We start from the raw sequence: 123,236 nt of genomic DNA on the forward strand, positions 1-123,236 counted from the left end.
TTAAAGAAGCGCCAGGCCTGCCTTGTTGCACCATCAAAACGTCTTTCTGAACTTTCCATTTTCACACAGGAACATCTGAGATGTTGCTAAATGAAGTGTGGTTGGTCAGGCTACTGTTGCATGTAGCTTGTAGCTCATTTAATGACTTTTGGGCCTACATTTTAGTAGTTCTTCCAGTCTGAATGCAGGAGATACTTGACACTCTGGAGTCCTATGGATTGGTCCCTCATCAGCCCTTTCCTTTTCTCCATTCAAACAGAAGATTTAAATATAGTAAAACATGGTCAACTAGAATCACTCACACCTCCCATTAGTTCTTCTTACCCTTGTATCATTGTCACACACCTCCTGGGGTCTACTAAGGCACCTCAGCAGACGGCAAGTGGCGACCACAGCAGGAAAGAAGGGCGAGGAGGTGGAGGAAGAGGAAGAAGAGGATTATGTGGTGGAGAAGGTTTTGGACCGCAGAGTGGTGAAGGGAAGAGTAGAGTGTCTGCTGAAATGGAAGGGGTTCTCAGAGTAAGTATGAGTCTAGAATATTAATGCTTGGTGTTCTTGGTCCTGAGATATTAAACATATGCAAATAAGGTGTCAGCTTGGTATCATGCCCTCAAAGTTGAAGGTTGGTATTTTGACACTAAAGTGCAGACCACAATAACCTTAATAACCCTAAGATGGCAATAGAAAAAAGGAATAATAGTAATGATAATTAGCGTGAGAAGGATTGTCTACACAACAAAGTGTGAGGAGATGTTCTTCTGTCTGCACTCACCTTTCCAGTGAGGAGAACACATGGGAGCCGCAAGAAAACCTGGACCTGGACCTTATCACCGGTACCTGCAGAAACACGAGGAGACGGAGGAGAAGAAGAAGGTGGCAAGAGGAAAGGTGTCAGGGAGGAGGAGGTGAGTGAAGGAAAGAGGGTACTCCAGACTGAAGAGTCCCAGAAATCTAATCTCAATATTAATGAATGCACACAGAGGGTTTCACAAATGTCTTTTAGGATTTATACATTTTACCGTAATTCCTAAAAGAAAAACCAGTAGTCGATTAAACTGCGCCCTCTGATAGTGGTCGGGGGGGGCAACTCTGTAAATAAAGGCCGGGAAAAACAGTTTTGATAATCTCCTCGGTGCCTTTCATATAAGTGCAGTCAGTCACGTTATCGTAATGTACGTTTCTACCAATTTAACTTAACAGATTCAACAATATTCATGCTTTGTTTTTTGGATTATGGTTCTCATGTAAAGATTATTTGTGAGCAAATTTAGATTTTTATCTAATTAAGAAACAAAGAGTTGCCAACCAATCCCTGAGATGAGAGGCTGATAAAGCACTACCAATCCCAGACCATCAACCGGTTGTTACGCCTGGCTCAAGGCCGGTAACAAAAAGGCCACGCAGATCTATCATTCAATTTTATTTAGATAGCGCTAAATCACAACAACAAAGAGCAGGTCTAGACCCGAAACAAACAGGCCACGCAGATAGTTAATCCAAACTTTATTAACACACACACAGCTTAACCATGGTAATGCTTATGATGTCACCCTACAAGTGTTCTCTGGGATTGAGGTCCGGGGACTGGGCTGGCTGCTCCATAACATCAATCTGGTTCCTCTGGAACCAAGACTTTGCTCCTTCCTGGTGTGTTTGTGGGGCTTGTCTTGTTGAAAGACCCGTTTCAAGGCATTTCCTCTTCAGCATAAGGCAACATGACCTCTTCAAGTATTCTGATGTATTGAAACTGATCACGATCCCTGGTATGTGATATACCGGCCCAACACCACAGTATGAGAAACATCCCATAACCACCGTGCTTTACTGTCTTCACAGTGGACTGGGGCTTGATTTCAGTGCAGGGGGGTCGGAGGACATACTGTCTTCGGCTCCTAGACCCAAAAAGAACAGTTTCCCTCTCATCAGTCCCCACAATGTTGCTCCATTTCTCCTTGACCAGTCAATGTTCCTTTGGTTGTTTCCCACGTCGGTCAGGCGTTGGATGCCATTTCAAGGCAATTGAAATAATTTTGGCTGAGCAGCTTATAATCTTCTGCACTTCTTTATCTGTTTTCCTCTCTCATATCAACTTTTTAATCAAAGTCTTCTGTTCCTCAGAGCAATGGCTGGAACGAGCCATTTTGCTGAGTATTTCAGTGTGAAATGCACTTTAACCAGCATGCACAACATATGCTTCCTTAGATTAGATTAGATTAGATTATACTTTATTTATCCCACGACGGGAAATTCTGTCGTTACAAGTAGCAGCATAGCAGCAACAGCAAAAAACAGAAAAACAAAACAATAACACACAAACAAGTAGCACGAAAGAAATACAAGGCAAGAAATACAAGGCAAGAAATACAGGCAAGAAATAGACAATGAAATATGGTAGACTGAGTAAGTAAAATGCCGTCAAACAAAAGGAATTTAAAGTGCGGTTGCCATGATAAGAGAAAACAATATGCGGTGTAAGTGACGTTAAAATTAAGTTAAGTGAAGTGTAATTAGAGCAAGAAGCAAGAGTCGTAGCATAATTTAAATTATATTAACCTGAGACCATAAATATTGAAAAGTAAGTACTTGTAATAAATAATATAAATACCAATATTAAAGATAAACAGAAAGTGTGTGATGTAGATGGGAGAAAAACAGGAACAGAAAACTACAACACTATCAGGTAGAGCAGGTGTTGTAGAGTCCGACAGCGGCCGGGATGAAGGACCTGCGGTACCTCTCCTTCTTACACCGTGGGTGTATCAGGTGTGGGTGTATTCCTTCCTTCCTTAAATGTGTATATATACAGTATATAGATTAAATATGGGCCATAACTGACACCTGTTTCTTCACAGAATCAATCAGCTCACTAATTGAACACAACACTGCTATTAAGTTGAACATGCTCCTTTCAATTACAGATTCAATTCTACAGAATGAGCAGCATGCATACCATGACTATTGGTTTTCTAGGACTCTACAACACTTACTAGTAAATGATATGCCATGTAGAAATATCACTTTTTCCCAAAAAATGATTAATGAGTTTAGTGATGCTATTATTTTGAACACAACTGTACATCAAAGCTATTTTTTAAACATCCTTGACCACGACATATGCGCCTGTGTTTTTCAGAGGCGTCAGTGATGCTCAGCAGTTTTATTCCAGAGCACAGCAGAAAGCTCTGCTGAGCTTCAGAAATGCTTCAGGAAATGGAGCTTGTGTGGACAATACCACATTCCACTACCATATTACTTACTTACACAATACTGCTGGCTATACAAGTTTGATTTAGCAAAAACAACAACCTAAAACAAAAGGTCAAAGGTCAACTGGTGCCCCTCATTGCTATTGCCTATCAGGAACAATGGTTCCAATTTACTTTACTGGAGTAGAGCTGTTCCAGCAACATGAAGAGAACACGGTAACCCCTACAGATACCAGTGAAAGCTAAAAATCTGTGGGAAAATGTTACAGTTACAACTCTCCCGGCACAAAGAGTCCCGGATGATCCCCAATTTGTTATCGGCTGGCTAAAGGCTGGCAACAAAATGGAGGCCACACATAAATTGATCAAAAGTAGTTTATTTATCACAAACTAACCAACAATGGATGCATGGATTCCCATAATGCAACTCCATAATAGTGATGTTGGCAGATAATTAACCCTCATGTCGTCCTCGGGTCAAAATGACCCGTTGTCCTACATCAGTGTTCTTTTTAATTACCCAAAATAACATGATTGATTCCACACAGCGCTCTTTGCCAAGTACAAATCTCTACTTTCATTAATTTTGGGGTGTATTATTCAATTATATAGCATTTGGAGAAAACGTTGAAGTGTTTTTAAATAGTATTGAGTAAAGTTGAACTATTCCAGTCTGTGATTATCATCAACATCCATTCCTTTAAGTTTATTCTAAATAATTCCTAATTTCTGCTTTTCTCACTCAAACATTAGGTATAATTTCCTATACATGAGGTTTATTGACCATAAATTCCAAAAATAACTGTAAAAAAGTAAAAGTTAATAAGTTGGTGTAATGTATTGTTAAACGTCAAAAAAGTGACAAAAACTGAAGAAAAATTTAAAACATTCCTACAAAGCCTCAACAAAAGTGTTAATTTTCAATTTTAAAGGGAAGACAACACAAGGACTAAGAAAAGTATTGCGTCAGTCAAACAATGTTCCATAGACATGCTCTAAATGTTGTTTCTAGTTTAACATAGAGCTCTACAGCATGGCACCTCACTAACTCACTCTCTTGGTTTTTCTCTGTTGATAGAAACGGAGAGGAAGAGGAGTCAAACGTCACCGCTGTCAGCACTGTGACAAATCCTTCACATCAGGATATTTAAAGATTCATCAGAGAGTTCACACTGGAGAGAAGCCTTACAGCTGTGATCAATGTGGGGAAACCTTTTCTCAGAGGGGACACCTTAAAACTCACCAGCGCATTCACACTGGAGAGAAGCCGTACAGCTGTGAACAATGTGGGGAAACCTTTTCTCAGAGTAGTAGCCTTAATACTCACCGGCGCACTCACACTGGAGAGAAGCCGTACTGGTGTGAACAATGTGGGGAAACCTTTTCTCGTAGCAGTAACCTTAAAAGACACCAGCGCATTCACACTACCTCGTTGTGAACATGTTTCAGAGCCAAGCTGTTTCCTCCTCCTCATGCCCTGATAGCTGTGTTGTTATATTCTGATCTTCTCTCCACATTGAAGGCTGACCAGCAGTAACTTTATCTTCTGAGCAGCATGTATGTTATTGTGGATCAGCTGGACTGTTTTCTGCCTTTCTTCAGAACCATCTACCATTTAGGCACCAGAATCGGTGCCTGAACCCATAATTTTAAAAATATATCTTTTAAATGTATATGTTTAAAAAAAAAAAAAAGGGAGCACAAAAAGACAGTAAGCAACATTTAAGAATGGCTTGTTTATTTCTATATGGTCCAAATTAAATGTAAAAAAATGTAATAATAATCCAGTAAATTGCTGCTAAATGACAAAAACAACCACTAGATGGAAAAGGCAGCGCTGGTATTTCAGTAGCACCGAAATGAGGTCCCAAAATCCCCGTTACTATTCGGTCCGACCGGGTGTTAAGGCACCGGTGCCGTACTAGCACCTGTGCCGTACTAGCACCGGGTTTCGGTACCCAACCCTAACCACAATGTACCCACCGTGGGAAGGAGAAGGCCCAAAGGAGAAACATTAAGTCGTTTAAAGACATGTTTGAAACTTTTTTTATTTTGGTTTTATTTTGTAAAAACTTTCTTCTCATCTCTAGAAACATACACATTTTTTTGGGCTGACAGGATGTCAGTGTAATTTTCATTTTAGGAATACATTTTTGTCACCCTTATAATGTAAATTGGTTCAAACAGTCCTCTCATCATTACCAACACACTAGAAGTTGGCCATTTTTAATTGTACGTGTTCAAGTTATTGTTGTTTTGTAGTTTCTTATGTTTGTATTGTACTGTTAAAATGGCCTAAATGTTTAATAAGGTCAATAAAGTGCAATTTGTTTACCTTTTACGAGTGCAAGCATTTTTCTCAGCTAAAAGAAAACAAGGTGCTCTTCTGAAAATGCAAAATCTAAATCAGTTCATCTGTCATGTTGTTGTCCTTCCTGGTCTTAGTGTAGCTATGTGTGTTTTCAAAAACTGGCAGATGATCACTGACATAATTTGTTATTAGTCCACTTTCAACTTTATAGACAGTGACGTTGGTAAATATATTATCAATTAGTGTAGAAGTATTGGTTGTAATTCTGGTTGGTCGAGTGATTGAGGGATACAAACCGGGACTGTACACCAGATTATGAACTCTGTTGTTTTGTTGTGGTCTTGTGGGTTGAGCAAGTCAATATTGAAATCTCAGCAGATAAAAAACATTTTGAAATTACTGAATATTACTGAATATTCTGTAATTATTTCCTTAAACATGTCATTATTCGATCCCGGTTTCCTATACATGCAGCTCATTAGAATGTTTTTAGATTTTTCCATTTCAATTTGTACTGTGATGCATTCCATGATTGTATTTAAAACAAAATACATTTTAGTAACTATTTGACATTAATATCTTGGGTCAATATATAATGCAACCCCCCACCCTTTGATTGTTTCCTATTCATGAATGATAGTTCATATCCCTTAATCTCCACCAACTCCGGTTGTTCTACCGTGAGCCAAGTCTCCGTTATTGCAAATGCTGTGAACAATGTGTTCCTCTTGTTTCAGGTACTGTTTGATTTTTTAAAGGTTTGCGATAAGGCTCCTGCAGTTAAAAGTCAGCCCATGAAGTTTGATGTAAATTTTACAATTTCTTGCCCATGTTGCCTGGGTCTTGTTTTGCTTCTGAGTATGAGTGCTTTCTTGGCAATATCAGCATTTTTCTTGCTGAAGTGTTCGCTGAAGTAAACTTGGGTGCCTTTTAATTTCCTTCCTTGTCTGAGGAGTGCTGACTTTTTCTTTCTGTTGGTGAACCGGATTATTACCAATGCAGATGCTGTTTGTTTTTGCTCGGCAGAGTATTACAATCCTCAATGTCCCCGCTATCAACATAAATGCCTTTTCTGTCCAAAAATCAGGCCTGGCCTGTTGTTCCAGCATCTCCTTCTCTTCCTCGGTAGCTTCACTCGGACTGGCAGTGGTATATCCAGCATCCGCGGCCACCCTGGCATAGTTCTGTTGTTTGGTTCTCCGGCCGCTGATAATCACACATATTGCTCGAGGTCAGCAGCTCGATTCTACAGAAAACCAATCTTCTCCACGCTTTGCCTCTTTAGCATTTTTATTTCACTTATCAGATCCATGATTTTCTTCTGTTGCTCTGCAACAGTTGAAATCTCCGCCGACAAGAAGTCCAGAGATTTCTTGATCTCCTCAACCTCATCGGGTAGGATTGCATTTTTCTTAGGCGGCATATTCCCCTGGGCCTGGTGGTAGCTGGCGGCACCAGAGCACCTGAGATGTCAAGGTTTCAATCTCCACTTCTTATGCGGATTATGTCTAACTATGTCGTAAATAGTAGAGGCGAGGCCTCAAAACCGAGAATATACTCGGGCGTTATATTTTAATAGGATTTTTTCCAGCTGTTGCATTTATCAATGTACGATCATTCTTACGCTCTGACTGGTGTGATACAAACGTTTCATGAATCTCACGTAAAGCCTGTTGTAAGAGGATTTCTGCGCTCATATCTGCGCTGGATTTCTACGTTAGGTTGATAAATGAGGGCTATTAGCTCTAAAGATTTGATTCAATACATAACTGAAGTGAACACACGAATGAGAAGCACAATGGTGTTATTTGTTTACCTTGTCATAAGCTAAAGCCTTTTTCCAAAGCTACAAGAAAACAAGGTGCTCTTCTGCAAACGCACAGCTGGGAGTGCTTGAGAGCACTTTGAGGTGCAGAGGGATTTTCGTCTGAGATGCTTCGGGTGTGTTTAGGTGTGAGCCCAAATAGTCATCGAACAACAAAGACAAGAGAGCGATCATGCGGGGGAACCGGGGTATTGATGTCCTGTCCATGCAACCGATGGATATGATCAAAACCTGTATACAGCCCAACCACTTACCAATCACATCACTGGAAAGTCAATATTACTACAGGGTCCTGACCGGGTAGTGGATGTTGATTTGGCAAAATGGACAGTAGACTACCAGAACATGATATTCCTCATATGTCATAACCTCTTGATGCATCACCCTTTCAGAGTGTCTATCAGTGTGTCTCCAGCAGAGGATGGTTTCAATCCATCTACCTCTGGGTTATGGGCCCAGCACGCTTCCGCTGCGCCACTCTGCTAAAAATCAGCCCAGATGGGACTTGAACCCACTAGGCCACTGGGGCTTTACATTAACCATGTACACCAGTTCAGGAGAAATACATATACAGCGACTCCTAGTGGTTATGTATGCCAAATTTAAAGGGACTCCCTCTAGGCATTCAGAGATATTGCATTCACTTCACAAGAATCAGGAACATGGAGGCAGCAGTTGTCTCCAACCACAGATCCAGAGCCAGAAACACCTGCAGGAAGCGATCGGAGCTGCTTAATTTTCACAAGTACAAAAGGCTCGGCCAAACAGCAAAGCCCACCAAAAAGAGTTTCATCTCATCGGGGGGTTCCCCTTCAAGGAAGTCTTTAGTAAAAGGCGAAAGACTTGTGTATTGTGAAGAGAAACCAGAGTGAGTACAGCCGTCTGATCGAGAGCAGCAGAAAACCCTAGACGACCCAGTCCAAACCATCACGGTAAGCCTCACTGGGTGTCCAAACTAAAATGATAAGAGGCAACTTGGTAGACTCCTTACTGATGTTTATATCTGCACTCACAATGCCCTTTTTTTAAACACCAGCCAATCACAAGTGATACATGTGAATAATTAAGGTGTGAGAAATCAGGAAGCTCACATAAAAGATAGTTGTAAAGTCTACCAAATGTTTAACTTTACAACCCGTAAGCTGCTGGAACCTTGGCTGCCACATGTTCCCTTACCATCCCTCACAATGTGATTCACAGATTGTCCAGCCCATGGTTATGAACAGCTTTTAGATTCAGATTTTACTTTTTTTAAATCAAGGCATTAAGATCACTTTCCAAAAGATGATTTTTTTTAATTCCTCTTTTAGTCAACTTCAGCATGGGTTCCTAAACGAATGCATACCACTGTATGCATGTATACCCGCATGCAATTCAAATGTAGGCCAATATGTACTTAAAAAAAGAAACAGACCCGTTTTGACACAAAAACAGAATTTGACAGCAGAAAGCACCAATTTAAGGACAGAGAAATTAGGAATATCACATAAAAAATAGTGACAAGGTCTACCAAATGTTGCTGTTGGTTGATTGGTTGCCACCGGTTCCCAAACCTTTCCTCGGAATGTCACTCACAGATTTTCCAGCCCCTGAGCTTGAACAGCAGAGCAGAGTGGCGCAGCGGGAGCGTGCTGGGCCCATAACCCAGAGGTTGATGGATCAAAACCATCCTCTGCTATTTGGTATACTTTGGAGCAGTATTAAGTGTGTTCATGTTTATCAAAGCATCTGTTTCTGAAGTGAAATGTCTACATTTGCTGAAGAGTAAACTTAATGTCAAGTTAATTTCATCTATAAAAATGGAAACTACAGTTCTCATACCTGCCGTAACACCCATAAAAACATAATGCAATAAATATACTACATTTAAAGTGCTTGTTATGCTATCTGATAGCCTGTACTCGGATTGAATACAACTCCTCAGCTCACCGCACTGCGTTCTGTGATAGTCACACGCTCTGGGCCCTGAGGCCATTTTTACAGTTTCATTTCCGTCTGGATTCATTTAATAAAAAAGCTTGTAAAACATCAACCCTGATGTCTACAGTCAAGATATCATTTTTTTAGGACAAACTGGGTTATTGGAATATTTGGGTTGCAGTGAGGTCACTTGCATGTTAAAAATGGTTGTAGGGCCTTAAAGATAAATAAATAAATAAATAAATAAATCTTCCAGATATGTATTGATATCACAGACATATAAGTAAAACCTAAGCCCTTTTCCTTTCTAAAACACTTCTCATATGTCTTGGGAGCAGAGATGGGAAATAACGAAGTACAAATACTTCGTTACTGTACTCAAGTAGATTTTTCTGATATTTTTACTTTACTTTACTATTTATTTTTGTGGCGACTTTTTACTTCTACTCCTTACATTTTAACACAAATATCGGTACTTTCTACTCCTTACATTTTAAAAATTGGCTCGTTACTTTCGTTTTGTACAAGAGGTTATGTCGGAAAATAGCGCGGACACGCGCCACACACCGCGAGCGGGTGTGCGCGCCACACGGAGAGAGAAAAGTGAGAGAAGTGAAAAGGAGCTGTCCGAAGGATAACCAGCTGAGATCGTGTGTGTGCGTCTTTGAGAACTGTAAGTCGTATAACTCATGTTGTCAGTTCACTTAAGCCTGTTACTGGTCTATAGTTCTTCACATTTAAAGTAAGTTAGCTAGTGGTTTTGGTGTGTTCTTCACCTGTTAGCTGGGCTGCACGTTGATCTTAATCAACAGTTTCACCAGCTTTATTCGCATGAGTTTTTTTTTTTTTTTTGACCGAACTTCAGATTCTGTAATTCAAATGAGAAGTGGATAGAAACTTAGCTAGAGAGAAGTTGTCTCCGTCTGTTTTAACAGACACACCTGGGGCCAAGTTGGACACCAGATTCACCTTTAATCCAGTCCTAATCTAGTCCTCAACTTTCACATTATTTCACTGGAGTTATCCTTATTATTGTTTACGTCATCAATACCATATTCAATCTAAATGGATGGGAATATATCTACTGTACGTTGCATTTGACGCACGACTAAGACAACTCAACAGATTCAGCATTCTGCATTAATTCACAGCAAATCATTGTGCCTTGATGGTGCTAACGTTAGCACATAGTAGCATGGACGGTGCTAACGTTAGCACATAGTAGTATGGATGGCGCTAACGTTAGCACATAGTAGCATGGATGGTGTTAACGTTAGCACATAGTAGTATGGATGGTGCTAACGTTAGCCCATAGTAGTATGGATGGTGTTAACGTTAGCACATAGTAGTATGGATGGTGCTAACGTTAGCACATAGTAGTATGGATGGCACTAACGTTAGCACATAGTTGTATGGAGGGCGACATGATTGAAAAAGAAGAAAACAGCAAGACATTCCCATCATCCTCGGCCTTATCTGAGAGAGATGTTTGAGACAGTAGGCATCAAGAAGGACTCCTGGCCAATGTGCTGGGGAACTTCTTCATTAATGTCTGTTTAGTCATTCATATTTAAATCCTTTACTTTATTTCCAGAAGCCATATTTGAGCACACACCTACATGTAGATTAATTTAAATGTTAGGGGGAAAGATTAAAAATAAAAACTGGATCTGTTAATTCTCACAGAATCACAACTGAATTCATATCTTGCTAATAAGTCAGAATCTTATTAACCTGGAGTCCCAGTTTGAGTCATATAGTTTGAGTCCTCCGTTACTTTGGGACTTGGTAATGAATTAAATGCTAACAGAATCACATCCTTAAATTTAGCTACAGCACTATCAGATAGACATCTTGTATAGGACGTTTTGCCTAACGGCGTGTAGTTCAGCAGTATAAACTCAAAAGTTATCAAACAGTGGTCAGATAAAAAGGCATTCTGTGGGAACACTATTAAATGTTTAATTTCAACACCATATACCAGAACAAGATCGAGGGTGTGATTAAAAAGGTGAGTCGGTTTATGAACACTTTGAGAGAAGCCAATAGAATCTAATAGAGAGATAAACGCAGTGCTAAGGCTATCATTCTCATCGTCCACATGAATATTAAAATCCCCTACAATAATAACTTTGTCCGTTTTTAGCACTAAGTTTGACAGAAACTCTGCAAATTCGGATAAGAATTCAGAGTATGGACCAGGTGCTCGGTACACTATAACAAATAGAACTGGATGCATTGATTTCCAACTTGGGTGTGAAAGACTAAGAACAAGACTTTCAAATGAGTTATAATTTAGTTTAGGTTTAGGTTAGCACACATGTTGGTGTGTAATCGTGGTTGCTAAAGTTCATGTACTTTATATACCGTATAATAAATAGCGACCGGGGCCCCTAACACATGCAAATGTTAGCTAACGCTACCAGGAAACTTAACCTACCCTTTTGTGTCGGCAAACAATAATTTGCTCCTGTTTTTTTAGCGGTGATTTTTGTTGCTTCTGGTTGTGGCAAGTAGCCAACGTGCTGTTGTAAGTTGCGTTGAAAATTACATCATCACGCGTAGCTATGGTGACCAGCCACGCTGAGGCGTTACCCAGTCTGCAATGAAAACGGACGCAGAATGCGTCGAGGCGAGTCGAGGCGAGTCAAGTTGAGCTGTTACCAGCAGTGGAAAAACGGCAAAAGATCAACACTGTTTGCATAGAATGGTGTGAGAAGCCAGGTACTCCCAATGCTCTCTGAACGTAGAGCTAGTGGGGCAATGGGTAATGTGTCTGACTACAGATCACAAGATGTTAGTGTCATGGGCCCGCTGCTGTCTATGTCTGTCTTCCTTTTTTCCTGTGTGTCTGTCTGTATTACTGTCGTCCACTAGAGGACTCCATTGAGGAACCTGGTCCGGAGGCGTGTCCACACTCTGCCATCCGCTTTCCACACAGCTGCAACCCATCCTCATCAATCCAGCTCCACAGCTGCTAACCATCCTCATCAGTCCAGCTCCACAACTGCTAACCATCCTCATCAGTCCAGCTCCACAGTATATATACCCGGGCCGACCACCTCTTCGGCGCCAGTTTGTACTAACCCTCTAAGTGGTAACTAGGCCAGTCATTAGTACACGCTGCTCTCTAAACCTTGCTTCTGACTAACTTTTTTTGTTCTCTTCACAGTGTTCTACATGCGATCTGTTGCTGATTTTAATTAACAACTGACTGGAGATGATCCGTGATCTAAACGGATTTAGTCTCTGACTTTTTAACGTCACTATCAGCCACACAACATGTGTTCTGGACAGAATAAGTCTTTAAATCAGACAAATAGCAGTTAAAATCCATCCAATTAAAAAACAAAAAGTTTATATAAAACGTCATCATGTTGTAAACCAATTAGGTGTTAAATCAGCTGAGAAGCCGGCGTTTCCCAGCATGCTCTGGGTCCACCTGGCTCTTGCAGTCGGTGAAAAGCAACTGCGCCGCCTGCGTCTCAGAACTGCGGCCGCCTTGCTCTCGTGAGATTTCCGTTGCCCACGTGTGCATGACGTCAGAGCAAGTCGGGATCAAGTCGGACACAAATCTAACCGGCATGCAACGGGCGCCGATCGCCGGTGATCGATTCTGCGCAGACCTGGCTCATCTCGAACAAGCCTATTGATAGAAACTGGACAACTTAGCCTAAAGGTCCTGCAGGAGGCCCCACATTTTGGACTACAACAAAGATTTGACTGGCTTTCTGTACACTTGCCAACAAAGATCACCACTGATTGCATACAATGGTGTGAGAACGTAGCTAGTGCTAATGCTAAACGTAGGGCTAGTGGCGCAATGGATAACATGTCTGACTACAGATCAGAAGATTCTAGGTTTGACTCCTGGCTAGCTCGTAGTGCTCTTCAGCGACTAAATCTCTTGTTTGTCATTTCCAACTTTACCCCCCAGGACAAACTCTACAAAGAAAACGTACATCTATAAAGAGCCAAATGATGAGTACTTATTGTTTCAACATGCGTGTAAAGTCATCTAAGTCTCTAAGTGTCAGTCAACGACAGCAATAATCAAGCTTCTGTTTTTGCTTGCTAATCATCTTTCCTTGAAAAAAAATGTCCCTGAAGGAGAGGATCTGCAGTGCTAGATAAACCATCCATAAAAGTTTAATTTGTTAGTCAACAATCTGTGAAAGCGGGAAAATATCAGTTGATATTCCGAGTTCCCACTATGCTTTCACAACAACAAGGCCCTGCTGGTACCAAGTGGCCGTGATCGTATAGTGGTTAGTACTCTGTGTTGTGGCCGCAGCAACCCCGGTTTGAATCCGGTTCACGGCAGCTTTGTAAAGCCAGTTTTCTTTTATGCCTCCAAATTGTTCCATCCTCCGCTTCATTTTACATTGATAGAAACTGCAAAGCAGGGGTGGCCAACTAGTCAAGGAACAGCAAGAGACTTGGTATTTAAGACTACAAACTGACTATGTGACAGATGTGTAATCTGTCATGTCCTGCCTTCTGAAGCTCTAGCCAGGAGCCATTCCTCGCCTAAAACAATATGAGTTATTCCAGTAAGTGAAAAGGAAACTCACATCTACAAAGATAAATTAGATAGTTATGACTCCCTGATGGTCTAGTGGCTAGGATTTGGCGCTCTCACCGCCGCGACCCGGATTCAATTCCCGGTCAGGGAATGGTCTGGCTTGACAGATACAGGTGTCACATTTTAAAGAGTAAGTTTTGGTTGGTGTAGATTTTTCAAATTCTTCCTCACTAGTTTAACGCTAGAACCCCAACACTTTTAAAGAGTACCGTTTCCTTTAAATCAGACCCCCGACAGCGGATGTATCCTTTTGTCATCATTGATGGATCATAAACACTTCATCTGCCTCTATCTCAATAACAATTCTTTTCATTTTTTCAAACAGTAACTTGTAATGGAAAATTATATTTAAACAATTATTTTCATATTAATTATTCATGATAAGATCTCCAATGCCTCTCAGAGTATATGACTTCTGTATCTTTCCTCTGTGTCTTCTCCTTGTAGGAGACAACTGAATTTGTTATGACTTTGCATTTTCCCACCACTGAGGGCTCCACTCGGAAATCAAAACAACAAGGAAGCAATTTAGACAGCTGGGGGACTTCCTTTGACACACCGAGCTCCTCGCTCCTCTATCTATCTATCTATCTATCTATCTATCTATCTATCTATCCATCTATCCATCTATCTATCTATATATCTATCTATCTATCCATTTATGTGCATCCATGTCCCAGAAATGCATGTTACTAACCTAGCTCTGGGGAGTCATTCCCCGGAGTCCTTATGTTCTTTTTCCCCAGCATGTTCCCTCGGATCAGAGAGGCTCCAAAATCATGGTAGCAGCTGTCGCCATGGTCCCGCTACACGTTCTGCGGTGCCCAGCTACGTCCTGCTGTGACTTGTAATGCTGCACAGTGCCCTGCTATGCCACAAACTACTACAAAGAACTGCTACAAACTACTATTTTTGTGACTGTTATTGCCACTCTTCATTCTGACCCCAACCGGTCGTCAGACACCGCCTACCAAGAGCCTGGGTCTGTCCGAGGTTTCCTCCTAAAAGGAAGTTGTTTGCTCTGGAGGAAACTACTAGAACTGTTGGGTCCTTGTAAATTATGGAGTGTGGTCTAGACCTACTCTATCTGTAAAGTGTCTTGAGATAACTTTTGTTATGAATTGATACTATAAATAAAATTGAATTGAATTTAATTGAACTTCTGTTTTTGCCCCCATTTTTCATGAGCAAATGGTGGTCACACCAGATTCTTCCCCCCTCCCCCGGACCCCCCTAATACAGTAAAACTGCACATTTTAGATTGGCCTACACCTGTGCAATAATCCTGCTGTCTAGCCAGCATCTTGGTTTGCCACACCTGTGAGGTGGATGGATTATCTTGGCAATCGAGAGGTACTCACTAGACAGATTTATGAACAATATTTGAGAGAAATAAGCCTTTTGTGTATATAGAAAAAGTCTTAGATCTTCGAGTTCAGCTCATGAAAATTGGGGGAAAAACAAGATTGTGATATCACGAAACATGTTTCTTTGTCATGACTGTTAATGTGTCTTCATCTTTTTTTTTTTTTTTTTCAACTTTGTACGTTTTCCGGTTTCTGAGAGTAGATGAATAAATCCTCAAGATAAAGTTTAATCATATTTATAGTTATGTTTCCCAGTAGGTGTGTCTCTAGTTCTGTGGAAAGACTCTGCTTGTTATGGTTTGGTGTTTTAGTTTTTTTATTATGGTAGTTTGTCTTCCTGTGCTTATTTCTCCGCCTAGTTTTGTCATGCCTTGTGATTATTGTATGGTATTTGTGGTCTTGTCTTGTTTTTCTTATTGTGTTCTCCCATTTACTGTCTGTATGTTCTGTTTCCTGTTTAACTTTAAAGGCTGGTCTCTGTCTCGTCTTGCCTTTCGCCTTACTTCCTGGATTTGAAAAAAAAAGTGTTGTAATCTTTCTCATGTGTGTGTGCTGCTGTGATTCCCTGTGTGTGTGTGTGTGTGTGTGTGTGTGTGTGTGTGTGTGTGTGTGTGTGTGTGTGTGTGGCATAGGCACATTTAACTAATGCACTCTTAAAATTCAATGAAATGTTGCGCTATTGACTTTAGACCAGGTTTTTGTCAATGGCGCAAACACTTTGGGCTGCCGCAAGATAGCAATTTGCGAAGAATTCACCTGAACACACCTCCCTGTAAGACCAGCACACCCATCGGTCTTAAAGTGGCAAAGACACTTGCATCGGGCTTTGGATGTGATGCAGGGCTGGAAGAAACTGTTCTAAAAACACAGGTATATTTTCTGTTGAGGAGCCTATTGCAGCTCCAGTAGGTGTGAAACACTGGGTATAAGCTTACCAACATAAAATAACGTGCATGTTGAGTGGTTTCCCCTCTTTCTGGAAGGGTTATTGAGAAAGAACATTTGAAAACCGAACATGTTGACAATTTTGCAGTGGGTTGTAGAACAAAATGACTCCAACCAGACTGTGGAAGAAGTAAATGTCATAAAAATCTGCAAAGTCTCTTGCTTCACAGGTAAAACACCTGTGTGTGGTATTAGCAGGGACAAATGCACTGGATTGGTTGAAGGGGAGGGAGAGGTACCAACCAGAGCATGATGAGGACGAAGAAATGCAGAAGTACAAGTTCACAAATACCATGAGGAAGTGAATGTCATGACCCTGTCAAGCGTTTTCTAGTAATTATATCTATATCTACACAATCTCTTCTGTCCTCTAGCTGTCATTTGTCTTTTGAAGTCTTTATCTTTGCTGCATCTCTATGTCTGGAATTAATGCTCAACTCATGTCTGTATCCACTCTGGCAGGTTTTAGGCATTTTTTTGTTGTTTGCAGACGGAGGAGGAAATGTTCCGCAATACAAGTCAATGGAGAATGCAGAGTTCTTTTCCCCTCAGGTGGGGGTGCGAATAATATGCCCTTATATATCTCTATTGCCAAACGGAAAGTAGATTGTAATCATCACAGCCTCAGTGAGCTCTACAATACACACTGCTGTGTGAGCTTTTTTTGGTGTTGGTGTGTGATATGTGAGTCTACTGACATACAAGAATGTTCATGTTGAGGGATTTCTGTTCCTTTTGAGACCATTACCACTGATGCTTTAAAGTCATAAGAAGCCAACACTGGATATTTTTTGTATGTCAGTAAGAAATCACTAATCCTCCACTTAAAACAATGCACTGTGTCCCACAAGTTAATGGTTCATTGATTTGTTGAATCCATTATTTGATCATTTCCCATTGCAAGCAACTACACTGACCAGAATTATAAACACTTTTGTTTTTGCCCCCATGTTTAATGAGCAAATGGTGGTCACACCAGGTGGATGTATTATCTCGGCAATGGAGAACAACTCACTAACACAGATTTAGATAGACTTGTGAACAATGTTTGAGATTAATACGCCCTTTTTACATAGTTGTTGTTACAGGTCCAATGTGACACATGTGACCGGTGGTTCCACAAGACATGTGTTAAACACATGGACCAGGGAAGCCCCGGTAGCAACACCTTCTGATGTCCCCCATGTACAAATGTGTAAATGAAATGTAGTTTTATCTTGAAATGGTTTGGTGTGGATGACTCGATGTCTGCAGATGTACAGTGGGGTAACTGACAGTAGGTCTATCAAAGTATGTGATGTGCCCTGCTGAAGTACATCCAGGCGATGTGCAACAGCGCCCTCTGCAGTCACAGTTCCTGATGGTCACAGCTTCTACACCACCTTAGATAGATAGATGGAGAGATAGATAGCCCTAGTTCAATATTTTTAGGCACTTTACAGTACAGTACACAACAGGTTGCAGCATTCTTAGTAGCTGGTTGTGTTTTACACAACATTTCCAAGAATCGTGTTGATGACATGAATTAGGAAAATGTTAGACTTAAGGAGAAGTGATGGTGAACTACTGCAGCATTCTAGGAATGGCAATGTGCAAGGTGCTCCTGGTGGAGCGGGTGGAAGGAGATGGAGTGGGGGGAGGAGGAAGGGGCACAACAGGAGCAGGCTGTGCGTTTGGAGGCCTGCGCTCCATGGCTGCTGTAATCCTGTCCAGACATGTGGAGATGCACCCAAGAGGCCGCAGCAACATCGCCACCTCCTTTAAAAAACAAAACACCACTTAATGCATTGTAACTCGTGTTACATTAGTATAATATTACTGAAATGTTCTTATTAATGCGTTATATTACTGCGTTACAGCAAACAGGAATACATTATTGTAATTGCGTTTCTTCAGTAACGCGTTACTCCCAATACTGCTGCAGACAGATATCAACATGTCAGGAACTAATGTTTAAGCTTGCTACACGTAAATATCATTGCATTTTATACATGTTGCAGTATTACAAACAAAAAGTAAGAATACAGACATGTTTTTTACGTCTTCAAAATAAAAGCACTTCCTGTGACGGTTCGCAGAAAAACTAAATTACTGTTAAACAAATAAAGTTGTGGAGATTTTCACATATCAGCTGTAAATCAAGTACTGTAAATAATGTAGATAGAGTTTTGATCACACTAATTTACCATTTCATTTAGACTGTTTTAAACAAAACAACATGATTTTTTAGAGTGAATCCGTTGCCCTCACAGATTCCTGCAGCTGAGCGTGGATGTACGTTTAATTCCAATGAAGGCTGTTGATAACATGCCTCTGAAGTTTGACTCTTTGCACCATTACAATACTTATAGGCAACTAGTCATCATATCTTCCTCTCTATGAAACACATGTTAATGCTCAGCAGTACACATATATTGTTCTTGCATTTGCATTGTACTAGTCGCCCTGTTGCTTGCTCTGGAGGAGACTACTAGAACTGTTGGGTCCTTGTAAATTCTGGAGTGTGGTCTAGACCTACTCTATCTGTAAAGTGTCTCGAGATAACTCTTGTTATGAATTGATACTATAAATAAAATTGAAATTAAATTGAAATTACTAAAAGGCGTTCATTTGCCATGGGCTTAAATGCAGCTGAAAGAGATGCATCCCACATTTTTCACCATTAACATTTTAAAATAATAAGAAAAGTGTTATTTGGGGAGGTGGGTAGTGCCCTATAGGCCCCTGTAGCCTAAGCTTTTATCCTTAATGGCATATCTTTTCCCTGACGTTACTTTTACCTTTATACTTTCAGTAGTTTTGAAACCAGTTTACACTTTTATTTGAGTAAAAAGCTTGAGTTGATACTTCAACTTCTGCAGAGGTCTTTTTGAACCCTAGTCTTTATACTTCTACCTGAGTAATGAAGGGAAATTCTTTTGACACCTCTGTCCTGGACTAGGGTTGCCCTATTTTATTATACTGCACGGTAGTTTTATTTTTTCTTATTCTAATGTAATGTTTTAATATTTGTAACTTTTTTTTTTTTTAACTGCTCTTTAATGTTTTATGTAAAGCACTTTGAATTGCCTTGTTGCTAAAATGTTCTACACGATTTTCTATAGTGCTTTAAACAAACATTTTACAACAATGCTCTACTTTAATACAACTGTAAGGTACTTTTAATTGAGTACTTTCATTCTCCTTCTGGCCTATTGTATGTTTTACTTATCTATTTTATAGCTGTAGTTGCTTTGCACAGTTTTATTGTGTTATACTACAATGTATTACATCTTGGAAGTTACTTGCCCAACACTGTACCTAAAGGTGTTCACACGCAAAGGTTATCTGCCAACGTGGAACGGTTCCAGGTGTGCTGGGGCATGTCAGAGGGAGGGGTCACAGGTTTCTGACAGGATATAAGGAAGATCACAGCATCAGATCATCACACCCGGCGCTCCAGTTGGAAGACACCCACACAACTCATCTGATCTACACAACTTTACCAGGTGAGAAAAATGGATATAAATTTAGACTTATACTGAACTGTGGAAAGCTGTCAGTGTCAGACTAGAGTCTACAACATACTGTGTGGAATACACTGTGTTTCTTATCACCATAGACCGTCAGTCTTTCTGTCTCTTTGTCGTTCTTTCTGTCTGTCTCAAGGAGAAGCGTTGACTTCCAGTGTTAGAAATTTACTTTTTTACTGTACTACTTTAGAGTGTACATTTAGTGCTGACGGCTGTGTTCACTTTCCTCAACAGGTTGGAGAAATGGCCTTAGATAACGTGACCGTTGCAGCCTTGGGTCGACCTTTCACCCTGGGAATGCTCTATGATGCTCAGAGAGATGAACTGATCCCAGGTAAGTGTTTCTTAAAAATATTTCTACATTTATCTCACTCTCATAGCTCAAGGGTGAAACTATTTTAACCACAGACGTAGATTTTGGGGTGATGCAGGGGTTATGTCTCCGACAATATTTGGAAGTAAGATTAGTCCCCCTGAAAAAAAATGAAAGACAGCCCACTACCAAAAATAGGTATAAATACCCATTCAGCTTTAACCCCTAACCCTGATGCCTATCCCTAACCCTTAAACCTATAACCATTCAGGGAGCTCAAACATGTATATATCCTTCTTACCTGTAAATACATTTTTCACGTTTTGAGACACCCCTATAGTGGACCATGATCTCTTTTCTTTTTTCTCTTTATCTGCAGCAATCAAGCCACTATTAAAAAGAACAATCTAGACACATCACTAATAAACAACTATAGGCTGATATCAAACCTTCCGTTTTTAAGTAAAATCATTGAAAAACCAGTTTTCAACAAGTCAACCATTTCTTGTCACTAAACAACAATTTTGATACCTTTCAGTCTGGTTTCCGACCACACCACAGAACTGAGACGGCTCTAGACAAAGTCTTTAATGACATCCACCTTAACACCTTATTTTTTAACTGTTTTTTAACTGATTTTTTGTAAAGCACTTTGAATTGCCCTGTTGCTGAAATGTGCTATACAAATAAAGCTGCCTTGCCTTGCCTTGTCTGTAAAATCAAGCTGCATTTCAGTGCAGTTGGAAATGTTACGACCTAGAAGCGATCTGACGGAAAAAAAGATTGTTTTCTGATTTTAACATCACCTTTAACATTGCTATAATCTATGAAAAGAATTAGCAAATACTTTGTAATTCTACGATGTATTTGTGACCATTTATTAGTTGACTATATTAGGAATGCAGGATAAATTATCAGTAAAGTGTCCTGTACTGAATATGAAAACGTTTTTTTGTAATTACAATTGTAAGTACAGTTTTATAATTTTAGCCAATTTCTGTGAAACCGTTTTACAACATCCTGGACCAGATGTTTCAAGTAACAAAGTACAAATACTGGGTATCTATACTTTACTGGGGAATTATGTTAAAGCAGACGTTTAACTTCTTCTCCTTACATTTTCATGCAATTTTAGGTAGTAGTAGTTTATTTGAACGTGTAAAACTATTTATATTTATATATATATATATATATATATATATATATATATATATATATATATAAAATACAGTCTGTATTGGCTCTTTATACAATACTATCACTTCAAATCCTTTTTGTATCCCTTTAAAATGTTCATTTTAAACAATCTCTCTCTTCACTGCAGCTGTTCCATAAAGTAACTCCTCTGGTTGTGATGCAGTGATATTTAGCATTTTTTCCTATAACTTTCTTCTTAAATACAAATATTCCTCTTAAGTAACGTTTCCGCTTTCTTATTTGAAACAGACTTTGGATACGGTTTGATAGCTGATGATTATTTATTTTGTGCATCATTTATGCAGTTTTAGAATAAACAATATCTCTGAATTTTAGTATTTTTACTAATCTGTACTTTCTAGTCCTTACATATTAAAAATAGCATTTTTACTCCAATTTCACTTCGGCTTGTTTTCATTACGACTCGTCATTGTTAAAAAAAACAAAACAAAACCCTATCCAGATAAATAGCGCCATATAGATAGAGTGAATCCGTTGCCCTCACAGATTCCTGCAGCTGAGCGTGGATGTACGTTTAATTCCAATGAAGGCTGTTGATAACATGCCTCTGAAGTTTGACTCTTTGCACCATTACAATACTTATAGGCAACTAGTCATCATATCTTCCTCTCTATGAAACACATGTTAATGCTCAGCAGTACACATATATTGTTCTTTAACGTATTTGCATTAAACTAAAGGCGTTAATTTCCCATCTGAAACAGGTGCATCCCACATTTTTCACCATTAACATTTTAAAATAATAAGAAAAGTGTTTTTTGGGGAGGTGGGTAGTGCCCTATAGGCCCCTGTAGCGCGGCCTAAGCTTTTATCCTTAACGGCATAATTTTTCCCTGACGTTACTTTTACCTTTATACTTTCAGTAGTTTTGAAACCAGTTCACACTTTTACTTGGTAAAAAGCTTGAGTTGATACTTCAACTTCTGCAGAGGTCTTTTAAATCCTAGTATCTATACTTCTACCTGAGTAATGAAGGGAAATTCTTTTGACACCTCTGTCCTGGACTAGGGTTGCCCTATTTTATTATACTGCACGGTAGTTTTATTTTTTCTTATTCTAATGTAGCTGTTTTAATATTTGTAACTGTTTTTAACTGCTCTTTAATGTTTTATGTAAAGCACTTTGAATTGCCTTGTTGCTAAAATGTTCTGTACAACTAATGCTGTCATGCCTAAGATATCCAAATCTGATTAGGGAATGGTTTCAAATTGGGATAATTAAGTTTTATGGTCAGTTACTTGTTATGGAGAAAAATAATTTTGACGTCATTCTTGATTGTGTGTGCAGTCTTCCAACTCTTCCGTCTCTCATCCGTTGCTCTCTGGCTCAGGTTGATTGTTTGCATTAGAGCAGGGCTGAGCTCTGTCACCTGAGCACACGATAGCTAAGCTAACCCGGGCTCGTGGAACAGAGCCACAGATACTAAAGACTAGCCTGTTAGTTTGTCATTGGTTTAAACAAAGGCCAATGAACCAGAGGACGTTTTCTCCCATGCTGTGTGGTTTAGCGTGATAAGTGATAGTATTGTATAATGACTGCATAGTTGTTTGGCATCTATATACTAATATATCTATATACTAAGTCTAGTAGGGATGTGTTATTATTTAATCTGCTATAGAAAGAGGGTCTAGAAAGACGAAGAAAGGGAAGAAAAGAAATAAAAACAGTGTGAATGTGTATGTATGTATCTGTGTCTATGATGTGTAATAAGTGAAGCATAAGATTTTGTATTTACTAAAGGATAAACGTAGAGAAAAGGGGTCGCACCTGATGAGTTTTTTATGAACTTCTTCCTTCTCCTTTTTGAACATGGGAATTTTTAGTTTGAATTACTTTCAATTTTGGAAGATTGTGCTGTGAAGTACATGACCTCATTTATATATCATTTTAATTATATACTGTATATGTATGTATGAATGTATGTGTATATATTTTTTTAATTTTAATGTTTTACATGTTCAAATAAACTAATACTGCGCTATAGAGGAAGGACTGGTAATGCGGACTAAATATCTTAAAACTAACTATCACATTAAAGCTACATTGGCTTCCAGTTGGTTTAGTTGGTAGAATGGGCGCACGTATAAGGAGGTTTATTCCTCTCTGCAGAGGTCCAGGGTTTGGTTCCGACTCCTACTGTTTCCTCCATGTCTTCACCATCTCTCTCCCCTTTCATGCTGTCCTGGTGATTAAAGGCAGAAATGGCTAAAACAAGAATCAAAAAAAAATTGTAACACTTAACTATTTTAAAATGCTTATTAAATTTCCCCCTTTGAATCTAAAATCTAAAAGGCACAAACGACGACAAGTTGTATTGTTGCATTGTTACACACACAATTTACATTACACAATTTCACATACATTCTTTGGTAATGTTACCATACCCTCTCAATCCAGTAGTTTGTTTATTAAGGAGGTTTATATCAAAGAAAGAATGAAGCATGGAATATAGAAGCTAGTTAGGGAACTGCTGACAGTAGCATGCACCCTGTAGATACATACTTGATTAGTATTGTTTTCTGTGACATTACATAAAAATACTATTCCTGCTTTATCAGATGACTGATGGCTTCTAATTTTCATAGGTTTAACATTGTGGGATGATGAAACTCGGCATGGCAAGGTAGCTGAAAGCCCTCAGCGCACCAGTGCTTTTCAGATATCTGCTTCTGACTCCACTGAATCCAAGTGCAATCTGCTGGATGTTGAAGCTTCTCTGAAGGCCAGTTTCCTGGGTGGACTGATAGAAGTCGGAGGATCTGCCAAGTATCTGAATGATAAGAAGAATTTCTACAATCAGAGCAGGATGACATGTCAGTACAAAACTACCACCAACTTCAAGCAGGTAATGATTGAACAACTATCCTTGCAACCCCAACAGATGGAGGTCATTAAGAAGAGCTCAGCAACACATCTAGTCACAGGCATCCTTTATGGGGCAAATGCTTTCTTTGTGTTTGACAGTAAGAAGTTAGATGCCAGCAGTGTTCAGCAAATCAAGGGCAGCATGCAAGCTGTGATAAAGAAGATCCCTTCATTTGATATTGAGGGGAAAATGGAGCTGAAGCTGAGTGATGAAGAAAAAGCCCTGACACAGACATTATCCTGCAAGTTCTTTGGAGACTTAATTCTTGAAAGCAACCCTGCAACATTTGTAGAAGCAGTGAAGACCTACGTACAACTCCCAAAGCTACTGGGAGAAAAAGGAGAGAAGGCTGTTCCAGTGAAGGTCTGGCTGATGCCGCTGAAGAATTTGGATCCTGAAGCTGCTGAGCTGAAGAGAAGAATTAGCAGCAGACTAGTGAGTAAGGTGCAGGATAGTTTAGAAGATATGAGGGAAATAGCTCTAAGGTGCAACAATTCTCAAGAAGACAATGTGCTAGATCATTTTCCTGTGATTCGAGAAGAGTTGAGCACTTTCCAAAAAACTGTGCGATAGTTATGCATCTAACTCCAGCAGGCCTTGGCGGAGAAAATTCCCTCCATCCGTGAAGGAAAAGAAGATGAGAGCTCACTGATCCAACTCTTTGATGACAGAGACAAGTCACCATTCAGTCAGGAAAACTAACCAAGTGGCTGGATCAAAAAGAGAGAGAAATCAACGTCATCAGCCCTGTGCAGATACCATGGAGGGAACAAAGATCGTCCCAAATCAGACAGAGCTGGACAGAGTGGTTCTTGCTCCAGGTGTAGACAATGTTCTGTGCTTTGTTTTCACCTCAGTGGAAAGGGGTGATACCGACCTTGATGTGATGGCCGACTACTTGCATTTCTCTAAATTAGGAAGTACCAATGAAGATCCATGGTACTACTCAGCTGAAGTTGTCACCAAAATGAGAGACAAAGCCAAAGCTTTCCATCTCTTTGCCAAAGGACTGAAGAACAGCAGTCAATTCTGTTTCCTCATAGCAACCATTGCAAACAAGAACTACCCAGGAGCAACCATCTACCAGTACAAGAATGGCCTTCTGGTCAATGAAGACTTTACAAAGCCTGTCATCCCTCCTTTGGAGACCATCACAGACAGAAGTGATCTGATGTGTGTAAGTCTGTTGCTGATGCTTTTCTAGTCAAAAACATGCTGTAGTGGTAAACCAGGTAAGGTTGGTACACTTTTTGCTTTTCCATAAGTAGTAATATTTGCCACAATTATATCATAAAGACAAGAAGCTTTTTGTTTCAACTGTACCCATGTCCGATACAGTTGAAACAGTACCTGAGTACAGTTAAGACACCCATTTATAATGCTGTAAAGCTAAAATATCTTTCAAGGTAAAGTCGGTACATTTTTTCTTTTCCATTAACACACGGAAATTTGTCTATGAAATTTGAATGATCAGTAAAATCCATAAGTAGTTCATATTTCCACAATTACATTATAAAGACAAGAAGCAGTACCTGAGTACAGTTAAGACACCATTCATAACACTGTAAAACTGGCTAAAATACCTTTCAAAATGAGAATTAAACAGTTCTTAATTTACATTCAGTATTTTATTTATTTATTTGTTTAGTTAAAAGTAAAAACAAAACCTATAGTAATGGCAAATTGTGATGAAACAGTAACTTTCAGTTCAGCAATCTAACAATTGTAACAGCAATAATAAGACTGATGAACATTATATACAAAACATGATTTATTTAACAATTAATAAAACCCAACAAGATTAGCCATTGAAATATTGTGTCTCAACGGTACCCCGCTGACCACGTGGAACATTTCTCTCATTTCTCTCAAGTCATGTAATATGTCAGGTTTTAGAACCATTTTAATGTTTACCGCGTGTAAGTTAACTTTGACCTTCATGTAAGGATGAGAAGCTATTCAATGTGGATGGGACCTGGTGAAGTGAAAAACTGACCTTAGAAAAACAACATTCTCCAGTATTGTGGAGAAGTGCATGTACTTCTAAAGCAGAAATCACAGCTCAAGATTGTTAAAGAGATTTAAGGTGTTTCAACTGTACCCCTGCACCAACTTTACCTGGTCTCCCCTACTAATAACTAGGGATGAGCGAGTACAGCATTATCTGTATCTGTATCTGTTTACCACATGAATTATCTGTATCCAGATCCGTACTCGGACTGGGCGGGGCCTAACCCGGAAGTGGTCAGATTTAACCAGGAAGTGGGTCGGGTTGTCTTGAAATGGGCGGGGCTTTAACCGGTATGTTATTTAAGCATGCAATTTATATGAGTTGATCAAAAATTGTTATATTTATTGCTGATTAGAAAACTATTTACATGACAGCATCAAGCTTCAGATCAATGGTGTTGTCATGGTAACAAACAAACTATATACAGAACGTTTTGCAACAATGAATACAACACATGCAGTTGCAATTATGAAGTAAAATGTAATGAACAAGAGTTTCCATACTCAATATAACTTTTTATTTTTTAACTTTTTATTTTTTATGATCAGTGTGATTTTTTATTTTTTTGGTTCTTTTTTATTTTTTTATTTCCACACCAGGTATATATGTGTGTGTGTGTGTGTGTGTGTGTGTGTGTGTGTGTGTGTGTGTGTGTGTGTGGGTGAGAGTAAGAGAGAGACACACAGAGAGAGAGGGGGCGGGGGGGCAACTAACAGTAAAAAAAAAAAAAAATCTCGATGGCAGAGACGCAACGGGAGTCACATTTAAACCAAGCAGCATGTCTGAAACCCACGTTCACCAGAAATCTACTGGTTACTATGTAAGGACTACAAACCCCGTTCACCAGAAATCTACTGGTTACTATGTAAGGACTACAAACCCCACGTTCACCAGAAATCTACTGGTTACTATGTAAGGACTACAAACCCACGTTCACCAGAAATCTACTGGTTACTATGTAAGGACTACAAACCCCACGTTCACCAGAAATCTACTGGTTACTATGTAAGGACTACAAACCCCACATTCACCAGAAATCTACTGGTTACTATGTAAGGACTACAAACCCCACGTTCACCAGAAACCTACTGGTTACTATGTAAGGACTACAAACCGAAGTTAAAAACAAACCTAAAGCTGCCGAAACCCTAAACGTTAACGGAACAGATCCACAGACCCGACTGCCTGCCTGACGGAGCGGGAGCGCGAGAGCGAGCGAGAGAGAGAGGGAGAGAGGGAGCGCATTTCTCCTTGTTCTGTGTGTGTGTGATTGATCCGAGCGGGTTTATAGACGGGGGGGGGGCGCTGTGATTATCACAGAACGCTGCGCGGCCAGTTGAGGAGTTGTATTCAATCCGAGCACGGATATTGACTCATATTACTCGGATAATACTTGTACTCGGCAAAAGTGCTTTATCCGTACCGGATACTCGTTTCAGCCGGATACTCGGATCACCCCTAATCTACCCACAACATGGACATAGACAGTTTATATTAAATAATTAGTAAAGGGGTGAGGTATAAAGTTCTGCCTACTTCATTTAAACAGCTCCTGGAGAACCTAAACACCACACACACCCTAAAGGCCTTTAAGTTGGCTCAATAAACATGGTAATAAGTGAAAAGAAGACCATTGAAAATAGGTTTAACTGCGTGTATTAGAAATACAACAAATTAAACATCGGACACACCCACTTAATACAAACACGTTAAAGCACTCAAAGAACCCCCTCACATTAACCATGTTTCCCCCGAACCCCCCCCCCCCCCAATGTCCCAACAAAACAAATGTTAGTCAGTTAACTTAAATAGTCCGGATCCAGAAACGTAGAAAACAAACCAAACAAAACATGGCAGGAGAAGCGTGGCGAGTAGCCAAGGTTAATTACTGTCCTGTTTTGTAACCTAGGCAACCTCGCCCCGGTCCGTTTAGCATCAGGGTCGCTGCAGTAGTCCAGAGGACAAATCCCAATGTTAATCCACCGAGAAAAATAATAGATCCCGTGGTTAGTGTCGCCTGGAAAACCTGCCACACAGAGCCGTCTAAACGCCACCGCTTCCTTCCGTGATCTCTCCAGAGTCCCCTCTTGCTTCAGATCCATCAGCTGATGACCCCCCCCCACCCCCCCCCTCTACATCACATCCCAGTGTCCTTTTATACATGCATCAATTACTAAAAGCATTTTTTTTAAAGAAGGAAATAATCCAGACCATACACAATCCGTGTTACTATACCTTTGATATGACAGCTTATATATTCTATCTACACGGGCAAGCAAACAATACACTCATGCATGTTCCCCATACATAAAATAGTCGCTAATGAAGATCGAAATAGGCGACAATTACAAAGGCGAAAGACAAAACCAGTTGAATATAATTCTTTATTTTTCTGCCATCCTCTTCAAAAAATAAAAAAACAAACAAAAAAACAGTTTGACCTCTCTCTGGCCTCTCACAGACTGTATTTATATTGATGGACAGTGCATTTGGTTTGGCAAAGGGCGGAAGTAACTTCAACGTGCATGTCAAGGCCAAAAAATAAACTGACGGGGCAAACAGTAGCAGGACATTATTGGTGCATTATGGGTATTACAGTTAACCAAACGTTATTAGAAACTTGGTTATACATGTGCTAAAAGTTAGCGTTAGATAATGATAAGAATAAGACAAGTAAACTTTGATTTGCAGAAAATTAACGTTAGCATGTTTTACCATAGCTAGCTAAGTGGCAAGCTAACGTTACAGAGAATTTACATGGTAACTTACAGATACTGACTCCTATGTAATAACTATGGGACAAAGAAATACTTACTGTTAGGTCTGCTGCTGGAAGCGCTCTGTCTCCCCATCCCATCCACAACCAGGATGGCTGCACCCATAACTACAAACTCAACAACTCATATCAGATCTCCACAGACTGATGGGTGACGTCACACATGCTCTGTCCATTAATATTAACGGTCTATGGTCAGTCATGACGGTTACGGAAACATTCAAAATTAGAAATTCACATAAAAATAAATATCAGTGTAATACTGCAGCGTGTCTGACTCTCTGACAAAGGTAACATGAAACACGTCAGGATCCTCTTATTGGGGGAGCGTAAGTCATTGGCCCTGAAAGCTGGAACGTATATCACGAGCTAAAAGACTAGCAACCAGCTGCTGGAGCTCGGTTACTCCTGCTGGTTTATAGTTAGTTCATTGTGTTGAATAAAATAAAGTTTAAATGTTTCATTACCATGTAATTATACATGTTTTATGTTTTAAGATATATGCTGCAGTAGGGTTTGAAAAGATGATTTTAATCAAGTGATTCAGTGGTGTGGGCTCCATATCATGCTGTGTAAATTACCATTGTCTGTCTCAAGAAAGGTAGATCAAACAAGCCTTTCTGTTCTCTCACCTACCCCCCTCTCTCCCACGGTCTCTGCCATATGGTTTAGAACAAAAGACAATTAACATTTAGAAGGACACCATTTGCTCCACAAGAAGGAAGAAACCTCCTGTCTTCCACCACCTGGTGTCCTAGACTGAGATAAGACACTGGAATGCTGATTCACTGTATTATGTTAGACTTTCTCACTAACATGATAATTCACGTTTGATCTATGTGTGTGAAAACTACCCCAAAGGAGGGGGTTAGAGCATGTCCTTCCCAATTGGACAGCGAAGAAACCAACAAGACACAACCTACCTGTGACCATGGCAACAAAAAGCCAATAAGAAGAGAATTTACTCACAAGGGGGAAGAGAACCGCCCCTGGAGTAGAAGGAATATAGGAGGGGGGAGACGAGATTTCGGGGCGAAACAGATGTGAAACTCTCGGGTGTAAACAACTGTCTCTAGTCCGCTGCAGCGTATTTCTGTGTGCTTTGACTTATCGTTTTTATTTAATAAATCTTTGTGTTAACCTTCCATTGGACCCAAGCCTTCCTTCTTCAGAGATTTAACGAACACGAAGTTAATTATTTTTAATAATTGTCTTAGGGAAATAGAGAAAGGGATGCATTTTTTGCACTAATTGTATGTTTTTTTTAACGTCAACGTAATTAATTACTAAAAAGAAGTTACGTTAGTAAACCTGTTATTGTTGTTTTGTCGTCTAATCAGCTGCCATCTACTGAAAGCTGCATTACACGATATACAACGGTAACGTTACTTCAGTATTCTGCGATTTAAAACATTTAGCTAAGTTAGAGCGCATAGACGTGCTAGCTGACTGTTAACCGGATAGTAGCTAGCTGTCATGAAGTAGCTAACGTTAGTAGGCTACTATAGGTTAAGGAGCGTTGCCAACACATGCACATAAAATACATGAAAACGTGTGTAATCTGCAATCTGCAAAATTCCTCATAGAGTTTAATGGGAAATCTTCGTGAAATTACTCAACACCAACCAAAACAACACCTCTTTGGGGCCATGCTGCATCGCCATACTTTAACGTAGAAACATAATTACAAGTTTAAACCGAAGACAAGACTTTGGTGTTTACTGGGCTAAATGGGCGTTCAGATATCAAGAACGGTTTCTACTAACTTCTATTAACTGGCACATGGCTGGTTCCTTTTAGATTTGTATCTGGAACAAAGTGAGGGAATTACGTTTGAAAATATTGCATAAAACATACCCTACAAACTGGTTTATCTCAAAATTCCTGCCAGTTGACAATCACTTTTTTTTGTAAGATCGAGCAAGAATGGTTAACTCATCTCTTTTATGACTGTTCATTTTATATTTTATTATACATTATATATTATATATTACATTCTGGAAAAGTTTTGAAAATTGTATGGTTTCTAAAGCGACACATAGAATCACACTTGAAGGGAAACATATTACATATTTTGAGTGTAAAGATAGAAATATTTGCAATATTGTTAATCTTTTATTTTATTAGGGAAGTTTCATATACATTAATCTAAATTTTCCAATTCAAGACCTTGTTTTAAATTATTCCAAATGAATTTGACATATATTTTGAGTCTCTTAAATTAGATACAAATAAAAATCTATAAATATATCTGATATAATTAAGAATACCTGTTGTCACAATATATATATACGTGGTTGCTAATCTGTCATATTTATTTCCTTTATATTTCTTTATTATTACTATGCGGTCTACCTCATGGTTTTGTTTACATTGTTTTTTTTACCGTTGATACCTGATCTTATGTTATAAGTTGCAATTTCCCTTACTACAACTTCATGTTTTGAATTGCAATGTCTGAATGGTTGTAATTGTATTTGTTAATAAATATAAAAATTAAAAAAAAGGCTGAGTGTTTGTATTTTCTCTAAGAAAAAGGTTTGTAGTTAATTTGAAACACAGTATGATGTTAGGTTTGGGACAACCTCAACTTCAATCAAAACGATACCACGTGAAACTCATCAATAAAACCTTTATTTAAAAAAAAAGTGAAAAACGAAAAAGAAGAGTGTAAAAAAATGACAGAAAAAAAACAAGTAGTTGTCCACCAACATCACTCCTCTCCCTCCTCTCCTGGCGCACCCTCCTCTCCTTCCTCTGGCTCCATTGCTGCATCTGCAAAAAAAAAAATAAAAGTATGCTTTGTGTATCAAAATAATCTTATAATAACCCTATTAACAAAACCTATTTCACACACTAAATGTGCTAAATTGTCGGTGAGTTTCCGATCCTGTATAGTGGTGTTTATAACGTCAGTTCCTAGACGGTAAATGTCTGTATTGCTGCTAGTAACATTTGTTAAGTTGATTTTGAGCCACATAGCATAACAGCCTATCCTTTTATAAGAGTAACAACCATGTAACATGAGCTATCACTTGAGTATATGTAGGAAAATGCATGTTTATTTATGAATTACAGACCACAATGCACATGTACTGTACATTGACTGTTACTACAGTATAGTATGTCACTAGTGATATTGATTGTCTATTCATGTTTATACTGTTATTACTTTATAACTTTTACATATGCATTGACTTTCTGACACTTCACTTTGCGCTGGCCTTGTAATACCAAATAAATCTCTACTTTATGAGTCCTATTGGAATCTGTAATATTGGATTTTATTGTATGTGGAACAATATGTTTTCTTGTATGCTCATATTGTACTTGGCCAGGTCGCCGTTGCAAATGAGAAACAGTTCTCAGTGGTCTACCTGGTTAAATAAAAAAAGTATTATAATACTTTACATATTATTTTGATGTGCGTGATTTTGTTTTGAGCGACTGTAACAAGGGATGTTTTCCCAGTGTGGTATTAATGGTCTATTTTCTTATTTTTTTGTTACTGGTCTGGCCACCCACTTACATTACTCTAGTTTTTTTTTGAACAGATAGTACTGTACACCCATACTATCACAGTCGTAGCTGTGACAATATGCAGCGCAACTAAAAACTTACCATCTCTATCGAACGCAGAGGGGATTTGCACCAGCAGGAGCTGGAGTTGTTGCACCTTTGTTTCTGCTTTTTCTTTGTCCCTTTGGAGGTTCTCCAGCCTCCTCCGCAGCCATTTGTGATGGCTCTCAGCCGCTTTTCTTTGCCGATGCTCCCGGCACACCACTGTCATCACCCCAGTTATGGCATCCATTAACTGGGGGAACAGGGTGTACCGGGGAACATCTGGGTCGTTGCAAGCGTACTGCAATTCCAAAAAAAAAAAAAGATGGTCATCCGACTGCATGGTCAAGCACTTTATACAATTAATGGAACACATGGAACAATTTATTGAATTAATTATATTTTTCATTGTTGGATGTGTTTATATTTTTGTTTTTATGGTTTAATCAGATTTATTATCTTTATAATATTTCATTATCAAAGTACTGATGTTAAAAAAATAAGGGGATACATCCTTCCTCTTATTCTTTAAGCTTAAAATATTTTTGCTATATTGAGGCTTACTTGTAATTATGTTATGTCCTGTTTTTTAAATTGTAAATTAACTTTTAGAGACCTGGTGAGATAGCTCTATACATATCCATATTCTACTGCTCTTCATACTATTTAGCCTGCACATACTTATACTTACTATTCTTATTTATGTTATATATATATATTGTTCTTATTATTTATTACCAGTATATATCAATGCTACTACATTGCACATAACTTACTATATGCTCCTTGTTAAGACATGCAAAAATGCATTTATATAAGTGATTATATTTGTATTATTTAAAATGTTATAATAATTGAGTTATGGTAATTAAGATGTGTGGTTTACGTCGGGCTGCTGTGTACCTGTTATTACATTATCTGTGTTACATGACAGCAATATAAGTTAAAGATGGGATTCAATTAAACTTTTATTTTTCTTGAAAAAGTACTAAATAAACTGACTGAAAGAGACTATTATGTCAATTGCAATTACTTGTGAACCTTTTCACTGTACTGCAAATTTTGGAATTGTTGCTATTTCTAAAATGCATGTGTCACGCAGGGCGTGTACAAGCTCTTCACATGGGAGCCGAAATAAAACGGTCACGCCACGCAGCTGACATGGCATGCAGACATTATTAAGAATCAAAGCACACTAAAACCATTCAACCTACCGCACACAGCTGCAGGGCCTGCCGCGCCCTCTCAACGTCTGGGTCCTGGACGGACGGCAATTTCATTGGCGATGCCATCTGAACAAATATAGCAAAAAATAAAAATTATACATTTCAGCGTGCAACATTTACACTAATATTTAGCCAAATCAAGGCACATCACAATTAGAACCAGAACGGCATCCAAGTTAGTCACTAAATGGCCTACTTTCAAAGCAATTATGCTAAACTACCATGTGCTTTTTGGATTAGCTAGCTAAATCAACCTTGATGTATAAAAAAATATCTATATAGGCCTATAGGCTATCTATAATGGTCTTTCTGAAAGTCTGCAACTACACCAGCAAATGCTAAGCCATATGTTTAACACCAGAATGAAAAAAAATAACATTTGTTAAAAATGCAATACATAGACAACATTACTTACTTCTGTTCGCTCCACCAATCCAAATGAAAGAATGGAGTAATTCAATCTTTCTCCACAAAAGGGATTATGGGGGCGCTGTCTCCCGACCACGGTAAAGAATCTCTTTTCTCTTCTTTTAAGGTGCTAGGTGATTGACAGCAGCAGAAAAATGCACAGAATTATTATTATTATTATTATTTTCAAAAGAAAAGAAATAAAATTCAAAGATGATCAAATATTATATTAGTGGCCATTTATGAAAAAGAAATTCATACTATTACAAACTAAATGCATAATTAAGTTGTGTTGTATGTGGTTTTCTGTCAGGCGAAATAATGCTCACACCCCCTCCGTGATTGGTTGACTTGAATATTTGAAATAGTGTAGTATAAATCAGTGATTCCCAAAATGGGGGTCGGGACCCACAGGGGGGTCGCGAGCCAGAGGGGGGGGGGGGGGGGGTCGCAAATTGATTTCCAGAAATAAAAATTTTTTTAAAAATGATTAGAAATAGCATATGTTAGCCATGATTTTAACACAAGATAAAACTAGTGGCTAAATTTAAAATAAAACCAAGCAAATAAATAAAAAGGGAACAGCTCTTTTGATTTTCACGCCTATAGTGCGTGTGCGGTTGCGCGCAATGTTTATATACGTTTATAGTGGGGGGGTCGCAAGTCACTTGCACCGTTACTTTGGGGGTCGTGGGCTGAAAGTTTTGGGAACCCCTGGTATAAATGACCGTGCATTCTGTTTAATGGTGCTTTATTCTTAAACTGACAGCTTTGGCTATTTAGGGAGAGAATAACGTTAAGGCATACAGAGAGAGATTGGGAGAGATATTAGCACATTTTTCACAGTTTTCACCATTGAAGGACTTCTTGCCCGCACTAACAGTAAGTTCGTTTGCCAGCTGATTGACGTTGTTAGCATGCTAACGTCTTTTTTTTTGCAACACAACATGAATGTATGTAACGGATTTTAATAATTTGCTCAGCAAATAACAAAGTCAACTGAGCTCTAACTGAAACGGAGTGCGTTACCTCTTGTTGTTATGTGGCTAACATCAAGTTAGTTAACTAAGGCTACTACCGTTTCTTGGCTAGCTAACATTACAACAAGTTTAGCAGCGGGGCTAATAGAGCTAACGTGGCTAACGTAGGTAGGTAGCTAGCTAGAAGTCTGTTGTAACCAGAGATGGGACGTAATGAAGTACAAATACTTCGTTACTGTACTCAAGTAGATTTCTTCTGATATTTGTACTTATTTTTGTGGTGACTTTTTACTTCTACTCCTTACATTTGAACACAAATATCGGTACTTTCACATGAAGGCATGTATCATGACCACTGCGCCACTATAATACCTGGTTGATAAGCAATACATTGTAACATATAATGTGTCTGTGTCTTAAACTACAGGTTTTTAATTGCAATACACAGATATAAAGTATGCCAAAATAACAACATCATGGTGATGATTAGTAAAACATCTGAAATCATACATGATCAGGTCTGTTTACAAGATGACAAGCAGACAACTTTTAAAATTCTTGTTTTTCGGATGGAGTTTGGTTCAGTCAGGGCCCTGCTAACATTGGAGCTGCTCCATGAACATAGCAACAGAGATATCCTTTTCAGAACTTACTAGATAGTAGTGTGTGTGAAAAATATTTATTATTATTATTATCTGTATGAACCCGGCATATCAGCTTACACTGATATAATTCTGATATAATTCAGATCAGTGATGGATGAAGCAATAATGACTTTTGGATGTTAAACAGTGTGAGACATGGCTCTTGGACCTAAAGGCATATTTTGTCTGCATATTCATGGATTTCAATAGAAATTAGTCAAATTTTGCCATAAAAGTCTTTAAAGGCTGTTTTTTCTCACACTCCAAGCAAAGGTTTCTCACTTCTGTAGTGTGTTTACAGAGGAATTTGTTGAGAAGTCATTTTTGGCCTAATTTGTATGATATGTTATTTTTCAAGAATCTTGGCAGTATTTTCTCATTAACTGGGTAACAAAAGGAGATATTCATAATCCCTTCTGTAAATATCTTGTCATTGAATATATCAAGAAAATGCAAAAAGAATTTTGAACCTTATTTTTTTCAATGGTCAGATTCTTCACTTCAATATGCAAATTAGCAGATATTTAATTAGATATAACCTGATATAACCTTCAATACATTTTTTTTCTGTCATTGATGTTAGTTATCAACGGTTAAAGTTTTATGGTGATATCTTTAAGTTAATTGTTAGTCTATTCACCTGTAGTGTCTCACTTTAATGTCTGTGTTCATGCTTTTTTATACCAAAGTAGATTCTCACATTATTACAATGTATATAATATGCAATCCACCCAATTATATAATAATAATAATAATAATAATAATATGAAGAGTTATCTCTGCCCACAATTGGGTAATACCAGCGTCCTTGAGAGAGAAGATGTGGTGTTATTTATAGCGTTTGAGCCTTAAAACTAAATGTAGGCGGCAGCTGGCAACTTAAAATAAAACAAATACATTGGAATATAATGTAGTAATGAACTCTGGTATTCTGTATTGCCATCAAGTATTATTATTCCTGCTAAGTTAAAGACTGCATGATGAAATCTCTTCTCCTATGTGTCTTGTTAGGGAAAATAACATCTTTAAATATGCAAATGTCACATTCCTCTCAATTATTATGTGTATGAATTGATAGATTAATATGATTCTGAGTGTTTTTTTCTTATGATCAAAACTTTAAAACTTCATTAATCCCATTGGTGTTAAGTAAATTACTTTTTTGTTACTGAGTGTGTGAACTGGTGGCTAATATATAATAGCTGCCTTTTGCTTTTCCTAACGTAGCGTAAAACCTTTTCATGAAACTTGTACAGAAGCAACAGTAGATGCTACTATAATGTCAAAGGTGTGTCAATATTTGAGTATTTACTGAAGAAATGAATGACAACCAAAACCTTTAATTAAACATTTCAACTGAACATTTTTAACAACATAAATGTAACATTATTATCAAACAACAAATCTATAAAAAACTAAACTAAACTACCAAACTTATTTTTCCTTATCACAGGCCTCTGCCTCTTGCCTGAGGTTTTAATTTTTAAATAAAAAGGCAGCTTTGTCAGATGTTTTTCTGATGGTGCCCACAGGGCTTCCTCGATCTCGTACACAGCGTCCCCATCCTCCACTGAGAGCTGCAGGTAGCCCGGCTTCCCAAACCCAGTGGCTCCCAGAGCGCTGACCACAGCCGTGGAGACCGGGTCCTGGACGGAGGAAATCAACATTTCTTAGCACTGATTTCAAGTTCATGGAATCACAATGTTTAAATAAAACATCCATCCTCTGGAGGAGTCCATCAAAGGTAATAAACAACAGTGTTGCCTCATAATCTAAACTGCACTGGTGATTGACAATAGTTTTCTTTTTTTGTTATTTTCTTCTTGAGTGCAATGGCTCAGAATTTTAATATTCTTAAATTTACTGAACTCATGCACTGTAATCTTTCAGAGAGGAGGTGTCCAACACTGCTCCCTTTACTGAAATATTCTCCTTAATTAAGCAATACCAATTTACTGTATCCAGAATTTTTTTTAGCTTTTGTTTTCTTGCTAAATTTGATGATTTGTGATTCTATTTTTCTTTATTTCTGTCAAAATGTTTATTTTTTCTAAAAACTTTTCTTTGATTAGCTACTGCAGTAGTTTTACAGAACACTGAGTCTGAGAAAACGACCCTAAAAATAGAAACACAAACACTGCAGGGTTTTATATCAGTGTGTTGCTGGTGATATGAAAGAGTCATTCAAATGGTGCGTGTGTGTATGGTTTTATGGCAAGAACTTAATTTTTAGAAAGGAGTGTTAACTTTTGATTGCAGCGTTTTATTTTGACGTAGATGTGAGTTGTTCATTTCTAAGTGCTATGTCTGATTGCCTTGTGTGTAGAGTTTTGACATAATGAGCCAAATTCTGTCATAAATTGATACGGCTAGAAATACAAAATAAGGGATTGCATGTATAATCACTTTATTGAAATATTTATAGAGGGTGTTTTAAATATTTTACATTTTCTTATTTTTCATACATACATCAATACTCGCTACATATATAGTCTATATTTTGCATATTTAAATTAACAATTAAATCATCAATGAAAAAAATACCTCAAGGGCCGTGTGGCTTGTGGACTGGAGACGGAAACCATACGAGGTTTTGTTGCCTTTTAAATGAGTCAGCTTTGCCTGCTGACCCTACTGAATGGGAACCATCGCTGCCTCCCTCCACAGGCTCACTTCCCCCTGATGTTTGTCCTATAAAAAAAGAAATATATATTATTTGTATCCTGTAAAACAATATCCCGTATTCCCTTTAAATACTAAATTACCACAGCATTGCTAGGTTATATGTCATGTATAATAGATTATAATAATAACAAAAAACACCCTAACCCTAACAAAAATGTCCAGAGTATTGTGTGTAAGTGTATTATTTCTGTGATTGCCAATGACCAGGCTGCGACAAGGTGTCCCACCCTGGACAGACAGAGTTGAAGAAACACTGTCACAGACCTCGGTCGTTCCAAACTAGGACTCCTTACACTACAGGACCTTTCAATTTGCTATTGGTGTTCACTTCTTCTCTATTTAGCAGTGGCCTGCCTAATAAAGTCTTCATCTCTTTTTTTTATCTTTCTGAAACATCATTTCAAACACTTTCAGTAGTTTATAGCTACCTACTCCAATGATATGGTTTTAAGGGGCACAGTTCCCCCCCCCCCCCCAACTGTACCCGTTTTATCGCTGAGAGCTGAAAACACAGACATTTATTCATGTTAAATAGGCTACTTGCAACACATTTTACTTACAACACCACCACCAACTAAATAATGTTATCTTGGAAAATTAATTAACTGACCTTCACAACGTCTCCTTGGACGGTGAAAAGCCCCCCCCCCCGCCCTGACAGCTTCCACTATCGCCGTGGATACTGACTTCGGGCAGAGGAGCTTCTCCGCCTCCTCCCTCAGGGCATCGGCCACTTCAAGAGGCACTGATCGGAAGAACTGGGTGTCCTTGGTGACATTAATGCAATAGGGTGGCGCCTGGCCCCGCAGGGTGTACCCCCTCATAACGTAACTAGACCCACATTTGACTTTTGAGGGAAATTCTTCAAATAAAGTAATTTTCGTAACAGAATTACCATCTGATACAATCACCAGTACATTTTCTTTTGAGACCAATGGTCTTGCTTCTCCGTCTTCAAAGCTCCAGGACAGAACTCTTTTTTCTTTTTTGCTTATCAGCGCTGAGATATGGATAGACGGGGGCCTGTTGTACGGTGTCTCGGGTGTGCTTCTCAAGATTTTATTTAAAGCCATTCTGAAACAAATAAAGACAAAAAGGGAAGAAACAAATTAATATGACAGAAAGACATCAGTAAAATAGCTCCCAGCCTCAGATGGATGGACTATATGCTGTAGGCGTGGCTCTGTCAAATTGAGGGATTTTTGCTTTCATGTTTCCGCCACTGATGCTTCTGCTTTATCTCCATCGTTTAATCGTTCTTAATCTCCTTAAATGGCAGATAATAGCCTTGGGCGGCTAGGAGAATACATTTTTAAATTTTACTTTTCTTTTCCCCTATAAACCATGGTAGCTATAGACTCAACTCCTAACACCATATTCTTTGAGTTACACATTCTTTAGCTTAACATCAGACAGGTGCAGTCTCTGTGGCGCAATAGGTCAGCGCAGTTGGCTGTTAACCGAAAGGATGGTGGTTCAAGTCCACCCAGGGAAGTTTGTTGCTTAAATAACCTGGAGAGAGACAACTCTGGGACTTATCCTGCAGGAGACCATAGAGCAGCAAACCATGTACATACTAAACAGAAAAAACACAAGTATCCTTTTAAAGAAGGAAAAAAAAATTGATAAAACACAATTGTGAACTTGAGACTACCCTCACGCTTATTAGTCAATGTTAGTGCTACCTTTCTTGATCACCGTCAGTGTCACTACCCTTCCCGACTCTATTTTTAGAGACGTTATCTTTCGTCTCCTTGGACTCTTCTTCACACTAAATAAGCCAATTTAGTGCTGCCTTTCGTGTTTATTAACGACACAACACATTCACACTTTTTCTTTAAAGTGCTACCCTTTGAGTCTGCCTTTAATCTGTGACTGTCACAGATTGACAAGCTCATGGCAAATTTATAGTTTGCCGAGTGCTGATGGTTTTTCACATGTCTACAGAATATTCCTAATTCTGTGTTGTATGATGGTAGCTATTGACTCAACTCCTAACTTTCTTTGAGTTACACACTCTTTTGCTAAGGTCTCATACACTAAATAGGATGAATTCAATGAAATGTCACATTACAGAAAGCAATAATACTACTGCAAAGTAAAGCACTGAGGCAAATCTTTGCTGGACATCCCGATGGTTTTAAGTGGCCAAACCCTGAAGCCAAGGCAAAAAACTGCTGTCCATAAATGCTGGAGACACTGAATTTTCCACCAGAACTAGAGCTAAATGTGGTTAACGTTGAATTAAATTTACCACACGTCTTTTTTAGCTAAAAAAACTACAAAGATTATTTTTTTCCCTTTCCATCCACCACATTAACGTTACTTAAAGACGCTTTTACTGTCACCCAACATATAGAAAAGGTGTTTTTTTTGTGTGTTTTTTAAAGACAAAGCTTAAATGTTAACTAGATGGACAATGTAAAGATAACGGTTTAATGTTAACTTTACCTCCACTAATATAACTGCGTACCCTATACTAGGCCTATAATTTAGCTTTAATAAGTTTTGCTTAATCATTCTAAAACACTGACAAACCAACCAACAGAATCGAGAACATAACGTTAGCATTAACCGGAGGTAATGTTAGCCAAAATGCAGCAACAGCTAGCTCAAAAGCTAGCAGCAACCGACCTTAAACTTCCAGAATGTGGGTTACATTGTATTTCAGGCAATGGTCTGACAGTAAAGTAAAAAAGATGTCCTGAACAGCGTATGTAGAACGAGTCGTAATTTGTCGTAACGTCGTAATTATAGCTAGCTAATCCTAAATTTTCCCCTGGGGGGGGGAAGCTAGTTAACAGCTAGCTCTAGCCTAGCTATGACACAGGTCGGTAAGCTAACGTCGCCGCTTGCGAAGGCTATCAGCAGAGATTTTAATGTGACAGAATTAGCAAAGATTGATCTTACCTTGACGCTGCTCCAGCTCTCTCTGAGTAGTGTGTGTGACCGGACTCTGGTGAGCACGGACCAAACCGGTCCTCCTTTGATGTCCCTAGTCGCTACTTCTTTCAACACCTTTGAAGTATCTACCCGCTATTCTTTTGAAGTCGTGAGGTCATATCACATTTTTAAATTACCTTCACAGCTAAAAGCATAATAAATGAAATGTAAAATATCTCTATAAAATGAAATAATTTAATTTTATAGAGATCGTTTATTTTTCCATTTAATTTCTATGCTTCTATAACATGAACTAACAATTTTATTTAATTCTGTCTTATTCAACTACAGTAGCACTACTGCTGTTGTTTTACAGTAGACTACCGCAAATTCAAAACATTCAGAAAAAAACTGTAAATGAAATGTTACTACCCATAATGCAATGCATATTACAGTAATGAACCGGAAAAGAAAAATATGGTATTTGACTGGTTATTTTTTGGTAATTAACTGTAGAAATACAGCAAAGTCTAACAGTGTACCGCAAATTCAAAATATACAGTAAATCTCTGTAAATGAAATGTTAATACCCATAATGCAATGTTTATTACAGTAATGAACCAGAAAAGAAAGTTATGGTATTTTACTGGGAATTTTGTGGTAAATAACTATACAAATACAGTAAAGCCTAGAAACTTTACTCTTCAGTAACTAGTTACGTAAGTGACCTAACAGTTTAGTGTACACACATAAGTACGGCTCTCATTTAATACAGGACCCATGTCAGAGATCATAGAGATCTTTCTGCAGACCTTCACCAGCTAAATACCTATTCCCATACCGGGAGTTGAACCCGGGCCACCTGGGTGAAAACCAGGAATCCTAACCCCTAGACCATATGGGACTGACTACACTTGAATAACAGGGATTTCATGAATCAATTCATAGTCTGGCTGGAAACAGGCCTTCTCTTGAACATGAATGAAGAAGCTTCTTAAGTAAGTTTTATCTTGAAGCTTTTGAGTGTTCTTTAGGTTAGTTAGGAGTTTAAACAGAGACACAACAGGAAGAATAAATCCATCAAATCAAGTCCCCAATAATCAGCATGTGGCCTTGTTTTATTTCAGGTAGTCAGCATGGAGCTGTTCCACATTCCCAGACATTTAAAACAAGTCAATCATTGGCGTTATTCTATGAGTCAGATGAATAAATCAGCTGTTTGCTATTTGAGCTGCTCTGTTTCCTGCTGCTCCGTCATTCTTTAGTGTCCTCTGGAAACAGGTTGCTGTCCTTTATGTGTCTTTTGGATGACATCATCAGTGTCTTTGCTTTAGTCTGAAGAAACTCCAACTGATTTAAAACCACATGCAGTCACAGAAAATACAAACAGGGAATAGAAAATGTCAGACAAAGAATATAAAATGAAAAGTCCCCAAAGTAGGAAAATATAATGTTAATCTACCAAACAATAACTGGAGAGCATCCAATTAAACTTGGCCGACTTCCAGTATGTTGGTAATGAAGAGAGGAATGTTTGGACATCTTACAAATTAATTTTATTTTTATTTAACCTTAATTTAACCAGGAACAATCCCACTGAGCTGCAGTAACTCTTCTTCCAGGGAGTCCTGCCAAGACAGACGCCAATAAGTTTCATAATACATTAAAGACAGGACAATGGTTGCATACTACACCACAAATCTCTATAGATACTACAACACAAACAAGATATTACACTTAACTTAAGCCAATGCAGACATGCAACTTAAAAACAGGTTCCACTGAGATTTGAACTCGGATCACTGGATTCAGAGTCCAGAGTGCTAACCATTACACCATGGAACCTTTAAAGCATTGGAAGGGTTTGCTAGGCAGTTTCTTTCATAATACCCACATGTATGATATTGAAGGCACACAACAATCACAATGAAGCAACAATTATTGGCCAACTTAGGTCATTTAGTTAGCTAAGCAAGTCAAGAACAGGTTTTGAAGGACTTGCCACAGACAGTGAATACAGCAGTAGATATGTCTACTGTGTACAAACACATGGTAACTTTACATGTGTTGACAATAAAGATGCTCACAAAACACTTCATTGCAATTGAGTTTCTTGCGCACATTCATGTCCTCTTACATACAAAGAACTGCTAAATTCTTTATTGCCAATATCATGTCTCAGACATTAGTTCCAAAAATGAAAACACTAGTTGTCAGAAGAGGGATTTGAACCCACACCTCCAGTGGAGGCTGTGACCTGAACCCAGCGCCTTGGACCGCTCGGCCATCCCGACTGATCCAAGAGGTGTTCAGTAGGACTTGTCTTCAAAATTATGATATAGTAAATTAAACATCTAATGATATAGTAGGTTCTCAGTCATCCATGTCATAGTTAACAAGGGAAGGTTTCTCAACTGTCAGCCCAAATATATGGAGACATGGAGACATGGAAGAATGTCACCAGGGTGGCAATGTGCTTGACAAAGGCAATACATTGCACGGTATGTGAAGGGAATGTGCAATACAGGCCAAATCCTATGGTGGGAATCAAGATCCACCAATGTTTCTGTCCATAATGTCCACCTGAATCCAGAAATGTCCCTGCCAGATGGGAAGTAGACTGACAATTGGGTCAAAATTGTGCAATAATCTTCAAAATGTCCAACTGAGTCCACAAATATATCTACCAGATGGGAAATAAACTGATAACTGTCTTCATGGTCTGAACGTGTCAAATATTGCCGGCCAACGCCCACATTGAGTCCAGGTGTGTCCGTTTTGGTTCCTGATCCATGCTATGACCCCAAGAGTGCACAATTTACAATTGAAAGCTGTGGGGGAATGGGTTTTTTAAAGCTAATAGACCATTCAACAAGCAGTTCTGATGCACTATACTGGCCCATTCAGGATGAGCACTGTATACTCTGACTGCAGCAACACAAGCTCATATTTCAGTGATACCTAATTTTTATGATGATTACGAGACTGAATGCAATTTATCTGTTTAATGGGTAGCATGGGGATTGGGTAGACATGATGATGGGATGCAAACAGAGGTAATTTCTGCAACAACAAGGTGCTGCTGGGATTTGAACCCAGGATCTCCAGTTTACCAGACAGGCACTTTAACCAGCTAAGCCACAGCACCTCCTTTAGCAGGGGTAATGTTAATTCTCAATTTCTCTTTTACCTTGAATAGGCTAAACATACAGTATACTGACTGGCAGTATTGGGAGTAACGTGTTACAAAAGTAACGCAAATAAAGTAATGTATTCCTTTTTGCTTTAACACAGTAATATAACGTATTACCAATTACATTTCATTAATATTATACTTGTTTAAACAACAAGAAACACAAACATTAAACTAGAGCCAGGGAAGCTCAGTCCACCAGGTGGACCAGTCACCATTTGAACCAGACTGGGGTGGACGCTTCAGGGCCCAGCACGAATCATGGAGCAACAGCTACGGCCGCAACAGGGCCTTCTGACGTCCCCTGTTCCTTCCAACATGGAGCTCTTCCAGATTGTTGAGAAGCTCTAGCAGCTGGATGTGCTGCAATACAAAAAGGAGCTGGTGACCAGGTCAAGATGCCTCCTGGGGGCCTCCCTAGGGAGGTAGTCCAGGCACGTCCAGCTTGGAGTCGGTCTCGGGGAAGACCCAGGACTAGGTGGAGGGATTGCATCTCCAACCTGGCATGGGAACGCCTCGAGATCCCCCAGTCTCTCGGAAAAGGGAAGTTTGGGGTCCCCTGCTGGAACTGCTTGACAAAGATGGATGGTTGGCTGGAACCCTGTTCACTAGCTCATTGTATTCTTGCATGACAGGCAAACCTTTAGGAGGCACTGTAGCTTAGTGTTTAAAGCACCTGTCTTGTAACCACAAGCTCCTGGGTCCAAATCCCAGCAGTGTCTCATTTTCAGTTAATGTTTATATTATCTGCACTACAAAGAGTGTATATATTGGTTGTTTATTTTTGCTATAGTGCTTAACAAGCATTATTTAATTTTGCCCAGTTGTGGCCTGTTGAGGGGCAATAAATATCAAAAGGGAAATGGATTGGACCCATTTTTTAATGCTTTAAACCTTGTTTTGTTGGGGCTGAATGTGGCCCTGGTGTACACCAGGACCATGTGACATCACTGGGTGGGGCTTCAGGTGCATGTGATGCTGACTGAAGTCAGAGGTGAAATAAACATGAACTTTAACGGCCAAGGCACTTTGGGCGCTGACTGCCTAATTTTAACATCTTCGATGCTGCTGTAATAAAAATTAATACATTTATTATTTGATATTAGTTGACTATATTGGGATATGCAACTGAAGGAAGATTCACCGGGTCATCATGGATGAGGGAGAGGGAGCAAACTCGCAAGGATCTGCACCACGCTGAATCCATGATTCAGAACGCCGCACAGCGTCCTGCTATGCCATGAACGCCGCACAGCGTCCTGCTATGCCATGAACGCCGCACCTGACCGAGGTTTCTGCCTAAAAGGAAGTTTTTCCTCGCCACTGTCGCACCGTTGCTTGCTCTGGAGGAAACTACTAGAACTGTTGGGTCCTTGTAAATTCTGGAATGTGGTCTATCTGTATAGTGTCTTGAGATAACTCTTGTTATGAATTGATACTATAAATAAAATTGAATTGAACCAACAATAAACTGTAATTTCGTTAAGTATCATCCTCCATGACTCCTTCCTGACTAAATTCTTACTTGTTCTGTAGTTGGTAATCGCTGTGAGCAGGGTTTGAACCTGCGCAGGGAGACCCCATTGGATTTCGAGTCCAACGCCTTAACCACTCGGCCATCACAGCTGTATGATAGGTTCTGTTTTTACAGTGGAGAACGCCTGAGGCCTGACAGACTCCATTACAGTTGGTAACATCAATCAGACAAAGATAGAGCCTATCTCACAAGTACCTTGGGCAGTTCTGAATGACTTATGGGGATTTCCAAGCACTTCAGTTCCAAAGGATCATTCGAATCTTGAGGGTATTTTAGGTGTAATGTGGGTAGTTATTCCACCCCCTTTAGATGATCTGATTCATTTCCAAACCAGTCCAGATTAACGATTAACAAGTTATTGAATTACATGTCAATGAGAAACATACATGTGTACAGACAAGGCTAGCAGCAACATCGCCACGTCAGAAACGTTTCTGGTGTGCAAAGACCAAGAAAATGCCACGCAACAGAAATGCCATGCTCACACCACACAGGCAGTGTGCAGGAGGCCTTACCCCTGACTTCCACCAACTGCGGATCCACTCCGCTTCGTGTCTGTTCCGTGATCCGCAGTCCGTCAACACCCACCAGGTCCGGATTTGTTGCAGGCCATGACGGACCACTGAAGTCACAAGGACCCACGGGATCTCGCAAATTCATGTATGATCACGCGATATAACAGGATGTAGTTTCTATAAACAGAAACACAAAACCTGATGAATGAACTAGCTTAAACTTGCATTTCTCTGAATTTCATGTGTTTTCATGTATCATCTTAAGTCTATGTTGATGTAGTGTTTCTGTGTAAATGTAAAATGTCTTTTTCATTTGCTACCAGGGCTTAATGAGTAACATGGGGATTGGGTAGACATGATGATGGGATGCAAACAGAGGTAATGACTGCAACAACAAGGTGCTGCAGGGATTTGAACCCTGGATCGCCTGTTTACTAGACAGGCACTTTAACCAGCTAAGCCACAACACCCCCTTGAGTACTACTCACAAACAAAACAACAAACTTACTCTCATTCAGAAGCAGTAGAAGAGCGGTGCAAATATTTCATCAGAGTGATGGCTTGTGGTAAGAAATTGGTCCTGACTCTGTTGGTTTTGGCGTAAAGTGCTCTGTAGCGCCTACCAGAGGGGAGAAGCTGGAATAGGTTGTGTCCGGAGTGAGATGGGTGAGAGGGTGAGAGGCCATCCGTCATCACCTGCACACTTGATGAGTGTCATCGGTAGAACTCTAAACCAATGATTCCCAAAATGGCTGACCTAACAGCGTGCAGCCCACCTGCACCTATTAAAGCCAGCATTCCACTCCCCTGGTATAGACTATTTTCAGCCACATATAATGCTATAAGACAACATAACATGTCACTTTTGTGCTCTGGAAAATCAGGCAAATGATAACTTTGTTACACCTGTTAAGAATGACAAATCATATGCATACAATACACTTCATTGAGTATGAACCAGGCACTGCTGGGATTTGGACCCAGGATCTCCTGTTTACAAGAGAGGTACTTTAACCACTAAGCTACAGCGCCATCTACAGACAATCCTGTCTTGCAAGAATACAATGAGCTAATGAACAGGGTTGCTTCCATCCATCCACCTTCGTCCAGCAGCTCCAGTAGGGGACCCCTACAAACTCCGGCAAATGAAAACAGCTGGACGTGTCCTTGAGCGACGCCTCAGGACTCACTGTTCATAGGCAGACCTACCGAGAACCACAGAAGTCCTATGCAAGGACCTTGAGAGATGAGAGACCCTTTCCCCACAGCCCTGGTAAAATAACAATGCTAATAAAATAAAAAGAAGACCATGGAATATAAGTGTAACTGCTTAACTGTGTAACTAATTAAACAGGATGCACCGTCTTTGTCCCCATCCCTTTCTGGCAGCCATATTTGATAAGAATGGCCAAGCAACCAAAGGAGCGAATGTGAAGTAGGTTAGGGAATGTACTGTTGAAAGTCTGTGTGCAAATGTGTGCTGATGACTGTATAACCCTTGCAAGCGACTAATCTTATACCCCCCCCCCCCAAGCTACACCACCACAACAAACAAAACACCAAAACAACAAACAAAACAAAAAACAATATCCCCAATATCTAACCTAAGCCTCCAGTGGAGACTGCGACCCAAATGCAGCACCTTGGATCGCTCAGCCATCCTGACTGAATATTCCAACGTGTAGTAGGATCTCTCACAGAAATAATAATATGGTAAGTCAACTATGTCATGATATAGTAGGTTCTCAGTCATCCAGGTCATAGTTATCAAAGGAAGGTTTCCCTATTGTCAGCCCAAATATATGGGTTTATGGGGACAGAAGAAAGTCACCAGTGTGGAAATGTGCTTGACAATGGCGATACATTGCATGGGATGTGAAGGCATCTTACCGAGTCTGTACCCTAATGTGCAATGCAGGCTAAATCCTGTGGTGGGAATCAAGATCCACCAATGTTTCTGTCCAAAATGTCCACCTGTGTCCAGACATGTGACTACTAGATGGGAAATAGACTGACAATTGGGTCAACATTGTGAAAATATCTTCAATATGTTCTACTAAGTCTAAATTTGGAGCTCCTTCAAGTTTACATGAAGTACAGGTCACAGCTCAACATGCCACCACCAACATACTGTCTTCAGTCAAACAGCAATTTTACCCGTTAGCCTAGATGTGTACAGGTTGATTTTTTTAATTTCACCAGTACTCTGGCTTAAAACCAGGTTCCACCGAGACTTGAACTCAGATCACTGGATTCAAAGTCCAGAGTGCTTACCATTACACCATGGAACCACTGTTCTGAAATGCAACATTGGTTTGCCAGGCAGCTTCTTCCATATAATTAACACTTATGCTATTGAAGGCACACAACAATTACTGGCTAACTTAAGTCATTTAGTAAGCTAAGCGTTCGCACAGGATGTGGAACAAGGCAAGTCAAGAATAGGTTTTAAAGGACTTGCCACAAAAAATGAATACAGCAGTAGATAGGTATACTGTGTACACATGGTGTTTACATGGGTTCATAATGCAGATGCTCACAAAAGGTGCGGCTGTACTTGCAATTCAGTATCTTTTGATTTGTATCCAAGCCCCCAGTGGAGACTGCGACCTGAAAGCAGAGCCTTGGAACGCTCAGCCATCCTATCTTGATCTTGTTCATGCTTATCTTCTTTAATAGTTTTTTTAATAAATTAATTCATAAAAAATGTTACTAACATGTGATTATTTTTAATGTTATATTAATAAATAATGTTACAATTAAATGTGCTGTATTTATATAGCACTTTTCCAGTCTTAACAACTGCTTAAACCGCTTTTACATCTACAGGAAACATTCACACACATTCATACACTGTGGGATTGAAACACCAACCTTCCGATTGGCAGGCAACCACTCTACCACTGAGCCACAGCTAAATAAGCAATAAAACCGTTGAGGAATTTCAGAATCATCAGTGATAGAGTGCACTTCACAGTCTCAATGCCCAGATGTATTACAAGATTTGAAGTGGACATTATATAGCACAGTGATGGTGGTATAGTGGTGAGCATAGCTGCCTTCCAAGCAGTTGATCTGAGTTCGATTCCCAGCCATCGCAATAGCATTCTGTTAGTGATGTTACTTGCTTTTTTTTTTAACAAGAAGTCAACAGAAAGGTTACTTGCCCAACCTGGTTGGATAAAACATTAGATCTCTTTGGGCTGCACGATTACGGCCAAAATGATTGATCAATATGGAAATCACGATAAATTATCACAATTATTTGTTGATTTTCTACTCTACATCTTTTAGCTTTGGAACCCCCCTTTCCCCACAGTTTTCAACTGTCAGATATGGGTGGAGGAGTGGGCGCTGTGTCCAAACCTTTCTGTGTAAAAAAAATCACTAAAGAAGTCTCTTGGATGAAAGACAAAACTTCTGCGGAGGACCTTTTACCAAGTCCAGTTGCCCTTGGCCTAGTTGTACACTTTTGGGGTATTAGCATGGATCAGGAACCAAAATGGACACATCTGGACTCAATGTGGGCATTGTACGGCAATATTTGACACGTTTAGACCATGAAGACAGTTATCAGTATATTTCCCATCTGGCAGGTATATTTGTGGACTCAGTTGGACATTTTGAAGATAATTGCACAATGTTGACCCAACTGTCAGTCTATTTCCCATCTGGCAGGGGCATTTCTGGATTCAGGTGGACATTGTGGACAGTAACATTGGTGGATCTTGATTCCCACCATAGGATTTGGCCTGTATTGCACATTACCTATACATCACGTGCAATGTATTGCCATTGTCAAGCACATGGCCACCCTGGTGACTTTCTTCCATGTCTCCATATATTTGGACTGACAGTTGAGAAACCTTCCCTTGTTTACTATGAAATGGATGACTGAGAACCTACTATAACATGACATGTTTAATTTACTTTATTATAATTTTTGAGACACGTCTTACTGAACACATGTTGGATCAGTCAGGATGGCCGAGCGGTCCAAGGCGCTGCGTTCAGGTCGCAGTCTCCACTGGAGGCGTGGGTTCAAATCCCCCTTCTGACATCTAGTGTTTTCATCTGGAACTAATGTCTAAGACATAATATTGGGAATAAAGAACTTAGAAATTCTTTTTATTTGAGAGGACATGAATGTGCGCGAGAAACTCAATGGCAAGTAAAGTGTTTTGTTAACATCTTTATTGTCAACACATGTAAAGTTACCATGTGTTTGTACACAGTAGACATATCTACTGCTGTATTCACTGTCTGTGGCAAGTCCTTCAAAACCTGTCCTTGACTTGCTTCTTCCCACATCCTCTGAACGCTTGGCTAACTAAATGACTTACAGTATGTGAGTGTCAAATAATGGTATTGTTGGATTCTGGTCCAAATTTTGATATTTTAGTGCAATGCAAAGGTGCATAACAGATTGCTTTCTACTTACCTGGAGCGATGCAAAGCAGGGGGGGCCAACTAGTCAAGGAACAGCAAGAGACTTGGTATTTAAGAATACAAACTGTGTCAACAGTGCAACAGTGCCTTCTCAAGTCCACTGTTCCTTCCAACATGGAGCTCTTCCAGATTGTTGAGAATCTCTAGCAGCTGGATGTGCTGCTACAAATGAGAAAGTGGTAACCAGGTCAAGACAAGACCAGGAGGCAGTAAGTCTGCTTGAAGAGAAGACTACGCGTGTGGAGGTGGACAGAATACTCCGCTATGCTGTAACAGTTTCCCTAACTCACCCGGCAAGGAAAAAGTACAACGCATATAAATTAAGGTAATGGGTGGATCTCTGATATCTATCGGCTATAATCTAGTCCTGCCTACTTTATTTAAACAACCCCAGAATACCCTCAACCCCACAAACACCCTAATTGCCTCTAATTTAGCTCAATAAACATGCTAATAAAATAAAAAGAAGACCATGGAATATAAGTGTAACTGCTTAACTGTGTAACTAATTAAACAGGATGCACCATCTTCGTCCCCATCCCTTTCTGGCAGCCATATTTGATAAGAATGGCCAAGCAACCAAAGGAGTGGGTAAGGGAATGTACTGTTGAAAGTCGGTGTGCAAATGTGTGCTGATGATTGTGTAACCCTTGCAAGCGACTTATAACTTTAAACTATGTGACAGATGTGTAATCTGTCATGTCCTGCCTTCTGAAGCTCTAGCCAGGAGCCATTCCTCTTCTAAAACAATATGAGTCATTCCAGTAAGTGAAAAGGAAACTCACATCTACAAAGATAAATTTGATACTTGTGACTCCCTGATGGTCTAGTGGCTAGGATTCGGCGCTCTTACCGCCGTGGCCTGGGTTCAATTCCCGGTCAGGGAATGGTCAGGACTTGACATATTCAGATGTAAAATTTGAAGGACTAAGTTTGTGGACTTGCTTTTTGTTCGTTTAGATTTGTTAGATTCTTCCTCATTAGTTTAACACTAGAACCCCAACACTTTTAAAGAGTACCATTTCCTTTAAATCAGACCCCCGACAGCGGATGTATCCTTTTGTCATCATTGATGAGTCATAAACACTTCATCTGCCTCTATTTCAATAACAATTCTTTTCATTTTTTCAAACATTAATTTGTAATGAAAAATTACATTTTACCAATAATGTTTATATTAATTATTCATAATAAGATCTCCAATGCCTCTCAGAGTATATGACTTCTGTATCTGTCCTCAGTGTCTTCTCCTTGTAGGAGACAACTGAATTTGTTGTGACTTTGCATTTTCCCACCAAGGTCAAAATGGCCTAAAGTCTGACAGAAACAGTTTTGTGTTTATCATAGCAGGTCCCAGGTTGAGACCATAGCCTATCCAAGAGACAAGATGTTCTTTTTCAGCTAAGATAGAATGACCGGTCAAGACACTTGGACACGAGGGGCAGATTCAGAAATATGTAAGAGCTCCAACAGTCTGCCTAAGGTCCACTAACTGTTATGTTTAAGATTAACCTGTTTTCCTAACAAGTGTTGGTTTTCCTCTGGGGACACTGGATATAAAGAAGTGTATTACTGATTGTTTTCACACAGAACTGTTGTCACTCTGTAACTTTGTGCATTGTGAGAGCTGTTCTTGTCATCTGATGGCTTTTCTCAAGAAAACAATTAAACCTTTTCACTGAATACCTTAAACCTTTATTTCAGTTTGTAGCATGTCTTTTCTTTGTTTCAACACGGTCTCTTCAACACAAATTCCTCCCTCGCTGAACAGAAACTTCCACATCAAACTTGGCTTGTCGGCAGGATTTCAAGGAGGGATCAGATCGGGACTTGCTGGTGACTGATGACAGCTAGCATCCAGGGATCTGATGATCACCTGCCTCTAAACCTCGCCAAACATCTTTGAGAGAGAGAGGGTCAGAAACCACTGAGGGCTCGGCTGATTCCACTCTGAAATCCAAACGACAAGGAAGCAATTTCAAAATTTGGTTGGATAAATTATTTAAATTGGACATTGAGATGGTTTGTGAGACAAATATTGACTGTGATTCAACTGAGGGATTCGGGGAAAGATATCTTTTGTTTTGTAAAACTTTGGGTTGTGTACAAAACAGGAGAAAGGAGGAGATCGTTTTTTCCAATTCTTCTGGTGACACTTGGCACTATTTAACAACTTCTGTGTGTAGTTCTCTATTCTTTCAGGACTTAACTCTATCTACCTCACCTCTTCTTTTATTTCTTGTTCTGTCTTGGCAAGAAGTATTATGCTTTTGGGTCGTCTGTCCTTCTCTTCATCAGAATCAGAAATACTTTATTGATCTGTGAAGGGAAACTCTGGAAAAGAGTTCTCCTTCGTGCCGGATTTGAACCAGCGACCTAAGGATTTCAGATTTTTGATTCTACAGTCCTCCGCTCTACCAACTGATTTATCGAAGGGCAACACTGCATATGAACACACTTCCCATTGTTGTTGATGTAATAACACAGGACCCCCTGGAGGTGCTTTCAGTGATAGAGCGCACTTTCAGTCTCAATGCCCAGATGTATTACAAGATTTGAAGTGAACACTGTATTGCCCAGTGATGATGGTATAGTGGTGAGCATAGCTGCCTTCCAAGCAGTTGACCTGGGTTAGATTCCCAGCCATCGCAGTAGCTTTCTTTGAGTGATGTTACTTGCTTTTTTTTTTTTTACAAGAAGACAGCAGAAAGGTTATTTGCCCAACCGGATTTGATAAAACATTAGATCTCTTTGGGCAGCACGATTATGGCCAAAGTGATAATCACGATTAGTTTGATCAATATGGACGATTATCACAATTATTTGTTGATTTTCTACTTCAAAGTGCTGAAAAGGAAGGTTTTACCATCGTTGAAACCTCAGGTTAACAAGGAACAATCTCAGCAAGGTGCCGGATGATTCTAGTTACTTCACCAAGTTCAGCCCGTTGATACAGCTGTGACATCACATTGGTTGGCTTCCAGCAATGTGATATATGCAAATGGAAGTGGTGGGATTAGAACCCACGCCTCCAGAGAGACTGGAGCCTTAATCCGGCGCCTTAGACCACTCGGTCACACTACCTGCAAACAATGCAGGTAGTGTAATGGTATTGGAAAAAAAACCTTTGCAAGGAAAAAGCCAATACTTATTAAAAACTGCCAATACTTTATTAAAAAATTTTATCACACATTTTTCTCTGGTATTGTTGATTTTAGAACATTCTAACCAGCATTAAGTGAGTAGGTTTAGGTCTGTGTGAATATTGGCTGAGCATTTACCTGGGCTGAACTTGTGAACATCTTCTTTTGCATATTCACTGTAAAGAGCCATTACTCCTCCAACTGCCAACTATTGTTCCAGAGACAATAGGATATACAGTTTTAGATAGCAAGGTAACTGTCCAAGACCAAAGACTACACGGAAATACCTCAAGTGATCAAAACAGTTTGTTCAAATTCGCAGCACAGATATAAAACCACTCTTTAAAATGTGATCATGTACCATTCAAAAACAAAGTACAATCATGAAACACATTCTACTTAGATACTGCAGCCATCCTGGTCACAGCCACGAGGGGATCTGCATGTGCTTTCTTACCAGCAAGTTTCTGGAGGTCCAAATGGCATCTTTGATGGTGACCAGGGTGAGACACTGATTTGCAAAGTGTATAGCTGTAAATCTGCTTCCTAAAAAAATAACAGATCCGGCACTCCTCTCCCCATTTTCTCTTTTGGCTTCTTCATCACTTTTTTTTGCCTTACCTCTATTAGAAAGTACAGTTCTGCAATGTACATATTAATGTTTGCGGTCAGTGGTATGCAGGTCACTTGATTTAATACAAGCAAATACATAAGGCCCCACCCAACAGTTTTGTGATACGTGGCATGCAACTGTATGTCAATGATCAAGCTTGTTGCTGTGACCAAGAAACCACCAAAAAAATGACTGATACATAATCAGTTCCAAAATTTTTACTTGGATGCCAAATATTTTAATTCAAAGTCAGAATCCAATTGACATGTAAGAACAAGACTATGCACGTCCAGCTTCTATCATCAGTCAGCCATTGCACCCACACTGCTGCTGTATGTGGACTGTGGCTTCTGCGTCAGTGAGGGGTCCAGCAAGCTGCAGACAAGGTTTGGGGAGTGGTCAGACCAAAGGAGGCCACCATCAGCCTCATTGAGCGGCTGCTGCAGGAGCTAGGAGTGGCAAACGGGAGGGACCTCATGGGGTTGCCACTGCTGGACCAGGTGCGCATGGAGCACATCTGGCGTGTGCAGCAACACGTCAAGTGCAGGACCTGCCTGGCTGGTGGCAGCTTCCTGCTTGTTTCTTTGGGCTAACTATATTCGCTTTAGACCAGCTTGTAGCAGCTATTAAATCAGCTATTTATTTGAGAAGTGGGAGAACTTGCAAAATAGCAGGGTGTTCAAATACTTATTTTCCTCACTGTATAAGGAAAAATTTCTTTTTAACAGGCAGAAACCTCAGACTAAAACTGGCTCATGGTGGCAGTCATCTGACCCAACCAGTTGGGGGAGAGGGTGAGAGAGAGAGAGAGAGAGAGAGAGAGAGAGAGAGAGAGAGAGAGAGAGAGAGAGAGAGAGAGAGAGAGAGAATGGAATGAAAAGATGACCAGTGGTAATTATGGCAGCAGTAAAGGTAATAGAACTATTACTAATAATAGTAGCAGTAATAGTGCAGGGCATCCAGCAGGACCATGGCGGCAGCTGCATCCACAACTCAGGTGCCACCACAATCCAAGGAAGTCTGGTTACCTTCACAGTCTGAGAAAGTATCCAAATCTCATCTACTGTATGAAAGGGAGTTAAAAAAAAGAAAACAGTGTAATCTTCTATAAAGGCCCAGCTGAATTTATGTTAATTACAATAGATGTCAACACTAAGCGCAGAAACGTGGTCCACACAAGGATCCTGCATTGCTCAAAGTGTCTACGTACGTGTAATTATGTGGACCATGTTTCTGCCCTAGTTCAATATTGCTCAACTACACAAACTCCATACCAGACATTTATACAGTGAAATCCTAACAGAAGTTATCTCAGGACAGTTTACATATAGTGAAGATCTAGACTACACTGTGTAAATGACAGAAACCCAACAATTCCCAAAAGAGCATGCATTTGTTGTTACATGTATCAGGAAAAATGTCTTTTTAACAGGCAGAAATCTCAGACTAAAACTGGCTCATGGAGGGCAGTCATCTGACACAAGCAGTTGGGGGAGAGGGTGAGAGAGAGAGAGAGAGAGAGAGAGAGAGAGAGAGAATGGAATGAAAAGATGACCGGTGGTAATTATGGCAGCAGTAAAGGTAATAGAACTATTGATAATAATAGTAGCAGTAATAGTGCAGGGCGTCCAGCAGGACCACGGCAGCAGCTGCATCCACTACTCAGGTGCCTCCACAATCCAAAGAAAGTCTGAGAGGGGAGAAAGCACAAGGGCTTCTGGAAAGAAGCAACATTAGTTACATGCATGCTTTTTTCAAGTATCAACAACAATCATAAATATGATAGCCTAAACACATTCTCGCAGGGGGCACCCAGATTTGAACTGGGGACCTCTTGATCTGCAGTCAAATGCTCTACCACTGAGCTATACCCCCACATACTCTATGTTGAATATGCTTATGGTGCAGCAAAACAATGGCTGGGCCTCCACCATGTGGTTACCTTCACAGTCTGAGATAGTATCCAAATCTCATCTACTGTATGAAAGGGAGTTACAGTTTTTTACAAGTGATATGACAGTTGTTTTAATACTTTTAACAAATTTCCAAAATTATTAACACATTTAGCACTGCATCCGCATGTGTAAGCTATACTATTACAGTTTTTTACAATTGCTATGACAGATTTTTTGATACATTTAACAAGTTTCCTAAACTCTTAACACACCAACACACACAAAACACACAACTGGCAAAACAGTTAATTTCATGCTCAAAATCACACATTGTAAACTAAACTCCAAAACTAATTTTCAAAATACAATAATACACTAACAATACACACTATGTCTAACAAAACACTGGGAACATGTTTCAAAATCAAATAATTATTCCAAACACTAACACATGTTCTCTTCCAACAGGAACATTTAGTCAATCATAACACAATGACAAAAAAAACCCCACTATCATCAGCTAACTTCATTATTTTAGATGTGACAGGTATGCCCTTGTACAATAGACTGTATATTATATTGATCATAGATTGTGTTTTGAACATGCATTTTCAATTCAATTCAATTCAATTTTATTTATAGTATCAATTCATAACAAGAGTTATCTCGAGACACTTTACAGATAGAGTAGGTCTAGACCACACTCCAAAATTTACAAGGACCCAACAGTTCTAGTAGTTTCCTCCAGAGCAAGCAACAGGGCCACAGTGGAGAGGAAAAACTTCCTTTTAGGCAGAAACCTGGGACAGACCCAGGCTCTTGGTAGGCGGTGACTGACAGGCCGGTTGGGGTTAATGAAGAGTGGAAATAACAAAAAGTAGAAAAAATAGTAGTTTGTAGCAGTTCTTTGTAGTAGTTCATGGCATAGCAGGGCACTGTGCGCATTACAAGGCACAGGAGGAAAATTATTTTTAAAATCTCATAAAGTCGTTACTACTAGAGCTCTGGGAATACTTGGCTCAGTAGAGCTGTGACCATCCGTCAGCCAGGCTACAGTGCTGAAAGAAACCTCACTTCACTTCGTTCACCATTGCATTGTTTCCTGAACCGGAGCTACAGTACAGCTACTTCTACAGTCTATGGTTAAGGTCACATTTATATTAAGATTATGTAAAGATCTATATCACAAAGGTTCCGTAGTGTAGTAGTTATCAAGTCTGCTTTACACGCAGAAGGTCCTGGGTTCAATCCCCAGTGGAACCAAATTTAAGGTTTAAAGTAAGAACTATGTCCTGTTACCATCTTGCAGGCGTCCCTGGAAAGTCTTAAAAAAGGGAGTGAACGACACTTGACAATCAAAAAAACCTGCTCCAAAGACATATCGTCTATCTGAAAAACTTCTTCAGTGCTTTTGCATTGGTTTCACGTCTCAGAACCGGACTCCATCCATTTTATTTACAGTGTGGTTCCAGTTATGTTCAAGGTAACAGTAGTACAGAGGTTCCATAGTGTAATAGTTATCATGTCTGCTTTACACGCAGAAGGTCCTGGGTTCAATCCCAGTGGAACCAGTCTTGTGCTTTAAAGTAAGAACTATGTACTTGGTACCACCTGGCAATTGTCATTTGAAAAGTCTTTAGAAAGAATTGAATGCAAATAATGAAATATAAGCCCATGTCTTTTCAGAACCTCACCTCCAGCCATTATATTAATGTATTGTTACGATTATGTTAAAGATGACAGTATGTCAGAGGTTCCATAGTGTAGTAGTTATCACATCTGCTCACATCTGGTCCTGGGTTCAATCCCCAATGGAATCAGACTTATGGTTTGAAGTGAGAAATATGTCCTTTTACCACCTGACCTGCTTTAAAGGTGCTCTAAAGCCACAGGATCCCAAACATTCCCTCAAAATGTGAATAACAAATTTTCCAGCCCCTGAACTTGAAGAGCAGAGTAGAGTGGCGCAGTGGAAGCGTGCTGGGCCCATAACCCAGAGGTCGATGGATTGAAACCATCCTCTGCTAATTCCTATGCTTTGTATCAGCAGTAAGGCCATTTCCAGTCTGTTGATGCAAGTGTCTGCAGTGAAATGTCTCCAGCTGCTGAAAAGTAAACTTAACGGTGTGTCAAGTTCATTTCATCCATAAAAATGGAAACTATAGTGCTCATACTTGCTGTAACAACCAAATAAACTGGACTGTAATACAATATATATACTACAGTACAAGTACATAAATACAGTAAAAAAAGAGACTGTAAAACATGTACATCTGAAGTGCTTGTGGTCCTGTCTGATAGTCTGAGGTATAAAAGACAGTGCATACTGCTTAGTTTGTGTCACAGGAGGTCTTAGTCTACCACTACGATCTATAACCCTACCAGTCAGATTACCATAGGCGTTAATATCGTATGCTTCCTACCACTGAGCTACATCCCCTGAAGATTTTCAGATTTTTTTGACTTTTTTCTGAGATAGACTTATCTTTATTAATCCTTTTGGGATGACTCTCACGAGGAAATTGAAATATCACTGAATAAAAGAAGAAACCTGGGTAAAACATGTAATGTTAATGTTATATATGGCTTCAAAACCTGTAAATGCAACTGCAGTGGCTGGAAATCAAACCTGGGCAAAATGATTGCACTGCTATGGTACAAAATCATAGTCAAAAAAGTAACAAGTAACACACCTGTTGCCTTTCTGCTAGACAATCACTGCAAATCTTGTAACACAGACTGAAAAGAAATACATTGGTGGAGACTGGTGTCTTCCAGTAACTATGAGGTAACACAATTTTGTTCATAAAGGCACATCTGCAATTTGGTAAACTGTGATGCGTCATTGGTTTGCTACCACTCTTAAAGAATTTCTCTCGTTATCGGCAGGATTCGAACCTGCGCGGAGAGACCCCAATGGATCTCTAGTCCATCGCCTTAACCTAATCCTAACACTAACTTTTCAATTAGTTAGTAGTAGTTACCAGACACGGGCAAAGTGCAAATTGTAGTGTACTGCCTGTGTCTGTGGATCCTTGTGGAGGCAGCTTGATTGATTGATATGTTCCCTTATTGGTACCATAACAGAGATCTAATATTTTATCAAATTGGGTTGGGCAAGTAACCTTTCTGGTTACTTCTTGACAAATAAACTGCAATGGTTGGGAAACAAACCCTGGTCAATTGCGGGGGATGTAGCTATGCTCACCACTATACCATCATCACTGGGCAACACAATGTTGACTGCAAATGTTGCAACACATCTGGGCATTGAGACTGATTTTTGCATTAAGTACCATACATGCAAGGATGCACAACACTGTGCTATACAAATTTGTTCAAATCCGTCTCAGTTGCTGAGTAAAGCTGGACATGGTTAAAGTGCACAGAGTCATCAGACACTTATTAAGTTTATCTTCCACTTTATTGCCTTTGTTACACTTGTTGCATTATTTCATTTCATCCGTCAGAGTAAGATCGTCTAAAGCTCTTTTACAGACTGGACCATAACACCTGATGGAGATGCTGGGGATTGAACCCAGGTCCTCATACATGCAAAGCATGCGCTCTACCACTGAGCTACATCCCCTGAATGTTTCAACAGAAACCCCTACCCGGGAAAAATGTTGAATTAAACTTGTTTGTTTTATTTGGATCCCCATTAGCTTCAGCATGAACTAAAAGCTTTTCTTCCTGGGGTCCTACAATCCTTTCTTTGACAATACTCTTTATGACATTTCATTACACACACACAGACATAAAATAGAAAATACTAACCATAATTAAATCTTAAAGTTAACGCAATTTATACAAGAAATAAAATAAAAGACACTACTCCGAAAAGATAAATCAATTTAAGAACTAAGATAACAAAAGCCCTATAACAAACTAATTTTAAATTACATATTTAATTCCTTTGAAATAAATATGTTTTAAGTGATTTTTTAAACCATACTGAGAGTTGTGTTTGATAGTTGTTGGGAGAGAGTTCCATTCACACATCGCTCTGTACCCGACAGAACGCTAAATTAATTTAGTTTTCACTTTAGGTAAAATAAAACTCCCTCCTACTGCACGCCTCGTTGGATAAGGATGTGTAGCAGTACTAAAGGACAGTTTTCTGTTTGAAATAAAAGGTGTTTTGTTTTTTTATAACGTTATGTAAAAAAAACATTAGCAAATACACAAATCTATTTTTAACTTTAAACCATGAGAGTTGTTCATGCATGTTATCAACATTTGATCTAAACCCACACGAGCGTCACATGTGCAGCTTTATTGTTTAGTCACTTGTCATTTTTTCAAAGTGCTGGACCACACCACTGAACAGTAATCCACATGTGAAAAAAAACAAAACCTGAAGGACTTTTTTACCTATCTGTGGTGTGAAGATGTTTGCACACCTTTTAATAACTGACAAGGTGTTGCCCATTTTAGTTACCAGCTTCTGAACGTATTTGTCCCAACACAATCTCTTGTCAATTATCACACCCAAAGGTTTAGCCTCTTCTCTTTGCTCTACGGAAGTTTGCTCTATACTGAGTTCAAGTTTCGGTTTGGAACATTAAAAAAAAGAGTTCCAACCACTAAACTAGTAGTTATAGATCCACTGAGGTCAGTTTGTTACTCCTGATCCAGTCCACCACTGTAACTCTCTCTGTAGTTTAGTAAACAGATGGTAAATCGTTTGTAAGGTAAAGATTGTGAAGAGGAGTGGCCCAAGACAACTTCCTTGAGGAACTCCATGTTCCACAAGCCTGAAAATCTTCCATTAAGGTAAACTAATTGTCTCAGTCCACTAACATTCCTTCCATAATAACGTGATTTGTGAAAAAAACATAATATTCCAGTTTTTTTAACAGTAAGTTGTGGTCAATTATATAAAATGCTGTAGTAAAATCAAGCATCACAACACCTATTATTTTTCTCTCGTCCATATCCTTAAACCAGTCATCAACCAACTGTGTCAGGGCAGTGGCTGTTGAGTGTTTTCCTCTGTATGTATGCATGCTGAAAAACTGTAACTAATTTATTTAAAAAATAAAACTGAATCTGTTCATAAAATATTTTACCAAGAATTGGTAATAAGCTTATTGGTCTACTGTTTGATCCAGAGAAAGGCATTTTCTTATTCTTTGCTATTGGCATAACTTTACATATCTTCCATGCTTGCAGACATATATTTTCCATAAAACACATATTACTTATATGAGCAATAGTTGGAACAATGATTGAAACTATTGGCTTAATCCACTTATATTCAAGATAGTCCACACCACGTGGTTTGTTTTACAATTCATCAGAAGTAATTTTACTTTCAAAACACTGACACTCTTAAATTTAAAGCTACATGTTTTACTTTCCATGATCTTATTTCTCAATGTTTTTGACAAAGCCGTGTTGTGTAGCGGTGTAGTATTTTTAAGCTTATTTATTTTATTGATAAAATAATCATTGAGACAATTTGCTATATCACTTCATTTTTCTATCTAAAAGGTCTATCTCTGTAGGGATCCATCCCGTAATGTTGTCACACAATTAGAATAATAATCTGAGTCTTTCAGCACTTTTAGTGGATGGAAACGTTCTCTTATCAAGGAGTTTAAACACAGAAACGGCAGGAAGGATATATCCACCAAATCAAGTCACAAATAATCAGCACGAGGCCTCGTTTTATTTCTTTTATTTTGTATTAAATTGTTCCACATTGCAAGACATTTAAAACAATTCAATCATTGATGTTATTTTACAAGTTTGCTTTCTATTTTCTGATTTTGTAAAACATCATCAGTGTCTTTTCTTTCAGTCTGAACAGACATCAACAAATTTAAAACCACATTCAGTCACAGAAAAAATGAAATGTCAGACAAAGATTATTAAAAGAAATTCCACAAAGTAGGGAAACATGTTAAACTACAAAACAATAACTTGAGAGCGTACAATTAAAAATGTCCGACTTCTAGTATGTTGGTAATGATGAGAGGACCAATTTACACAAATATTGAATTTGCGCTTATTCAACTCACAATGCTCAAAGGTTAGAGTTTTTGACAACTTTTGGGATTTTTCCTAAATTTTTCCTAAAATAAAAATTACACTGACTCCCTGTCAACCAACATTTTTTTATTAAGTTTCTAGAGATGAGACGAAAGTTTTTACGAAATAAAAAAAGTTTCAAACATGTCTACGTTTTCCAACCAAAACATCTTTAAATGTCTTAATGTTTCTCCTTTGGGCCTTCTCCTTCCCACTGGGGGTACATTGTGGTTAGGGTTGGGTACCGAAACCCGGTGCTAGTGTGGCACCGGTGCCTTAACACCCGGTATCTATCGGACCGAATAGTAACGGGGATTTGGAGGCCTCATTTCGGTGCTACTGAAACACCAGGGCTGCCTTTTCCATCTAGTGGTTGTTTTTGTCATTTAGCAGCAATTTACTGGAGAAATATTACTTTTTTTTTTACATTTAATTTAGACCATATAGTAATAAAGAAGCCGTTCTTAAATGTTGCTGTCTTTTTGTGCTCGTTAAAAAAAAAAAAATATACATTTAAAAAATTTATTTTTAAAAGGATGGGTTCAGGCACCGATTCTGGTGCCTAAATGATAAAGGGTTCTGAGGAAAGACAGAAAACAGTCCAGCTGATCCACAATAACATACATGTTGATCAGAAGATAAAGTTACTGCTGGTCAGCCTTCAATGTGGAGAGAAGATCAGAATATAACAACACAGCTATCAGGGCATGAGGAGGAGGAGGAAACAGCTTGGCTCTGAAACATGTTCACAACGAGGCAGTGTGAATGCGCTGGTGTCTTTTAAGGCTACCACTCTGAGAAAAGGTTTCCCCACATTGTTCACACCAGTACGGCTTCTCTCCAGTGTGAATGCGCTGGTGAGTTTTAAGGTGACTACTGTTAGAAAAGGTTTTCCCACATTGTTCACACCAGTACGGCTTCTCTCCGGTGTGAATGCTCTGGTGAGTTTTAAGGTGACTACTATTAGTAAAGGTTTCCCCACATCGTTCACAGCTGTACGGCTTCTCTCCAGTGTGAATACGCTGGTGTTTCTTAAGGTTACCACTATTAGAAAACGTTTCCCCACATTGTTCACACCAGTACGGCTTCTCTCCAGTGTGAATACGCTGGTGAGTTTTAAGGTTACCACTATGAGAAAAGGTTTCCCCACATTGTTCACAGCTGTACGGCTTCTCTCCAGTGTGAATGCGCTGGTGTTTCTTAAGGTTACCACTGTTAGAAAACGTTTCCCCACATTGTTCACACCAGTACGGCTTCTCTCCGGTGTGAATACGCTGGTGAGTTTTAAGGTTACCACTATGAGAAAAAGTTTCCCCACATTGTTCACAGCTGTACGGCTTCTCTCCAGTGTGAATGCGCTGGTGTCTTTTAAGGTTACCATGCTGAGAAAAAGCTGCCCCACATTGTTCACAGCTGTACAGTTTCTCTCCAGTATGAACTCTCTGATGAATCTTTAAATATCCTGATGATGTGAAGGATTTGTCACAGTGCTGACAGCGGTGACGTTTGACTCCTCTTCCTCTCCGTTTCTATCAACAGAGAAAAACCAAGAGAGTGAGTTAGTGAGGTGCCATGCTGTAGAGCTCTATCTTAAACTAGAACCAACATATAGAGCTATGGAACATTGTTTGACCTTTCTTAATTATCTGCCAACATCACTATTATGGAGTTGCATTATGGCAAATGTAACATCCAGTGTTGGTTAGTTTGTGATAAATGAACTACTTTTGATCAATTTATGTGTGGCCTCCATTTTGTTGCCAGCCTTTTAGCCAGCTGTTTAGTAACAAATGGGGGATCATCCAGGATTTTTGTGCCGGGAAAGTTGTAAATGTAACATTTTCCCACAGATTTTTAGCTTTCACTGGTATCTGTAGGGGTTACTGTGTTGTCTTCATGTTGCTGGAACAGCTCTACTCCAGTAAAGTAAATTGGAACAATTGTCCCTGATAGGCATTAGCAATTAAGTAATATGGTAGTATAATGTGGTATTGTCCACACAAGCTCCATTTCCTCAAGCCTTTGTGAAACTCATAAATCATATTTTTTCGTAAAAGTGATATTTCTACATGGCGAATCATTTACTAGTAAGTGTTGTAGAGTCCTAGAAAACCAACAGTCATGACACGCATGCTGCTCATTCTGTGGAATTTAATCTGTAATGAAAGGAGCATGTTCAAATTAATAGTTGTGTTGTGGTCAATTAGTGAGCTGATTGATTCTGTGAAGAAACAGGTGTCAGTTATGGCCCAAAATCAATCTATATACTGTATAAATATACATATTTAAGGAATGAAGGAAGCACATGTTGTGCATGTGGGTTATAGTGCATTTCACACAGAAATACTCTGCAAAATGGCTCGTTCGAGACATTGCTCTGAGGAACAGAGGACTTTCATTAAAAAGTTGATATGAGAGGGAAAAAAACATTTAAAGAAGTGCAGAAGATTATAAGCCGCTCTGCCAAAATGATTTAAAATGCCTTGAAATGGCATCCAAAGCCTGACCGACGTGGGAAACAACCTGAGGACACATTGACTGGCCAACGGAGAAATGGAACAACAATCTGGGGACGGATGAGAGGGAAACTGTTCTTTTTGGGTCTAGGAGCCACAGACAGTTTGTCCTCCGACCCCCCTGCACTGAAATCAAGCCCCAGGCCACTGTGAAGACAGTAAAGCATGCTGGTTATGGGATGTTTCTCATACTGTGGTGTTGGGCCTGTTGATCACATACCAGGGATCATGGATCAGTTCCAATACATCAGAATACTTGAAGAGGTCACGTTGCCTTATGCTGAGGAGGAAATGCCTTTGAAACGGGTCTTTCAACAAGACAAGGACCCAAAACACACCAGGAAGGAGCAAAGTCTTGGTTCCAGATGAACCAGATGGATGTTATGGAGCGGCCAGCCCAACTCTGAACCTCAATCCCAGAGAAAACTTGTAGGGTGACATCATAAATGCTGTTTCTGAGGCCAAACCCAGTAATGCAGAGGAATTATGGGATGGAGTTAAATGGTCCTGGGCTGGAATACCTGTTCACAGGTGACTCCATGCAACACAGATATGAAGCAGTTCTCAGAAATAATGGTTATGCAACTAAATATTAGTGCAGGGATTAAAACCCTGACACATTTGTCAGTTTATACAGTAAACATTTGAGTTTGTAAAGAAAAATGCAAATACTGCTAATATTCCATTTTCTTAATTTCCTGTAAAGGTAGAACACAGACTTGATTCATGTTGGTCATGTTCTGATTTGGAAATGAATGGCCAGTGCTCCCATTGCATTGGTATTATGGAATTAAAAGCTATTCTAAGGATTTTGAGCACTATTCACTTCTTTAAAAACACTGATCTTATTCTGAACACAACTGTATGTAAAGGTTTTGGATACAAAGATCTATTGATTGGTCGAAAGGGGGGTTGCCTCATACACCCCCCCAACAACACATGCATGTCCACTGATCTGCGTTTGTATATCAACAGACAGAGTGAGTGAGTTAGTAAGGCGCCATGGTGTAGTAAGCTAAGTAAAACCAGAAGCATCGTTCACAGCATGTCTGTGTCTAAGTTCCACTGCTGCATAACCATGGTTACGCTCTGTGTGTGTGTTAATAAAGTTTGGGTTGATATATCTGTGTGGCCTTTTTGTTGGCGGCCTTGAGCCAGGCGGTAACAACCGGGGGATGGTCTGGGATTGGTAGTGCTGGAAACTTTTCTTTGTGGGAGTGTTTGACTCCCAGTTGAACTTGATCTAGTATCTGTAGGGGTCATCAGCCTCTCAGACTCAGGGGATTGGTTGGCACTCTTTGTTTCTTAATTAGATCAAAAATCTAAATTTGATCACAAAAAATAATACTCTACATTACAACCATAATCCAGAAATACAAAGCATGAATATATTGTTGAATCTGTTAAGTTAAATTGGTAGAAATGTACATTACGATAAACGTGACTGCACATTATATGAAAGGCACCGAGGAGATTATCCACACTGATTTTTCCCGGCCTTTATTTATCCATGTTGCCCCCCCCCCAGACCACTATCAGAGGGCCGCAGTTTAATTGACTACCGGTTTTTCTTTGAGGAATTACGGTATGATATATAAATCCTAAAAGACATTTGTGAAACCTCTGTGTGTATTCATTAGTATTGAGATTAGATTTTTGGGACTCTTCAGTCTGGAGTACCCTCTTTCCTTCACTCACCTCCTCCTCCCTGACACCTTTCCTCTTGCCCTCCTTCTTCTTCTCCTCCGTCTCCTTGTGTTTCTGCATGTACTCGGTGATAAGGTCCAGGTCCAGGTTGTCTTGTGGCTCCCATGTGTTCTCCTCACTGGAAAGGTGAGTGCAGACAGAAGAACATCTCCTCACACTTTGTTTTTAGACAATCCATTCTCACTCTTATTATCATTCCTATTATTCCTTTTCTATTGCCATCTTGTAAGGTTATTTGTGGGTCTGCACCTAGTGTCATAATACCAAACCTTCAACTTTGAGGACATGATACCATGCTGACACCTATTTTCAATATGTATATATATATTATATATCTCAGGACCAAGAACACCAAGCATTAATATTCTAGACTCATACTTACTCTGAGAACCCCTTCCATTTCAGCAGAAACTCTACTCTTCCCTTCACCACTCTGCGGTCCAAAACCTTCTCCACCACATACTCCTCCTCTTCCTCCTCCTCCTCCTTCTTGCCCTTCTTTCCTGCTCTGGTCGCCAGCTTGCCGTCTGCTGAAGGTGCCTTTAGTAGACCCGGAAGGGGGGGGGGACATGCAGAGATAATGATACAAGGGTTAGAAGACTGTGTTTTACTATATTTAAACACAAGGCAGGCCTGGTCTCTTCTTTAAGGGAATACAGTGGGGTCCATTTGGGGCAAGTTTGAGGTGATCACAATTTTGGCTTCCCACGATGAAATTTGCGTAATCAAGCAATTTTTTTTTCATTTCATAGAACGCCCCGGGTTTTTGGCAAAAGCCCATCTACCGCTCCGTAAACCACTGTCTGCTCATGAGTCAGTCAGAGTAGTTCCCCGCACCGCGCAGCTTAGTTTCTAGATGGAGACAGTCACAGAGGACAGAGTAACGGGAGGAAAACTCCACAGATAACAGTCGGCTATACGGCGGTCTCAAGGTTTTCCAGTTTACCAGTAAACGCAACATTTTGTCCCATCTTTGTTATTCAGAGAACAGCAGTGACCAGTGCTAGTTGGTGCTAGTTAGTGTCTGTTAGCTCACAGATCTCTAGGGTGCTAGTTAGTGTCTGTTAGCTCACAGGGCTCTAGGGTGCTAGTTAGTGTCTATTAGCTTACACGGCTCTTGGGTGCTAGTTAGTGTCTGTTAGCTCACAGGGCTCTAGGGTGCTAGTTAGTGTCTGTTAGCTCACAGAGCTCTAGGGTGCTAGTTAGTGTCTGTTAGCTCACAGGGCTCTAGGGTGCTAGTTAGTGTCTGTTAGCTCACAGAGCTCTAGGGTAAGGCTGCACAATTAATCAATTTTTAATCGCGATCACGATTTTGACTTCCCACGATCAAATTTGCGTGATCGAGCGATTTTTTTTTAAAGGCGTCATTTCATAGAACGTTTCGGGTTTTTTGCATAACGCATCTACCGCTCCGTAAACCATCATGTCTGATCATGAGCCAGTCAGAGTAGTTCCCTGCACCCCGTGCAGCTTAGTCTCTAGATGGAGACAGTCACAGAGGACAGAATAACAGGAAGAAAACTCAACAGATAACAGTCGGTTATACGTCGGTCTCAAGGTTTACCAGTAAACGCAACATTTTGTCTCGTCAGTTGTTTTTCAGACAACAGCAGTGACCAGTGCTAGTCGGTGCTAGTTAGCGTCTGTTAGCTGTTAGCTCCTCTGGGACGCACCGGTGCTAATGTCCTCGCGTCCGCTGCAATGTTGTTTATATGGATATGGTTTAATTTTGCGTTACGTGACCCATTTCGTCTGTAAAGCCGTACCTGTGTTGGCTCTCTCCTCTACTCTCTCTCCTCTTACTCCGCGCAGCCCGGCCACACAGCGGCCCGGTCCACACTTCTGACATTTGTCCACAGTTTAAATTTTTTATTAACTTAATTAATTTTTTTATTAACGTATATTGTTAAGTATGAGGGGCAAACCTGTATTTGTACCAGTGTTTCCATGGTAACTCTGCTATCGCGGCCGCCACGGCGAAGAACACAGAAGAAGTTATTGAATGCAACTAACTTCAGTTGGTAGAGTAACAGCGTGTGAGACGGAGCCCGCTGGACCCATTCATAATGGGTCAGCCGTCTCTCTGTGAGTATGTCGTCGTCGCCCCCCCTCTCCCTAGCTCTTTTAATCAGTTATTGTTGAAAACATTTTATTTTTAATTTATCCTAGGCTATTTATTTCAGATAATTTCTATTTCCATGTGTTGCAGCTGTATGTCTATACAACATACAACTTCAACATAAGAGGAATGTAGCACATTATGGATGTGAACGCAGTTATAAATACCCTATGTGACAATAAAAGTTGTTTGGTTAACAACAAAGAATAATCGTGATGATAATCGTGATCACAATATTGACTAACTAACTTCAGTTGGTAGAGTCACAGCGTGGGAGATGGAGCTGCTGGACCTGGACCAGGACCTGGGCCAGAGATGTGACCCATGGCCAGAATATCATAGTTCATAAAAATGCAGCGCAGTGACAATACAGACATTTCATACACGCGACGTGTATCCGCCATTCGACCCGTGCTGGACCCGTTCATAATGAGTCAGCCGTCTCTCTGTGAGTAGCGTCCATCACACTCCCTCTCACAGTTATAAATAGCCTACGTGATGATAAAATTTGTTTTGGTTAAAATCAACAAATAATCGCTATCAAAATTTTGATCAAAAGAATCGTGATTATCATTTTGGCCATAATCGTGCAGCCTTACTCTAGAGTGCTAGTTAGTGTCTGTTAGCTCACAGGGCTCTAGGGTGCTAGTTAGTGTCTGTTAACTCACAGGGCTCTAGGGTGCTAGTTAGTGTCTGTTAGCTCACAGAGCTCTAGGGCGTGAGTAATTTTTTCCTCTAGGTCAATCCGCTGCATCTCCATAAACAAAGCAACGTTGTTTATATCAATATGGTTTATATGATTTTGCGTTACATGACCCATTTCTTCTTTAAAGCCGTGCCTGTGTTTGGTTCTCTCCTCTTACTCTCCGCGCAGACCCCCCCCCCCCCCTTCACTAACACAGGCTCCCCAGCAACAGAGACAGAGCGGCGACAGCGCCGGTGTCAAGCTTCTGACATTTGTCCACAGTTTTAACTGTTATTAACACAGCTGTATATTATTAAATATGAGGGACAAACCTCTATTCGCAGAGAAACAGCATGTGAGACGAAATCAGCTGGACCCATTCCTAATGAGTCAGTCGTCTCTGTGAGTACGTCCATCCCCCCCCCCCCCCCCCTCATCCATTCATAATGAGTCAGCCGTCTCTCTGTGAGTACGTCCATCGCCCCCCCCATCCATTCCTAATGAGTCAGCCGTTTCATGAGAGTACGTCCATCGACCCCCCCCTTTTCCTAGCTCTTTTAATCAGTTATTGTTTAAAACAAGTGAAGGAGCTTTCACAGAGATACATTTTTTTTAAATATATCCTAGGCTATTTCAGATAATTTTCATTTCCATGTGTTGCAGCTGTACAGGTACAATAATTAACTTCAACATAAGAAGAATGTAGGATTATATGGATGTGAAAGCAGTTATAAATACCCTATGTGACAATAAAATTAGTTTTAGTTAAAATCAACAAATAATCGCGATAATAATCGTGATCACAATATTGATCAAAATAATCATGATAATAATTTTTCCACTTACTGGTTTCCAAGGCTGTCCAAATGCCGTGTAAATCTCAACGGCTACCCACTTTGACAGGTTCGCTACAAATTCATAAACATTTTACTGGGCTTTGCATGTCGCACCTCAATATAAACTGTACTGAACTGAACAGAATATCTGAGCACGACACTACAATAACATCGTACAGCGGTAAAATTGTGTTTTAAAAAGAAATTGCGATATTTGTGTCGCGCTGGGTTCGAACCCTCTTCAGAAAAAAATCATAACATAAGAGTCCACTGCACCGTCCACACTCACGTCACTGCTGAAAAAAACTTTGTTTTCTCTCAGTAGAACAAGAATCACAATTTAACAGAGCAAACCAAAACAACTTGTTACACCAGGCAGCACACGGTTTGAGAAACAATCGGTCTAAAACAACTGGTTACCTTGGGCTGGAAACGCGTGATCCCGAGGCTCTAAATCAGCTACAACAACACGTTTCTTGAATTTATGACAAGAAGCAATATTTCTGTTTACGTGGATCAAATGCATACATCTACGTTTCCAATAGCATACAATATGATGTTTAAGACGGAAGACACGCATTTGAAACCCCTACAATACAATGTTCTGTTTAAGAAATGTTAATAGTTTGTGCCCAACCTTTTGAATTGTTGGTGTTGTAGTATATGCTACTTTATGTCACCTACACACACAGATATCAGCAAATCGGTTTTTAAAGTGGTGTAAGCCCAAAGGTGAACGTTGTTTACCACGTATGTCTTATGAGTGCACCCGATACTTCACAGACAAAACCTTTCAAGAAACATTGGAATCTTACTTCATTGTGTTTGCATTTTTGTCTGATTTGCTGATATCTGGGTGTGTAGGTGATATAAAATAGCCTACACTACAACATCAACAATTATAAAGGTTGTGCACAACCTTTTATTATTTCTTAAACAGAACTTTGTATTGTAGGGGTTTCAAATGCATGTCTTCCGTTGTAAACCTAACGTTGTAATTAGAAACGTAGATGTATGCATTTGATCCACGTAAATAGAAATATTGCTTCTTGTCATAAATTCAAAACGTGTTGTTGTAGCTGATTTAGAGCCTCTGGATCTCGCGTTTCCAGCTCAGGGTAACCAGTTGTTTTAGACCGATTGCGTGCTGCCTGGTGTAATTTATGAGTCCTTGCACATGGATAGCGCAGAGGTGTAGCAGGAGGTTATAGTGCACGATTTAATTAATTATGAAGTTAAGCTTAAATCAAGGTAACAAGTTATTTCGGTTCACTCTGTTAAATTGTGATTCCTGTTCTACTGAGAGAAAACCCAGAAGGCACATAACACCGGATCAACATCAAAGGAACAAAGGTGCGTTCAAAGCCTCGTGCTGCTGGGCCAGTGAATAGAATAGAATAGAATAGAATGCCTTTATTGTCATTATACACAAGTACACGGTACTTGTGCAACGAGATTAAAGCAATCCCTTTGCAGTGTTGACACAAAAAAAATATAAGAATATAACAGTATAAAATATCAAAAATATAAAGTCAAAGATATAAAGTGTAGTGACTGACAAGTATACATATATAAATCAGCTTGAATAAGCATAGGTAAGTGTTAACACTCAATAAATAATATTGCACAGTGATGGAATGAAATGATTAAGTACTAATATTAAGTAAATACATATTGCACAGTAATGGAAAGGTTAATGTATTAAATATTGCACTGTATGAAATGAAAATTGCACAGATTCCAGTGTCCTATGAGGTATTATATAACAGTAACAGTATAACAATAATATTGCACAGTCGGACGGAATGAAGAAGACAGTCCGGGGGCCGGGGGGGGCTGTGGAGTGGAGTCAGTGCATATGTGAGTTCAGGGGTGAGTTCAGGGTCGTTATGGCCTTCGGGAAGAAACTGTTCTTGAGTCTGTTGGTCCGTGCTCTGATGCACCTGTAGCGCCTTCCTGAGGGCAACAGGTCAAACAGATCAGAGCCGGGGTGGGAGCTGTCCTTTATGATGTTCTCTGCTCTGCTGAGGCAGCGGGAGGTGTAGATGTCCGTCAGGGAGGGGAGAGGGCAGCCGGTGATCTTCTGTGCTGACCTTACAACCCTCTGCAGCCTCTCCCTGTCTGCCACGGTGCAGCTGCCGTACCATACTGTGATGCAGTAGGTCAGCAGGCTCTCGATGGATGAGCGGTAGAAGGTCAGCAGCAAGTTGGAGTCCAGGTCGTGCTTCCTGAGGACCCTCAGGAAGTGTAGTCGCTGCTGGGCCTTCTTGATGACCGCTGTGATGTTGGCTGACCAGGAGATGTCAGCTGAGATGAGGACACCAAGAAACCGGAAGGTGTGGACCCTCTCCACACACTCGCCGTTGATGTACAGGGGGGCTAGGTCAGTGCTCTTCTTCCTGAAGTTGATGATGATCTCCTTGGTTTTCTTGGTGTTCAGAGACAGGTTGTTCTCCGAACACCAAGCTGCCAAGTTCAGGACTTCCTCTCTGTAGGCTGCCTCGTCTCCCTTTGAGATGAGTCCGACCACTGTGGTGTCGTCAGCAAACTTGACGATGAGGTTGTTGTTGTGGGTCGGACTGCAGTCGTGGGTGTAGAGGCAGTACAGGAGGGGGCTCAGCACGCAGCCCTGTGGGGAGCCAGTACTCAACATACGAGTGGAGGAGAGGTGGGGGCCCAGTCTCACCGTCTGCGGCCGATTGGTGAGAAAGTCCTTTATCAGGCACAAGTGAGAGGGGGGAGGCCTAGAGTGACTAGTTTGGGTATGAGAATGTCCGGGATGATTGTGTTAAAGGCGGAGCTGTAATCCACAAAGAGCATCCGGACGTAGCTCTGCTGCTGCTCCAGGTGGCTCAGTGCAGAGTGGAGAGCTACGGCGATGGCATCCTCTGTGGATCTGTTTGTGCGGTAGGCAAACTGATAGGGGTCCAGATCTGGGGGGAGGTAGTCCTTGATGTGTTGGAGAACAAGTCTCTCGAAGCACTTCATGATTACCGGGGTGAGGGCCACAGGACGGTAATCATTTAGGCTGGTGATGGGAGACTTCTTCGGCACTGGGATGATAGTGGCTGATTTTAGGCAGGGGGGGATGACTGCCTGGGCCAGGAAGAGGTTGAAGATCCTAGCAAAGATGAGGGCGAGCTGGTGAGCACACGCCCTGAGCACCTTGCCAGGAACTCCATCTGGGCCAGCAGCCTTCCTTGGATTCACTGCTAGGAGTACTCGTTCAACGTCGTGCTCCTTTACGGTGAGAGGGGTGGTGCAGGAACCAGGTGTGGATGGGGGTAGGGATGGGGTAGTGCAGAAACCAGGTGGAGGTGTTGGCAGGGCTGGGGCGGGTTGTGGTGACTCAAAGCGAGCAAAGAAGCAATTCAGCTCCTCTGCCAGCTTCGCACTGAAGTCTCCTGATGATGAATCACAGCCCCTGTAGTTGGTGATGTCATGTACAGTATGCCCCGCCACACCTCCCGTGTGTTATTGCTGGACAGATGGGACTCTATGCACTTCTTGTGGTCCGCTTTGGCTCTTTTAATTCCACTTTTCAGGTCAGCTCGAGCATACCTGTACACAGGGCTGCTCGGTCCGTCTGACCTGAAGGCAGCGTCGCGGACCCTGAGGAGTGCACGGACATGGCTGGTCATCCAGGGTTTCTGGTTAGGGAAGACCCGGATGGTTTTGTCCACAGTCACATTCCCAATGCAGAACTTAATGTAGTCCAGTACTGTTCCTGTGAATGATTCCAGCTCCTGGTGTTCAAATAAGTCCCAGTCTGTCTGGCTGAAGCAGTCCTGCAGTTTGGAAAGGGCATTTTCAGGCCAGGTTGTAACAGTCTTTATGGTGGGCCTGGTGCTGCGTCTGAGGGGTGTGTAGGCTGGGGGGAGCAGGAGAGAGAGATGGTCTGACTGGCCAAGATGGGGGAGGGGTATGGCTCTGTACGCGTGCTTAATGTTAGAGTAGACATGATCCAGGGTGTTCTGTCCTCTAGTAGGACACTTTACATGTTGGTAGAATTTCGGGAGTACAGTCTTCAGATTGGCCTTATTAAAGTCTCCTGCAATTATATGGACACCGTCGGGGTGGGCCCGCTGCTGTTCGTTGACGGTGTCCGACAGGAGAGAGAGCGCTGTTTTTACATTGGCGTGGGGCGGTATGTACACAGCCATGATGATCACTACCGTTAGCTCTCTAGGTAGAAAAAAAGGCCGGCATCTTACAGACATGTACTCGAGGTCAGGGGAGCAGTGTTTATCTATGATTGTCCCGTTATTACACCAGTTGTCATGTATGTACATACAGAGCCCCCCTCCCCTACTCTTACCGGAGCTTTCAGTCCTGTCCCAGCGTAGTAGTGTGCGTCCTGTTAGCTGCATGCTAACGTCGGGAATGCCCGGGTGAAGCCAGGTTTCGGTGATAATCAAAACACAGCAGTCACGAACAAAGCGATTACCAGCGAGTTGTAATTGCAGGTCGTCCATTTTATGCGTTAGCGCTCTGGCATTGGAGAGATACAGACTCGGAAGAGGTGGCTTGTGAGGTTGTTTTCTTAGCCTTAGCAAGACGCCGGCCCTGCGTCCGCGTTTCTGCTTCCTCTCCTTGCGCCGTCTTCGCCGCCTCCTAGCCCCGACAACAATCCACGGAGGCCCGGGCTGTCTCGCTATGTCGACAGGAATGTTATTGTTGTTATGAAAATCAGGCGAAAAAGCTATCTGGTGCCGGTCACCGATGTCCAAAAGGTCTTGGCGGGTGTAGTGGACTTTCGCAAAGCCGATGGCACACAACCAAGAGAAAAAGAAGTACAAAAACAAACAAAAAAACAACAAAAAAGAACACTGAAAAGGAGAGCCGTGAGCCGCTGCGTCTGATCGCGCCGCCATCTTCTATAGGATTGTACATCACGCTCTCGTTGTGCTACATTTAGTGTGCAAGTATAATATTTTTTTGGCCATGCTGTGTTAGCAATTCATGATTTTGCCATTAGTGTTGATTTTTATTGGGCTGAAACATTAACCGTCAGCTTTCATTAGCTAGCTAGCACTTTTTTGGACTAACATCATGGCCTGCTGGAGGTGTGTTATTTGCTTCGTTTTTGTTGCCTTAACATTAAAGTCTCTATTGAGCCATATTAACACAGCACATAGTCGAAATCCAGATTTTTGTGTTATATGCGGAATTGATGGATGTACCGAAGAATACAGAGTATACAACTCCTTCTACTACCGTATCAGACGGACACATGCTATGTATCTTGCAACTGGGCACCCACCCGCCAAATGGATGACAGTCACTACATCTGAGCCATCTAGGGTTGGAGGAGAACATTTTGATATACCAATTTTTTCTGACTGTGCCACTCAAACAAGAGGGATGCAAAGGACCAGCAGTGAAGTCAGCACAAGTTTCAGCCGAAATGAAACGTCTCTGCTAGAGCTTGAGGATTCTGAGAGTCAATATTCTGATCATCAGGTAAGCTTTTACTTTGACTATCTTGCATATTATAATAAAACAATATTAATTACATTGTGGTAATTTTTTAGTACTGTCTTTGCTCCCTTCTGATCATGCAGCATTAGACTGTTAACACAAACCCGTGACTTCTCATTAAAAAAAAAAAATGAAATACTGATGTATAGAAGGAAAAACTGAAATATATAACACGTTAGTCAGCAAGTCTGAACTCTTATTGTATATTAACATGTCTTTACAGGAATGTGCTGGTGCATCACCTGAGGCTCTTACCAGACGTGCAGCAGCATTTGTCATCAATGTCCGGGAACAATGCCACCTGTCCCAGGTATTACCCTAACCCAGAACTACATAGAGATTTTATGTTGACACCCTTTTTAATTCACCAGATTAATTATAACTTTAATTATATTATACAGTGGGTGGTGATGACACAGTGGATATGACACAATGCCTTTGGTGTAGGAGACCTGGGTTCAATTCCCACTGCAATACATCAACCAATGTGTTCCTGAGCAAGACACTTACCCCCTAGTTACCCCAGAGGCGTGCGATCTCTGACATATACAACAATTGTGAGACACTTTGGATAAAAGCGTCAGCTAAATGACATGTTTTGTAATGTTATTTCAAAAGTACATTTAAATGGGAAATAAATGACAAAAATAAAGTAAATCTGGTCACGCTCTTTCTACAATTTAAAACTGTCAATTCTACATCTCTGTAACAGCAACAACGAGACATTTTTGGGAAAGGAATATACAAAAAGGAAGACTTCTCCTTATCATCTATTTCTTCTGGCAATCTATGGTCTTGCTAGTGGACAGCAAAGGGTCAATCAAAAGAAATCGGGGACAGTTTTAAAGTGCTGGGCAAAATGGCCTTATTCAATAACGTGATTGTGCTTGAACAGATTTGTGTTTTTTCTCAAGGTTTTGACTCCTTTTTGTTTGGTGTCTTCTTCACTAAAGCCAAAATGTGTTCAAACAACAGACAGATTCTGTCAGTTAGAGGATCTAAATGTCAGTTTTGATACATTTTGGATTAATTGACCAGACCTACTTTTATCCCAAAATTTACAAAATCTAATTTCCTGAGATCTGTGGCTATTTTTGTATGAAATTAAGTATATTTAATACGTAGGGTTATGCTAAATCTAGGTGGTAGACAATCAGGATGTGTCTTATACTTTAATTTCTTTTTTTATGTTTCAGAGGAGCGTCAACAGAATTGTCTCTGGAGTCCAGCAGTATCAAGCTGCTCTGCTGGGTACCTTAAGGGACACAATGAAGAAGGTCCTTGAAAGACCTTTTGACAGTAGGGAGAAGCTCCAAGAGGAGGCACTGGCAACATTGGACAATTTTCAGGATCCTTTTTCCATAATGGCCACTTCATACATGCAGGACAGCACCATTCAGAAGCTTTTTAACCCAGTTAAACCTGAGGAGGTACTGATTTCTCAAAGGGTTTGTAGAGTTAAGAAAGGACAATCAAGAGTTCTTGCGATCAAAAACAAATGTTTTTACTATGTACCCCTAATTAAGAGTCTTGAACAGTTGTTGTCAAACTCCAGGATTTTTGATATGATCAACACTGAACCACAGAGCTGCCACAAAGATGGGTTTTTGTATGACCTTATTGAAGGGAGCCTTTACAAATCACACCCACTGTTTTCAATAAGACCTACTGCTTTACAGGTGATTTTGTACACTGATGAAATAGAGATATGCAATCCCCTGGGGTCGCATGCTTCGGTGAATAAATTGCTGATGGTTTATTATACTTTAGGAAACATAGACCCCAAGTTTAGGTCAAAGCTTGCTGCAATCAGACTCCTTGCTATAGCAAAAGCTACTGATATTGATGAGTGCGGTGTTGATGTTGTTTTGCAAAAAATTCATGAGGACTTACAGTTGCTGTATAATGGTGTCAAAATCCAAACACAGAATGGTGAAATGGATGTATTTGGTGCTGTTGTTTCACTATGTGGGGACACACTTGCGCAGCATGAGCTTGCAGGTTTCAAGGAAGGAGTAGGTTTCGCCTACAGTAAATGTAGGCATTGTGAATGTACATTTGAGGAAATGCAAAGGAGTTTTGATGAAGAAATCTTTACCAAAAGGACAGTGGAAAAACACATAAGACAGTGCATTGAAATTGAAAGGGCTACCACAGACTTCTTAAAATCAGCCCTCAAAACCACATATGGAATAAACAGAAGAAGCAAGTTGGTTGATTTTCCAGCCTTTGACCTCATACAGCACTCTCCACAAGATATAATGCACATCATTCTTGAGGGTGTTGCACCCATGGAAATAAAATGTGTGTTAAAACATCTTGTACTCTCTGGGCAAATGGAGTTGGACATTTTCAATTCCGCCATGCAGAGTTTTCCCTTTTCAGCAGTAGATGTACGTGACAAACCCTGTCCTATCAGTGTCAGTACCTTGGCATCTAATGATAACAAACTTAAACAGTCTTCTGGGCAAATGCTAATATTGTTAAAGATCTTGCCGTTTCTGTTGAACAGTATTGAGAAAAATGAATATGTTCAGTTTGTTTTAGACTTGATTGAGATAGTTCAGATAATATTTGCTCCGGTTTTGTCAGTGCAAAGTGTATTGAGACTGAAACAGATGATTGAACAGCATCTCAAACAGTTTAAGCAACTATTTCCTGAAAATAATGTAAGTCCTAAGCTCAAATTCTTGCCCTGGGCCCTTTGATAAGGCACATGTGCATGAGATTTGAGTCAACAGTGGTCATCTAAATTAAACTTTAAAAATGTCTGTAAGTCACTTGTGAACCATAATCAGCTTTTTGAATGTTGTCAAAATGAAATGGGCACTGAGCACCCAATTTTTGTTCATGAGAGGGAATTGGGTCCTGTCTCAGAAGTGACAAATATGGATTACATCACAGAAAAGACAAGAGATTTTTTGGGGATTGATGGCATACAACATGCAGTCAGTGTAAAGTGGCTGATTCTCAATGGTAACAAGTACATCCGTGAACAGTCTCTAATAATTACTAATGCAAATGAGACCATACCTGTTTTTGGACTTATAAAAAACATTTATGTGATAGACAGTTTATTGTATTGTTTTGAATATCACCTTTACTATACTCTGGGTTGGAATATAGATCTTTTGGCATTTGAAAAATGTAGTGCACTGCCTGTGTTTGTAGACATCTAATATTTTATCAAATTATGTTGGCTGAGTAACCTTTCTGGTTACTTCTTGACAAATAAAGCAAGTAACCACAAAATGAAAACTGCAATGGCTGGGAATCCAACCCAGGTCAACTGCTTGGAAGGAAGCTATTAGGGGTGATCCGAGTACTCGGCTGAAACGAGTATCCGGTACGGATAAAGCACTTTTGCCGAGTACAAGTATTATCCGAGTAATATATATAAATATAAATCACTAAATGGTTTAGGGCCAAAATACATTTTCTGATCTGCTACTACACTGCAACCACCCAGACCTCTCAGGTCATCAGAGTCTGAACTAAACAGGGTGAAGCAGCATTCAATTTCTACGCTCCTCATATCTGGAATAAACTCCCAGAAACCTGCAGATCCGCTGTAACTCTCAGTTCCTTTATATCAAGGCTGAAGACCTTTCTTTTAGATGTTGCCTTTCTTTAAATGATGTTCATTTATTTGTTTAATTTCTTATACTGCACTGTAACTTTTATTCTTGTGTTTATCTGTTTTTATTTTTTAACTGTTTATTCATGTGTTTCTTTGTGCAAAGCACTTTGAATTGCCCTGTTGCTGAAATTTGCTATACAAATAAAGCTGCCTACATAGGTCTCCATATAGATTGTTTTTATTAAGAGTGACGACCATATTGTTAGTTTTTTTATAGAACATAGTGGTAGACTAAGACCTCCTGTGACACAAACTAAGCGGGATGATCTCTCTTTTATACCTCAGACTATCAGACAGCACAACAAGCACATTAAATGAACACGTTTTACAGTTTCTATTTTACTGTATTCATGTACTTGTACTGTAGTGCAGTATATTTATTGCATTACACATACGTTTTTATGGGTGTTTCGGCAGGTATGAGCAATGTAGTGTCCATTTTCATAGATGAAATGAAGTTGACATGCTATCAAGTTTACTTTTCAGCAGGTGGAGACATTTCACTTCAGACATTTGCAGCAATAGATCAATCATAGTAAATAGCAAAGGACGGTTTTGATTCATCAACCTCTGGGTTATGGGCCCAGCACGCTTCCATTGTCCCACTCTACTATGCTGCTTATGAGAAAGGGCTCAGAAGATCAAAGATCAAAAAAGGGTTACCAGATTTGCAGTGAACGTTGTGTTGTCCAGCAGAAAGGCAACAGGTGTGTTACTTTTAGACTCCCATTTATACCATAGCAGTGCAAGCATTTTGCCCAGGTTTGATTTCCAGCCACCGCTGTTGCATTTACAGGTTTTGAAGCCATATACAACATTAACATTACATGTTTTACCCAGATTTCTTCTTTGATTCAGTGATATTTCAAAATCCTTTTGGGAGTCATCCCAGAAGGATTAATAAAGATAATTTAATTCAATTAAATTTTATTTATAGTATCAATTCATAACAAGAGTTATCTCAAGACACTGTACAGATAGACCACACTCCAGAATTTACAAGAACCCAACAGTTCTAGTAGTTTCCTCCAGTGGCGAGGAAAAACTTCCTTTTAGGCAGAAACCTCGGTCAGACCCAGGCTCTTGGTAGGCGGTGTCTGACGTGCCGGTTGGGGTTAATGAAGAGTGGCAATAACAAAAATAGAAAAAATTAGTAGTTTGTAGCAGTTCTTTGTAGTAGTTCATGGCATAGCGGGACGCTGTGCGGCGTTCATGGCATAGCAGGACGCTGTGCGGCATTACAAGGCACAGCAGGACGTAGCAGGACGTAGCAGGACGTAGCAGGGCACTGCAGTGTAGCAGTTGAACATGGCATCACAGAACGTGTAGCGGGACCATGGCGATAGCTGCTACCCTGATTCTGGAGCCTCTCTGATCCAAGGGAACATGCTGGGGAAAAAAGAACATAAGGACTCCGGGGAATGACTCCCCAGAGCTAGGTTAGTAACAGGCATTTCTGGGGCATGGATGCACATAAATGAAAAGATAGGAAGATAGAGGAGAGAGGAGCTCAGTGTATCAAAATAAGTCCCCAGTTGTCTAAAACTATTATTACAACAAAACCAAGAGAGACAAGGTAGAGAGAGCTCCAGCCCGGTCGGGCTATAACTCTCCCCAACCGGATCGGGCTGTATGCCAAGTCTCCCTTTAGCCTTGCTATATTCTTGATTATATGATAGATAAATCTGAAAACTATGTGACTAACTTCTACTCCCTAACAATATTTGATTCTATGCCCTAACTAGTGTATCAAAATAAGTCCCCAGCTGTCTAAAACTATTATTACAGCAAAACCAAGAGAAACAAGGTAAAGAGAGCTCCAGCCCGGTCGGGCCAGAACTCTCCCCAACCGGATCGGGCTGTATGCCACGTCTCCCCCTAGTTTTACTATATTCTTGATTATATGATAGATAAATCTGAAAACTATGTGACTAACTACTACTCCCTAACAATATTCGATTCTATGCCCTAACTATAAGCTTTATAAAAAAGGAAAGTGTCAGGTTCATAACACTTTAACTTACTAAATAAACACGATCAAGCAAGAAACGAGACGCAGACGGCAAATGTGTAGTTAAAGACAATTGCAAGAGGGGAGCACATCAGAATAGCCACCTATCTGCAGCATGACCTTTCGAGAACTCCGGTGATTCCTCTGCAGTGTTCTTGCTTTATTGAAAGTCAGACACATAGAGATAACAAGGAGAGGACATCTGCTATTTGGTTTATGGCTACCTAAAGGAACCAGGGCAAAGTGCAGGCCTGCACTCTGCCTCCTCTTACTGACCTCGAATCTAAAACACTGGTTATCTCTGAAACATACCACAGCGAGACATTTACTGCCTCTTGGCCAGCAGCAGCGACTAAAGAAAACACAGACACAGTTTGAAAGAAAAGCAGTATTGTTAAATGTGCATTTAAGATTATAAAATATAGTAAAATCAAGGTATGAATATAATAATCATGAAAGCTATAAATGAAAGTCATAATATTTTAAGACACTACTACAAGAAATATGAAATAAAAGACTTATAAAAATGAATTTCTCTGTCATTTCCCTCCTGTTGTACATTTAACAAACATCAGCAATTATCTCTCCAGTTTATGGTTTTCAATAATCACATCATCACAATGTACTCACAGAAAAGGCTGTACTCTCATCAAGGAGAAGGCGAAAACCTTTCTTTTGAAAGGAAAAATTCCTCCTCGACCCTCCCTTAGGAGCGGCCGCCCTTTTGGCCAAGACAAGTTCAAAAGTATTGTTTACAGGGGGTTTAATACATCACCATTTTGTTTTGAGCCACAGTTATACTGGTCAGGATTGGCATAGAGTTGTTGGTATTGAACATGTGCATAGTTGGTCAATGCTTGAGACATAACATGTTGCATCAGAGTATGAACACAGGGCATTACACATCCTAGCACTATGAAGATTATTACCAGTACGGTTACAAGGGGAGTAACAATTTTAAGTAATAATCCATACCATGGTCCTGAAGTCAACCAGGAGAGGAAATCTCCTTTATTCACATTATCTGCCTCAGCAGCATCTCTAAGGGCAGTCAAATTGAGGATGGCTTGATGAATGATTCCTGCATCTTTATCATTCTCTGGGATAAAAGTGCAGCACGTAGTACCAATAATCGCACACACACCGCCTTGTGACGCCGTCAGCTGGTCCAACACTAGCCTATTTTGTAGGGTCATTAATCGTATAGCCGTGAGCTCTTCGCGTATTTTTGACAGGGCTGTTACGGTGGAATTCATGAACAGGCCTACTCGGTAACTGATTGTTTCCATTCTCAGCTCAACTTTACCCACCCTACCCACGGGGAAAAGCGCATGCACAACCTTTTGGCCATCAGACCACAGTTTATGGTCATCGGGGACATCCGATCCCCATACACTATCATGTGGTGGAAGGACACTGCGTTTGGCGCGTGGAAGGTGGTGGAGCGTTACCATGTACGAGTGTTCTGCCGGTTCTACTAGAGCGCAACGACCTTCCCATCCCATCGGTAAATCTAGAAACATATAGGAGCCACACAGCCAATTGAGACCTAGCTGTCCGTATACCCCCATTGCATCAGGAGCCTGAAAATAGGGTACACAAGTCGTACCAGGCGTTGCCTGGGTTGTGTTCAATGTGCCATTGGGCAGTGGTGTACACGGCGTGTGGACCACAGCGCAATGCACTCGGGAGACCTCTCCCACTTGTACCGGTTCCAGAGTTTTTATGTAAACATGATTCTCATAGCAGGTATATCTAGCATCTGGGGGTATATGGACAGGGCCATACAGAGGACAATCTGATGTCTCGTTGAGCGGGTTTGCTACAAACTTGGAGAAGTCCAATTTGGATATGTCTAATGGTGGGGGCAATTTCCAATTCATGGTCAAGTTCATCAGGTAAGGGGATAAGGCGGAGGGTAGCGCGTGAGGGAAGATAGTGCTGGCGTTGACGGGTTTCGGAACTACGTAAGGGTTATTGGCGGCTATTGGCATACGTGTGCAAACATAACAATTTGTGTTGTTCTCTGATCTAGCTACATACTTAGCATAGCGATACCATAGGTTCAAATCAAAAGAGGAATTGTAAGTCGCTTTGTAGTCTGTCATAGCCTCGTTGACGAGCATACTATGAGATAGTTGATACTGGTTTCCGTCCCTTTGTTGAGGCCTCCGGGTCGCAGTCAGCGACACGCAGAGGGCCAGTAGGACAGAACAAACCCATCCCTTGGAAACACCCATAGCTGGAGTATAGAGTCACAGTCACAGTTGGTTTCTTCAGCGGACAAAGGTTTTGATACCGTCCGACCTCCAGCCTATTCGGGGTGTGGGAATGGAATGATCTTTTTACAGTGACTTTGGTGTATCCACGTGGATCGTTCAGCAATTTTACTGCTGTGGGCGTGGTGATGAGCACAGTGTACGGCCCCTCCCACTTTGGCGATGACCAGCACTTCCTCTTTATCACTTTTATCAGCACTTGGTCACCTGGCTGGAGTCTCCGCACCTGGGGAGACAGAGGGGGAGAGATAGGCAGATTACATGCACTTTGAACACTCCTATCTCTAAACACTTTGCACATCCACTCCGCTAGGAGGGCCCCTGGGTCATCACTTTTCTCTGCCCAGGGGACCCCTTCCCACAAAGGTAAAATAAATGGTCTCCCATGTACCATTTCAAAAGGCGTCAGCCCTGTAGAGTTTGGCGTTATTCTCATGTACAACTCAACAAGGGGAAGACACTCTGGCCATGGTTTTCCTGTCTGCTCCATGGCCTTCTTTAGCCTGTTTTTTACTGTGCCGTTAGTCCTCTCGACCAACCCGGCACTTTGGGGATGGTATGAACAATGTCGTCTCAGTTCTATGCCTAGGTGTTGTCCTAGCAATGTCACTGTCTCATTTACAAAATGTGGGCCATTATCACTCCAAATGACTCTTGGGATGCCATACTGTGGTATTACTGTTTTAGCGAGTGTTTTGGCTACAGTGATGGCATCTGCTTTTCGTGAGGGTGCTACTATTACCCATTTAGAGAAGGAATCTACCAGGACTAAACAGTACATGTAAGTACCACTTCGGTTTAGCTCTATGAAATCCATGTGCAGGATTTCGAACGGATGTGACCCCTGTGGGCATTTCCCTCTCTTTGGTCTTACATTTCCCTGCGGATTATGTCTGCAACAGATAATGCACCCTCTACAAAAATTTTTTAAGTAAGAATTTAATCCTTTGAAGGTGTGAAACACCTTCTGTACCATGGACATCATTCCCACTGTTGAGATATGGCCATGGCCATGGCTCAAACTAGCTACCATATGATACAAATTTTTAGGTAAGCAGGGCTTGTTATCTTTCAGATATAGGCCGTCAACACATGTTGCACCGTCCGACAGCCATACATCTTTCTCGGTCTTGGGGGAGTTGTCTTGCATGTTTTTTAGTACTTCTGTAGGGATCGGATTCTGTGGTTCCTCTTGAACCGCTAAGTGTTCTGATCTTACAGCTGCTCTTTTAGCTTCCTCATCTGCTTTTGCATTTCCTAAGCTGACTGGATCTTTTTGCTTAGTATGCGCTGCACATTTACAAATGCTAGTTTGTGTGGTAACTGGATAGCCTGAAGTAGTTCACTAGCAAGTCTGCATGTTCTACTGTCTTTCCTGTAGAAGTCATCATTCCTCGCCTACTCCACTGCGCTGCAAAGCAATGCACTGTTGAAAAAGCATATTGGCTATCTGTGTAGATAGTGACTGATTTGTCCTTTGCCCATTTGCAGGCTTCTGTGAGGGCAATTATCTCTGCTGCTTGGGCGGAGTATTTTGAAGGCAACGGTCCGCTGAGCAGTGTTTCTTCTTGTGTCACCACTGCATATCCCACTTGGTTTCCTCCTGTTGGTGATCTCGAGGCGGATCCGTCAACAACACATGAATGCTGTCTGGAATTGGATCATCTTTCAAGTCTTTTCGTGGTTTACAGTTTTCATTTGTTCGGTCTACACATGAATGAGGGTCTCCATCATCTTCTGTGGGACTAGTGTGGCAGGGTTTAGTGTGTTACATCTCTTTATCTCTACATGTGGTTGGGAGAGTAGAGTGGTCATGATTGACAAGTGTCTCGCTGGTGACAGAAAAGTCATTCGGTTTCGGTTATTAGCATGTCCACAGCATGCGGGACTAGCAATATGGTTGGATGGAACAACACTACTTCTGCTGAGCTCTGCACTGCGAGAGCTGCTGCACACACTGCACGCACACACGGGGGAAGTGCACAGGCCACCGGGTCCAGCCTTTTGGAGTAGAACGCCACTGGCTGGAGCTTTGAGCCGTGCTTCTGAGATAGCACTGAGGTCATGAACTTAGTCTTGCAGTCCACTGTTTGGACGAAGGGCTTGGTGTAGTCTGGCAGACATAACACTCCTGAATTGGCGATTTGGTCTTTGAGAGCATTGAATGCGTCATCTCCTTCCGGAGTCCATGTGAGGTCATCCTTCAGGGCTAGGTTTAGCTGGTACATCATGTCCAGGAGAGGTTGAGTCGTTTGGGCATAATGGGGAATCCAACTACGGCAGTAGTTGCAGAGTCCAAGAAATGCCATCATTTGTCTTTTTGTGCGGGGCTTTGGGCTTTGTAACACAGCTTGTTTTCTGTCTGTCGTGAGGGCTTTTCCTGTTTGGGAGATTTTGTGGCCCAAGAAGACCACCTCTTCCTGACAGAATTGGAGTTTGTGTTTTGAAGCTTTGTTCCCACTGTCGGCCAGGTGTTGGAATATGCTTATGGCATCCTTTTCGTTGGCTTCCTTTGTTCTGGAGGCAATCAGGATGTCATCCACATAGACTAGGACTTGTGTGTCCTCACTGTACTTGGCTCCTTCCATGCACGTCATTATCTCCTGAGAGAAGATGGTGGGGCTGTCAGCGAATCCCTGCGGCAGCCTGGTGTAAGTTAGCCTTTTTCCCTCAAAGGTGAAACCGAACCAGTGCCGTGAGTTCTTGTGTAGTGGTATGGAGAAGAAGGCATTGCTCAGGTCCACTACAGTGAACCATTTGTGTTCAGCTTTCAAATTGTTCAGTAAGGTGTGGGGGTCGGGTACACATGGGGCTCTAGTCTGGACTGCCTTATTTATCTGTCTAAGGTCATGTACTAAACGCCATGACTCGTCTGGTTTCTTAACTGGAAAAATGGGCGTGTTACATTCACAGGCGGGGTCCTCAACTAGAATGCCTGCTGCCTTCATGTTCTGCACGACAGGGGCAATTCCTTTAATTGCATCGGGCTTTAGGGGGTACTGTCTTACTCTTGGCCTGTAGGATGTCTTAGCATGTACTTCTACTGGTTTAGCAGTCTTTAGTAAACCTACATCTGTTTTGCCTGTAGACCAAAATGTTTGGGGGACTGCTGAAAGTAGGTCAACATTCGTTTCAGCAGTGAAAAGCTGTTGTGGTCATGCGTTGAGGTGAATGGTTGGTTTAGCAACTGTCACCCAGTGAACTCCTGTCCGTGTCACTTTCCCTACGCCCTCTAGTGTGCACTCGTCTCCATGGGGTCCGGGACTCCACTTTTCTCCTCTGAGTCCTGCCAGTCTGGTCACTAGGCATCCAAGCTGATGCCATCCTCTGGTATCTGATGACCTGGCCAGTGAGACGTGTGGTTTTCCATATGCTTTGTAGAGGGCTTTGATTGGTTCTGGTAACATCACTGTGGCTACTACATCTCCTTTTTGGGTAACATAGACATAGTCTACTGTGACTGTCTGTGGGTCTAGCTTCTTGAACTGTTCTTCATAGCTAACCACACTATTGATCTTATTCTCAAAGGGGTTATCAAAGAAAGGGTCTACATACCTAGGGAGGCGTGGCTGTTCAGGCCTCTCATAGTTCATGGTCACATGTAATGGCCATTCCTTTTGAGGAATGATGCCTGTTTTCTCTGGAATATACTTCAATAGGTGATCTACAACGGACCTGGGGCCCGTGGTGGCAAGGTCCAGGGCGAAGAATCGCTTTGGCGTTCCTCGTCCTTCATGGACATAGGCTGAAGTCATTTTTTCTGGCCTCATTCCTCTTTTAGTGGGAACTAATGCTATTTTCAGTTGTTTCATTAGGTCCCTCCCTAGCAGATTTACTGGGCAATCTGGACTGATAACAAATTCTGCTGTATGGGCTTCGCCATCTTCATCTAGTACAGAGATTGGTTTAGAGATTTTTAACAATTGTGATTTACCATTAGCTGATACTACGGCTATCCATTTGTGGCCTGGCCTTACTGCGGGGTTTTTATCTTTTAGCACTGTCCTATCTGCCCCTGAATCACATAAAACTTTACTCTTTCTCCTCCAATAGTGAGAGTGTAATAAGGTTTTTCGTCTTCTTTCAGGGATAGGGAAAATATTTGAGTCAAGTCCAATATTTCTACGGGTTTTCCTTGGTTTGGGTCGTCGTCTTCTGTAGAAGATGGCTTGAATTTTCAGCTTGGCGTCAATCCTCATATTCATCCCTATCTTGGTGGTGATCTGGATTATGAGGTGGGGGTCGAGAGAAGCGTCGCTTCTCTCTTCTGTCCTTTGCGGACTCTGGGCAGTCTCGAGCTATATGGCCTGGTTTGTCGCAGGTGTAGCAGCGGTTGTGTTTTGGCTTTTGACCTTTCCCTTGGCCTTTCCTTTTTGGCCCTTGGTAATAAGCCGTGCTGCTAACCATAGCTTGGGCCACTGCATGCAGTTGGGTGTCAGAGTCTTTAATCTTTTTATTATGCAGGACCTCCTGAGCGTGTGCTGCCCATTCCATTAGCTGGGTGAGGGTGGCTGTCCTCCAACCAACCTGGTGTTTCCTGACAAAGTCGGCTATGGCAGGTCTCATGTTGTTCAAGAGTTGTTGTTTTAGTTGACTTTGATATGTTCCTTCCGCACTCCCGTCATCTACCAGCCCGCTGTTTGCTTTGAAAACGTCTTCCAGTCTTCCTCGGAACTGATAGATGTCTTCCCCGTCAGTTTGTCTTGTGGCTTCGATTTTTGAGTGGTCAGGACGTCTCTTCCATACTGTAGTAACTTTTTCACCTACTTCGGCAACCTGTACGTTCAGGCGGTCACTTCCTGCTGGCAGCCATGCCTCATCTGCATCCTTTCCGGTGTAATTTCCTCTCACTCTGGCCCAGTTATGTCCAAAGCAGATTTGCAGAGCTTTGGTTGTTTCATAACCGTTCAATTGGTATGAAGCCATTAACTGTTTGAAGTTGGTCACCCATTCTTTTGCATCTTTTGTAGGGTCTCCTAACCCCTTACATGCTTCAGTCATTTCTGTGTTTGTCCATGGGCGATACACTCTAATAGTGCGGGCTTGATCTCCGTCTTCTCCGTAGTGGGGGTTTGCCACTTCCATCATGGGGAAAGTATGACTAGGTTTTTCTTCCAGATATTCTTCCATATCTGGTGGTGGATTTTTAGCCGCTGGGGGGCGTTGGAGGGGGGTGAGATCAGGGTAGAGTCTCTTCTTCTTTTGTTGATACAGACAGACCTGTGAAGTCTCAGCTGGCTTGGGTGCCTTTTTCTTTTCCTTTTTTTCTTTCTCACCCTGCCTCGTTCTTTGCTTCAGAGGTGTTACAGGCTTCTTCTGCTCTCCCACAGCGCTGCCCACTAGTTCCTCCTCCTTGTCATGCCCTCCCACAGCACCACCTTCTTGTTCCTCCTCCTCGTCATCGCTCTCCTCCCCTTCCTCATCGGTCTCGTCATCATCCGGTTCGAGGGGGAGCCTCCCCTCGGGCTGCTGAGCGTGTGGGAGGGGCAGTTGGGGCTGCTGCGGGTTCTTTTTTCGTTTTTTCAATCCAGTCTCATCATCTGGATGAATTTTTAAAGCCGCTATAGTACATTCTGCATCTGGACCTTTTTTTAACTCTTTTTCTGTTGTCGTACTTTCTGTAGCTAGACTTTTGTCTTTTGTAGTACATTTTGCAACAGGTCCCTTTTTTAATTCTATCTCTTTTTTACTTCTCTCAATCTCCGTCTCCCTTTTGCCTGCCTGATCTCTCCACATTCTTACAGCCCACAACTCTCGCTGTATCTTCCGTCGCTTTTTCTCCTTAACTGCAACCCTCTCTTCCACACACAATCGCTCTAATAAGCTATTTACAGCTGTCAACCTAAGCTTTCCATCAAAACCATATTTATCTGTCCATTCCTTTACAAATTCTACGCTTCCCGGGAAGGATTTTTTCATGTATATCACATCTGAAGGAACGGCGACACTCTGTTTCTGACCCATATTTCTTCCCTAATTTACTTCACAACTCACAAATCCCACAATTAAAAAGCTGCGCTGCACCAACCTGTTGCCTTGGTCTAGGCAAAGTCCCACAACGAACCACAAGTTTATCACAATAAACCGCTGTGCAGCACCAACCTTATAATTATTTCTTTCAAACAACACAAACAACACAACAACTCGCTATGAATCAACACACATAGCGTAACAGTAAACACACAAAAACAGTAACCCGCTATGACTCAACACACATAGCGTAACAGTAAACACACAAAAACAGTAACCCGCTATGACTCAACACACATAGCGTATAACAGCAAAAAACACAAAACAGTAAAAACACAAAACCAATTCACAAAACAACAAACTCACAAATAGCGCTATCAATAAAGCATGTGATCACCCTGCCGAACTTCTGAAATTAATCAGAAGGGCCTCTTGACATTCCCGTTTCCCCGCTCGGGGAAAAATGTCTCATTGAAAATATCAACTGATATTTCCCTGTTATCGCCTCAGCTGTGTCCCAGACCGAAAAATAAACACCAACTTTACACTTACTTCAAGCTTTATATCTGGCCCCAGGCAACAGAATATATTACTCAATATGGTCCCAGACCGTAAGAATAAACATCAATGATACTTTCACTTAGCTTTGCAATAACGGGACCCCAGCCCCCTGTGCACCTTTCCTGCAGCGGAACGTGTGTCCACTCAGAAGCATAAAAACTGCATCACTCACCCGTGTCTGTTCGCTGCTTGACCGTGGAAGTCGTCACCGAGAGATGAGCAGGGCAGCACCGGACCAACCTAAGGCCCCGTCCGGCGAAGGGTGGACGGCTGTCGACAGATTTTTTCCGGCCTTGATCGAGCGCGGTCCTGGTCCTCTCAGCTGTTGACTTCCCGGGTTTCGGCACCAGAAAATGTCAGGTTCATAACACTTTAACTTACTAAATAAACACGATCAAGCAAGAAACGAGACGCAGACGGCAAATGTGTAGTTAAAGACAATTGCAAGAGGGGAGCACATCAGAATAGCCACCTATCTGCAGCATGACCTTTCGAGAACTCCGGGGATTCCTCTGCAGTGTTCTTGCTTTATTGAAAGTCAGACACATAGAGATAACAAGGAGAGGACATCTGCTATTTGGTTTATGGCTACCTAAAAGAACCAGGGCAAAGTGCAGGCCTGCACTCTGCCTCCTCTTACTGACCTCGAATCTAAAACACTGGTTATCTCTGAAACATACCACAGCGAGACATTTACTGCCTCTTGGTCATGCAGCAGCGACTAAAGAAACACAGACACAGTTTGAAAGAAAAGCAGTATTGTTACATGTGCATTTAAGATTATAAAATATAGTAAAATCAAGGTATGAATATAATAATCATGAAAGCTATAAATGAAAGTCATAATATTTTAAGACACTACTACAAGAAATATGAAATAAAAGACTTATAAAAATGAATTTCTCTGTCAGAAAGTCTTAAGCCTACTCTTAAATGTGGAGACGGTGTCTGCCTCCCGGACCCAAACTGGAACCTGGTTCCACAGGAGAGGAGCCTGATAGCTGAACGCTCTGGCTCCCGTTCTATTTTTAGAGACTCTAGGAACCACCAGTAACCCTGCATTCTGGGAGCGTAGTGCTCTCGCAGAGTTGTAAGATACTCTGAGCTCTTTAAGATAAGATGGAGCCTGACCATGAAGAGCTTTGTAGGTGAGAAGAAGGAATTTAAATTCTATTCTAAATTTTACAGGAAGCCAATGCAGAGAAGGTATAACAGGAGAAACGTGATCTCTTTTCCTGGTTCCCGTCAGAACACGTGCCGCAGCATTCTGGATCAGCTGAAGAGTCTTTATGGACCTTTCCGAGCAGCCTGATAACAAAGGATTGCAGTAATCCAGCCTAGCAGTAACAAATGCATGGACTAGTTTTTCTGCATCATTTTTTAGACAGTATATTCCTGATTTTTGCAATATACGTAGGTGAAAAAAGGCGATCCTTGAAATTTGCTTTAAGTGGGAATTAAAGGACATGTCCTGATCAAAGATGACTCCAAGATTCTTCACAGTGGTGCTGGAGGCCAGGGTGATGCCATCCAGAGTAACTATATCTTTGGATATGCGTCACGAAGGTGCTTGGGTCCGAGAGCAATATCTTCAGTTTTATCTGAGTTTAACATTAGAAAATTACAGGTCATCCAGTTTTAATATCTGAAGGCACGTTTGAAGTTTAGCTAACTGATTAGTTTCATCCGGCTTGATTGATAGATATAACTGAGTATCATCTGCATAACAATGAAAGTTTATGGAGTGTTTCCTAATAATACTGCCTAAAGGAAGCATATATAAAGTGAACAGGATTGGACCGAGCACAGATCCTTGTGGGACTCCATGACTACCTTGGCGTGCATAGAGGATTCATCGTTAACATGAACAACTGAGATCGATCTGATAAATAAGACTTAAACCAGCTTAGAGCAGTCCCTTTAATGCCAATAAAATGTTCCAATCTCTGTAATAAGATATAATGGTCAATGTTATCAAATGCAGCGCTAGGATCTAATAACACAAGTACAGAGATAAGTCCTTTGTCTGAAGCAATTAGGAGGTCATTAGTAATTTTCACAAGTGCTGTCTCTGTGCTATGATGAACTCTAAATCCTGACTGAAAATCCTCAAATAAGCTGTTGCTATGCAGAAAGTCGCACAGCTGTTTGGCGACTGCCTTCGCAAGAATCTTAGAGAGAAATGGAAGGTTGGATATAGGTCTATAGTTGGCTAAAACATCTGGATCAAGGTTGGGCTTTTTCAGAAGAGGTTTAATTACAGCAACTTTAAAGTGCTGTGGTACATAGCCTGTTAATAAAGACAAATTGGTTATATTCAGTAGTGAAGTGTTGACTAATGGTAAAACTTCTTTAAGTAGCCTAGTCGGGATGGGGTCTAAGAGGCAGGTTGATGGCTTAGATGAAGAAATAATTGAATTAAATTGATAAAGATCAAGTGAAGCAAAGCAGTCTAAACACGTGTCTGGTTTTACAGCTGTTTCTAAGGTTCCTGAGTTTAGAGATAAGTCAGTTAAAGGCAGGTCTTGGTGAATTTTGCTTCTAATAGTTATAATTTTATTATTGAAGAACCTCATAAAGTCGTTACTACAAAGAGCTATGGGAATACTTGGCTCAGTAGAGGTGTGACCTTCTGTTAGCCTGGCTACAGTGCTGAAAAGAAACCTGGGGTTGTTCCTATTTTCCTCTATTAATGACGAGTAGTACGCTGCTCTGGCATTACGGAGGGCCTTCCTATACGTTTTAAGACTATCTTGCCAGATTAAACGAGAATTTTCCAGTTTGGTGGAGCGCCAGATCTTCTCAAGTTTCCGCGATATTTGCTTTAATTTGCGAGTTTCAGTGTTATACCATGGCTAACCTTCTTTGTTTTATTATCTTCTTTTTTAGAGGGGCAACAGAGTCTAGAGTCATTCGCAGCGAGCCTGCTGCACTATCAACAAATGATTGATTTTGGAGGGACTAATAGCATAGGAGTCCTCCGTTACTTTGGGACTTGGTAATGAGTTAAATGCTAACGGAATCGCATCCTTAAATTTAGCTACAGCACTATCAGATAGACATCTTGCATAGCAGGTTTGCCTAATGGCGTGTAGTTCAGCAGTATAAACTCAAAAGTTATCAAACAGTGGTCAGATAGAAAGGGATTCTGTGGGAACACTATTAAATGTTCAATTTCAACACCATATACCAGAACAAGATCGAGGGTGTGGTTAAAACGGTGAGTCGGTTTATGTACACTTTGAGAGAAGCCAATAGAATCAATAGAGAGATAAACGCAGTGCTAAGGCTATCATTCTCATCGTCCACATGAATATTAAAATCCCCTACAATAAGAACTTTGTCCGCTTTTAGCACTAAGTTTGACAAAACTCTGCAAATTCGGGTAAGAATTCAGAGTATGGCCAGGTGCTCGGTACACTATAACAAATAGAACTGGATGCATTGATTTCCAACTAGGGTGTGAAAGACTAAGAACAAGACTTTCAAATGAGTTATAATTCAGTTTAGGTTTAGAGCTGATTAGTAGACTAGAATCGAAGATAGCTGCAACTCCACCCCCTCGGCCTGTGCCTCGAGGAATGTGAGTATTAATGTGACTGGGGGGTGGATTCATTTAGACTAACATATTCTCCATCACCCAGCCAGGTTTCAGTAAGACAAATAATCATATTACAATCTGATATTAATTCATCACTCTGTATCAACACAAAATACACATGTTTATTGAACATGACTAACTTGTGTTAATTTAACTCAATTGTTTAATCTGCTGCCAAAGCAAAACATCTGTGTGCAACCAATGTCCACGATTGAATTAAGTTAATCCAACATGTTATTTTTTTCAGTGCAGGTCACAGGTAAGATCTTTTATCGTGCTAGTGCCAATTCTATTTAACGTTCCTGGGATATGCATTTCCTTTGCTCTTAGTCAAGTCTGGCCCAGCAGGGACGGTTCCCAAAAGGCAAGAACAACAGTTACCTTTCCAGTCTGGACAATGAGTTGCCTCATGTATGCTGAATGATAGATATGACCTAATCATTCTTTAGACACAGAGGAAGAGAGAGGGAAAGTGAGAGACATTAGGCCGTCTTGACCTCTTCACAGAGACAAAGCATATTATCCTAACCTGGCTGCATCATACATAAACAGAAATACATTGTTTTCAAAACATTATTTTTAACTTTTTGTAACTCAACAGCATCAAGGTTTAGAGCGGCCGGGGCTTTGAGAGGAATGTATTATGTCACAAATATTTTGACCAATAAGAATGATAAAGGTGTCATCAGTCCTGACCTAACAGGTGCATCTGAGCTAACGAGAGAAAGATAATAATCAGTCGGTCTATAGACGCCCACAGAGTCCTGGGGTGTGGTCTAATCAGCCAGATTAACTGGAACACCTGTGTGGGTCATCACCAGATAGGAAACAGGTTGTGTGTGTTTCTCTAGACAGTATATTAACTCGGCTTTGACCGTGAACTAGTCCACTCAGAACCAACCCAGGTCTCCTAATAACTACTGCAAACAACTTGTTGCGATCATGCGTTTGTCTTGTTCGGTGTTTTTGTTTCTTCTGCTTTCATCGGTTGCTTTGTAACCGAACAACAGATACTCGGTGACCCACAAGATGTCCCGGTGACTGATGCTGAGGTTGTAGCCTCAGCACAGTTTGCTGTGGCTGAATTTAACAAAGCCAACCCACGGATGAAATACGAACTTGTGGCAATAACATTGGCCAAGTCCAGGTAACGGTGAACCTTAAATGTAGTTTTGGAAAATGTGATTTTAATCTCAGAACTCATAGACTTGACCCCCAGTCCTTTCATATTCAATGATCATTTTATTTTTGGATAAACCTCATGCCTTTGGGTCCTGTTTCCTGTGACTATAGAGCATTGCAGTATTTGTTCCTGCATGGAACTACATCCTGGAATTGCGCCTGCGACGTACAACCCTGGTACTAAAAAATTGTGTAACTCTAAACCCAGGAACTCAGAAAGCTCATCTTAAATCTCAACGTGTGTGTGTGTGTTTGTGTGTGTGTGTGTGTGTGTGTGTGTGTGTGGTGTGTGTGTGTGTGTGTGTGTGTGTGTGTGTGGTGTGTGTGTGTGTGTGTGTTTGTGTGTGTGTGTGTGTGTGTGTGTGTGGGTGTGTGTGTGTGTGTGTGTGTGTGTGTTGTGTGTGTGTGTGTGTGTGTGTGTGGGGTGTGTGTGTGTGTGTGTGTGTGTGTGTGTGTGTGGTGTGTGTGTGTGTGTGTGGTGGTGTGTGTGTGTGTGTTGTGTGTGTGTGTGTGTTGTGTGGTGGTGTGTGTGTTGTGTGTGGTGTGTTGTGTGTGTGTGTGTGTGGTGTGTGTGTGTGTGTGTTTGTGGTGGTGGTGTGTGTTGTGTGTGTGTGTGGTGTGTGTGTGTGTGGTGTGTGTGTGTGTGTGTTGTGTGTGTGTGTTGTGTTGTGTGTGTGTGTGTGTGTGTGTGTGTGTGTGTGTGTGTGTGTTGGTGTGGGTGTGTGTGTGTGTGTGTGTGTGTGGTGTGTGGTGTGTGTGTGTGTGGTGTGTGTGGTGTGTGGTGTGTGTTGTGTGTGTGTGGTGTGTGTGGGTGTGTGTGGTGTGTGTGTTCATTGAATTACATTTCTTCTGTTTATTGTTTTAAATGGCCCTATAAACCAGGGTGTTTATTGGCTCACACATGCCACTTCTGAGTTGAGTCACATTATTCCAGTGAGTGACTAGGGCAGCTTGTCTGCGCTTTAAAGCTCGGCTTGTCCGTCTCACACACACGGCCGCCAAATGGAGACTAGACTACTCCCCTCCACTCTGCAACCACAGTCGTGAGGACTCTGCATTCTGACAGATCAGCAGCCCAGACAAATACTATATAATACTTGTACATTTTGCTGTTGCCACCTTCTGTTTGTAAGGCTCACTTTCTACTCTGTGGAATTAAAACTAAATACAAAATATTTTGGGTTGCTGGACCAGAGTGCACAACTATCAAACCAGGGGCTCAAGTACATTATAAATTTGGTTTTAAAATTTGCTGTTAATGCACCACCTGGTAGGCATGTATTCCCAATACCACACCTAATGATTTGGGCGCTACAGGTGCATGCTGCAGTCCGGCTGTCACTAACAGTGGTTACTGCTGCCAGGTCCTTGAAGGTCTGCTGGAAAGCTCTGCCTGTGTCAGACACATGGCTGCTAAATGGAGACGACCTCCACACCGCAACCACCGTCTGTGGACTTTTCACGGAGGCGGGGCTTGTCCAGACCACTAATACTCTTAAAACTTCAGTTCAATGTCATTTTATTTCTAGGGTTTGATGTCTCTACCTCAACTTGCCTTCAAACCTTTTTTGTGTTCAAGGCAACCAACTCAGTAATGTAAAAACCATTTCTCAGTCTAGAATTTGTTTCTCATCTGACCTTTCCCTTGGAAATTGTGACCCCAGGTTGAGAACCATTGATCTACTGTACTCAAAAACATTTTATCACACTTTTTGTATTTGATGTTTCACACCATATGAAGCATCAATCAGTGCACAACATCCCCTTCTCATCAAGTCATTTAGTCTAACAAAGTCCTTAAATTAACACTAAAAAAGAACATTAAAACGTATTTTCAATGCAAATCAGGTTTAGATTTCCTTAGTTCTAGTGCAGTGAGTTTTTCATTCTTATTTGTTCGTGTTTGTCCCCATGGGGACATTATGTTGCAGCAGAAATCACATCACATGCCATTTTAAACAGTAGGTCAAGCACATTATTAAACATACTGATTTAAATCACAATTTAAAAATTAAAATACAAACCGCCGGAGCTTTGAGAGGAGTGCATTATGTCACGAACATTTTGACCAATAAGAATAATAAAGGTCTCATTAGTCCTGACCTAACGGTGCATCTGAGCTAACGAGAAAAGATAATAATCAGTCGGTCTACAGACCGCCCACTGAGTCCTGGGGTGTGGTCTAATCAGCCAGATTAACTGGAAACACCTGTGTGGTGTTTCATCAACAGATAGGAAACAGGTGTGTGTGTGTTTTCTCTAGACCAGGGTTCCCAAACTTTCAGCCCGCGACCCCCAGTAACGGTGCAAGTGACTCGCGACCCCCCCCCCCCCCCCTATAAACATTGCGCGCACTACAGGCGTATCCAAACATGAGCATATTGACAACACAAATAACACAACAGCCATGACATTATTCTACAGTATTTACTCATTACTTTAATTTGAACTTAATCTCACCTAATGAGGTGGATGTGAAGTATGTTTGGAGCACATCAAGTTAAAAAGCTCTATATTTTAATTTAAAATTGTTTTTATATACATTACACACTAGGCCAAAAAAAATAAAATCCCTTTTACCTATTTCGGCCATACAGTATTCAGTATTTTGTGGTGTTGGTTTTTAATCTTTAGCAATCTTTTTGCTTAGTTACCATCAGCGTCTCTGTCAGAGAAACGTCATAAGCGGTCTGGAGTAACAACTGTGGGCATCAGCGATGGGGCGAAGGTAAAGCCCGGGTTGGTAACGCTGCTACCACCATGAGTACGGCGGGGATGGACTCCGTTCTGGACCAGAAGGCAGCGCCGGGCGCTCGCTCTGTGGAAGGAGCGGTACACGGAGCTAGATGGCCGGTGGCTGCCTACGTGTTTATACAACTTTATACATCCTCAAACTGGCTGGAATCACACACATCCTCTCCAAGGAGGGCACCAGCAGGGACATTGTCTGGAGGAAGTTCAGGCAGAACTGGCAGAGGAGCTGAGACACGAGTTTAGAGGAGGAAAGGGAGCGGGGCGCGGTCCGAGCAGCGGGGGGGACGCGGTCCGAGGAGCAATGCGCACCACAGCAGACACCAACACGGAGGCAGTGACAGGTTAGGTTAGGTTATAAATGTTCAAAGAAAATACTTTTAGGTGTTATTTGCATGTTTACATACCATATTTTTCAGATGTGAATGAAATAATTACGTTTTACTATGCCATGATATGAATTATTGAAACACCTGGGCAACTAAAGTGTATAATTAAACACGATAAATTGTACATTTTGGTGTTATTTCGTTTTTCTAAAGATATCCTAACACAATACCTGCATTAATATTGCAATTAGGTGTTTATCATGACAGATTATAGAGTTTAGAATCTTGGTTCCAGTACTTTTGGAATCCCGGCAGTTGTAGTGTTAATGTTGGAGACGCTACTCGGAAAGAAAGAAAATCAAAACAGCTGTTCCCTTTTTATTTAGTTGCTTGGTTTTATTTTAAATTTAGCCACCAGTTTTATCTTGTGTTAAAATCATGGCTAACATGCTATGTCTAATCGTTTTAAATTTTTATTTTATTTCTGGAAATCAACTTGCGACCCCCCTCTCTGGCTCGCGACCCCCCTGGGGGTCCCGACCCCACTTTGGGAATCACTAATGTAGTTTAATGTCATGTTTTTGTTTTTTTTGTTTTTTCCTGCAGTATATGGTGAAGGATGAGAATGTGCCGCTTGAAGACATTTAAACACATCCATGTGTTTAAATGTGTTGTCCAAAGAGTGTCGGCTCAGAGCGGCTACCGAAAGAAAGAACAGGTGGCTGTCATGTGACCTGAGGCGGGAGAAGGAGCGTCACTAAGCAAAAATACTATTACTGGAAGACCAGTTGTTTCTGGTCACAACAGTGTTTGATGGTTAGTGTTCGGGTGTAGTTGTGGTGTGCATGTTGTCTCATTTATAACTGGTCTTATGGTTGATTGTAGTATTTGTTAAACTTAAGTAAAAGTTACCATCTTACACTTAAAGTTATGTTACCAGCAATAGTTCAGGAAGTTGAACATGAATATTTATTGTTCTGATATTCATTATAAAATGTAAGTGTCCTTCTGTGTAACAGTCTGTTTACAATGTTGCATATGTAGATTGTGATTTTGGACAGTAAAAACTAAAACAGGGACGCTACATAAAGGTAGTTAATTGCATTTAATCTTCAAATATGCGTCACATCGCCTGAAATCTTAGACCCTCAGGATTCAGATAAGACCACATTCAAAAAATACTATGATATAAGCAGGTAAATAACTGCAATCAAGTAATAATACTGAAAAGGAAAGCAGCAATCAAAGTGTGCTAACATACCTGCACATTCTTACATTTACCCGGTTCGGCGACATTGTACCATTGAGTTTTTTTTTTTTTTATGAGTCGCCAACAGTCCAAGGAATAGTAATATCAAAGCCATTTTGTCCAAATCTAGCCATTTGTCTGACAATCTTGAAGTTTCTGACCGAATTACAATGTAAACACGGGAAACAGTAGTTCACTTCCGCACATATTTTCCAATCTTTTTCCTCAAGCGAGAAGTCTAACTCTAAATTTGGGTGTTAACATTGTTCTGCAAAGTCTTACGATTCAAACCAGACCTCATGAGGCAATCTGTTCCCGGGATGCAGAGATGGACAGCTTGGAAGCCAATGAAGTCTGGGCATTCAATTTGGACCATCCTCATTTCGATCAACAGTTATATCAACCAGTATCAATGTCATGTTCCGAGACCCTCCTATCTCTTTAGCCTATGAAGAGACAAATCCATCCATACAGTAGTTATAGTGTGAAAACTGATTTCTGTCAGAGTTTGTAAGCAAGGGGGAAGGGTGCTGTGTGTGTGCGTTTGTGTGCTTCTGTGTGCTTGTGGTCGAGCATGTACTGTAACAGTGTGGATCCTTGTGTGGACCACATTTCTGTGCTTAGTCTTGACATCTATTGTAATTAACATGAATTCACCTGGGCCTTTATAGAAGATTACACTGTTTTCTTTCTTGTAACTCCCTTTCATACAGTAGATGAGATTTGGATACTTTCTCAGACTGTGAAGGTAACCACTTGGTGGAGGCCCAGCCATTGTTTTGCTGCACCATTAGCATATCCAACATGGAGTATGTGGGGGTATAGCTCAGTGGTAGAGCATTTGACTGCAGATCAAGAGGTCCCCAGTTCAAATCTGGGTGCCCCCTGCAAAGATGTGTGTAGGTGATCATCTTTATGATAGTACTTGGTGATAAAGGATAAAAGCTTGCATTTAACTGATGTTGCTTCTTTCCAGAAGCCCTTGTGCTTTCTCCCCTCAGACTTCCTTGGATTGTGGTGGCACCTGAGTAGTAATAGTTCTATTACCTTTACTGCTGCCATAATTACCACCAGTCCTCTTTTCATTCCATTCTCTCTCTCTCTCTCTCTCTCTCTCTCTCTCTCTCTACTAAGTAACATTTGCAAAAGGTAGTGGTGGGATTTGAACCCACACCTCCAGAGAGACTGGAGCCTAAATCCAGCACCTTAGACCAGGGGTTCCCAAAACTTTCAGCCCGCGACCCCCAAAGTAACAGTGCAAGTGACTCGCGACCCCCCCCCCCCCCCCCACTATAAACATTGCGCGCAACCGCGCACGCACTACAAGCGTATCCAAACATGAGCATATTGACGACACAAAATAACACAACAGCCATGACATTATTCTACAGTAATTTACTCATTACTTTAATTTGAACTTAATCTCACCTAATGAGGTGGATGTGCAGTATGTTAGGAGCACAGCAAGTTAAAAAGCTCTATATTTTAATTTAAAATAGTTTTTATATACAGTACACACTAGGCCAAAAAAAATAAAATCCCTTTTACCTATTTCGGCCATACAGTATTCGGCATTTCGTGGTGTTGGTTTTAATCGGTCTGGAGTAACAACTGTGGGCATCAGCGATGGTGCGAAGGTAAAGCCCGGGTTGGTAACGCTGCTACCACCATGAGTACGGCGTGGATGGACTCCGTTCTGGACCAGAAGGCAGCGCCGGGCGCTCGCTCTGTGGACGGAGCGGTACACGGAGCTAGATGGCCGGTGGCTGCCTACGTGTTTATACAACTTTATACATCCTCAAACTGGCTGGAATCATCACATCCTCTCCAAGGAGGGCACCAGCAGGGACATTGTCTGGAGGAAGTTCAGGCAGAACTGGCAGAGGAGCTGAGACACGAGTTTAGAGGAGGAAAGGGAGCGGGGCGCGGTCCGAGCAGCGGGGGGGGCGCGGTCCGAGGAGCAATGCGCACCACAGCAGACACCAACACGGAGGCAGTGACAGGTTAGGTTAGGTTATAAATGTTCAAAGAAAATACTTTTAGGTGTTATTTGCATGTTTACATACCATATTTTTCAGATGTGAATGGAATAATTACGTTTTACTATGCCATGATATGAGTTATTGAAGCACCTGGGCAACTCAAGTGTATAATTAAACACGTTAAATTGTACATTTTGGTGTTATTTCGTTTTTCTAAAGATATCCTAACACAATACCTGCATTAAAATTGCAATTAGGTATTTATCATGACAGATTATAGAGTTTAGAATCTTGCGGTTCCAGTACTTTTGGAATCCCGGCAGTTGTAGTGTTAATGTTGGAGACGCTACTCGGAAAGAAAGAAAATCAAAACAGCTGTTCCCTTTTTATTTAGTTGCTTGGTTTTATTTTAAATTTAGCCACTAGTTTTATCTTGTGTTAAAATCATGGCTAACATGCTATTTCTAATCGTTTTTAAATTTTTATTTTATTTCTGGAAATCAACTCGCGACCCCCCCTCTCTGGCTCGCGACCCCCCTGGGGGTCCCGACCCCCACTTTGGAATCACTGCCTTAGACCACTCAGCCACACTACCTGCGCACACCATCACACCAAATCGTGACACACACACGGACCGTAACTAATGGTATGATTGTTAATGTCATTGGAAACAAACTTTTGCAAGGAAAAAGTCAATACTTTATTGAAAAAGGCCAATACTTAATGTCTCCACCTGCTGAAGAGTAAACTTAATAGCATCTCAAATTTACTTCATCCATAAAAATAGAAACTGTGCTCATACCTGCCGTAACACCCATAAACACTGGAGCATAATACAATAAATATACTACACTACAGTACAAGTACATAAATACAGTAAAATAGAAAGTGTAAAACACGTACATTTAAAGTGCTTGTTGTGCAGTCTGAAAATTGAATTATCACAGAATAAAAGAAGAAACCTGGGTAAAACTTGTAATGGTAATGTTGTTTATGGCTTCAAAACCTTTAAATGCAACTGCTGTGGCTGGAACTCAAACCCGGGATAAATGCTTGCACTGCTACGATATAAATCATAGACGAAAAGAAACACACCTGTTGTCTTTCTGCTGGACAATACAACTCTCACTGCAAATCTCTGAAATAACCATAGACCCACAATTTCCATTCACATGCTTGTGCTATTGTTCAACCACCTGTCACTGTATTTTCAGCATCAGTAGTGTTTTTTTGTCTATTAATCAGCTGCCCCATGTGAGGGTTGAACTCATAACCTTCAGATTATGAGACTGACACGCTGCCTACTGCGCCAACGAGGCTATGAAAGTAGTTGCAATGATTGGGCATACGCTACCAATTCCATCCAAAGACTGAGACTGCAGGTATATGTTATATGCCCGTATATGTTTAACGTGTTCATATGTTCTGTTACTTTTCACAATATTTAAAATCTTCAGTTAACCTAGTCATTCTCCATTTCCCCACAGTAATCCCTCAGCTTTCTTGTGCGCACATTTTAACATCTAAAACTACGGTGCCATTCCTCGCCTAAAACAATCTGAGTCATTCCAGTAAGTGAAAAGGAAACTCACATCTACAAATACAAATTTGATGGATGTGACTCCCTGATGGTCTAGTAGCTAGGATTTGGCGCTCTCACCGCCGCGGCCCGGGTTCAATTCCCGGTCAGGGAATGTTCAGGACTTGAAAGATACAGATAGAGAGAAACTTTTTGGTTAACTTAGATATGTCAAATTCTTCCTCATCATCAGCTTCAAACAACAATGTTAAAAACAACAGACAAAGCCAGAAATCTTGGTGTAGTCATGGACTCAGACCTGAACTTTAACAGCCACATTAAGACAATTACAAAGTCAGCCTAATATCACCTTAAGAACATATCAAGGGTAAAAGGACTTATGTGTCAACAGGATTCTGAAAAACTGGTCCATGCTTTCATCTTCAGTAGACTTGACTACTGTAACGGGGTCTTTACAGGTCTCCCTAAAAAAAAATCAATCAGACAGCTGCAGCTGATTCAGAACGCTGAAGGCTGAAGACCTTTCTTTTTGATGTTGCCTTTCTTTAAATGGTTGTTAATTTCTTTAATGTTTGATTTTGTATACTGCACAGTAACTTTTATTCTTGTGTTTTATCTGATTTTTTTTTTAACTGTTTATTCTTGTGTTTGATCTATTTTTATTTTTAACTCTTTTTTAACTGTTTTTGTGTAAAGCACTTTGAATTGCCCTATGGCTGAAAAGTGCTATACAAATAAAGCTTCCTTGTCTTGCCTTGAATCGGTTATCACTATTAGTGCAAATGGGTATTTCTCTGCTTTTTAGGTTGTCGTGGCTGAGTGGTTAAGTCAATGGACTTGAATTCCATTGGGGTCTCCCCTCGCTAGTTTGAATCCTGCTGACAACAAAAGCCATAATTTAATGGTGGTCACACATCCCTCTATGGCAGATGTACCTTCATGGACAATATTGTAATATCTCATAGGTACTGGAAGCCACCGTTGCATCTCTGAGCATTTATTTTCAGTCTCAATGACCAGATGTGTTGCAAGATTTGCAGTGAACGTTACATTGTCCAGCAATGGCGGTATAGTGGTGAGCACAGCTGCCTTCCAAGCAGTTGATATGGCTTTTATTCCAAGCAGGTATTATGGTAGAGTCTTTGAAAGCGCTGCAAAAGATATTACCTCCTGTGGTAATCTCATAGACGTAGTGGTAGACTAAGACCTCCTGTGACACAAACTGAGCAGTATGCTCTCTCTTTTATACCTCAGATCATCAGACAAGTACTTTGAAAGTATGTATGTACTTGTAATGTAGTATATTTATTTTTTTATGTTCCAGAATTTAGGTGGAAACAGTTCACCATGGGACAGGAAACAGACATACTGCTAATACAAAGCATAGCAGAGGATGGTTTCGATCCATCGACCTCTGGGTTATGGGCCCAGCACGCTTCCGCTGCGCCACTCTGCTCTGCAATTTCTACCCTGGACTGTGATTCAAATTTTGAAGGAAGGTGGCAACCAAGTTTCCAACCGCTCACGGGTTGGAAAGTTAAACATTTGGTAGACCTTGCCACTATCTTTTATGTGAGCTTCCTGATTACTCACTCATTGATTATTCACATGTAACACTTGTGATTTTCTGGTGCTAAAAACAGGGCATTGTGAGTACAGATATAAACATCAGTAAGGAGTCTACCAAGTTTCCTCTTATCATTTTAGTTTGGACACCCAGTGAGGCTTACCGCGATGGTTTGGACTGGGTCGACTAGGGTGTTCGGCTGCTCTTGTAATTGTCAGCCCAAACATATAGGCGTTCATGGAGACATGGAAGAAAGTCACCAGGGTGGCAATTTGCTTGACAATGGCAATACACTGCGCGGGATGTTAATGGCATCTCATTGACCTTGTACCCCAATGTGCAATACAGGCTAAATCCTATGGTGGGAATCAAGATCCACCAATGTTTCTGTCCACAATGTCCACCTGAATCCACAAGTATACCTGCCAGATGGGAAATAAACTTATAACTGTCTTTACTGTCTGAATGTGTCAAATATTGCCGGCCAATGCCCACATTGAGTCCAGGTGTGTCCATTTTGGTTCCTGATCCATGCTATGACCCCAAGAGTTAAAGCGCCTGTCTTGTAAACAGGAGATCCTGGGTCCAAATCCCAGCAATGCCTCATTATCAGTTAATATTTATGTTATCAGCCCTACAAAGAGTGTATGTATTTGTTATTTATTTTTGCTATAGTGCTTAACAAGCATTACTTAATTTTGCCCAGTTCTGGCCTGTTGGACGCATTTTTGTATGCTTTTAAACCTTCTTTTGTTCGGGCTGACTGTGGCCCCGGTGTACACCATGACCATGTGACATCACTGTTGGGTGGGGTTTCAAGTGCATGTGATGCTGAGGTCAGAGGTGAAATAAACATGAACTTTACCGGCCAAGGCACTTTGGGCGCTGACTGTATGATTTTAACGTCTTCAATGCTGCTGGAAGAAAAATTAATACATTGATTATTTGATATTAGTTAACTATATCGGGATATGCAACTGACAGAAGAATCACTGTGTCGTGACTGATCTAAGAAGGGCAAACCGACTCATAGGGATCTGCACCACCAATGAACTCTAATTTCTCGAAATATCACCCTGTATGTCATTGAATACTCATTTATTCTGTAGTTAGAAATCGCTGTGAGCAGGGTTTGAACCTGCGCAGGGAGACCCCACTAGACTTCAAGTCCAACGCCTTAACCACTCGGCCATCACAGCTGTAAAATGCCTGTGGTTTTTACATATGAGAACCCCTGAGGCAATGACAGACTCCATTACAGTTGGTACCATCAATCAGACAAAAAAGAGCCTATTTCACAAGTATCTTGGGCAATTCACATTATATATATATATGTATGTGTCATTTTTCTCTGGCATTGTTGATTTTAGAATGTTGTAACCAGCATTAAGTGAGTAGGTTTAGGTCTGTGTGAATATGAGTTGAGCATTTACCTGGGCTGAATTTGTGAACATCTTCTTTTGCATATTCACTGTAAAGAGCCGTTACTCCTCCAACTGCCAACTATTGTTCCAGAGACAATAGGATATACAGTTTTAGATTGCAAGGTAACTGTCCAAGACCAAAGACTTCACTGAAATACCTCAAGTGATCGAAACAGTTTGTCAACTATACCATCCTTATTAGGCAATGCACTGTTTACTGCCAATCTTGCCATTAAGACTGACGTTTGCATTTATTACCATGAACTCAAGGAGATTGGTTTTCTCTTTTAGAATAAGTGCTTTTGAAGCACACTTATTGGAGATGCCAGGTATTGAACCCAGGCCTGATACATGCAAAGCATCCGCTCTACCACTGAGCTACATCCCTTAATGTGTTCATTGAATAACAGAAGAAACCTAGGTAAAATATGTAATATTTATGTTGCATATGGTTTCAAAACATGGCGGTGATGGAGCAGATTTACAGCTATAGACTTTGCAAATCAGTGGCACACCTTTACCGCCATCAAAGCTGCTATTTGCTTGCAGGTAGTGTGGCCGAGCGGTCTAAGGGGCTGGATTAAGGCTCCAGTCTCTCTGGAGGTGTGGGTTCAAATCCTACCACTGCCATTTGCATCTATTACATAGCTGGAAGCCAACCAAGGTGATGTCTTGCAGCTGTGTCATTTGCCCTGAACTTGGTTGAAGTAACTAGAATCATCCATCAATCACCTTGCTGAGACTGTTCCTTGCTAACCTGAGGTTCAACAATTGGTGAAACCTTCCTTTCCAGCACTTTGGAGTAGAAAATCAACAAATAATTATGATAATTAATCGTGAACTCCATATTGATCAAAATAATCGTGATTATCACTTTGGCCATAATCATGCAGCCCAAAGAGATCTAATGTTTTATCCATGCAGGTTGGGCAAGTAACCTTTCTTCTGACTTCTTGTTAAAAAAAGCAAGTAACACAACTCAAAGAAAGCTACTGCGATGGCTGGGAATCGAACCCAGGTCAACTGCTTGGAAGGCAGCTATGCTCACCACTATACCACCATCGCTATGCTGTACAATGTTCACTTCAAATCTTGTAATACATCTGGGCGTTGAGACTGTAAAGTGCGCTCTATCACTGAGCTACAGCCCCTGATGATTCCAAAATTTCCTCCAGGGGGTCCTGTGTTATCACATTAACAAGAATGGGAAGTGCGTTCATAAACATTGTTGACCTTCAATAGCTCAGTTGGTAGAGCGGAGGACTGTAGAGGCACAAATCCAAAATCCTTAGGTTACAGAGTTTCCCTTCACGGATCAATCAAGTATTTCTGATTCTGATGTAGAGATGGACAGACGACCCAAAAGCATAATACTTCTTGCCGAGACATAACAAATAACACAAGAAGGGCTCATTTTAAGGTTTTATTGCTTACTTAGCCATATAATTGTAACATTATTTATTAATATAACATTAAAAATAATCACATGTTAGTCATATTTTTTATGAATTAATTTATTAAAAAAACTATTAAAGAAAATAAGGATAAACAAGATAAAGATAGGACGGCTGAGCGTTCCAAGGGTCTGCTTTAAGGTCGCAGTCTCCACTGGGGGCTTGGATTCAAATCCCGCTTCTTACATGTATTGTTTTCCTCTAGAACTAATTTTCATGGTTCCATGGTGTAATGGTAAGCACTCTGGACTTTGAATCCAGTGATCTGAGTTCAAGTCTCGGTGGAACCTGGTTTTAAGACAGAGTACTGGTGAAATAAAAAAATCAACCTCTACGCTGTCCACATCTAGGCTAATGGGTAAAATATTCTTGGCTGTTTGACTGAAAACAGTATGTTGGTGGTGGCATGTTGAGCTGTGACCTGTACTTCATTTTAACTTAAAGGAGCTCCAAATTTAGACTTAGTTAAACATCTTAAAGATATTTCCACAATGTTGACCCAAATGTCAGTCTATTTCCCATCTAGTAGGCACGTGTCTGGACACAGGTGGACATTTTGGACAGAAACATTGGTGGATCTTGATTCCCACCACAGGATTTAGCCTGCATTGAACATTGGGGTACAGAGTTGGTAAGATGCCTTCACATCCCGCGCAATGTATTACCATTGTCAAACACATTTCCACACTGGTGACTTTCTTCCGTGTCCCCATAAACACCCATATATTTGGGCTGACAATAGGGAAACCTTTCTTTGATAACTATGACCTGGATGACTGAGAACCTACTATATCATGACATAGTTGACATTGTTTTTGTTTTGTTTTTTGCTGTTTGTTGTGGTGGTGTAACTTGGGGGGGGGGGGGGGGTGATAAGATAAGTTGCTTGCAAGGGTTACACAGTCATCAGCACACATTTGCACACCGACTCTCAACAGTACATTCCCTTACCTACTTCACATTCGCTCTTTTGGTTGCTTGGCCATTCTTATCAAATATGGCTGCCAGAAAGGGATGGGGACGAAGATGGTGCATCTTGTTTAATTACTTACACAGTTAAGCAGTTACACTTATATTCCATGGTCTTCTTTTTATTTTATTAGCATTGTTATTTTACCAGGGCTGTGGGGAAAGGGTCTCTGATCTCTCAAAGTCCTTGCATAGGACTTCTGTTGTTCTCGGTAGGCCTGCCTATGAACAGTGAGTCCTGAGGCGTCGCTCAAGCACACGTCCAGCTGTTTTCATTTGCCGGAGTTCGTAGTGGTCCCCTACTGGAGCTGCTGGACGAAGATGGATGGATGGAAGCAACCCTGTTCATTTGCTCATTGTATTCTTGCAAGACAGACTTCTCTGTCGAAGACGTTGTAGCTTAGTGGTTAAAGCGCCTCTCTTGTAAACAGGAGATCCTGCGTCCAAATCCCAGCATTGCCTGGTTCTTACTTAAGGAAGTGTATGTATATAATTTGTGATTCTTAACAGACTAACAAAGTTACTAGCTGCCTTATTTTCCAGAGCATGAAAGGGGCATGTGATGTGTTCTTATAACATTATATGTGGCTGAAAACAGTCTATACCAGTGGAGTGGAATGCTGGCTTTAATAGGTGCAGGTGGGCTGCACGTTGTTAGGTCGGCCATTTTGGGAATCATTGGTTTAGACTTCCACCGATGACACTCATCAAGTGTGCAGGTGATGACGGATGGCCTCTCACCCATCTCACCCCGGACACAACCTATTCCAGCTTCTCCCCTCTGGTAGGCGCTACAGAGCACTTTACGCCAAAACCAACAGAGTCAGGACAAATTTCTTACCACAAGCCATCACTCTGATGAAATATTTACACCGCTCTTCAATGGCTTCTGAATGAGAGTAAGTTTGTTGTTTTGTTTGTGAGTAGTACTCAAGTAGGTGCTGTGGCTTAGCTGGTTAAAGTGCCTGTCTAGTAAACAGAAGATCCAGGGTCCGAATCCCTGCAGCACCTTGTTGTTGCAGTCATTATCTCTGTTTGCATCCCATCATCATGTCTACCCAATCCCCATGCTACTCATTAAGTCCTGGTAGCAAATGAAAAAGGCATGTTACATTTACACAAAAACACTACATCAACACAGACTTAAGATGATACATGAAAACACATGAAATTCAGAGCAATGCAAGTTTAAGATATTTCTTTCATCAGGTTTTGTGGTTCTGTTTATAGAAACTACATCCTGTTATATCGCGTGATCGTACATGAATTTACGAGATCCGGTGGGTCCATGTGACTTCAGTGGTCCGTCATGGCCTGCAACAAATCCGGACCTGGTGGGTGTTGACAGACTGCGGATCACGGAGCAGACACGAAGCGGAGTGGATCCGCAGTTGGTGGAAGTCAGGGGTAAGGCCTCCGGCACACTGCCTGTGTGGCGTGAGCATGGCATTTCTGTTGCGTGGCATTTTCTTGGTCTTTGCACACCAGAAACGTTTCTGACGTGGCGATGTTGCTGCTAGCCTTGTCTGTACACATGTGTGTTTCTCATTGACATGTAATTCAATAACTTGTTAATTGTTAATCTGGACTGGTTCGGAAATGAATCAGATCATCTAAAGGGGGTGGATTAACTACCCACATTACACCTGAAATACCCTCAAGTTTTGAATGATCCTTTGGAACTGAAGTGCTTGGTAATCCCCATTAGTCATTTAGATTGCCCAAGGTACTTGTGAGATAGGCTCTATCTTTGTCTGATTGGTCTGAATGGAGTCTGTCAGGCATCAGGGGTTCTCCGCTGTAAAAAACACAGTGTATTTTATAGCTGTGATGGCCGAGTGGTTAAGGCGTTGGACTTGAAATCCAATGGGGTCTCCCTGCGCAGGTTCAAACCCTGCTCACAGCGATTACTAACTACAGAATAATTAATAATTCAGTGACATTTAGGGGAGGAAGATATTTTGAGAAATTACAGTTTATTGGTGGTGCAGATCCCTACGATTTGGCTCCCTCTTCTTAGATCTATGAAGACACAGTGATTCTTCTTTTAGTTGCATATCGCGATATAGTCAACTAATATTAAATAATCAATGCATTAATTTTCCTTCCAGCAGCATTGAAGACGTTAAAATCAGGCAGTCAGTGCTCATTTAGCATCAAACACCTGAAACCCCACCTGACAGTGATGTCACAGGGTCCTGGTGTACACCTGGGCCATGTTCAGCCCGAACAAACAAGGTTTAAAAAGATTAAAAAATGTGTTCAATCCATTTCCCTTTAGATATTTATTGCCCTCAACAGGCCACAACTGGGCAAAATTATATAATGCTTGTTAATCACTATAGCAAAAGCAAATGTACACACTCTTTGTAGTGGAGATACTGCAAGTATTAACTGATTACCAGGCACTGCTGGGATTTGGACCCAGGATCACCTGTTGTTGACTTTCATGAATTTTTGACATATTATACTATGATTTGTTTTGAGTTTTTTGACACACTATACTATGACTTTTATGTTTTTTTTGACATATTATTATACTATGAATTTTTACAAATTTTTTGTCATACTATACTATGACTTTTTATGACTTTTTATTAATATTTTGTCATAATATACTATGAATTTTATGATTTTTTTGACATATTATACTATTCATTTTTTTGAGTTTTTGACATACTATACTTTGACTTTTATGAATTTTTTGACATATTATACTATGAATTTTATACATTTTTTGTCATACTATACTATGACTTTTATGAATTTTTTGACACATTATACTATGATTTTTTTTGAATATTTTGTTATGCTATACTATGACTTTTCTGATTTTTTTGACATATTATACTATGAATTTTTATAAATTTTTTGACATACTATACTATGACTTTTATGAATTTTCAACATATAATACTATGACTTTTATGAATATTTCGACATACTCTACTATGACTTTTTATGACTTTTTGTGATTTTTGGACATACTATACCATGACTTTTTTTTTTAAAGGGGAATTAGCTCAAATGGTAGAGTGCTTGCTTAGCATGCGAGAGGTAGCCGAATCGATGCCCACATTCTCCAGAGGACTTTAGATCCTTCTTGTTTTACAACAAGAACTATGAATTTGGACTTGTTACGACATACTATACTATAACTTTTAGGAATATTTCGACATACTATACTATGACTTTTTATGAATTTTTTGACAACTATACTCTGAATTTTTATAAATATTTCGACATACTACAGTATGACTTTTTATGTTTTTTTGACATACTAAACAATTACTTTTATGAATATTTTGACATACTATGACTTTTTACGACTTTTTTAGAATTTTTGACATAGTAGGACTTTTTATGACTTTTTATGAATTTTTGACATAGTATACTATGAGTTTTATGATTTTTTGACATACTATACTATGACTTATGAATTTCTCGACATACTATACTATGAATTTTTCAATTTACTATACTATGACTTTTTATACATTTTTCATCATACTATACTATGACTTTTATGAAGATTTTGACATACTAAACAATGACTTTTTATGTATTTCGACATACTATACTATGACTTTTACGAATTTTCGACATATTATACTATGACTTTTTATGATTTTTTTGACATACTTAACTATGACTTTTATGAATTTTATACATGTTATACCATGACTTTTTATGAATTTGTATGTTTTTTTATACATACTATCCTATGATTTTTTGACATACTATACTATGACTTTTTATGTTTTTTTTTGTCATACTAAACTATGACTTTTATGAATTTTCAACATGTTATACTATGACTTTTTATGACTTTTTGTGACTTTTTGACATACTATACTATGACTTTTTATAAATATTTCTACAAACTATAGTATGACTTTTATGAATTTTCGACACGTTATCCTATGACTTTTTGAATATTTTGACGTACTATACTATGAGTTACTACGAGGCTTTGAAGACTAAAAGTAATTTGTAGATGAAAATATATTTCAAACAGAATCATTGGTTTTTTTGACACACACACACACGCACACGCACAAGTACACGCACACACACTTTATGAATAAACCTCAGATAGTTCAACCTGTTTATTAGGAAGTGGTTTTACACTCTTTCAAAATAAAACATTCATGCAACAAAACTTAAATAAGGTGCTCGGGTTTTAAAACGGACGCAAACAGAAAAATAAAAACAAAACTGAGTTCTTCTGTTCTCCAACAAGAAATAAGGACGAATAAAAGCATCTGTCTCTGTCTTCGTGATTTTGGGTTGGTCCTCTGATCTGTCCCAGTCTTCCCCAGACGGATCTGTCCCCATCTTCACCTGGCAGACAGATTTATTATTTCAGTTTAATTATTAGGAATCAAAGTCTCCGTGTGTTGGTCCTTTGATCTGTCCCGTATTCTCCCTCTGATCTGTCCCTGTCTCCTCCCTCTGATCTGTCCCTGTCTCCTCCCTCTGATCTGTCCCCGTCTTCTCCCTCTGATATGTCCCCATTTTCTCCCTCTGATCTGTCCCCATCTTCTCCCACAGATCTGTCCCCGTTTTCTCTCCCTTATATGTCCCCGTCTTTTCCCTCTGATATGTCCCCGTCTTTTCCCTCTGATATGTCCCCGTCTTCTCCCTCTGATATGTCCCCGTCTTTTCCCTCTAATATGTACCCGTCTTCTCCCACGGATCTGTCCCTGTCTTCTCCCTCTGATATGTCCCTGTCTTCTCCCTCTGATATGTCCCCGTCTTTTCCCTCTGATCTGTCCCCGTCTTCTGCCACCGATCTGTCCTTGTCTTCTCCCTCTGATTTTCATTCTTAAATCTTTGTGGGTTTTTCCCAAAATTTGTAAAGCTTTTTTTTTTTACAAGTCACTTTTCACATTTGCACAAGGAAACTCACATCTACAAAGATGAAGTGGACAGATGTGACTCCCTGATGGTCTAGTGGTTAGGATTCGGCGCTCTCACCGCCGCGGCCCGGGTTCAGTTCCCGGTCAGGGAATGGTCAGGACTTGACAGATACAGGTGTAAGAGTAAGTTCCTGGACTTTTTTTGGTTCATTTAGATTTGTCAGATTCTTCCTCATTAGTTTAACGCTAGAACCCCAACACTTTTAAAGAGTACCATTTCCTTTAAATCAGACTCTGCTGAAACTGGTCCCGGATTGGAAACCGGGCAGAAAACATGTTTGTTTTTTATTTTAATTTTTAACACTGAGTGATACAATTAAATGGTTCAGTCGAGTCATCAGTGAGCCGGACAACATTTGGCACTATGTCAGCAAGAAGAAACAACATAGATAGAGAAAGAGTACCGGTTTCATTGTCTTCACTCATGCACATACATGTTTTAATTACAATGTTTAGATAACTCTTTAGCCTCATTTGTTGTTTTTGTGGATTCCTGGATCCTGAGGTAGGTGATCCTACGTCACGGTAAAGCTCTCTTTGACAGCAGGAACATGCTCAATGCCTATGTAAAGGTTTTGTCTTTCTTGGACTATATATCATTTAATACCGTTTTCCTACAACAACGCATAGGTGTTGTTATATTTAGGCCACGTATCCACACTACTCCAGCATTTCTGCAACACCTACACAAAGACATCTGGAAACGTTACTCACAAAGCTTAGGTCTGAAAAAGGGTTGAGTTGTAGTCTGTACAGACAGACGGGTAGTTTTGCTGACCTACCTATAGAAATGTTTAAAAAGAATATTCTCCCTTGTTACTGGTTGAACAATGCTGAAATGTTTTCTAAGTCATTCTTATTACTCTAACTTTAGCATTGACTTGACTGTTGAATTCAGTAAGTGCTACTTGTTGGGGCAGTTGAACATGACAATGCTACAGACTGTAACTGAAGATGGATGTCATTGTAATCACATTCAGATCATCTCAAATGGAGACACTGGTGAATATTGGGTTCATAAGTGCTTCTCCTTGGGGTTGTCTTGGTTGTGAGTTCATCATCAGACGTAGCTCTGAACAAATGCAGAAACAAGTAGGAAGTAACCAGAAAGGTTATTTTCCCAACCGGATTTGATAAAACATTAGATTTCTGTTACAAAATAGCTCTTGTACAAATAAGGGAGCATATCAATCAATCAAACTTCATCCACAACTATCCACAGACTATGATTTGCACTTTGTCCATGTCTGGTATTACTAACCAATTGAAATGTTTATGAACATTCATGCAAACAGGTATAGGGCTGTGCTTCAGGTTGTTGTGGCTGAGTGGTTAAGGCGATGGACTAGAAATCCATTGGGGTCTCCCCGCGTAGGTTCAAATCCTGCCGACAACGAGAGGCATTCTTTAAGAGCGGTAGAAAACCAACAACACATGACATTACACCAAATTGCAGATGTACCTTCATGAATAATATTGTGTTATCTCATAACTACTGGAAGCCACCAGCCTCCAGCAATGTATTTCTTAGCATTTATTTTCAGTCTGTGTTACAAGATTTGCAGTAAACGTTGTATTTTCCAGCAGAAAGGCAACAGATGTGTTACTATTTGACTATGAATAATATCATCAGTGCAAGCATTTTGCCCAGGTTTGATTTCCATCCACCGCAGTTGCATTTACAGGTTTTGAAGCCATGTACAACATTAACATTACATGTTTTACCCAGGTTTCTTCTTTTATTCAGTGATACTTCAATTTCCTTGCGGGAGTCTTCCCAAAAGGATTAATAAAGATAAGTCTAAATCTATCTCAGAAAAAAGTAAAAAAACTGAAAATCTTCAGGGGATGTAGCTCAGTGGTAGAGCGCATGCTTTCCATGTATGAGGACCCGGCATCTCCAGCAGGTATTATGGTGGAGTCTTTAAAAGAGCTGCAGAAGATATTACCTCCTGTGGTAATCTGACTGGTAGACAGCACAACAAGCACTTTAAACCTACGTGTTTCTATTTACAGTATTTATTAACTGTAGTGTAATGTATTTATTGTTTTATGCTCCAGTTGTAGTTTCTATTTTTATGGATGAAATAAACTTGACAAACTATTAAGTTTACTCTTCAGCCGGCGGAGACATTTCACTTCAGATTGCAGCAACAGATGCTTTGTTAAACATCAGACTGGAAATATATTCATATTATTCTACCAGTATTATTCTACCAGATTACCACAGGAGTAGTCAAGTCTTCTGAAGATGAAAGCATGGACAAGTTTTTCCAAATCCTGTTGACACATAAGTCCCTTAACCCTTGATATGTTCTTAAGGTGATAGTAGGCTGACTTTGTAATTGTCTTAATGTGGCTGTTAAAATTCAGGTCTGAGTCCATGACTACACCAAGATTTCTGGCTTTGTCTGTTGTTTTTAACATTGTTGTTTGAAGCTGAGTTCAGACATTTAATCGTTGCTCTTTTGTTCCAAAAACAACTACCTCAGTTTTTCCTTCATTTAATTTCAGAAAGTTCTGGCACATCCAGCCGTTAATTTGTTCAATGCACTTAGTCAGTTTATGTACTGGACTATAGTCCCCTGGCGATAAGGTTATATAAATTAGTGTGCCGTCTGCATAACTATGGTAATTTATTTTGTTGTTTTCCATAATCTCGGCCAGTGGAAGCATGTTAAGAACCAGTATTAATGCAAAGAAAGGACTGGAATATTTATTGTAGAGAATAAGTAGGCTGACACTGAAGTATTGAGACAACAGTGACTGAAAATCTAATTCAATCTACATATCGGTCTTCTTAAAGATCTAAATAGATTTTCTCACCTCAGAGTCATCTGGAGCACGTAACGATTAGCTTCTGTCCCTCTGAACCCTGAGTGACAATCACCCTGCAGTGAATGAGATGCAGTTTTCCCCCCTCAGTCTAACCAAGACTATACTTTCAGGGATCATTTCTAGAGTTTCTGACTTGAGGAATGTGTTTCTAAAGTGTTTGGTCTCGCTGACCACGATGATGAGTTTTGATATTCCTTTCTGAGCGTGAAGCTAACAGAGAGTAATGATTCACTTCATATGCTCTCTGTCATTGATGATCGTTCTTTGCTTCTTTATGGAGTATTGAGGAAGGGAATATGATCAGAGTGGTAGTATCAGATCTGTGGAAACCCAACATGAGTGAAGATAATAAAACATGCTAAACTTTCTAATTAACTGCAGTTATAGTTAGTCTTGAAGTATGTTTTGTCCATGGTGGACAAGGTTATTTGAAATGGTTTACACCTACTTTCCTGACTTTGTAATGTTTTATGTCCAGTGTGAACTGAGTTAAACCATAATTTATTTTTATTTCTACTTTTGCTTTTCCTACTTTGACATGTCAAGAAGGTGCATTGTTTGAAAGCCCATCTCTACACATCCATGTTCCACTCCCACAGGTGTTTCCACTTGACTAATCAGACTGTGTGGCCTTTACAGGCTCAGCTTGATTGACATGTATTAAAGGGGTGGAACGGTACACTGAAGGAACGAGGAACTGTTGGAACGAGGTTTGAGTACATACAGCAAATACTTGAAGCCAGGTTACTCTACGAGTGGATATGGGGCATTGAAGGTGACGTGTAAATCCTGATTGATTCAGTGATTTTTTGGCCCTATTTGTATTTGGATCTAAAGGCTGGTTTACCACTGTAGGGAGGAGACGTTGGACAGTTTTTTTGTCTCGTTCCAGTGATTGGCATGTCTGGGTGATGGCGTTGGATATGCATTAGCTTGTTGGATGTATTTCCACTCACGTACCAACAACGCCGGCCCACAGTCCTCATTTTATCCACCACTTTCTCACCTGTACTACTGGAACTGACTGGGAAACCAAAGTTTCCCCGTGGGTCGCCACCACTCGCCGTAGGAGAGGCTTCTCTTCCTTAGTGCTGCTGGCTCTGACTCATATGAAGGGAAATATGGGGCAAAAGATGAGAGCTTGCAGAACAAAAAAATCTGAAATTATATGTTTAAATTTGCACTTGTAAAAATAAAATTTGCACTTGCAAACATATTCACACACGTGTGATCTTAATAAAAACAAGGTATGTGGAAACCGATGTACTCACACAAAGGCTAAGATTGACCCTAGATGCTTTGTCATGACCCCATGAAAAGGTCAGGACAAAAGACCATGTGCAAAGGTTGACCACTTGCAAGTCAATGTACTTTCGGCATCAGTTGTGTGTTTTTTTTTGCAAATCTCTTTGAAGTCTTTTTATTTCCCTTCATTCCCCCCATTGATTATAAAACACATGCCCCGTATGAGGGTTGAACTCACAACCTTCAGATTATGAGAATGACACGCTGCCTACCGCGCCAACAAGGCTCTGAAACCAGCTGCATGGGTTGGGAAAATTCCCAGTCGCCCCCAGGCGGGGGCCCCTGGCCTACTCTGGGCTGGGTCACTCCCTCTCTGCCTCGCTCACTCATAGGGTTTTTGACCCATTCTTTGTCTGGCCCCTCACCTGAGACCACTTTGCCATGGGAGACCCTACCAGGAGCACACAGCTCAAGACAACACAGCCCTCAGGTTCATAGGAACACACAAACCTCTCCACCACCATAAGGTGATGGCTCCCGTAAAGGTAGCTGGACCACGGCGATAGCTGCAAACATGATTTTTGAGCCTCCCTGATCCAAGGAAAACATGCTGGGGGAAAAAGAACATAAGGACTCCAGGGAATGATTTGCCGGAAGGACCAAGGTTCCAACAGCTACATTTTATGTGAGCTTCCTGATTACTCACATGTTGACTATTCACTTTTTTAAAAAAGGTAGTGATTTTATCTTTGATTTTCTCATCACCTCTTTTTTTAAGTGATTTTAGACCTGGAACGAGCCATCTTTTATTTCCTGTGGAGGTCCAAGTGGGAACAAGTGCAAAAAAAAGAGAAGAAGAAGCCAAAAGAGGGAAAGAAGAGCCGGACCTGTTAGTGTTTTTAGGTAGCAGATTTACAGCTATACACTTTTGCCGCCATCAAAGATGCCATTTGGACCTCCAGAAACTTGCTGGTAAGAAAGCACATGCAGACCCCCTCGTGGCTGTAACCAGGATGGCTGCAATATCTAAGTAGTATGTGTTTCATGATTGTACCTTTGTTTTTGAATGGTACATGACCATATTTTAAAGAGTGGTTTTATATCTGTGCTGTGAATTTTGACAAACTGTTTTGATCCCTTGAGGTATTTCAGTGAAGTCTTTGGTCTTGGACAGTTACCTGTCAATCTAAAACTGTATATCCTATTGTCTCTGGAACAATAGTTGCCAGTTGGAGGAGTAATGGCTCTTTACAGTGAATATGCAAAAGAAGATGTTCACAAGTTCAGCCCAGGTAAATGCTCAGCCCATATTCACACAGACCTAAACCTCCTCACTTAATGCTGGTTACAATATTCTAATAATCAATGCCAGAGAAAAATGACAAAGTGTGATAACTATTTTTAATTTTTTAAGAATTGGCAGTTTTTAATAAAGTTTTGGCTTTTTCCTTGCAAAGGTTTTTTTCTCCCAATAACCTTAACAAGCATACCATTAGTAATAATGCGGGTTTTTGTCACAATGTGGAGAGCCTATATGTGCAGGTCGTGTGGCCGAGTGGTCTAAGGCGCTGGATTTAGGTTCCAGTCTCTCTGGAGGCGCGGGTTCAAATCCCACCACAGCAATGTAAATATTACATCGCTGGAAGCTAACCAATGTGATGTCTTACAACTGTGTCATTTGAGCTGAACTTGATGAAGTAACTAGAATCATCCTTCAATCACCTTCAGCTCAGTGGTAGAGCGCATGCTTCGCATGTATGAGGCCCCGGGTTCAATCACCCGGCATTTCCAACAAGTGTTATCCTGACTGTAAAAGAGCTCTTATTCTGAAAATCGAAATAATGCAGCAGGAATTAATAGACAATACAAAAATCTGTCTCAATGCCCAGATGTGTTGCAAAATTTGCAGTCAACATTGTATTGCCAGTGATGGTGGTATAGTGGTCAGCATAGCTACCTTCCAAGCAAATGACCGGTGTTGGATTCCCAGCCATCGGAGTAGCTTTCTTGGAGTGATGTTACTTTTTAACTTTGATTTATACAATAGCAGTGGTTTGATTTCCAGCCACCACCAGGTTTTAAAGCCATACACAACATTAACATTACATATTCCGCCCAGGTTTCTTCTCTTATTCAGCGATCTCACAAAAAAGTAAAAAAAATCAGAAAATCTTCAGGGGCTGTAGCTCAGTGATAGAGCACATTTTGAGTGTCAATGCCCAGATGTGTTACACGATTTTCAGTGAATATTGTTCTGTCCAGTGATGGTGGTATAGTGGTGAGCATAGCTGCCTTCCAAGCAGTTGACCTGGGTTTTATTCCCAGCCATCGCAGTAGTTTTCATTGTGTGGTTACTTGCTTTATTTGTCAAGATTAGCCAGAAAGGGTACTCACCCAACCTAATTTGATAAAATATTAGATCTCCGTTATGGTACAAATAAGGGAGCATATCAATCAATCAAGATGTCTCCACGAGGATCCACAGACACAGGAAGTGCACTACAATTTGTAATTTGCCCGTGTCTGGTAACTACTACTAACCAATTAAAAGTTTATGAACATTTGTGCAAACAGGTATAGCTCTGCTTTCAGGTTGTCGTGGCCGAGTGGTTAAGGCGATGGACTTGAAATCCATTGGGGTCTCCCCGCACAGGTTCAAATCCTGCTGGTAACGAGAGACATTCTTTAAGAGTGGTAGCAAACCAATGACACATAACAGTTTACCAAATTGCAGATGTGCCTTTATGAACAAAATTGTGTTATCTCATAGTTACTGGAAGACACCAGTCTCCACCAATGTATTTCTTTTCAGTCTGTGTTACAATATTTGCAGTGATTGTCTAGCAGAAAGGCAACAGTGTGTTACTTGTTACTTTTTTAGAGTCTTTAAAAGAGCTGCAGAAGATATTACCTCCTGTGGTAATCTGACTGGTAGGGTTATAGAACGTAGTGGTAGACTAAGACCTCCTGTGATACAAACTAAGCGGTATGCTCTGTCTTTTATACCTCAGACTATCAGACAGGACCACAAGCACTTTAGATGTACATGTTTTACAGTTTCTTTTTTTACTGTATTTATGTACTTGTACTGTAGTATATATATTGTATTACACTCCAGTTTTTTTGGTTGTTACAGCGGGTATGAGCACTGTAGTTTCCATTTTTGTGGATGAAATGAACTTGACACACCGTTAAGTTTACAGCAGCTGGAGACATTTCACTTCAGACACTTGCATCAACAGACTGGAAATGGCCTTACTGCTGATACAAAGCATAGGAAATAGCAGAGGATGGTTTCAATCCACCGACCCCTGGGTTATGGGACCAGCACACTTCCACTGCCCCACTCTGCTCTGCTGTTCAAGTTCAGGGGCTGGAAAATTTATAATTCACATTTTGAGAGAATGTTTGGGATCCTGTGGCTTTAGAGCACCTTCAAAGCTGGTCAGGTGGTAAAAGGACATATTTCTCACTTCAAACCATAAGTCTGATTCCACTGGGGATTGAACCCAGGACCTTCTGCGTGTAAAGCAGATGTGATCGCTACTACACTATGGAACCTCTGACGTCCCATCATCTTTACCATAATCATAACAATACAGTAAAAATAATGGCTGGAGGTGAGGTTCTGAAAAGACATGGGCTTATATTTGCATTCAATTCTTTCTAAAGACTTTTCAAATGACAATTGCCAGGTGGTACCAAATACATAGTTCTTACTTTAAAGCATAAGTCTGGTTCCACTGGGATTGAACCCAGGACCTTCTGCGTGTAAAGCAGACGTGATATCTACTACGCTATGGAACCTCTGTAATACTGTCATCTTAACATAATCAGAACCAAACTGTAAATGAAATGGATGGAGGTCAGGTTCTAAGAAGTGAAACCAATGCAAAAGCACTGAAGAAGTCTTTCAAATAGACAATATGTCTTTGGAGCAGGTTTTTTTTGATTGTCGAGTGTCGTTCACTCCCTTTTTTAAGACTTTTCAAGGGACGCCTGCAAGACGGTAACAGGACTTAGTTCTTACTTTAAACCTTAAATTGGTTGCACTGGGGATAGAACCCAGGACCTTCTGAGTGTAAAGCAGATGTGATAACTACTACACTATGGCACTTTTGTGATATATATCTTTACATAATCTGAATATAAATGTGACCTTAACCATAGACTGTAGAATTAGCTGTATTGTAGCTCCGGTTCAGAAAACAATGCAATGGTGAACGAAGTGAAGTGAGGTTTCTTTTCAGCACTGTAGCCTGGCTGACGGATGGTCACAGCTCTACTGAGTCAAGTATTCCCAGAGCTCTTAGTAGAAACGACTTTATGAGATTTTTCAAAAAATTCTCCTGCTGTGCCTTGTAATGCCCACAGTGCCCTGCTATGCCATGAACTTCTACAAAGAACTGCTACAAACTACTATTTTTTCTACTTTTTGTTATTTCCACTCTTCATTCTAACCCCAACCGGCCCGTCAGACACCGCCTACCAAGAGTCTGGGTCTGTCCGAGGTTTCTGCCTAAAAGGAAGTTTTTCCTCTCCACTGTGGCCCTGTTGCTTGCTCTGGAGGAAACTACTAGAACTGTTGGGTCCTTGTAAATTCTGGAGTGTGGTCTAGACCGGCTCTATCTGTAAAGTGTCTCGAGATAACTCTTGTTATGAATTGATACTATAAATAAAATTGAATTGAAAATGCATGTGTAAAACACAATCTATGATCAATACAATATACTGTCTATTGTATAAGGGCATACCTGACACATCTAAAATACAGTTTTTTACAATTGCTATGACAGATTTTCAATACATTTAATAAGTTTTCTAAACTCTTAACACACCAAAACACCCAAAACTACACAATTGGCAAAACAGTTAATTTCATGCTCAAAATCACACATTGTAAACTAAACTCCAAAACTAATTTTCAAAATACAATAATACACTAACACTACACACTATGTCTAACCAAAACACTGCAAACATGTTTCAAAATCAAATAATTATTCCAAACACTAACACATGTTCTCTTCCAACAGGAACATTTAGTCAATCATAACACAATGACAAAAAAAAACACTATCATCAGCTGAAATTCCAGAAACTGCATTATTTCAGATGTGTCAGGTATGCCTTTATACAATAGACAGTAATTGTATTGATCAGAGATTGTGTTTTGCACATGCATTTTGTATCTTTTGTTGAAGAAATTCAATACAACAAATGAATGACCATCTCAGGATAGCTTTATAGAATATCCTACCGGTTGGTTTTTCTGGAAATACAGACAATAGATGCCAGTGTGTCCCGGCTGATATTTGGCTGTACTCGTTCACCAGCCTCTCTGTATGATAGCCCGTGGTTTATGACATGGTCGATGATAGCAGGTCTTATCTGATCAGTTACCCTAGCTCTGGTCCTTCTTTGAGCGCCACCACGCATTCTAACTCCTCTTCCTCTACCTTGCCCCACTCATCTCCCTTGTCCTGGTACGCGTCTTCCTCGCTCCCATGCAGGCATTTCTTCCTTCTTTCTTTGTGTTGCTTTAAATTGTTCCTTTTCCAGCCAGGACCAGCCCAAGAGTCCTCTTTTAGAACATATGATCATATGATTGAAAGAACCTCAACACCGGAGTGTGCTTCCTAGATGGAATCAGCTGTGATTTCAACAATTGCAAAACTTCAATAAGCTGTTTCTCATTAGCAATGGAATAAAAATACAGGGAATATATTTGTTTTTTCAATTCACAATATGAATA

The 123,236-nt window shown here is 40.5% G+C and overlaps 25 non-coding genes and 1 pseudogene across 25 annotated transcripts; 11 read left to right on the forward strand and 15 right to left on the reverse strand.

Moving 5' to 3' along the window:
* Nucleotides 1-8,096: 8,096 nt before the first annotated feature.
* LOC116677384 (U5 spliceosomal RNA) lies at nucleotides 8,097-8,214 on the reverse strand. Its single transcript, XR_004328980.1, has one exon. It is a non-coding gene; the product is annotated as a U5 spliceosomal RNA (small nuclear RNA).
* Nucleotides 8,215-19,629: 11,415 nt separating this feature from the next.
* On the forward strand, nucleotides 19,630-25,272 carry LOC116677382 (neoverrucotoxin subunit alpha-like; annotated as a pseudogene).
* A 16,802-nt stretch (nucleotides 25,273-42,074) lies between these two features.
* On the reverse strand, nucleotides 42,075-42,146 carry trnae-uuc (transfer RNA glutamic acid (anticodon UUC)). The gene has a single exon. It is a non-coding gene; the product is annotated as a tRNA-Glu (tRNA).
* An 869-nt stretch (nucleotides 42,147-43,015) lies between these two features.
* Nucleotides 43,016-43,087, reverse strand: trnaq-cug (transfer RNA glutamine (anticodon CUG)). Its single transcript has one exon. It is a non-coding gene; the product is annotated as a tRNA-Gln (tRNA).
* Nucleotides 43,088-44,316: 1,229 nt separating this feature from the next.
* trnat-ggu (transfer RNA threonine (anticodon GGU)) lies at nucleotides 44,317-44,390 on the reverse strand. Its single transcript has one exon. It is a non-coding gene; the product is annotated as a tRNA-Thr (tRNA).
* Nucleotides 44,391-45,979: 1,589 nt separating this feature from the next.
* On the reverse strand, nucleotides 45,980-46,061 carry trnas-cga (transfer RNA serine (anticodon CGA)). The gene has a single exon. It is a non-coding gene; the product is annotated as a tRNA-Ser (tRNA).
* An 822-nt stretch (nucleotides 46,062-46,883) lies between these two features.
* On the reverse strand, nucleotides 46,884-46,957 carry trnat-agu (transfer RNA threonine (anticodon AGU)). The gene has a single exon. It is a non-coding gene; the product is annotated as a tRNA-Thr (tRNA).
* Nucleotides 46,958-47,446: 489 nt separating this feature from the next.
* On the reverse strand, nucleotides 47,447-47,519 carry trnat-ugu (transfer RNA threonine (anticodon UGU)). Its single transcript has one exon. It is a non-coding gene; the product is annotated as a tRNA-Thr (tRNA).
* A 1,187-nt stretch (nucleotides 47,520-48,706) lies between these two features.
* Nucleotides 48,707-48,778, reverse strand: trnaq-uug (transfer RNA glutamine (anticodon UUG)). Its single transcript has one exon. It is a non-coding gene; the product is annotated as a tRNA-Gln (tRNA).
* Nucleotides 48,779-50,464: 1,686 nt separating this feature from the next.
* trnal-cag (transfer RNA leucine (anticodon CAG)) lies at nucleotides 50,465-50,547 on the forward strand. Its single transcript has one exon. It is a non-coding gene; the product is annotated as a tRNA-Leu (tRNA).
* A 5,948-nt stretch (nucleotides 50,548-56,495) lies between these two features.
* Nucleotides 56,496-56,567, reverse strand: trnac-gca (transfer RNA cysteine (anticodon GCA)). Its single transcript has one exon. It is a non-coding gene; the product is annotated as a tRNA-Cys (tRNA).
* A 1,210-nt stretch (nucleotides 56,568-57,777) lies between these two features.
* trnav-uac (transfer RNA valine (anticodon UAC)) lies at nucleotides 57,778-57,850 on the forward strand. The gene has a single exon. It is a non-coding gene; the product is annotated as a tRNA-Val (tRNA).
* A 236-nt stretch (nucleotides 57,851-58,086) lies between these two features.
* trnav-uac (transfer RNA valine (anticodon UAC)) lies at nucleotides 58,087-58,158 on the forward strand. The gene has a single exon. It is a non-coding gene; the product is annotated as a tRNA-Val (tRNA).
* Nucleotides 58,159-60,104: 1,946 nt separating this feature from the next.
* trnaa-ugc (transfer RNA alanine (anticodon UGC)) lies at nucleotides 60,105-60,176 on the reverse strand. The gene has a single exon. It is a non-coding gene; the product is annotated as a tRNA-Ala (tRNA).
* A 40,179-nt stretch (nucleotides 60,177-100,355) lies between these two features.
* trnac-gca (transfer RNA cysteine (anticodon GCA)) lies at nucleotides 100,356-100,427 on the forward strand. Its single transcript has one exon. It is a non-coding gene; the product is annotated as a tRNA-Cys (tRNA).
* Nucleotides 100,428-104,446: 4,019 nt separating this feature from the next.
* trnam-cau (transfer RNA methionine (anticodon CAU)) lies at nucleotides 104,447-104,518 on the reverse strand. The gene has a single exon. It is a non-coding gene; the product is annotated as a tRNA-Met (tRNA).
* A 1,228-nt stretch (nucleotides 104,519-105,746) lies between these two features.
* Nucleotides 105,747-105,828, reverse strand: trnas-uga (transfer RNA serine (anticodon UGA)). Its single transcript has one exon. It is a non-coding gene; the product is annotated as a tRNA-Ser (tRNA).
* A 1,218-nt stretch (nucleotides 105,829-107,046) lies between these two features.
* On the reverse strand, nucleotides 107,047-107,118 carry trnag-ucc (transfer RNA glycine (anticodon UCC)). Its single transcript has one exon. It is a non-coding gene; the product is annotated as a tRNA-Gly (tRNA).
* Nucleotides 107,119-107,725: 607 nt separating this feature from the next.
* trnaq-uug (transfer RNA glutamine (anticodon UUG)) lies at nucleotides 107,726-107,797 on the forward strand. Its single transcript has one exon. It is a non-coding gene; the product is annotated as a tRNA-Gln (tRNA).
* A 2,503-nt stretch (nucleotides 107,798-110,300) lies between these two features.
* trnas-uga (transfer RNA serine (anticodon UGA)) lies at nucleotides 110,301-110,382 on the forward strand. Its single transcript has one exon. It is a non-coding gene; the product is annotated as a tRNA-Ser (tRNA).
* Nucleotides 110,383-113,418: 3,036 nt separating this feature from the next.
* Nucleotides 113,419-113,490, forward strand: trnae-cuc (transfer RNA glutamic acid (anticodon CUC)). Its single transcript has one exon. It is a non-coding gene; the product is annotated as a tRNA-Glu (tRNA).
* A 2,840-nt stretch (nucleotides 113,491-116,330) lies between these two features.
* Nucleotides 116,331-116,546, forward strand: LOC116677383 (small nucleolar RNA U3). Its single transcript, XR_004328979.1, has one exon. It is a non-coding gene; the product is annotated as a small nucleolar RNA U3 (small nucleolar RNA).
* A 2,476-nt stretch (nucleotides 116,547-119,022) lies between these two features.
* trnal-uag (transfer RNA leucine (anticodon UAG)) lies at nucleotides 119,023-119,104 on the forward strand. Its single transcript has one exon. It is a non-coding gene; the product is annotated as a tRNA-Leu (tRNA).
* A 969-nt stretch (nucleotides 119,105-120,073) lies between these two features.
* trnas-uga (transfer RNA serine (anticodon UGA)) lies at nucleotides 120,074-120,155 on the forward strand. Its single transcript has one exon. It is a non-coding gene; the product is annotated as a tRNA-Ser (tRNA).
* An 814-nt stretch (nucleotides 120,156-120,969) lies between these two features.
* On the reverse strand, nucleotides 120,970-121,042 carry trnav-uac (transfer RNA valine (anticodon UAC)). Its single transcript has one exon. It is a non-coding gene; the product is annotated as a tRNA-Val (tRNA).
* A 174-nt stretch (nucleotides 121,043-121,216) lies between these two features.
* Nucleotides 121,217-121,288, reverse strand: trnav-uac (transfer RNA valine (anticodon UAC)). The gene has a single exon. It is a non-coding gene; the product is annotated as a tRNA-Val (tRNA).
* Nucleotides 121,289-123,236: the final 1,948 nt, after the last annotated feature.

The sequence above is a fragment of the Etheostoma spectabile genome, unplaced genomic scaffold (assembly GCF_008692095.1).
Source record: "Etheostoma spectabile isolate EspeVRDwgs_2016 unplaced genomic scaffold, UIUC_Espe_1.0 scaffold00005045, whole genome shotgun sequence".
Classification (NCBI taxonomy): domain Eukaryota; kingdom Metazoa; phylum Chordata; class Actinopteri; order Perciformes; family Percidae; genus Etheostoma; species Etheostoma spectabile.